This window comes from Ornithorhynchus anatinus, chromosome X5 (assembly GCF_004115215.2).
Source record: "Ornithorhynchus anatinus isolate Pmale09 chromosome X5, mOrnAna1.pri.v4, whole genome shotgun sequence".
Lineage (NCBI taxonomy): Eukaryota > Metazoa > Chordata > Mammalia > Monotremata > Ornithorhynchidae > Ornithorhynchus > Ornithorhynchus anatinus.
The window spans coordinates 6,976,958-7,093,630 of record NC_041753.1 but is presented as its reverse complement, the minus strand read 5'-3'; the positions used below and the strand labels follow the sequence as shown (position 1 = coordinate 7,093,630).

Sequence of the window (116,673 nt, the reverse complement as noted above, 5' to 3'; positions counted from 1 at the left end):
CCCAGCCCTCACACTTCACTCCTCTCCTGCCAACCTACTTACTGTACCTCCATCTCGCCTGTCTCGCCGCCGACCTCTTGCCTACGTTCTGCCTCTGGCCTGGAATGCCCTCCTTCCTCATATGACAGACGATGACTCTCCCCGCCTTCAAAGCCTTATTGAAGGCCCATCTCCCCCCCAAGAGGCCTTCCCTGATTAAGCCTTCTTCTCCATTTCTTCAACTCCCTTCTGCGTCGCTCTGACTCTCTCCCTTTATCTATCACCTCTCCCAGCCCCGCAGTACCTATGTTCATGTCCGTAATTTATTTTATTTCTCTTACTGTCTGTCTGCCCCTCTATTCCCTGCTCATTGTGGGCAGGGAATGCATCTGTTACACTGTTCTATTGCAGGCTCTATCAAAACGGCTGCTCTGTTACACACGCGACATGCACGTACACCCCACAGCCCTTACGTCCCTATCCATAATTTATTTCTATTGCTGTCTGCCCCACTCTAGACTGTAAGCTTGCTGTGGGCAGGGAAAGTGTCTATTGTTGTAGTGTCCTCTCCCGAGCGTTTAGGACAACGCTCTGCATACAGTAAGCACTCAATAGTAATAACGATGGTATGTGTTAAGCGCTTACTGTGTGCCACGCACTGTACTGTACTCTATAACAGTCACCGGATATGTTCCCTGCCCACAGCCAGCTAAAGTCTAGAAGGGGCCGATGGTCTAGCTTCCTTTGGGGGGGCCTCCTCTCAGGCCCACCGCCCTCCCCCCTTCATCCCTACCTCCTTCTCCCCATCCCCCTGCTCTGCTCAGGGACTCTTGACCCCCAACCCCTGCTCCCCCGACCCCTCTTCTTCCCCTCTAAGAGTTCCTGCCCACTCCCCCCAACATTCCCTGGCAGGGATCCTATGAGGTCACAGTGTAGAATCGCCACCCGCTCCCCAGGATCCCTTCTCCTGATTGGTCAGGCGGGGTCCAAGGCCACCAGCAAGAGACCGGAGCGAAGGAGAAGGGGAGGACCCCCGGCCTGGCCTCACCCCGGCCTCGCCCCGGCCGGGCCTCAGTGCTCTGCCCACCCCGGCTCCCCCCATTGGCAAGGCCAAGGGGCAGAAGCAGGCCCCCTCCCACCCCCAATCCCCACCCTCGCCCCCTCCTCCCTCACCCCACCCCCAACCCCAGGGTCCTGGGAGGTGGGAGGGAGAGGCTATGCTGGGGGGGCCCGGGACAGGGTGGGGAGGCTGAGAAAGGAGGCCCATGGAGAATGCTAAAGGGGCCTCCACCTTGCTCCCTGAGCCCTCCAAAGAACGACCCCGTGGGATCCTGAAGGACCCCAGCTCCACCATGATGTTGAAAATCTTGCCTTCCGAGAAGTAAGGGCTGGGGCCTGGGGTCGGGGGAGGTGGGGTCCCTGAAGAGTGGGGGGGACCAGAGGGAGTGGGGAAGGTCCGGGTGGGCTAGCGGGGTGTGTGGCCTAGCGGACGGAGCCCTGGCCTGGGAGTCAGAAGATATCTAGACTGTAAACCTGTTGTGGGCAGGGAATGGGCTGTCATATTGTTCTACTGTCCTCTCCCAAGCGCTTAGTACAGTGCTCTGCACACAGTAAGTGCTCTATAAATACGATTGGCTGACTGATTGACTGACTGACCTGGTCCCAATCACAGCTCTGCCGCTTCTCTGCTGGGTGACCTTGGGCAAGTCACTTCACTGTTCTGGGCCACAGCTTCCCCATGCTTTCCCTCCCCCCCTTAGATTGGGAGCCCCAGGTGGAATAGGGACTGCGACCAGACTGATTATTCTGGTTTTCCTTCCAATGCTTAGCACCGTGCTTGGCACATCGTAAGTGCTTAACAAATGCCATAATCATCATCGTTGTTGTTATTATTATTATTTTTTACTAATTGGGAGCACCTGGGGAAATTGGGGTCCATCACTTCCCCTCCAACCCTTGTGCTACCATGTCCCTCTTCCTCTTTCTTCTCCACCACTTCCTCCTCCGCCTCCTCTTCCTCATCCTCCTCCTCCTCTTTCCCATCTCCTCCTCCTCCCACTTCCTCCTTGTCTTCCTTCTCCTCTTCCTCCTCCCCACCTCCTCCAACCCCTGTGCTTCCATGTCTCTCTTCTCCTCCTCCTTCTCCACTTCCTCCTTCTCCACCGCTTCCTCCTCTCCCTTCTCCTCTTTCCCCTCCTCCTTTCCTCCTCCTCCCGGGTCCCCCTCCCTCCCCCTCTGGGTCCCGGTCCTCCCCCTCTTTTTCTCCGGTCCTCCCCATCCCCAGGAAGAAGTCTCAGCACTGGGATGAGATGAACATCCTGGCTACGTACCACCCATTAGGGAAAGACTACGGTTTCATGGAGGTTGACGAGCCCAGAACCCCGTTTTGCAGGTGCCCTCCCCCGGCCCCCTGGCCCCCCGGCCTCCCGGCCCACCCCCCTACCTCCTGCCCAGACGGACATTCTCCACATTGCCCCAGTAGAGTGCAGTGACCCGTTAGACTGGCAGCCCCCTGAGGGCCCGGATGCTAAAAATGCTTCCTCTCCTTCCTCTCTCGGTGCCCCTTCTCCTCCTCTTCCTCTCGAACCTCAACCCACCCCCTCCCTTAACCCCGGGCTCAGACCCTAGTCAGCCTGTGACCCCGGGGGCTCTGAGGGCCGCGGGGCAGCCTGAGGGGCGGGATTTCGGGGCTGACGGCCGCTCCCCCACACCCAACCCCTCCCCGACTTCAGGATGCAAGACAGCAATGAGGAGCTCAGAGCTGGGACATCCCAAGCTATGACCCCTGAGTCACTGGCTGACAGGTGAGGAGGCTTCGGGTGTGTGTCGGGGGGAGAGGTGCAGCCACCCCCAGCTAACACTCCCAACATCACCCTCACCTCAAATATCGAGAACCTTCTGTGGGCTGAGCCCACTTTTGCCCAAGGGCCTTACAAATTATTTAACATCCCAAAGAAGCCGCATGGCCTAGTGGATAGAGCTCAGGCCTGGGAGTCAGAAGGATCTGGGTTCCGATCCCACCTAGGGCTAGGGACATTCTTTTTTGTTTAATGATTTTTTTTAAGCGCTTACTCTATGCCAAGCACTGTACTAAGCACTGGGATAAATACAAGCCATTCAGGTTGGGCAGAATCCCTGTACCAGATGGAGTTTACACTCTTAATCCCCATTTTACAGATGAGCTCACTGAGGCTCAGAGAAGTAAAGTGATTTGCCCAAGGTGACACAACAGACAAATGGCAGAGTGGGGATAAGAACCCAGGTCCTTCTGACTCCCAGTCAGTCAGTCAGTCGGTCAATTGTATTTATTGAGCGCTTGCTGTGTGCAGAGCACTGTCCTAAGCGCTTGAGAGAGTACAATATAATAATGAACAGACACATTCCCTGCCCACAACAAGCCCATGCTCTATCCCCTCGGCCAAGCTGCTTCTGTGAGTCCTACTTGGGGACTGGACCTTGTCCAGTCCGATAAGCGTAGATCTACCCCAGCGCTTAACACAGTGCCTGGCACATTAATAAGAAAAATCCCCGCTGTCCCACCCCACCAGGTTGGCAGCCATGAAGACTCTACCCCCGAAGGTCCTCCAGGTCGGCAACAACAGTAGCTCAGACTCCAGGGACAACTTTGCCGTATCAAAGCCTTGTGAGGCCCGTGGAAGGGAGGCCTCAGGGTGGGATGGGGGGGCAGGAGGCCCGGCCTAGGTCCCTTGGAAAGTGGGAGGGGGTCAGAGGGCCTGGTCCTGGGTCCCACAGAGACAGGACTGGAGGTTAAGGAGAGTCCGGGCCCCTCAGAGAGGGTTGGGGTGGTCAGAGGGCCTGGCCTTGAGTCCCACAGAGATGGGGCTGGAGGTGAAGGAGAATCTTGGCCCCTCAGGGAAAGTAGGGGGGTCAGAGGGCCTGAGGCGGGGCTAGTGCGTAGGAGGACTGGGACTCCCAGGCCCTCGGGGCAGAGCACAAGGCTGAGCCGGCTGCCCCGGTGGGCCCGCTTCCTCCCTCCCTCCCTCTCGGCAGCTTCCAAGGACTTCGAGAAGCTGAGGAAAGCCCACTACGATGAGGGCAAGTTCCTGAAGGCCCCAAGGACCTGGCTGGACGAGGAGGACGAGGAGCAACACGGTAGGTCCCAGGAGTGGGGGAAGGCTGGGGGGAGGGGTCTGGCTGGCCCCAGCCGCCTACCCTGCGTCAGACCCCCAGGATAATTCCCAGTGGAGGCTCCAGTGAACCCATTGTCCTGAACCAGCCCATAACCCTTCTGAAAGCGCCAAGCATCGATGGGATAATAATAAGAAGAATCATAATGACGATGGTATTTGTTAAGCGCTTACTACGTGCCAAGCACTGTTCTAAGCTATAGGCACCGTTCTAAGCTCAGGGATGGGACTCTACGAGCCAATCAGTCAGGCGGATCTCTGGGGCTTTCCTTGGAGTCAACTGGGTCATCTGGCATGGGGGACTACGCAATCGAGAAAGAGCGTAACTTAGTGGATAAGAGCACAGGCCTGGGAATCAGAAGGACCTGGGTCCTAGACCTGGCTCCACCACATATCTATCTGCTGGGTGACCTTGGGCGGGTCACTTTGCTTCTCTGGGCCTCAGTTACCTCATTTGTAAAATGGGGATAAGAGTGTGAATCCCATGTGGGACAGGGACTGTGATGACCTGATTAACTTGTATCTACCCCAGTGCTTACAACAGTGCTGGGCACATAGTAAATCCTTAACAAGTACCCAAATTATTATTGAGAGGCCTCTCATAGGTCAGTCGATCGTATTTACTGAGCGCTTACTGCTTGCAGAGCACTAGACTAAGCTCTTGGGAGACTCCAATATAACCATCTGTAGACGCATTCCCCGCCCACAGTGAGCTTACAGTCTAGAGGGGGAGACAGACATTAAAAGGAATAAATAAATGATGGAGATGGGCATAAGGACTGTGGGTTGGGAAAGGGGATGAATGAAGGGAGTAAGACAGGGAGACACAGAAGGGTGAGGGAGAAGAGGAACGAACGGTTTAATCAGAGAAGGCCTCTAGGAGGTGATATGCCTTCATTAAGACTTGGAAGGTGGGCAGAGTCATTGTCTGTCAGCTAGGAGGAGGGAAGGCGTTCCAGGCCAGAGGCAGGAAGCGGGCGAGAGGTCGGTGGCGAGATAGATGAGACCGAGGTACAGTGAGTACATTGACATTAGAAGAGCAAAGTCTGCAGGTTGGGTTGTAGTAGGAGAGCAGCGAGGTGAGGAAGGAGGGGCAAGCCGATTGAGTGCTTAAAACCTATGGTGAGGAGGGTTTTTTTTTGATATGGAAGTGGATGGGCAACCACTGGAGGTTCTTGAGGAGTGGGGAAATGTGGCCTGAATGTTTTTGTAGAAAAATGATTTATCCAGCCTAAGGAGACCCCAGATAGGGAGCTTTCACCTTCCTCTCCTTCCTCTCTCCCTCCCTCCCACCTCACTCTTCCCTCCCTATCTTTCCTTCTCCCTCCTTCTCCTTCTTCTTCCTCCCTTTTTGCATTCCTCTCCCTCCTCTCTTTCCTCCTTCCTCTCCCTCTCTCCCTCCTCCTCCCTCCCTCTTCTTCTTCCCCTCCTTCCTCCCTTTCCTTCCTCTTCCCTCCTCCCTCTCCCTTCCTCCTTCCTCCCCACCCCCTCCTCTCTCTTCCTCCTCCCTTTCCCTCTCTTCTCTCTCCCTCTTCCCATAACCCTCCGTCAGTCAATCAGCGTTCACTGAGCAGCCTCTACTGTGTGGGCCAGGGTGCTGTATCAAGCACTTAACAGGGTACAATACCATAGCGGACAAGATCCCTTCCTACAAGGAGTTTACAATCTACCTACATCTCCAACTTGACTAGCTCCCTACTCCCGCTTCTCCCTCCCCTACCAACCCCTTTCCATCCATTGGATTGGGGGCTCTAGAGTGGGGGTCGTCCTTTGGGGGGTTCATCCCTCGAGGGGAACCCACAGGACGCCCTCATCACCATGGGGGATGGTGGTAGAGGCTTTAGCAGGAGACAGGGAACAATATAAATTTGGGGGAGGGGCTATAATGTGTAGGGAGGGGAGACCCCAGGGCTGGTGAGGAGGTAATGGGTAGGAATGAAAGGACCTCAGGTCTGGGAGGACATAATGTGAAGGAACGAGGGGAGTTCCCAGGGCTTGGGTAGAGGGGTGCTGGGGGTGGAGCCCCGGCCTGGTTTGGCACTCCCTCAGTTTAAGAGAAACGGGGATTGGGGGTGGACAGCAGTAGGAGAGACTGGACTGAGTGTGGGGAATTGGAAATGCTCAGATTCCATCTGGGGCCTGGGTCCTTCCCTCCTTGCCTCCCCGATCCTTTAACCCGGGGCAGAGCGGGACTTTGAACGTCAAAGGAGAGCTTACTATAGCAAAGGCCAGTACCTCAGGTCCGGAAACAACACAGCGTCTGAAGACTATTCTGATGAAGACTCCAATGAGAGTAAGAGGTTGTGGGTGGGATGGGGGGGCAGGGGAAGGGGGAGCACTGTGGCTTAGTGGAAAGGGCCCGGCCTTCAGAGAGGATCCGTGTTCTAGAGAAGCAGCATGGCTCAGTGGAAAGAGTACGGGCTTTGGAGTCAGAGGTCATGGGTTCGAATCCCGGCTTGGTCACTTGTCAGTTCTGTGACTGTGGGCAAGTCACTTAACTTCTCTGTGCCTCAGTTACCTCATCTGTAAAATGGGGGTTGAGACTGTGAGCCCCACATGGGACAACCTGATTCCCCTGTGTCTCCCCAGCACTTAGAACAGTGCTCTGCACATAGTAAGCGCTTAACAAATACCAACATTATTATTATTATTATTATTATCTCCGTTACTTGTCCGTTGTGTGAGCCCGGCAAGTCACTTCAATTTCTCTGGGCCTCCATTCCTTCCTCTGCAAAGTGGGCATTAAGACTGTGAGCCCCATGTGGGACAGGGACTGGGTCCAACCTGATGAGCTGGTATCTGCCCCAGCGGTTAATACAGTGCCCGGTGCAGAGTCAGCGCTAAACAAGTACCATTTCAAAAAAGGGGAGGGGAACGAGGAGATGTGGGAGGGGGTGGGGCTGGAGGGAGCAGAAAGCTGCTAGGCAGGATCTCTGGGGGTCTCCCCCCCCCCATGGCCCCTGATCGTGAGCCCCCCAGACTTGACCGATACATCCGGCAAAAAGAAGAAAGAGAAAGGACGGGAGGCCCAGCAGGGGAGACAGGCCAGGTCCCGGAAAGTTCTGGAGAAGTCGGGAGCCCCATCGCAGCCCGGTGAGCCTTCAACACCTCGGGAATCCCTCCGTGGGCCTCTCCCCTCCAAACCCAGCACCCTAACTCTCCCCTGGTGATCCCAGACCCTCTTTCAGCCCTTCTTCTCCCGAGACGGGGGGGGCTCTCCTCCGGTCCCCTTCCCCTGCCACAGCTCACACTGTGCCTCCGTCCCCACCCCTTGTGGGGGGTGGTCCCATCCCCCGAGCTCATTGTCCGCATCCCTCCCCAGGCTCTGCCCACTCCTCCTCCCTCCACACTCCCCCCCCCCAAGTCTGGTGGTAGCCGGCTCGTGGCCAGATGGTGCCACTGGCTGGTGACAAAGGGGCTCAAATGGCGGGGCCCAGGTGAGACGGAGAAGGAGGAGGGTAGCAGCCAGGCAACGTCGAAGACCAAGCAGTAGAGTGAGTAACCCCAGAACCTGGGGTCTCCGAGGAGGGGCGGGGGGTGGCGGGGAGGGGGACTGACTCCATCTCCCAGAAGCCTCTGGAGCAGCAGAATGGCTTTGGTCTATCCCAGGACTTTCCGGGAGCTACTGGGAGGTAGAGTCCTGACCTAGGGAGGCACTGAGGTCTCTGGGAAAGTGAGGGACTCCGTCTCCTAGCGAGCCAGCGGGGCTGGATGGTGGCCAAGGGAATGGAGGCCCACTTTGGGCCTCCTGGGAAACGAACCCACTTCCCCCTGCCAAAAAAAACCCAACCGTCTGGTTCAATCAATCCGTCACGCAGAAGAAGGAATAAAGAGCTGAGACTGTAGGTGGTGGTGGGGAGTGAGGTTAGACCACAGGAAGGGGCGGGACCGGCAATGGGAGGGAATAAGGTAAGAACTCGGGGACGGGCTGAGACTGAAGCGGAAGGCTGAGGGAAGCTAGGGAAGCCAAGAACTGCCTAACTGGAAGAGACACCTAACCCTTCTCCGCCTCTGTGGGCTCCAGGGGATGGGTCGGTGGGCAGGGAGGCTGTGGGAGAGGCTGGGAGAACTTGGACAAGGGAGGGAGAGGAGTTTGGGGGATTCGGCATATCAACGGGTTTAGGATAGAGATGTGCTGCCCTAAAACTTCTAGCCCCCCGGCCCCCCCATCTTTGGTCAGCTACCACCCCCCTGCCAGACTCTGTTCAGCTTCCAGCCCCGACCCTCACCCCTCAGCCCACTCCCAGCCCCCGGCAGCCTCCGGTCAGCTTCCGGCTAGCCCCTCGCCCTCGGCCCCCACCCCTCAGCCACTTCCCAAGCCCCAGCCAACTTCTAGTCAGCTCCAGGGCCCCCAGCCCTGACCTCTCAGCCAGCTCCCAGCCCCCAACCAGCTTCTGTCAGGTCCTGGCCAGCCCACTCCGTCCTCAGTTAATGGTATTTATTGAGCGCTTACTGTGTGCAGAGCCCTGGATTAAGCACTTGGGAGAGTACAAATAACAGACACATTCCCTGCCCACAACGAGCTTCCAGTCTAGAAGGGGAGACAGACACTAATAAACATAAATGAATGACGGGTATGAACATCCTTCAGCCAGCTCCCAGGCCCCGGAGCTGGTCCCAGCCCCCTGCCCGCCTCTGGTTTGGTCTCCCAATCCTCAGCCGCCGGTCCAGCCCCAGCCCCTGTTCACCGGAGGGGACTAGAGATCTGATCCGCGGCCATTTCCACCCCCCAGCTGCCACCTCAGAGAGAGTTCTGCTTCGTCATCTTGATGGGTCCCACCCACGCTGAGCTCGTAGGGACTCTGGTCCCCCGACATCCCTCCACATCCTGCTCACCCACGCCCCTGAAACGTCCCGCTCAATCTGTGCTGGAGCCAGGAGAAGGAGGAGGAGGAGGAGGAGGAGGAGGAGGAGGAGGAGGAGGAGGAGGAGGAGGAGGAGAAGGAAAAGGAGAGGCGGCCCCGGAAGACTGATGGGGGTGGGGGCTCTCCCCCAAAGCCAAGAACAGTGGAGAAAAACAGATAATAAAGAGACAAGAAGCAGGCACTGGGGAGCTGCAGAGCCGGGGGCCGAAGGGCTGGGGGCTGGGGACTGGGGCCTAAGGAGCCGTGGAGCATGGGAATGTGCCGGAATAGTGGCGGGGGGGGGGCAGAAATGGGGAATCCGAGCACTTGGGAAGGGGAATCTGAGCATATCCAGACACAAGGGAAGGGAAATCTGAGCACCTGGGAAGGAGAACATGGACACATGGGAAGGAGAATCTAGACACACGGGAAGGGGAAGACAGGCACTCGGGAAGGGGGAATCTAGACACACGGGAAAGGGAATCCGAGCGTATGGCACGGGAAGGGGAATCGGAGCACATGGGAAGGAGAACGTGAGCACATGGGAGAGGGGATCTAGGCACTCGGGGAAGGAGAACATGGCCACCCGGGGAAAAGGAATCCAGACACTCCAGAAGGGGGACACAAGCACACGGGAAGGGGAGGGAATCCAAGCACAGGGGCCGGGGGACCCGGTCAGCCAGGAAGGGGAAGGCGAGCACTGTGGAAGAAGAAGTCGGCGGAGAGCACCAGGTGGAGGAAGCTGAGGCAGGCCGTGGCCCAGGGCGGGGCCGGCGGGCTCTGTGATGGGTTAGGCCCCGCCTCGTACCCCCCCGCACCCCGGTCCTCCCCTTCCAGCTCAGCCCAACCCGGTAGGGCGGGAGACAGGCTTGCCATCGTCACCGCATCCTAAAGGGGGGTGCGAAGGCCCCTTCCGCCACGGCCCCCTCTGCCCCCTGCCCGCAGCCCCCCACCCGCCCCGCCCGGCCCCTCCTCAGGGCCGTCTTCTCCGCAACTCCCCGGGGTGAGAGAACCTTCTCCCCCGCATCCTCCTGCTCGGCATGACGGTCAAGCTGGACTTCGAGGAGTGTCTCAAGGACTCGCCCCGTTTCCGGTAGGCGCCGGGGTCCCGATGGGGATGGGTGGGAGGGTTGGCTCCTGGTCTGGGGGGTCTGGACTCGGGGGGTGGGCCCTGCTTCCCCTCGCTCCCCAAAGGGAGGCGGAAAGGGGAACAGGAAGAGCCGAGAGGAGGCAGGAAGGGGGCCGTGTCCCCATCACCCCACCTTCCGATTCCCCGCCACCACCCTCCTCAGGAGTCTCAAGTCTGTCCCTGTCCCCGTCTGTCTCAACTCCCCCTCTAGCCCGGCAGCCCGGGCAGGGCACGTGTCTGCTAATTCCGTTGTACTGTCCTCTCCTGAGCGCTTAGTCTGGTGCCGGGCACATAGTAAGCGCTCAGCAAATACCACAGACCGATCGACTGATCGATCGGGCTGTCCGCCTGACCTTCCTCTCTGGGCCTCGATCTCCATCGCCCTGGTCGATTTTGCGTCTCCGGCGGTCAATCGATCGATCGGCGGGTGGTATTTATTGAGCGCCGACCGAGTGGAGAGTACCTTAGAGTCGGCCTCTCCCCGCACCACCGCCCCCCGACCTCTTCCGCTCTCCCCCGTCCCCACCCCCAGCCCCCATCACCTGCTGCCTCCTCCTCCATGGGTCGGTTGTCTGTTTCCGCTTCTCACCACATCCCCCCACCCCGTCGTTGACTTCTTCCCACTAGCGGTTGCCCAGGGCCCGCCCTTACCCCCTCCCCCGTACTCCGGCAGGCTGGCACCGCTAAGAGGAAGGCCCCCCACCCCCTCCCCGGGGGTCTGCCCCGTCCCCACGTTCCTGCAGGGAAGAGGGGTCCAGGTGGGTCTCACCTCTCCCCACCAGGACCTTCTCCTTCACAGTCCCTTCCGCCCCCCCGTCCTGTCATGCCTACGTGTGAGAGCTTCCTCCTCTGTAGCTCCCGGCTCCGCCGCTTGTCTGCTGTGTGGCTTTGGGCAAGTCACTTCTCTTCCCTGAGTTCCCTCATCTACAGATTACAAAAAGGGGATTAAAGACTCTGAGCCCCATGTGGGACAGAGATTGTATCCCACTTGGTTTGCTCGTATCCACCCCAGCGCTTAGTACAGGGCCTGGCACATACTAAGCACTTAACAGATACCACGATTATTGTTATTGCAGCACGTGGCCTAGTGGAAAGAGCCTGGGCCTGGGAGTCAGGAGGACCTGGGTTCTAATCCTGACTCGGGCACTCACCTGCTGTGTGACCTCGGGCAAGTCACTTCACTTCTCGGGGCCTCAGTTCCCTCCTCTGCAAAGCCAGGATTTAATTCCTTTTGTCCCTCCTATTTAGACCGTGAGCCCCAGATGGGGTCTGATCAACTTCAGCGCATAGTACAGTGCTTGGCATATAGAAAGTGCTTAACAAATCCCACGATTATTATGATTCTCCCCCAAAATAATACTGGGAATGAAGGAATCTGGCTAAGGGCTTGCTATGTACCAAGCACTGTATTGAGCACTGGGGACAGAGACTCTAGACTTTAAGCCCGTCCTCTAGACTGTACGCTCGATGTGGGCAAGGAGAGGGTCTGTTCTATTGTTGTGTTGTCCTCTCCCAAGCGCTTAGTACAGTGCTCTGCCCACAGTAAGTGCTCAATAAATACGACTGAGTGGTTGAGAAAAGATCATCAGGTTGAACCCGGTCCCTGCCCCACATGGGGCTCCCGGGCTAAAGAGGAGGAAAACAGGTATTGAATCCCCATTTTGCAGAGGAAGAAACAGAGGTCCAGAGAAGTGAAGTGACTCGTCCAAGGTCACCCAGTGGGCAAGTGTCAGATCTGGGATCAGGACCCAGGTCCTCCGACTCCCAGGCCCAGGTGCTTTCCACTAGGCCACGCTGCACCACTTCTCTCCCACAGCCTATCCCAGTGGGCGGGAACTTCTCTTTCATAACCTTTCTCTGACCGTGGCCACCTCCCCGTGACCCCCTCAGGCTTCAGACTCAGACCCTTGTGACCTCCCCCCACCACCTCTCCTTCCTCCCCACAGGGCCTCCATCGAGTTGGTGGAAGGCGAAGTGTCTGATCTGGAGATCCGTTTGGAGAAGGTGGGGATGGGGGAGACACCCTTGGGGCAGAGCTGGAAAAGGGTAGGGAGGATGGGGGTCAAAGGGGGCGTGGTTCTGGGTGAGCGGGGTCACTGGGGCTCCGAGGGGCTGGGGCTTGAAGGGGGCGGGCCCTGAGGGGTGGGCAGAGTTTCTGGGGCTCGGAGGGGTAGGAGTGGGGGTCTTGGGCCCGGGGGCAGGGGCTGGCCGGCAGCCCCGGCCCGCCCTGCCCCGTCCCCCACGTGTTCTCCTCGCCTCATCCTCTCGTCTGTCCCTCCCCCTCGGTGGTTCCCAGCTCCTCAAGCTCGGCTCGGGGTTGGTGGAGAGCGGCCGTCACTACTGCAACGCCGGCAGAGCCTTCGTGGGAGGGGTCCGGGAGCTGGGACGGCTGGGGCCGCCGGAGCCCATGCTGTCTGTGAGTGCCGGTGGGGGCGAAGGGAGAGGGCCGGGAGGGGGACTGACTGCAGCGTGGCCTAGTGGAAAGAGCCCGGGCTCTTGAGTCACAGCACCTGGGTTCTCGTCCCAGCCAGTTACCTGCTGTGTGACCCTGAGCCAGTCGCTTCACTGCTTTGTGCCTCAGTCTCCCCAACCGTCAAATGGCGATTCAATGCCTGATCGCCCTCCTACTTAGACTGTGAGCCCCATGTGGGATCTGATTGTCTGGTATCCACCCCGGGGCTTAGTACAGTCAGACAGTCAGTAGTATTTACTGAGCACTAAGGGCTTGTGATAGTACAACGCAACAATAGAACAGACACATATCATGTCCGCCGTGAGTTTACAGTCCAGAGGGGGGGACAGACATTAATATAAATGAAATTACAGTTACGTACATAAGTGCCGTGGGGTTGGGAAGGGGCGATGAACAAAGGGAGCAAGTCAGGGGGATGCAGAAGGGAGTGGGGGAAGACGAAAGAAGGGCTCAGTCAGGGAAGGCCTCTTGGAGGAGACGCACCTTCAACAAGGCACGGAAGGGGCGCGGATCATCATCTGTCGGATACGAGGAGGGAGGGCGTTCCAGGCCAGCGGCAGGACGTGGTCGAGAGATCGGCGGCGAGGTAGACGAGACCGAGGCGCGGGGAGAAGGTCGGCGTTGAGTAGCGAAATGTGTGGGCTGGGTTGTAGTGGGAGAGGAGCGAGGTGAGACAGGAGGGGTGAGGAGAGGAGTTTGTGTTAGCGCTTGGCACATAGGAAGCGCTCAGAGATGCAGCACGGCCTAGCGGAACGAGCGTGGGCCTGGGAGTCAGAAGTCGGGGGTTTTAACCCCCGGCTCTGCCCCGTGCCAGCTGTGTGGCCTAGGGTGACTTATTTAACTTCTCTGTGCCTCTGCTACCCCGTCTGTAAAACGGGGATCAACACCGTGAGCCCCTCGAGGGACAAGGACTGTGTCCGACCTGATTACCGTGTATCTCCCCCAGCATTTAGAACGGTGCTTGGCGCAGAGTAAGAGCTTAACAAATCCCACAGTTATTATTATTACTACTACTAACAGATTCCATTACTATTATTATGGCTGTTATTGACTTTGCTCCCCCTGCCCAGGAATGCCTGGATAAATTCACCGGCAGCCTCAGCCAGATGATTGACAGCCACCTGGTGAGGGGGACGGGGAGGGAGGGGGGGGAAGGGGGCTTTAATGGGGGGGGGTTCTGACCCCCGCCCCCCACCCCTGCAGGAACTCCTGGAAAACACGCAGCAGGCCCTAAAGCAGCAGATCCACAACCTGGTGAAGGAGTGAGTTGGAAAGGGAAGGAGGAGCGCGTGGCTAGTCTAGGGCGGGGCCGCTAGGGGGCGTGGTTTCGCTTCAAGAGGCGGGGCCTGATCGAAGGACGGGACTCGCCGATTGGCTGGCCCACCGAAGGGGCGTGGCCTGAACGAGGGGCGTGGCCTCGTCTGGAAGGTGTGAAGGGACGGGGCTTGATCGATGGGCGGGGCCGCTGAGGGGGCGGGGGCTGAATGTGGGCGGTAAGGGGGGGGGGGGGACCGTGGTCGACGGCCACCGTCCCCGAGCCTCCCTGTCACCCCCGGTGTCCCGGCCCGGCGGCAGGGAGGTGCGGCGCTTCCGCGAGGCCCGCAGGGAGTTCGAGCGGGCCAGCGAGGGGCTGGACACGGCCGTCACCCACCACGCCGAGGTGCCCCGGCGCCGCCCGCACGAGGCCGACGAGGCCGCCGTGGCCCTGCGCTCCGCCCGCCACACCTTCCGCCAGCGCGCGCTGGACTACGTGCTCCAGGTGCCGCCTCCCCGCGCCTGCGCACACCGCCCGCGGCGCGCGGGGGCGGGCCCCCCCACACGGTCGTCATGGCAACGCGTCCTCCGCTGGGCGGGGGGAGGGGCGGGGGCCGCGCGCGCCCACCCGCCGCCTGAAGGGAGGGGGCGGGGCCTCGTAAAGGGGCGGGGCTTGGAGCCCCATTCATTCATTCATTCATTCGATCATTCATTCATTCAATGAGCGTGCAGAGCACCGTGCTAAACTCTGGGGAGAGTACACTCTAACAACAAACACACACACTCCTGCCCACCTCCAGCTCCCGGTCTAGAGGGGGAGACGGACATTACTATCAATCAATCAAGCAATCAATTATAGATATATAGATATATACGTATGTGCTGTGGAGACGGGAGGGAGGAGGAATGAAGGAGCAAGTAAGAGCGGCGCAGAAGGGAGTGAGAGGAGAGGAGGGTTTAGTCAGGGAAGTCTTCTTGGGGGAGATGTGCCTTCAATAAGACTGTGACCAAGCGCTTAGTACAGTGCTCTGCACATAGTAAGCACTCAATAAATACTCTGCACATAGCGCTCAATAAATACTATTGAATGAAAAGTGGGAGAGAGCAATTATCGGTCTAATTATCTGCCAGATGGTGAGGCGGGGAGGGCGCTACGTAAAGGAGGGGACCAAACGAAGGGATGGGGCTTGGGGCCACATCCTGGGAAGGGCTCCCAAAGGGGCGGGGATCGGGTCCAAACTGTGAGCATGTCCCAAAGGCGGAGCTCCTGGAATTGGGGAGGGGGAGAGGGAAAGGGTGTGAGGCCCCATCGGGCTGGAGGAGGGGTTTCGGAGCCTCCCACATCCCACCAGTGTTCCCGGTGTTCCCGGTGTCCACTGTGGGTGTGGAACTGGGGGACGTCTCTGATTCCAGATCAATGTGATCCAGGACAAGAGGAAGTTTGACGTCCTGGAGTTTGTGAGTTCGAAGGGGCAAAGTTCCCTGGGGGCAGGGGGAGCTTTGGAGTGATGGGGAAGCAGGAGGGGAAAAAGGGAGAAGGAGCTTCAAGGAGCCCGGTGGGGGTGGGTGGGGAGTGGCCATCACCGACGGGAACAGGAGAGCGGAAAGCGGGGCACGGTAGTGGCCGAGAGAGACAGAGGGAGCGACAGGAAGAGAGAGGTAGCCGCATCCACTGTGTCCCCACCTACCTGGTTGCCCCACTTCCTGCCTGCCAGATGCTGAACTTGCTGGAGCACCAGGCTACCCACTACCAGCAGGGCCATGAAGGACTGGGACAGCTGCAGGAATACCGCAGAGACCTGGCTTCTCAGGTGAGAGGCGGCTTGGACCTTGGGCGAGGAGGCCGGGCCCGGGGGCTGGACCGAGCCTAGACAGCGGTCTGGGGGCTGGGCCGGGGAATCGAGCAGAAGGGTCGGGCCCGGGGACCGGGGTCGGGGAACAGACCTGAGAGAAGGGCCGGGGGCCGGGCAGGTGAGCCAGGCAAGGGAGAGGGGAAGGCGGAAACGGGCCAGCGTGGACGGGGAGGTGGGGGCAACGCCTGGGGCGGAGAGGGAAGCCGACAAGGATGGGGACTGGGGGAGGAGGCCAGTGATAGCCGCGGCATCAGCGGTAACTGGTCACGCCGCCACACCCACTCCCTCGCCCCCACAGCTGCACCAGATGGTTCTGGAATCCGCCCGGGAGAAGCGGGACCTGGAGCAGAGACATGTGCTGCTGAAGCAGAAAGTGAGCCAGGCCAAGGGAGGGGAGGATCCCCGTGGAGGGGGAGCATGGAGGTGGTGGTGGGGTGGGGGAGGAGACAGAAGGGCGGTTAGAGACACCTGGAAGGGTGGGAAGAACAGAAAGAGAAGATGCCGGAATGTGGAGGTCTCTTTATAGACTGTCGGTTCCTTTGGGGGGCAGGGATTATGTTTATTATTGTTATTTATATAATTATATATATAATATTGTTCCATGTGATATATTAATAATAAGTGGTATTTGTTAAGCCTTTACTATGTGCCAGGCACAGTACTGAGTGCTGGGATAGATACAAGATGATTGGGGCGGACACAGTCCTTGTACTACATGGGGCTCGCTGTCTTAATCCTCATTTTACAGATGAGGTAACTGAGGTACAGAGAAGTGATTTGACATGCCCAAGGTCACACAGCAGGGTTGGAACACAGGTCCTTCTGACTCCCAGGCCTGCGCTCAATCCACTAGGTCACATTGCTCCTAGGCCACGTTTGCCAACCGTTGTACTCTTCCAAGAGCTTAGTACAGTGCTCTGCACACAGTAAGCGCTCGATAAATACCCCTGATTGATTGAAAAGTTAGAGTTCTGGATGGGAGAAAGGGCTAAGCCAGAGGCTGTCAGCTCCTTGAAGGCGGGGATAGCGTCTACTCCCGAACTCTCGGTCCAGCGGTCCACACCCAGTATCGATCAGTAACGATCAGTAAACCCCACCGATTGATGGAAACACCCTCCCCACCGCACCCCTCCGCTTGACAGGACATGGGAGAGGAAGAGCCGGAGGCCGGGCTCCGAGAGGGTCCTGCCGGCCCCATCATGGAAGGACACCTCTTCAAACGGGCCAGCAACGCCTTCAAGACCTGGAGCCGGTCAGGGCTGGGAGAGTCCCACCCATCCCCTTCCAGTGCCCTCCCCTCCCCTTGAAGAGGAGCCTCCTCCCCTTTTAAAGTGGGCCCCTCCTCCTTAAGATAGGCCCTTTCCCCTTAGGGGACACTTGTCTTTAAAAATTTCCCTCCCCCAGTACACTCACTTATTCCCTCACGTATCCCCTTTAAAATCAGCCCCCTCCTCTTTGGCATTGGCCACGCTCCCTAAGGGGTCCGGGTTTTGGTGGGGGGGAAGAGCTTGCTCTGCTCTCTGCCCTCCCCCACCCCAGACGCTGGTTCAGCATCCAGAGAAACCAGTTAGTGTATCAGAAGAAGTACAAGGTGAGACCCTCGAGCTCGGGTTGGGGAGGGCCACAGGACACCTAGGGCCCTGATGGGGTGGGACTGGGGGCTGGAGAGGGGAGTGGGTCCCCCACGGGGTCTCTGAGCGCCCTCTCCCCCTCTGCCCCAGGACCCCGTGACGGTGGTGGTGGAAGATCTCCGACTGTGCACCGTGAAACTCTGCCCCGAATCCGAAAGAAGGTTTTGCTTTGAAGTTGTCTCCCCAAACAAGTAAGAAGATGGGTTCGGGTGGGGGCCGGGCGGGCCTGATCTCTTTTTCCCTCTCCCCTTTTTCTCCCCCTTCTCTTTCTCGTTCTCACGCCTCTCCCCTTTTCTTCTCTTTGGCTTTCTCTCTCCCTCTCCCTTTCTCTCCTGTCCACTTTTTCTTCCACTTCTCTGTTGTCTCTTCTCCCCCTTCTCTCCCTTTTCTCCCCCTTCTCTTTCTCTCTTTCCTCTCCCCTTTTTTCCCCTTCTCCCCCCACCTCTCCTTTTTTCTTTCCCTTCCTTTTCTCTCCCTCCTCTCCCCTTTCCTTCCCGTTTTTTCTCTTCTCCCCTGTTCTTCCCCTTGTCTTTCCTCTCCCTTTTCACATTCTTTTTTCTCTTTCTTCACCCTCCTCTCTTTCTCTTTCCCCTGCCTTTTTCTCCCCTTCTCTCTCTCCATTTCTTCCCATTCTCTCCCCTGCCTATTTCCTCCCTCTCCCCTTTCTTTTCCCTCTTTCCTCTCCCCTCTTTCTTCCCCTCCTCTTTCTCTGTCTCCCCCTTTTTCACATTTTTTCTCTCTCCTCTCCCTTCTTTTCCCCCTTCTCTTTCCTCTGCCCTTTTCTCCTCCTTCTCTCTCCCCTTTCTTTCCATTCTCTCTCTTCTTTTCTTTCCATCCTCTCTTCTTTTCTTCCCATTCTCTCTCCCTTTTTCCTTCCCCTTCTCTTTCTCTCCCCTGCCCTTTCCTTCCCCTTCTCCTTTTCTCCCTCCTCCGTCCTCTCCCATCTCTTTCACTCTGTCTCCCATCTCTGCCCTCTGTGTCTCCAATCTCTGCCCTCTGTGTCACCCTGAGTGTCTCGGTCTCTACCTGTCTGTCCTCGCGGAGGAGGGGCCCGGCTCTCGGGCTCTGTGGCCCTGCCTTCGCCCGCCTCGGAATCTCTGTCCCAGCTGTAGCTCCTGATGCTGCTGTCTGTCTATCCCTCCTTCTCTTCTTCCTCCTGGTCCTCCTCCTCCGGCCCAGATCCTGCTTCCTGCAGGCGGATTCGGAGCGTCTCCTGCAGCTGTGGGTGGTGGCCGTGCAGAACAGCATTGCCTCAGCTTTCAACCAGCTGCCCCCGGAGTCCCAGGAGCAGGTACTGACCATTCACTCATTAAGTCGCATTTACTGAGCGCTTACTGGGTGCAGAGCACTGGACTAAGCGCTCGGAAAATACAGTTAGGCAACAGAAACCATTCCTGCCCAACAACGGGCTCACAGTCTAAAAGCGGGGAGACAGACAACAGAACAAAACAATTAGACAGGCATCAAAAGCATCAGTATAAATGAATAGAATTATAGATATATACACTTATTAATAAAATAAATGGAATAGTAAATACTTACATTTATACACAACTGCTGTGGAGGGGAGGGGGTTAGAGCAGAGGGAGGGATTCGGGGTGATGGGGAGGGGAGGAGGAGCAGAGGAAAAGGGAGTCAGTCTGGGAAGGGCTCCTGGAGGAGGTGAGCTTTTAGTAAGGCTTTGAGAAGGGAGGTGAGGTAGGAGGGGGCAAAGTGATGGAGAGCTTTGAAGCCAATGACCACCGGAGGGGAGGGGAGGAAAAGGGGAAGGGAAAAGGGAAGAGGAAGGAGGACCGCTGAGGTTAGGGGAGACTGTGGAGGGGCAGGAGAGCAGATGGAAACCAGAGATAGAGAGAGTAGAGAGGTAGGAGAGAGACATAGGGAGTAAGAGGGAGATAGGTTGACAGAGAGAGGGAGAGACAGTGAAAAAGAGCGCTAGATGAAGAGAGAGATAGAGGGAAAGAGATGGAAAGAAAAGAGATTAGAGAAAGAGATGGAAAGAGATAGAAGGCAAAATAAAGAGCTACAGAGAAAAAGATGGAGAATGAGAGAAAGCAAAAGAAAGAGATGGAGAAAGAAAAAGAGAGAGGGGGAGAGAAAGAGTTGAAGAGATAGAAAGCAAAAGAAAGAAATAGAGAGAAGGAGAGAGAAAGAGTTGGAAAGAGATCGAGAGAAAGCAAAAGAGAGGGATGGAAAAAGAAAGGAAAAGAGATAGAGAGGAGAGAGAGAGAAAGAAAGCTAGAGAAAGGGACAGAAAGAACTAGAGTTGGAAAGAGATCTATAGAAATAGATGGCAGGAGAAAGAGATAGATGGAAAGAGATAGAGAGAAAGAGTGATGGAAAGAAAGATGGAAAGAGAGAAAGAGAAAAAGATGGAGAGAAAGAGCTTGAGAAAGATGGAAAGAGAGAGAAAGAAAGAGATGGAAAGAGAAGGAGAGAAGTGGAAAGAGAAAGAGATGGAAAAAGAAAAAGAAAGATATAGAAAGAGATGGAAAGAAAGAGAGAGTGAAAGAGATGGAAGGAGAAAGAGAAAGAGTGATAGAAAGAGAAAGAGATAGAAAGGTAGAAAGAGAGAGACAGAAATAAGAGATAGATGGAAAGAGAGCTGGAAAGAGAAAGAGGGAGAAAGAGAAAAAGATGAAAAGAGAAAGAGATAGAAAGAGAGAGGGAGAGAAAGAAAATAAAGAGAGAAAAAGAGAGAGAAAGAGAAGAGAAGAAGCCCTGGGGAGAAGCCAAGTCAGGATGGTGAAGTGTGGGAAGAAGCGGGAGCAGGGGCTGTTGGCTTGCTGGGTCGCTCCCCGTCGGCCCCCTCCTCCACCTGTCCATCCCCCATGTCCCCCCATGTCCCTCACATCGCCCGCCCCCAGGGTGCGTCGGGCCCATCGACTCCCCTGTCGACTTCGGCCACGCTGGGCTGCGGGCGAGCGAGCAGTCAGAGCGGCTCGGACCAGAAGGTGATGGACCAGGTGCTGCGGCTGGACGGGAACGCCCAGTGCTGTGACTGCCGGGAGCCCGCCCCTGAGTGGGCCAGCATCAACCTGGGCATCACCCTCTGCATTGAGTGCTCCGGCATCCACAGGTCACGTCTCCCTCTCCTCCTTCTCTTCCTCCCCCATTCCCCCGCTCTCCTCCTCATGCTCCCAGTGGGCCAGCAACAGCCTGGGCATCACCCTCTGCATCCAGTGCTCTGGCATCCATATGTCAAACCTCCTCCCCCTCCTCCTCCTTTCCCTAGTGGGCCAACATCTACCTGGGCATCATCCTCTGCATCGAGTGTTTGGGCATCCACAAGTCACGCCTCTTCCTCCTCCTCCTGCTCCTCCTCTCCTCTTCCTCCTCTTCAACATCCTCTCCTCCTGCCCCTCTTGCTGCTCCTCTCCTCCTCTTATGCCTCTTCCTCCTATTCCTTCACCTCCTCCTCCTCCTCTTCCTCCTCATCCTCCTGGCCCTGTTTCTGGCCCTCTTCCTCCTCTTGCTCCTGTTCCTCCTCCTGGGAGAGGATGATACAACAGAGTTGGAAGATGCGTAATGGATCTCCCTACATGGGCATGGACAGAGAGAGTGGCTGGATTGGGTATCAGGTTGCAGTCAGTAGTGGTAGTCTTTATTAAGTGCTTATCGTGTGAAGAACACTTTACTAAGCACTGGAAGAGAATACACAGGTGAGAATTAGACATTGTTCCTGTCCCTTGGGGATGAGTTTGGTGAGTGTTTAAGGGAAAGGGATAGGAAGGAAAATATTGTATAGTGAAGGGGAGTTTAGATAATGTGCTATAGTAATAAAGATCAGTTGCATTTGTTGAGTGCTAAACGTGTGAAATACACTGTACTAAGTGCTTGGGAAAATATAACATAACAATATAATAGACACATTCCCTACTGACAGTGAGCTTACAGTCAGAGGGGGAGATGGACATTAATGTAAATAAATAAAAAACTTACAGATTTGTTAAGCACATACTATGTGGGAAGCCCTGTACTGAGCACTGGGGAAGATACGGCTGAATCACGTCACATCCAGTTCCTGTTCCACATGGGACTCACAGTCTGAGTAGGAGGGAGAACGTTCGTCTTCTAGACTGTAAGCTCACTGTGGGCAGGGAATGTGTCTGTGTATTGTTATATTGGACTCTCCCAGGCAGTTAGTACAGTGCTCTGCACACAGTAAGCGCTCAATAAACATGATCAAATGAATGAATGATCCCCATCTTACAGTTGAGGAAACTGAGGCCCAGAGAAGTGGAGTCACTTACCCAAGGTCCCACAGCAGATGAGTGGCGGAGCCGGGATTAGAACCCAAGTCCTCTGACTCCCAGGCTCGGGCTCCTTTCTCTAGGTCACTCTGTTCAGACTCTGATGGTCAAAAGGCTGGACATGAGATCTGTGATTGATGAGACTGAGATTGTCCAGTGATGGCCTAAAGAAGACAAGCCCTGAGCTGTAGCTCATAAATTGAGAGGCAGCATGGCCTAGTGGCTAGAGCCCGGGCCGGGGAGTCATCCCGACTCCACCACTTGTCTGCTGAGTAACCTTGGGAAAGTCACTTCTCTTTTCTTGGCCTCAGTTTCCTCCTTTGTAAAATGAGGATTAGGTACCCGTTCTCCTACTTAGACTGTGAGCCCCTTGTGGGACCAGAACTGCGTCCAACTTGATCAGCATGGCACAGTGGATGGAACACGGGGCTGGGAAATAGTAGGTCATGTGTTCTGACCCCAGCTCCACCACTTGTCTGCTGGGTGACCTTGGGCAATTACTTCATTTCTCTGTGCCTCAGTTCCCTCATCTGTAAAATGGGGATTGAGACTGTGAGCCCCAAGTGGGACAGGGACCATGTCCAACCCGATTTACCTTTATCCTCCCCAGTGTTTAGTACAGTGCCTGGCACATAGCAAATGCTTAACAAAGACCATTATCATTATTATTATCTTGTATTTACCCCAGTGCTTAAAAGAGTGTTTGACACAAAATAAGTGCCATAAGGATACCGTCTTTATTCTTTTAAAACCTTTTGAATGGATTTGTCTATTAGCCCGGAAAAAAATGTTCAATTAAAAAAAATCTGTGACGTGCAGTGGGAAGATGAGTTGAGTTGAGCTGTGAAGAGAGGCACGCAATCCCTCGTTTCTCTAGAGAAGTGATCGCCTCACACCCAGAGACAACTTTGGGGCTGGGTTTCTCTCCTATTGGTTATAAATACCAACTCCTACTGGTCCCATCTATCAACTCCACTGTCATTGTTTATGAGAATCAATTCCTGCCCTACTAATTATAGATACCAACTCCCGTCCTATCGGTTACTAGGACTGCGCTATGACTAATAAATAATGCTGCGAATTGGTATGCGTAAGCACCGAAGAAGCAGCGTGGCCTAGTGGATAGAGCCCGGGCCTGGGAATCAGAGGATCTGAGTCTCATTCCGGCTCATAAATTAAGCCACTTGTCTGCTGCGTGGCCTTGGGCAAGTCACTTTACTTCTCCGGGCCTCCACTCCCCCATCTGTAAAATGGGAGTGAAGACTTGTCCTCTCCCACGCGTTTAGTCCAGTGCTCCCCCTCCCTTCTGCATCCGCCTAACTGGTTCCCTTCATTCATCCCCTATCCCAGCCTCACGACACTTATGTCCATGCCTGTCATTATTTATTTATATCAACGTCTTTCTCCCCCTCTAGACTCTAAGGTCGTCGTGGACAGGGAATGTGTCTGTTTATTGTCCTGTTGTCATCTCCCAAGCGCTCAGTCCAGTGCTCTGCACACAGTAAGCGACCGATTGACGGATCGACTGACCGACTACCTAGTCTGAATTGGACAGGGCTGGTCTCCCCAGTTCCCACCCTCCGAGGCGTCTCCTGACCCGATCCATCGTCTCTTCCACTTCCGAACCCGCATCCGCCTAACCCCCTCTCTTCTGTCTCCCCTCCCCATAGGAGTCTGGGGGTGCATTTCTCCAAAGTGCGGTCACTGACGCTGGATTCTTGGGAGCCGGAGCTGGTGAAGGTGCCCGAGGCAGGGGCGGAGGGGAATCAGGGGGCAGGGGTGGAGAGGAGCTCCACGGAGGGAGAGGGGTCACTGAGAGGGCATGGGGGCCAGGACTAAGTGGAGAGAGGGAGGTAGAGGGGGGCACATAGGGACCTGAACAAGCCTCAAGGGCTTGTGGGGGGAGGCAAACTAACAAAAAAACCCCAAACTAATCCTCCCTCTATCCCCTAATTTACCTCCATCTCTGCCTCTGCTCTCTCCCTGCCAGCTGATGTGTGAACTGGGTAACGCTGCCATCAACCGAATTTACGAGGCTCGGGTGGAAGATATGACCGTCAAAAAGCCCGGGCCCACCTGTTCCCGGTGAGAGATGATAATAATAAAAATAATAATAATGGTGGTATTTGTTAAGTGCCTTACTATGTGTCAGGCACTGTATTAAGAGCTAGGGTAGATCCAAGCAAATCAGATTGGACACAGTCCCTGTCCCATCATGGGGCTCACAGTCAAATAGGTACATAAGGGCGGTGGGACTGGGAGGGGGGTGATGAATAAAGGGAGAGAGTCACGTCCGTCCCCCCGTCCCCCCGCATCCCCTCCTTTCCCCGGCTCCCCTTTATTTCCCTCCACCTCCTCCCACATTCATTTCTTCTCCAGGCAAGAGAAAGAGGCCTGGATCCGTGCCAAGTATGTGGAGAAGAAATTTCTGACCAAGCTGCCAGAGGTTGAGGGCCGCTGGAGGTCGGCGGGCCGGGGCGGGGAGCGGACTTCTGGCCGTCCCCCCCGGGGTCGACCTCCCCCGCCCCCAAAGCCCCTCCTCCCTCCACGCCCGGGGAGCCGGGTGCTCAGGACCGGTGAGTTGGAGCTGGGGAAGGAGGACGGGTCCGTAAGGAATGGGGGGAAGTCTGTCAGTCAGCCAGTCAGTCAGCCAGCCAGGCAGTCGTATTTATTGAGTGCTTACTTTGTGCAGAGCACTGGACTAAGTGCTTGGGAGAGGATGATAGAATAATAAACTGCACATATTCCTTGCCCACAACGAGCTGACAGTCTAGAGAGGGAGACAGACATGAATAGGAATAAATAAATGACAGATGCAGACATAAATGCTGTGGGGCTGGGAGTGGGGATGAATAAAAGGAACGAGTCAGGGCAACGCAGAAGGGAGGGGAAGAAGAGGAAAGGACGGCTTAGTCAGGGAAGGCCTGTTAGGGGAGATGGGCCTTCAGTAAGGCTTTGAAGCAGGGGAGAGTCATGGTCAGTCGGATATGAGGAGGGAGAGCATTCCAGGACGGAGGCAGGATGAGGGCGAGAGGTCGGCGGTGAGATAAGATAAGGTGGAGGTACAGTGAGAAGATTGGCTTTAGTGGAGCAGAGTGGGCAGGCTGGGTCCTAGTAGGAGAGCATTGAGGTGAGGTAGGCGGGGGCAAGGTGGCGGACTGCTATAAAGCCGACGGCGAGGAGCTCGTGTCTGATGAGGAGGTGGATGGGCAACCACCGGAGGTTCTTGAGGAGGGGGGAAACGTGGACTGAACGTTTTCGTAGAAAGCTTGGCTTCCCGTTCCCGGGTCAGCCGGGGAGCCCGGCTAACGGCTCTCCCTGCGTCCTCACAGGCTCCGCTCAGGAGGAATTGAGCTCCCTGCACCCCGGGGCTCTTCTGTTCCAGGCGGCCGGCGCCCCCCCATCCCTCCCCACCATGGCCGACGCGCTGGCCCACGGCGCCGACGTCAACTGGGTCAACGCGGCCCAGGCCAACGCGACCCCCCTGATCCAGGCCACGGAGGCGGTACGGCTCTCTCCCCACCCACATTCTCCCCACCCTGGCTCAGCCCCGTCCTCCCCCACCATCTCCTCACCCCGTCCCCTCTCCCCACACATCCTTCCTGTCTTTCCAGAATTCCCTGCTGGCCTGCGAGTTCCTTCTCCAGAACGGAGCGAACGTCAACCAGACGGACAGCGCCGGGCGAGGCCCCCTCCACCACGCCACCATCCGGGGCTTCACGGGGTACGGCCTGGCTGGGGGGTGGGGGGACATGGGCGGGGAGGCGGGAGGAACGGCCCCGGCAGGGAGGGGCAGCTAGGACCCCTGGGTCCTTGAGGGTCCCGACCTCCAGCGTCCGTCTCACCCGTTCATTCGTTCCTTCATTCAGTGGTATTCACCCCATTCGTTCATTCTTTCGTTCAGTGGTATTTATCGAGTGCTTACTGTGTACTAAGTCCAACAGAACCATAACCTCTCCTCCCCAGATTGGCCTGCCTGTTCCTGAAGCGAGGGGCGGGGCTGGGGGTCCAGGACGCGGACGGGAAAGACCCCCTGACCATCGCCATGGAGGCGGCCAACGCTGACATCGTCACCCTGTGAGAACCCTCCTCCTTCAGGGACGGGACCCCAGGGGGAGGGGGAGCACCGGAAAGCCGCGGGGGGAAGGGGAGGGGGCCTGGAGGACAGTAGAGCCTGGGGAGAGGACGCGAGGACGGGGGGCTGAGAGCGGAAGGGCCGGGGGTGGCCGGGGAGGAGGGGGTCTAAGGGCCGACCCCCGTGCCCTAGCCTGCGCCTGGCCAAGATGAGAGAAGCTGACGTGGCCCTGGGCCAGGCGGGAGACGAGACGTACCTGGACATCTTCCGAGACTTCTCCCTCATGGCCTCCGACGATCCCGACAAACTGAGCCGCCGCAGCCAAGACCTCAACACCCTCTGAACCCCGACATCCCCCTCTTCAGTTTGTTTATTCCCCTGCCTCCCCAACTCCCCCCTTGCCCCCCCGTCGAGCCCCCCCACCCTGAATAAAATCTGTTTGGCAGCATCTTGGTCGTGGATCCCTGAGGGGGAGGAGAGCGGGGAATGCGTCGCCCACCTTAGGGCCTGCGAGAGAGAAGCAGCGTTGCCTAATGGGTGCCTGGGAGTCAGAAGGACCTGGGTTCTAACCCTCGGCTCTGTCACGTGTCATTTTGTCATTAGGCAAGTCATTTAGCTTCTCTGGGCCTCAGTTCCCTCATCTGTAAAATGACGATTGAGACTGTGAGCCCCACGAGGGACAGGGACTCTGTCCAACCTGATCAACTTGGATCTAACCCAGTGCTTAAAACGATGCTTGGCACGTGGTAAGCACTTATCAAATACCATTATTATTATTAACTTTATAGTGACCCCTGGCTGGTTCATTGGCTCTGTTTTTTTGGGGTATTTTTGTGTTTAAGTGCTTACTATGCACCAGGCATCGTACCGAGTGCCGGGATAGATACAAGCTAGTCAGGACGGAGAAGCAGTGCGGCCTGTGGAGAGAGCCCAGGGCTGGGAGACGGAAAGACCTGGATTCTAATCCTGGATCTGCCAATCGCTTGCTGTGTGACCTTGGGCTTCGGTTTCCTCAACTGTAAAATGGGGATTCAATCCCCGTTCTCCCCGCTACTTAGACTGTGAGCCCCATGTGGGATACGGACTGCGTCTAAACTGATTAATTTATACCTACCCTAGTGATTAGAACAGTGCTGAACACAGTAAACGCTTAACAAATACCATAAAAAAGTCAGTCCCTGTCCCCCAGAAGGCTTACAGTCCTGACCCCATTTTACAGAGGAGGCAACCGAGGCACAGAGCAGCGAAGTGACTTGCACGAGGTCACACAGCGGACAAGTGGTGGAGGTAGGATTAGAACCCAGGTCTTCTGACTCCCAGGCCAGGACTCTAGGAGAAGCAGCACGGTGTAGTGGATAGAGCCCGGGCCTGGGGGCGGTCGCAAAGTCATGGGTTCTAATCCCGGCTCTGCCGCATGTGACCTTGGGCAAGTCATTTCAGTTCTCTGGGCCTCGGTTATCTCTGGTGGAAAATGGGAATTGAGACCTACATAGGACAGGAACTGTGTCCAACCTGATTTGCTTGTATCCACGCCAGTGCTTATGCCCAGTGCTTGGAACATAGTAAGCACTTAACAAATGCCACAGTAATTCTTATCATTATTTCCACTAGGCCACACTGCTTCCCTTGTACGCCTTCTTGTATATGCCTTTTCTGGGCATTGGTGACAGAGCCGTGGATGGACTCGAGCGCCCCGGTACTTGCTGGAAATGGGAAACTCGGAGGCCCTTGGGGCACTGGAGTGGCCCTTGCGGCCCTGGACTGGGCCGCCTCCCTTCTCCACCCTGCACACCCCAACTGGTGGGGGGACTGGTGGGGGTCGGCGGGCCGGGATTTGCACCCAGTTCTAGTCTCCTTCACCCCTCTTGGTGATCATTAATGACTTGGAGTCCCTCCGGACCAGGGCGGGGGGGCTCTCGGGCCCCACACCAATCAGTCAATTAACAGTAACGATTAAGCGCTTACTATAGGCACCCTACTAATTGATTGGGAAGGTACAATACAACAGAGTTGGGAGATATGATCCCCGCCCACAGGAGTTGACGGCTGATTATTACTATTACTATATTTGGAGAAGCAGCATGGCCTAGTGGAAAGAGCACAGGCCTGGGAGTCGGAAGACGTGGATTCTAATTCCGGCCCCGCCTCATGCCTCCTGTGTGACCTTGGGCAAATCACTTCACTGTTCCGGGCCTCACTTACCTCATCTGTAAATTGGGGTTTGAGACCGTGAGCCCTTTGGGGACGGGGACTGCGTCCGACCCGATTACCTTGGATCCATCCCAACGCTTAGTACGGCGCCTGGCACATAGTAAGCACTTAACAAACACCACAGTTTTCGTTACGATTCGAGGGAGGACACGGACGAAGGGTCGGTGACGAGATAGGCGAGATGGAGGAAGAGGGAGTAGGTTGGCGTTCGAGGAGAAAGGTATGTGGGCCGGAGTAGATGAGTAAGGTAAGGAAGGAGGGGGCGAGGTGATTGAACCCCAACTTCCCGTCTGGCCGTGACTTCAGGGTTCACTTCAGGAGACCTGATCCGGCGGCAAGGCGGGTGAAGACGCGTCGGGGGGCTGGGCGGGAGAGAGGAGTGTCCCGGGCCTCCCGCCACCATATTGGCCGGTTAAAGAACCGCGGCTTCGGGCCGGGCGGTCGAGGGCGGAGGAAGGGGAGATCAAGAACCCGGGGGGGCACGAAAGGGGAGCGAACCCGGGGATCCGTCCCCTCCGGCCTCCGACCTCCACTTTCCTCCGAGACGGAGGAGCCCCCGTGGCGCTCCCGACCGACCTCCGGCGGACGGCCATGGCGACGATGGCATTCGGGAAGCGCCGACTGCGCGTCGGGCACCGTTCTGAGCGGCGGGGCGGACCCGAGGTCGGACCCGGTCCCCGTCCCACGCGGGGCTCACGGTCTCCGGCCCCGTTTCGCAGATGACGCGGCCGAGGCGCGGAGAAGCCAAGCCACTCGCCCGAGGTCACGGGGCGGGCGAGCGGCGGAGGCCGGACGGGAGGCCTTGTCCTTCCGGCTCCCCGGCCCGGGGGGCTCCATCCGCCGGGCCGCCCCGACTCCTGTATGGCGGGAGAAGGTGGACGTGGGGGACGGGAGGGCTGCGTCCCCGGGGGGCGGGGATCCCCGAGGTGTCGGGGATGCCGTCGGGGTGCCGGGCGGGGAGGGCGGGCGGCTCCGGGGCGGAGCCGGGGTGGCAGGATTGCGGCCGGGCAGGTCGGTCCGGGTGCAAACCCGCCCGGTGGGCGGGTGGGGGCACGGGGGGGGGGGGGGGCAGCCGAACCGGGGTGCCCCGAACCCCCGCCCGGCCCGGGCGGCACGTTTCCCTCGTCTCCCTCGTCCGGGCCGGCCCCCGTCCCCGGAATCCCAGGAATCCACGGTCTCAGCGGCTCCCGGGGCGCCCCCCTCCCCTCCCCTTCCCGCCCCCCGCCCCCGCTGGCATTCCCCGGCCCGCCCGAGGGAACAAAGGAGAAGCCCCCACCCCCTGGGGGGGCGAAGGGGGACCCGGGGGGGGGGGGGGGGAAGGCCGGAGCTGCCTCCCTGGGCGTCTCTGCTAATTGGCATTTGCAACTCAATTAGTTGCGAGGCTAATTGCGACTCTCGCGTCCCGAGCGGTGGGGCGGGTCGACTGGACGGCTGCGCCCCGCGTCCGCACCCACGAGGCGGGCAGCCCCCGCCGCCCAGCCCAGCCCGCTTCCCCGGACCCGGGCGGCCGAGCCCCCGCCCCGCTCCCGCTCCCGGTCCCCCCCATCCGCCTCGCCGTCGTCTCCCGCCCCCTTCTCTCCGTCCCCCCTCCCCGGGGACCCGGACGCTCGATCCCCTCGCCCCCCTCCCCGTCTCCTCCCCGCGGGGATCCAGGCAGCCCTCCCCTCCTCATCTCCGCCCCCAGGGGACCCAGGAACCCCCCCAGCTCCTCTCCCAGGGGACCTAGAGGCCCCCCCCATCCCCTCCCCCAGGGGACCCAGGCGCCCTTCTCTCCCCATCTCTTCCCCCAGGCGCCCCCCCCCCCATCTCCTCCATCTCCTCCCCCAGGGAACCCGAGAATCCCTCCTCTCCCCAACCTCCCTCCGGGGACCCAGACGCCCCCCTCATCCCCTGCCCCAGGGGACTCGGGAACCCTTCCTCTCCCCATCCCCTCCCTCCGGGGACCCGGGAACCCCTCCTCTCTCCGTCCCCTCTCCCAGGGGACTCACGAACCCCTCCTCTCCCCATCCCCTCCCTCCGGGGAGCCAGGCGTCCCCCTCATCTCCTCCCCCAGGGGCCCCAGGCGCCCCGCTCAACCCCTCCCCCAGGGGACCCAGTAACCCCTCCTCTCTCTCTCTCTCTCTCCATCCCCTCCCCCAGGGGACCCGGGAACCCCTCCTCTCTCTCCCCCTCCCCTCCCCCAGAGGACTCGGGAACCCCTCCTCTGCCCCCTCCCCTCCCCCCGGGGAGCCAGGCGCTCCCGGCCCCCGCAGGGGAGGGGGCGGGGCGGGGGGCGGGGCGGGTCCTTAAAGGTCCAGCGCCGGGGCGGTCGCCACTTCCTGGACACGGACGGCCGACCGGACGGCGGCGATTCCCGAGGACCCGGGAGCCCGAGGAGCCGGCCGCCCCGCCCCACCCCACCCCCCGACGGTCCGGGCCAGGCGGCGCACCCGGACACCGGCCGGGCCCATCGGCAGCCGGGGGCGGGGACCCCGAGACCCCCCCCCCCAACCCTCCCGAGGGTCCGACACCCCGAAACCTGGAGAGGAGGGGAACCCCGGGAACGGCGGGCTCCGACACCGCAGCCCGGGGCGCCCCAAAAGCCGGTGGCTGCCGGGGAGGACCTTCGACTCCCCCCCAAAAGCCGCACCCCGAAAGAAGGACAGAGGGAGGGAGAGGCTCCGACCCCGTCGCCGTCGGTCACTGCCGGCCCGGAGAGTCGCCGCTTCGACCGGCGGGACCAGCCGGGGGTCGTGAACCCCGAAATCCAGCCGATCGGAACGGCCGCCGACCCTCCCCCCAAAAAGGTGCTTTCCACCTGCCCGCGCCCCCGCCTCAAATCGTGTGATCGGTCCTCCTGGAACTGACTCCCGCCCAAAGTAGCCCCTCCCGCCCCCCGGCCCAGATGCCGGAGCCCCCCGACCCCGGTGCCCCTTCCCCTCCCTCCCCGCGCGGGGCCGCAGGACCGGACGCCAGGGTCCCCCAGGCCGGCGGCGGGGTCCAGCAGCAGCAGCAGCAGCAGCAGGAGCGGCGGGGAGAGGAGGAGGAGGGGTCGCCGGGGTCGCCGGGGTCACCGGGGGTCTCGGACGGCTGGGTCCCGTCGTTCGGGGGCCCGGTGACGCTGAACGTCGGGGGGACGGTGTACGCCACGACCCTGGAGACGCTGACCCGGTTCCCGGACTCGATGCTGGGGGCGATGTTCCGGGGCCGGCCCCTCCCGCCGCCGGACCCGCTGGGCCGCTTCTTCATCGACCGGGACGGCAAGGCCTTCCGCTACGTCCTCAACTTTCTGCGGTTCGGCCGGCTGGACCTGCCCCGCGGCTACGGGGAGACGGCGCTGCTCCGGGCCGAGGCCGACTTCTACCAGATCGGGCCGCTGCTGGACGCCCTGGGCGAGCTGGACGCCCGCCGGGCCCGGGAAGGGGCGGCCGCCCTGTGCCACGCCGACCTGCAGGTCGCCCCGCGCCTCGTCCACTTCTCGGCCCGCCGAGGCCCGCACCACTACGACCTCAGCGCCGTCCTCCTGCACGTCTACACCGCCAACCTCTTCTGCACCGACCCGCTCTGCCTGGCCGAGCTGCGGGCCCGGTTCGGCGGGGAGGGGGCCGGGGAAGGGACCGGGGCCGGGGCCGGGGAGGGGGCCGGGGACCCCCACTTTCGGCTGGAGTGGGCCCCGAGGCCCGAGGCGCTGCCCGCCGCCGAGTACCGGAGGCTCGGCCTCGGCCCGCTGCGGACCCAGCCCGGCGGGAGGGAGGTCACCGGCAGGGCGGCCTTCCTGGAGGAGGTGCTGCGCGTCGCCCTCGGCCACGGCTTCCGCCTGGACTCCGTCTTCCCCGACCCCGAGGACCTGCTCAACTCGCGCTCCGTCCGTCTCGTCCGACAGTGAGCGCGACAGCCCACGCCAAGGGGCCCCACTGGGCGGCGGGGGAATCTCCTCACCCTTTCTTCCCTCTCCTCCCTCTCTTCCTTCTTCCTCTCCTCCCTCTCTTCCTTCCTCTCCTCCCTCACCTCCCTCTCTTACCTCTTTCTCTCCTTTCTCTTCCTCTCCTCCCTTTCATTCATTGTCATATCTACTGAACGCTTACTGTGTGCAGAGCACTATATTAAGCGCTTGGGAGAGGACAGTGTAACAACAAACAGATACATTCCCGGCCTCCTCATCCTCCCCTCCCCTCCCCACTTCAGGTCCTTGCGCCGGGTGGATCTGGGGCCATCCGGAGGGGAGGGGGTGACAGAGAGGGTTCGGGGTCCGGGAGGGACGGCCACTCGGATGACAGCTGGAAAATGGGAAGACACCCCCCCCCCCTTCCCTCTGCTCGATGAGTCCAGCGGATCCCAGACCGGAACTGAACTGGACGGGAGGGGCCGAGGAAACCGGGGGCCGCCCCGAAAATCGATCGGTCCATCCGTCGTCTTGATCGAGCGCTGACTGCGCGCAGACCACTGGACTCAGGAGGGTCCGCTACAACAGAGTCGGTAGGCCCTTGCCCTGCCCACGACGAACTGATGGTCTACACGGGGAGACAGACGGATGTAAATTTTAAAAACGGTTGGGTAGAGGAGGACAGAGCGGTAGAAGGTGGGTGAGGGGTGAAGGGGTGCCAATCAAGAAGTGGATGTGGCCGAGGAAGAATTATGAGGAGATCTGGGGGAGGGCAGACACCACTCCCCCAATCCAGATCCCCTCCCTTCCTGCATCCCTCGAGCATGTTTTCTTGTGTCTGTATGTCTGTGATCGCCTGACGATGACTTGTCTTTGTCTGGGAGAGGGGAGCGTCGGTGTGTGGATGAAGATGAGGGCGTGTAATCATGCCTTACGTGAGTCTTTTTCTGTCTTCGTGCCTGGTTGTATCAACATCTTCTGGGTGTGGGCCCGTATCTCCACAAGTCCCCAAGGCGGGGCGTGTATTTCCCTGTCTCCCTCCGTCTCTCCCTCGGCCTCGTCTCTCTAGGGTTTTGTTGTTTTGTGTTTCTGTTTTCGCTTCTCTGGGTTTCGGTGCCCCGGTTGGCCGAAGCCCCGAACGAATGCGCCTGCTGTGTTTGCACTCTGATTCTGAAGTTTGCCCTCGCAGTGGTGTCAGAGTCTCCATTTCCAGGTCTCTCGTCTGCCTCTGGCTCCGGGTGAGCTCTGGGTCTCTTTCCGGGCCTCTGTTTCTCCGGTCTCCCTGAATGCCTCCCTCTGGGTCTGGCTGTGTGGAAGGATGACTTTCTCCCCTCTCCACAGCCTCGGGTACCCGGCCCGCGCCCCCTGCCCCCCGCCTACCTCCGTCCCGCCCCTGCCTTTAGGAAGTGCGAGGGGACCAGTTGCCCGATGAGAAGGCTCGGGACCTAGGAGGGCTTTTGAGGTCTTTGTGGAGTTTGCCAGTTGCCTGGGCAACCGAGGCCTATTGCTAGGAGACGGCCCAGGGAAGCCCAGGCAAGAGGAGGAGGAGGAAGAGGAGAGACCCTCCCGGCTGCGGGACAGACCCGGGACAGGATCGATCGGTGGATCGGTAGTATTTATTGAGCGCTTATTCGGTGCTGAGCACGGTCCTAGGCGCTCGCTGGAGGACAGTAGAGATTCGATCTGCTGGGCCCGCGGTTTTTACTCTCCCTTGACGGGGGGAAGGAAGAGAAGCTGCGTGGCTCAGTGGAAAGAGCACGGGCTTGGGGGTCAGCGGTCATGGGTCCTAATCCCGGCTCCACCGCTGTCAGCTGTGTGACTTTGGGCAAGTCACTTCACTTCTCTGGGCCTCAGTTACCTCATCTGTAAAATGGGGATGAAGACTGTGAGCCCCACGTGGGACGACCTGATCGCCTTGTATCCCCCCAGCGCTTAGAACCGTGCTTTGCACATAGAAAGCGCTTAACAAATACCAACATTATTATTATTATTTATCGCCGACGCCCTTTGTAAAAGGAAAATAAACTGTTTTTTATTCATTCGGTCGTATTTAACCAACTGTGTTTCTTGAGTGCTTACCGTGTGCAGAGCACGGTACTAAACGCTTGGAGAGTGCAGCATGGCCTAGTGGAAAGAGCCCGGGCTTGGGAGTCAGAGGTGGTGGATTCTCATCCCGGCTCCGGCACTTGTCTGCTGCGTGACCTTGGGCGCGTCACTTAACTTCTCTGTGCCTCAGTTACCTCATCTGTAAAAATGGGGATTAAAAAAATGAGCCCCACGTAGGACGACCCGAATACCCTGTATCCCCCCCCCCCAGCGCTTACAACAGTGTTCTGCACAGAGTAAGCGCTTAACAAATCCCATAATTATTATTACGATGAAGCAATAAAGAGAGACTATTTTTAAAAACCGAAGTCTGGCGGGGGGGGGGGGAAGGGGGGCGGGGAGCGAGGTCTGGAACGGGGGGGCTTTGGAGGGGCTCCCGGGGCGCGGGCAGGTGGATGCGGGGGGGGGCGGGGGGGGTCGCACAAACGGCTGTGAACGTTGGCAAAGGGGAGGGGAAGGGCGGGAGCGCGCGCCGCCCCCTGACCAGCCAGGCCGCGCCCCCGACGCCCCTAGGCCCCGCCCACCGGAGCCCCAGGCCACGCCCCCTACAACAAGCCCCGCCCACCAGGACTCCAAGCCACGCCCCTGATCCAACAAGCTCCGCCCCCGCGGCCGCTCCCCATGCCCGGGGCCCGGGTGGTGGCGCTGTGCTGCCTCCTGGCGGCCGTGGCCCGCGCCTGCGTCTTCTGCCGCCTGCGGCACCGGGACGTGCGGGGCCTCCTGGCTCGTCTGTGCCGCGGGTCGAAGACCCCCGACGGCCACTCCGACCACCCCCCCGCCGGCTGCGTGGACCAGTGGGACTTCGCCGACTTCGCCTTAGGTAATAATACTAATGTTGGCATTCGTTAAGGGCTTACTGTGTGCAGAGCACTGTTCTAACCGCTGGGGTAGATACAGGGGAATCAGGTTGTCCCACGTGAGGCTCACAGTTAATCCCCATTTTAATAATAATAATAATAATGTTGGTATTTGTTAAGCGCTTACTATGTGCAAAGCACTGTTCTAAGCGCTGGGGGGATACAGGGTGATCAGATTGTCCCACGTGGGGCTCACAGTTTTAATCCCCATTTTACAGATGAGGTAACTGAGGCCCAGAGAAGTGACTTGCCCACAGTCACACAGCTGACGAGTCGAACCCATGACCCCTGACTCTGAAGCCCAGGCTCTTTCCACTGAGCCACGTTGCTTAGGTGTGCGCGGAGGCCTCTCTGCCCGCACCTCCTCCTTCAAACCCCGCCCCCTCCGTGACCTCAGTTTCCCCCCCAGGCCTTGTCCTTTCCCTCCCTCTTTTTTTACGGTGTGTGTCAAGTAGTAATGATGGTATTTGTGAGGCGCTCACCATGTGCCGAGCACCCTTCTAAGCATTGGGGGGGGGTACGAAGTCATCAGGTTGGCCCACGTGGGGCTCACGGTCTTCACCCCCATTTTACAGATGAGATACCTGAGGCCCAGAGAATAATAATAATGTTGGTATTTGTTAAGCACTTACTATGTGCAGAACACTGTTCTAAGCGCTGGGGGAGATACAGGGTCATCGGGTTGGCCCACGTGAGGCTCACGGTCTTCATCCCTATTTTACAGATGAGGGAACTGAGGCCCAGAGAAGTGAAGTGACTTAGCCAAAGTCCCACAGCTGATACGCGGCGGAGCCGGGATTAGAACCCCTGACCCCTGACTCCCCAGGCTGTGCTCTTTCCAAGGAGCCACGCTGCTTAAGTGCTTAGTGTGTGCCAGGCACTGTACTAAGCGCTGGGGTAGATATAGCGAATCAACTGGGACACAGTATACGTCTCACAGCCTTCATCCCCATTTTGCAGACGAGGTAGCCGAGGCCCACGGCAGACAAGTGGCCAACAGGGATTAGAACCCAAGTCCTCCTGACTCCCGGGCCCGGGCTACCCACTAGGCCACACTGCTTCTTCAACGACTTACTATGTGCCAGATACTGTACTAAGCGCTGGGATAGAGAGAAGCTAATCAGGTTGGCCACAGGTCATATCTCATATGGGGCTCACAGTCTTCATCCCCATTTTACAGATGAGGTAACTGAAACCCAGGGAAGTGACTCGCCCAAGATCACGCAGCAGACAAGTGGTGGATCTAGGATTAGAACCCAGGTCCTTCTGACTCCCAGGCCCGGACTCTTTCCATTAGTTCCCCCAGGAGTAATTCTCTTCATAATTCCTTCAACAACCCCCCACAATCCTTTCCTATCAGGCTCTCCCTCTAAGCAGCATAGGCTAGCAGAAAGAGCTGGGCCTGGAGTCAGAGGACCTGGGTTCTAGTCCCACCTCTGCCAATCGCTGCTCTGTGGGCAAGTCGCTTCATTTCTCTGTGCCTCAGTTTCTTCAATCTCTAAAATGGGGATTCAATTCCTGTTGTCCCTCTCACTTAGACTCTGAGCCCCATGTGGGACGAGAACTGTGTCTGACCTAATTACTTGGCTCTACCCCGCAGTGCTTGCTACTTAGTAAGTGCTTATCGAGTATTATTATTATCACCTCTCTCCTTCCCTCCCCTGTAGATGCCGTGTCGATGGACAGGATCACGGAAAAGACATACAGAGTCCTCAGAGTCATGGGTAACCAGGGCGGGGAAAAGAGGAGGGAGGGAAAGGAGAAGGTCGGGGGTGGGGGGTCATGCTTACTCCAGGCCCTCTGCCCTCCCCCACCCCGCACCCCAACTTTCCCCCCAAATGATCTACCTGCTCCTCCTTACCTCGGAAAGCCTGTCAAAGTCTGCCCCAAACAGGAAGCTGTCCCCAAATTACCTTCCCCCGCCCAAATTCTCATCACCCCAACTTCCCCCCGACCCTGACGACGACCTCTGCAGCCAAGTCTTTTGAGCCCCTGCTGCCCAGAGTCGTCGCTCTGGTTTTCCAATGCTTTTGTGATGGTGCCTGTCATTCAGTCCATCCATCCATCCATCCTTCCATCCATCCTCCCCCAGCTCTCCCTCGATCCATCCATCTATCCTTCCTCTCCACTTCCCAAGTTGGGGGTTGGAGGGTTGGGGATGACAGCCCTACATTTTCTCTCTCTCTCTCTCTCGGTCTCTCTCTCCCTCCAACTGCAGAGATAAACAATTCTGCCTCCTCTCTCCCTTCCTACTGGCACTGGCTCCGGGAAAGAAGACTTCCAGAATACACGCAGGAAGGTAGTAAAGGGAGGGTTCTCCCCCACCACCACCAGCCCCACACACGTTTTAAAATTTTTATAGTATTAGTTAAGCACTTACAATGTGTCAAGCACTGTTCTAAGCTCTGGGGTAGATACAGGCTAATCAGATTGGACACAGGCCATGTCCCACATGGGGCTCCCAGCTTTCATCTCCATTTTACAGATGAGAGAACTGAGGCCCAGAGATGTGAAGCGAGCTGCCTGAGGTCACACAGCACTTGTGTCTACCTATCCTGTTTCCTCTATCGGTGAACCGTGACAACATCCATCTCCGTCACTAGCCTGGGTCTACCGACCCTGTGATCAATTGCTCAATCACTGATATTTATTGAGCACTTACTGTGTGCCGACCACGTATTGAGCGTTCAGGAGGGTTCAGTGTAACAGCTGGCAGACGTGTCCCCTGCTCACGACAAGCTTACAGGGGAAACAGGCGTTAAAATAAATGCAAATAAGGGCAATGGGAGTTGTAGACAAGTGTGTATGCTCTGTTGTGTTGTCTATCAATGGTATTTATCGAACACTTACTGTGTGCAGGGCACTGGACTAAGCGTTGGGAGAGGACAATAGAACAGAGTTGGAAGACACATCCCCTGTCCACAACTTGTCCGCCTCCAAACGCTTAGTCCGATGCTCCCGCTAACAGTGCCTGGCACATAGTAAGCGCTTAACAAATAGCATAATTAGTATTATTGTTATTGTTCTGCGTTGCCCTGACGTGCTCCCTTTATTCATCCCCCCACCAGCCTCACAGCACTTATGTCCATCTCCGTCATTTCTTTATGTCTCTCTCCCCCTTTATTCATTCTTTCATTCATTCAGTCATATTTATCGAGCGCTTACTGTGTGCAGAGCCCTGTACTAAGCGCTTGGGATGTACAAAGCAGCAATAAGGAGAGACAATCCCCTCCCACAAAGGGCTCACAGTCTAGAGGGTATAGTAAGCACTCACTAAATACCATTTATCGATTGATTGAATGGACTTTTCTCTTTCAGTTCTGTGTCCTCCCATCTGCCGTGAGTACAGGGGTGGGGTGAGATCTCCGGGTCTCTGAGGGGAAGCGGGCTTGGAGCCGGGGGAGAGGGGAGGTGGACAGTCCCTCTCTCTTCCCGAGAACACGGGGTATCTACTGCCCTACTTCATCTAGACTGGAAGGTCATGGTGGACAGGCAACGTGCCCACCGACTCTGTTGAATGGCCCTTTCCTAAGCACTTAATACAGTGCTGAGCACACAGTAAAAGCGCTCGGTAAAGTAGGAATGTTTGTGGGCAAGGAAACTGCCAGCGCTATTGTATGGCCCTCTCCCAAGCGCTTAGTCCAGTGCTCTGTACACAGTAAGCGCTCAATAAATGCCACTGAATGACTGAGTGATTAGCAACTCTGTTGTATTGCACTCTCCCAAGCGCTTAGGACAGTGCTCTGCACACAGTAAGCAGTCAAAAAATACCACTGACTGATTGATTACCAACTCTGTTGTACTGCACTCTCCCAAGCGCTTAGGACAGTGGTCTGCACAGAGTAAGCGCTCACTAAGTACCCCTGAGTGATTCCCAGTCCGCTCCGGAAGGGGGTGGGAGGACCCCAGGTTGTTGGGCCGCAGCTCCCCGTCCTCCACTGCAGGGAGCGTCGTGAAGTTGTACAACTGCTCCACTTGTGAGGCGAAGAAAGTCAGCTGTTGGAGTGTCCAAAAATGCCACCCAGGTCAGGCTTACCCCCCCAGCCCTCATTCCCCCGTCCTTCCCTCCCCCCACCACGACCACAGCATGCCCTAGTAGCTAGAGCTCTGGGCCTGAGAATCGGAAGAACCCGGGTTCCAATCCCGGCCCTGCCGCGAGTCTGCCATGTGACCTTGGGCCGGTCACTTCACTTCTCCGGGCCTCAATCCCCTCAGCTGTAAAATGGGGATGAAGACCGGGAGCGCCACGAGGGACAGGGACTGCGTCCAACCTGATTAGTTTGGATCTACCCCAGGGCTTCGTGCCGTGCCTGGCGCCTAATAAGCGCTTAACAATCCAGCCGTGGTTTCTTGGAGCGTTTACTATGCCAGGGCACTCTACTATGCGCTTGAACAAATACCATTTTTAAAAAAAAAAACAAAACCACCCCTCCCTCGTCCCACCCACTCTACTAAATGCTTGAACAAATATCATTTTAAAAAACAAACAAAAAAAAGGGATCCCTCCCTTCTCCTCTCCCCTTTCCTGGCTCACCTGCCCTGCGGGCGGCCCAGACGACTTGGTTGTGGGCAGGGAATGTGTCTGATTATTGTTGTATTGTTCTCTCCCGAGCGCTTAATACAGTGGTAAGCACAGAGTAAACGCTCAAGAAATACTATTGCCTGAATAAAAACTCTACTCTCACTGACTAGGCCCCAATGGGCCCCTTTCCTTACCCTCCCACCCAGATCACAAAGGCTTGTGGGGTGCAATGATATCGATTTTGTCCGTCTCCTGCGCCTCTGTTTTTCTCGGCTTTGTCAGCTGCTTCGTGGAGTGAGTCTTGGGGTCGGGGGTCGGGGGTTGGGGAGGGGAGGGGAGGTGTCCCCGTGGCGAAGCCTTAACAGGGTAGGGGGAAGAAAAGGGGTGACAGGGGCCCATCCGAGCAAACCCCTGGATTCACCTCAGCATCATCTATCCCCTTCGCTCCCCCCAGTGTCGCTGGGATCCCCTGTCACTGTCTCCCCTAGCCACCAGAATAACTCTAGACTCAGACTCAGCTCGTTGTGAGCAGGGAATGTGTCTATTTATTGTTCTATTGTCCTGTCCCAAGTGCTTAATCCAGTGCTCTGCACACGGTAAGTGCTCAATAAATACCACTGAATCAATGACTCCCTACACCTGGCCCCCCTCCTCTTTCCACTCAGACCCTTCCCCTCCCACACTCCCTCCCTTTTCTGTTCTAGATTGGCCTCCCCTCTTCCCTCTATCCCCCAGTGACCCTCCCAGGGGTCTCCAGCTTCCCTCTCCGCCCCCCGCCAGATCCCGCTACCTCCCGGAAGACGGCACCTCAACCGCACCAGGCCCCCCTCGAATCCACCGGTGACTCCCCGGACCAGTGAAGGACCCAGGCATCCTGCTCCCAACCCCCAGTTCTCCCACGCCCCCATTCCACCCAACTCGGCTCCCACTGCTCCTCCTCCCTCCTCCCCCGGCAACTCAAGAGTCCCGGCCTCCAGATCCATCTGTCCCCTCAATTTCCAGCGTGGGAAGCCCCGCCCCTCAGACCGGCCCGCCAGTGGGATGGGGGTTGGCTATTTTTGCCAGGAAAATTCTCAGCGATGGAAAAAAACCTCACCTCATTTCCCTTGGGCGGTGGGTCCGTTATCTCTGCCTCCCTCTCTGCCGGCCCCTCTCCCCTCTCAGGAATCCGGGAATCCGGCCCTGCCCAGGCGAGCCGCCTCTTCCCGCCCGAAGCCTGGAATCCGAATCCCACTGACTTATTAAATGCCTCCTGTTGCCCATTTCCAGAGTCGCCTATTGGTTTGAATCCCGATCCCCCCTCTCCTCTCTGAGACCCCATCTGTCCCATCCCATCCCTGGTACCTCAGCTCAGTTCATCTTTGCCTTTCAAAGCTCTTCCCGCCTATTATGTCTTTTTAAAAAAAAATGGTACTAGTTAAGCACTTTTTAAAAATGGTATTCGTTAAGCGCTTACCGTGTGCCAGGCACTGTACTAAGCGCTGGGGTGGACACAAGCAAATCAGGTTGGACGCAGTCCCTGTCCCATGGGCTCACAGTCTCAATCCCCATTTTTACAGATGAGGGAATTGAGGCACAGAGAAGTGAAGTGCCATGCCCAAGGTGGGGGAGTTGGGATTAGAACCCAGGTCCTTCTGACTCCCAGGCTCGGGCTCCGGCCACTAGGCCATGCTGATCTGTCCCATTCCTGGCAGCTCAATTCGTCTATGCTCTCCAAAGCCATTCCTACCTCTTGTGTCTTTTTTTTTAAATGGTCTTTGTTAAGTGCTTACTAGGTGCCAGGCACTGTACTAAATGCTGGGGTAGATACAAACTAATCAGATCGGACACAACCCGTGTTCCACATGGCGCTCACAGTCTTAATCCCCATTTTATAGATGAGGGAACTGAGGCTCAGGGAAGTGCCTTGCCCAAGATCACAAAGCGGACAAGTGGCAGAGTTGGAATTAGAACGTGGGTCCTCTGACTCCCAAGCCGGGCTTGTATCCACTAGGCCATGCTGCTTTATTTTATTTGATTTTTTCCTAGTATTTTTTAAGTGCTTACTGTGCGCCAGGCACCGTGCCAAGCTCTGGGGTGGATCCAAGAGCATCAGGTGGCATCCAGAGGGGAGAAGCAGCGTGGCTCAGTGGAAAGAGCACGGCCCTGGGAGTCAGAAGACCTGGGTTCTAATCCCAGCTCTGCCAGTTGCTTGCTGTGTGATCTTGGACAAGTCACTTCATTTCCCTGGGGCTCAGTTTCCTCAACTGTAAGATGGGGATTCAATACCTGCTCTCCCTGCTACTTAAGACTGTGAATCCCTACGTGGGACCGGGACTGTGTCCGACCTAATTAACTTGAACTTACCCCAGTGCTTAGAACAGTGTTTGTCACAATGTAAGTGGTTAACGAGTACCATAAAACAAGCAAACAGTCCCCTGACGCCTTTCTTCTCCTCGAACTTTAATCTTCCCTCTGTAAGAGTCAGTTCTTTTTCTCTGCTTCTACCCCCACCTGCCTGGCTCCCAAATCGGAAGCTTGGGATCCAGCAAGAGAAGCGGTGCGGCCAAGTGGATGGAACCCAGGCCTGGGATTCAGAGGACCTGGGTTCTAACCCACTTGTCTGCTGTGTGACCCTGGGCAAGTCACTTCACTTCTCTAGGCCTTGGTTCCCTCATCTGTAAAATGAGGATTGAGACTGTGAGCTCCCACCTGGGACAGGGACTGTGTCCAACCCGATTTCATTCATTCAGTAGTATTTATTGAGCGCTTACCATGTGCAGAGCACTGTACTAAGCGCTTGGAATGTACAGTTCGGCAACAGAGAGACACAATCCCTGCCCAATGACGGGCTCACAATCCAAACAGGGGAGACAGACAGCAGAGCAAAACAAGACAACATCATCAGGATAGTATGCTTGTTTGCATTCACCCCACTGCTAGTACAGTGCCTGGCCCGTAGTAAGCACTTAACAAATACCACGGTGATTATTATCAAAGCAGGCAAACACTTCTTGTTTTCCCAACTCTTTCATCTTAATCCCTCCCAAAAATCAGACACCTGACCCTGAGGGCGGCAGGGTAGATCAGGAGAGAGACACACACAGAGACGTGGAGACAGGGAACCGAGGCCATACGGGGGAATTGGGGGGCAGAGTCAGTGTGCGCGTGTGTCAGGTATGGGGGTGTCCCACGAGGAGAGTCTGGGGCTCCGGTCCAGGGGCAGGCTCCGGCCTATCCTCCCTCTCCTCAGGAGCGCTTGGAATCCGTAAACAGTTCCTGGAAGGAGGATCTCAGGGAGCAGGCGGGGGCAGGAGCCTGGAAGCCTGGGTTCTGTTTGGCCTTGTATGGCCCGGGGGGCCTTCGCCCCGGTGCCTGCGTGGGAGGAACTGGCGGAGATACCTGCTGCTCTCATCTGTCCGGGATTCCCAAACCACGCTCCTCGTCAGCCCTTGGGTTGGAGGGGCGGGGGGGCGTCGAGGGAAAGAGTTGGTGTGCGGGGAAGGGGCCCGCCTCTGTCGATCACTCAATGGCATTTATTGAGTGCTTACTCTGTGCAGGGCACTGGACTAAGCATTAGGGAGAGGCCAATACAACAAGGTTGGTAGACATTTCCCCTACCCACAACGATCCGGTCCCCCACTCCCTCCCTCCAGCCTGGGCTCCCCTTCCAATAACTCTTTTTTTATGGTATTTGCTAAGTGCTTACTAGCTGCTGGGCACTGTACTAAGTGCCATGGTAGATCTGAGCTAAGCAGATTAGACCCAGTCCCTGTCCCACATGGGGCTCTCAATCTTCATGCCCATTTTACAGATGAAGGAACTGTGGCCCAGAGAAGTGCTTGCTGTGTGACCTAAACTTCTCTGTGCCTCAGCTTCCTCAACTTTAAAATGGGGATTAAATCCTATTCCCTCCTACTCAGACTGTGAGCCCCATGTGTGGCAGGGACCGTGTCCAACCTGATAAACTTGTATTTACCCCAGCACTTAGAACGGGGCACATGGTAAGCACTTAACAAATCACACACACACACACACACACACACACACACACACACACACAAAAAGGAAGTGACTTTCCCGAGGTCACGCAGCAGTCAGTTGAGTCGGGATTAGAACCCAGGTCCATTTTTTTTCTTAAATAGTATTTGTTAAGTGCTTTACCATGTGCCATACTAAGCACTGGGGCAGATAAAGACAATTAGGTTGGACACAGTCCCTTTCCCACACGGGGCTCACAGTCTTCATCCCCATTTCACAGGTGGGGGAACTGAGGCACAGAGAAGTGAAGTGACTTAGGGTCACCCAGCAGACAAGTGGCAGAGCCGGGGTTAGAACCCATGCCCTCTGTGAGCCCATCACTGGGCCGGGATCTTCTCTCACTGTTGCCGAACGGAAGTAGCGAGGCTCAGTGGAAAGAGCCCGGGCTTGGGAGTCATCGGTCATGGGTTCGAATCCCGCCTCCGCCACTTTGTCAGCTGTGTGACTGTGGGCAAGTCACTTCATTCATTCAATAGTATTTATTGAGCGCTTCCTATGTGCAGAGCACTGTACTAAGCGCATGGAACGTACAATTCGGCAATAGATGGAGACCATCCCTGCCCATCGACGGGCTCACAGTCTAATCGGGGGAGACGGACGGACAAAAACAAGACAACTTCATCACAATAAATAGAATCAAGGGGATGTACACCTCATTAACAAACTAAATAGGGTAATCAAATAAAAGGGGTAATAAAAATATATACAAACGCTTCACTTCTCTGGGCCTCTGTTCCCTCATCTGTAGAAGGGGGACAAAGACCGTGAGCCTCACGTGGGACCACCTGATGACCCTGGATCTCCCCCAGCGCTTAGAACAATGCGCCGCACATAGTAGGCGCTTAACAAATACCAACATTATTAAGCCACGCTGCTTCTGATATCTCCCGCAGCTCTTAGGACGGTGCTTGGCGCCTAGTAAGCTCGACCCCGCCCCCTCTCACCTGCCGCCCTCGGGTCCGCCCACCTGCCCGTGGCCCCGCCCCCTCCCTCCCCTTCCCTCCTCCTCCCCGCACGGTCCTCCCTTCCCCCTTTCCTTCTTCCTCCTCCTCCTTCTCCCTTCCTCCCCCCGGGCCGGGGATAATAATCCCGGGCAGGGCCGGGCCGCTCCCCTCCCTCTCCCCGCTTCCTCCACGTTCTCAGGTGAGACCCTGGGACCCCCCCTCCATTCCCCCACGGACGAAGGAGAGGCCGGGAGACCCCCTCTCCCACCGGAGGACTCTTCTGCAGCCCCCTCCCCCTGCCTCGCCACCCGGGGCTTGTTTGCCCTGGGTCTTTGCCCCCCCTCCGCCCCAGCTGTCTCACCTTGGGTTTCCCTCTGACCCCCGGCTCTTCCTTGGTCTTCTTTGCTCTCCCCGAAAACTTTCCCTCCGACTTTCCCAAACCCTCTTCCGCCTTCCAGCCGTGTTGTTCCTCTTCCTCTCTGTGGCATTATGGAGTTGGGGGGTGGGGAGGGTGACCCTCCTACCTTTCCCTTCAGGGGGTGGGTTTTTGAGAGGGTGGTGGTGCCTTAACTACAGGTGTCAGGGGCTCGGGGGCGACGTCGTTCATGGGGTCGTTGGGGGTAAAGATCTTGGGGGGCGGGGGCGTTCATTCATTCAATAGTATTTATTGAACCCTTACTATGTGCAGAGCACCGTACTAAGCGCTTGGAATGGACAATTCGGCAACAGATAGAGATGATCCCCGCCCGTTGATGGGCTTAGGGTCTTGGGGGACAGCGTTGCCTGTAGGGTGGGTGGAGGGTCAGCGTTTTGGGGGGGCCTTCCCCCCCGGGCAGGTTGACCGTTGCGGTGGGTGGAGGCCCAGCTCTGTCTCCCGGTGTTGTGTTTTGTTTAATGGTGTTTGTTAAGCGCTTATTATGTGCCGGGGGTGAATACAAGATAAGCAGGTTGGACCCAGTTGGACACTGTCCGCGTCCCGCATGAGGCTCGCCGCCTTAATCCCCGTTTTAGAGATGAGGTAGAGGCGGCCTAGAGAAGTGAAGTGACTTGCCCAAGGTCACACCGCAGACGATTGGCAGAGCTGGGATTAGGAGGCCCGGCTCTTGCCGCTAGGCCGCCGTGCTTCTCAGTGGTGTTACCGACCATTGGGTGACAGTTACGGGAGTGTCCTGGGTGATCGGTCGATCGGTGGTAATAATACCTGTAATAATTGTCGTACTTGTTAAGCACTTACTATGTGCCAAGCACTGTACTAAGCTGGGATAGATACAAGATAGGACCCACACGGGGCTCCCAGTCTATGTAAGAGGGAGAATCCCCATTTTGCGGAGGAGGGAACCGAGGCACAGAGAAGTTAAGTGGCTCACGTGAGGTCCGAATTAGAACCCAGGACCTTCCGACTCCCGGGCCCATGCTCTCCACTAGGCCACACTGCTTCTTAATGTTTACTGTGGTCAGAATGCTGTTCTACGTACGGGGGATGGTCCGGTAGCGTAAAATAGATGCGCTATCTGCCCTTGACAGCTTTTTGGAGCAGTGGGGAGAGGAGTGTGTGTGTGTGTGACAGAGTTCTCCTAGGCAACCTTATTCACATCCACATAACCTTGTCGGTCTCCTGAGATTCGGTTGCTTCTCCTACCTTTAATATATTTTAATACGTCTCCCCCACTAGACTGTTAGCTCTTTGAGGGCAGGGATCGTATCTTTTTTATTGCACTCTTCCAAGGACTCAGTACAGTGCTCTGCATGCAGTAAGTGCTCAGTAAGTACCACTGATCTGATTGATTGGCTGTCTGACAGGAATGAGGTGACCTGTTTAATAGGGAGATAGTTCCTGAGTGACAGGTACGGGGGGTTACCTGTGTGATGGCTAATCAGTTGATCAGTCGTATTTTACTGCATGCTCACCGTGTGCAGAGCCATGCAACAGAGTTGGTAGACATGTTTCTCACCCACAGTACAGATTACAGGTTACAGGCTACAGGCTAGAAGAGGAGGCGGACATTAACATAAATAGGAGAAGCGGCATGGCCTAGTGGATGCAGCAGATCTGGGTCTAGGAGTCAGAAGGTCATGGGTTTTATTCCTAGCTCTGCCAGTTGTCCGCTGTGTGATCTTTGGCAAGTCAGTGAACTTCTCTGTGCCTCAGTTCCCTCATCTGTAAAATGGGAATTAAGATTCTGAGCCCATGTGGGACAGGGACGGCGTCCAACCCAATTATCCTGTATCCACCCCGGCACATATAATAGTGTCTGGCAGATAGTGAGCACTTAATAAACACCATTATTATTATTAATAATAATAATAATAAATAGATTACAGGTATGGATATAGGTATGGTAGGCCTGAGGGTGGGGTGAATGAAGTGAGAGAGAAGATGAAAAGAGGGCTTAGTCGGGGAAGGCCTCTTGGAGGATATGGGTCTTTAATAAAGTTTCGAAGGTGGGGGGAGTCATTGTCTACAGCTATGAAGGAGGGAGTTCCAAGGCTAGAGGGAGGATGTGGGCGAGGGGTCGGCGGTGAGATAGACGAGATCGAGGTACGGTGAGGAAGTTGGCATTAGAGGAGCAAATTGAGTGGGCTGGTTTGGAGTGGGAAATCAGCGAGGTGAGATAGGAGGGGGCGAGGGGATTGACGCTTTAAAGCCGGCGGTGAGGAGTTTCTGGTTGATGCAGAGGTGGATGGGCAACCGCCGGAGCGTCCTGAGGAGCGGGGAAACGTGGCCTCAACGTTTCTGTAGAAAAATGATCTGGGCAGCAGCCTGAAGTATGGGCTGGGATAGGGAGAGACAGGAGGGAGGAAGGGAGGGAGGGAGGTCAGCCAGGAGGCTAATGCAGCCATCAAGGTGAGTAGGAGGGGGTTCCCTGAATGATGGAGAGGGGGATTTCTTGGGTGATAGTGGGGGGTTGCCTGGATGACAGGTATGGGGCTTACGTATGAGAAAGGAATGGTGGTTGCATGCATAACAGAGGGGAGATGATTTCTTGGGTGATGGTTAGGGAAGGTTGCCTCACATGGTGATTACTGACTCTCAAAATCTTTGTCACCTGTCGATCAGTCGTATTTATTGAGTGCTTACTATGCGCTGAGCACTGTACTAGGCCCTGGGGCGAGTCGGAGGACACAATCCCCTTTCCACAAGGAGCTGAAATTGTGGAGGTGAAAGGCATTAAAATAAACTAGAGAGAGGGGACAAGGTATTGTGTAGGGGTATTCATTCATTCACCAGTTTTTATTGAGGGCTTACTGTTTGTAGAGTACTGTACTAAGCGCTCGGGAGACTATTGTTATATTGTAAATGGACACATTCCCTGCCCACAAGGAGCTTACAGCCTAGGGGCGGGGGGGTGGAGGGGGTGTACTAAAGTGCTGTGGGGCTGAGGAGGGGGGGAATATTAAGTGCTTAAAGAGGACACTTCCAAGAGATGACGCCAAAGTGAGTGGGAGAAGGGAAACTTAGTCGGGGAAGCCCTCCAGGAGGAGATGGGGTTTTCGAAGGGCTTTTGGAGGTGGGGAGAGCGGTGATCAGTCAGTCATATTTATTGAGTGCTTACTGCCTGCAGAGCACTGTATTAAGCGCTTGGGAGAGTACGATAGAACAAAAATGTTGCATCAGATATGAAGGGGCAGGGGGTTTCGGACCCAGGGCGGAATGTGGGGTGAGGGGTCAGCGGTGGGGGTGGGTTAGCTATCCCTAGACTGCAAGCTCGTCGTGGGCAGGGAATGTGTCTGTTTATTGTACAATAGTGATGATGATGATGATGGTATTTGTTAAGCGCTTACTATGTGCCAAGCTCTGTTCTAAGCACTGGGGCAGATACAAGGTAATCAGTTCGGACACAGTCCCTGTCCCACGTGAGGCTCACACTCTTAATCTCCATTTGACAGATGAGGTAACTGAGGCACAGAGAAATTAAGTAACTTGCCCCAGGTCACCAGCAGACAAGTGGCGGAGCCTGAATTAGAACCCACGACCTCTGACTCCCAAGCCCATGCTCTTGCCACCGGGCCATGCTGCTTCCCTCGTACAGTGCTCTGCACACAGTAAGCGCTCAGTAAATACGATTGAGTGAAATAAGATTGAATGAATGCTCTGCATACAGTAAATGCTCAAAAAATACTGTTGAATGAGCTCGAGGTATAGTGAGTATCCCGGCTCTGCCATTCGCCTGCTTGTGTGACCTTGGGCAAGTCACCTTACTTCTCTGAACCTCAGTTCCCTCCTCTGTAAAATGGGGATTAAAAGTGTGAGTGTGAGGGCCTGTGTCCAACCTGATTAACGTGTATCTACCCCAGTGCTTAGAAACAGTGCTTGGCACCTACTAAGGGTTAAGTACCATAATAATAATAGTTATTATTATTATTTTCTGAACCTCAGTTCCCTCATCTGTAAAATGGAGATTAAGAGTGTGAGTTCCATGAGAGACGGGGACTGTGTCCAACCTGATTCACTTAGCTTTACCCCAGCTCTTAGAAGAGTGTTTGGTACATTGTAAGTGCTTAACAAGTACCGTGATTATTTTTATTATTCTTACCTGGGAGCAGCCCAGTGCTCCTCACACAGTAGGAGTGCAAGAGATCCCTTTGGAAGACCGAGCGATCCCGGTGAGTTTCCCGGGTGGCCCCGGGGCCGCGGCCCCCGCCATGCCCCATGAGACAGGTGGCCCCTGGCTGCTGGAGTTTCTGCGGTCCCTCCAGCTGGACCAGTTCTACGTACCTATCCGCGACCAGCTCAACGTCACACGGGCCGAGCACTTTGACTTCGTACAACCCAGCGACCTCGATGGCATCGGCATGGGCAAGCCCGGTAGGCCCCGCCTCGCCCCCTCCGGGTCCGCCCCTCAGGCTCAAGTTTCGCCCCCTCTGGGTTCCCGTCGGGCCGGGATCGCCCTCTCCGAACCCGTTCCCTTGGAATCCTCCCCGGCTGGCCCCGCCTCCTTGGAAATTTCTGGGCATCGGTCTGTTTTAGTTTTGTTGTTTGTGGTTTTTTATGGTATTTGTTAAGTGCTTACTATATGCCAGGCATTGAATTAAGAACTGGGGTAGATACAGTCGATGTCCCACACGTGGCTCAGTCCTAATCCCCACTTTTTTTTTTTTTTGAACGGAGGAGGGAACTGAGGCCCAGAGGAAGTGAAGTGATTTGCCCGAGGTCACACAGCAGACAAGTGCAGCCTGGCCTAGTGGATAGAGCCTGAGCCTGGGAGTCAGAGGACTTGGGTTCTCATTTCTCCTCTGCTGCTTGTCTGCTGTGTGACCTTGGGCAAGTCACTTCACTTCTCTGGGCCTCAGTTACCCATCTGTAAAATGGGGATTGAGACTGTGAGCCCCATGTGGGACAGGAACTGTGTCCAACCTACCTAGTATCTACCCCAGCGCTTAGAACAGTGTCTGGAACATAGTAAGCGCTTAAGAAATACCATTAAAAAAGGGCAGAACTGACAGTAGAACTCAGATCTTATGACTCCCAGGTCCGTGTTCTATCCACTGGACCACACTGTTCCTCCCTCTTTAGTCCCGTCACCCCCAGCTGCCAACCGAGCCCATGGGTTTCGTGCTGCTCACCCTTTGCTCTCCCCAGCCCAGCGCCGACTGGCTGAGGCCGTGAAGAGACAACGCCCGGGGCTGAAACCCAAGAACTGGGTCTACAAGGTAAGGGCAGCAGGGAGGGGAGGCAGGGTGGGACAGGGTGGTCAGAGACTCGATCGTGGCGGGGGAGACTCTGTGGTCGAGTCGTGGGGTCCCGCCCTACCCGGCCGCCCCGTCCCCCCCGGGTCCGGGCCCACCGCCCCGCCAAGGAGCCCCGGAACCGTGGCATCTGCTGGGTCCGGGCTGGTTCCGGACCGGAATTGGGCACGGTGGTAGATCTCCCTTCTGGATGCCATTCCTGCACGTGCGTCGTCAGCCCCTGGGGATGTCGGGACCTGTCTCTAGACTGTAAACTCGTTGTGGGCAGGGGATGTGCCCGTTTATTGTTGTATTCTATTCTCCCAAGCACTTAGTACTGTGCTCTGCACACAGTAAGCATTTAATAAATACAGTTGACTGACTAACTTTCAGCGCTTATTTAGTACAGTGCCTGGCACATAGTAAGCGCTTAACAAATCCCACTTTAAAAAAAACACAACCAAAATTTCAGGCATTCGCCCGGAAATCTTTCCTTCCCCACCTCGTTGCCACAGGGATGCCATATAGGTGCTCCCCTTTCCCCGTCACGCTCCTCTGGCCTCCAAAACGGGGCTGGGGATGGGAAGAAGACTGATCTGGGAAGGCCTCTTGGAGGAGATGGCCTTCAATAAGGCTTTAAAGGTGGGGAGAGCTGTGGTCTGTCGGTTACGAAGAGGAAGGGTGTTCCAGGATAGAGGCAGGATGTGGGCGAGAGGTCGGCGGTGAGATAGATAAGATGGAGGTACAGTGAGACGATTGGCATTAGTGGAGCAGAGTGTGCAGGCTGGGTCGGAGTGGGAGAGTAACGAGGTGAAGTAGGAGGGGGCAAGGTGATGGACTGCTTTAAAGATGATGGTGGACTCTTAACGAAACCTTGAGGAAGCTGCACGAACCCGTGAGTGAGGCCCAGGGCTCTAAGGTTGGAGCCAGGAGGGGACAGGAATGCCGGACTTGACCGGGGCTGAGGGAGGGATTTGGTGTGCCTGAGACCTGGCCCCGACTCTGATGCTCTCCCCCTACTCCTGCCAAATGCAGATCCGTCAATCGGTCCTATTTACTGAGCACTTACTGTGTGTAGAATAGCAGTGTGACCCGGCTTTTCTGTCCATATCAGTAATTCATTTATTGATATTAATGTCAGTCTTCTCCTCTAGGCTCTAAGTTCGTCGTGGGTGGGGAATGTGTAGATGATATTGTTATATTGTACTCTCCCAAGCTCTTAGAGTGCTCTGCACACAGAAAGCATTCAATAAATATAATTAACTGATTGACTAGTGGATAGAGCTCGGGCCTGGGAGTCAGAAGGACCTGGGTTCTCCTTCTGGCTCCGCCACATGTCTGCTTGGGTGATCTTGGGCAAGTCACTTCACATCTCCGTGCCTCAATTCCCTCATGTAAAATGGGGATTAAAATGGTGAGGCCCATGTGGGATAGGGACTGTGTCCAACCCGATTGGCCTGTACCCACCCCAGTGCTTAGTACAGTGCTTGGAATCTAGAAAGCTCTTAATAGATACCACAGTTATTATTATTATTGTTGTAGTGTACTCTTCCAAGCGCTAAGTGCTCAATAAATGTGATCGACTGACTATTCAATTAGTTGAATTTATTGATCACTTACTGTGTGCAGAGCACTGTACTAAGCGCTTGGTAGAGTACCATACAACAATAAACAGACACATTCCCTGCCCACAGTGAGCTTACAGTCTAGAGGAGGAGACAGATATTAACATAATTATAAATAAATGAATATAAATCTATATTTACAGATCCTGGGGGCCCGGGGGTCCGAGCCAAAGGAAGGCGAAGGCTCCTCGCCGGAAAGCGTCCTCAGTCCCCCGTCCTCGGAGCCGGACGGAGCCCTCAAATGTCTGATTCCGGAGCAGGACGTGCGGCTCGGGGAGCAGCTGGGAGCGGGCTGCTTTGGGGTCGTTCATCGAGCCATCTGGACCCTCCCCGGGGGGAAGACCGTGAGTCCCCAAGACCCCGGCTCTCCCCGTCCCCTCACTCCCCGTGGCCTCTCTTTATCCCCTTGCCCGCTCGGCCACCCTCAGCCGCCCTCAGCCCCCCAGCACTGTGTCCCCCACAGGCTCGCTGACCACCTTTGCCCCCTGGATGATGGCCTTTTCTGACCCACAGTCCCCTCTGTCTCTGCTCTCTCGCCTATTCTCTGCCCCTTAAGTATTAGTTGGGCCTTTTCTAACCCACAGTCCCTCTGTTCATGGTAGCCAGACTTCTCTGGTCCCCAGCCCCCAGTCAGTAACTTCAACGATGTCTCGCCATATATATATATACTTTTCTGACCCACAATTCCCTCTGCGTCTCCCTCTATCTCCAATTCTTTATCCTATCTGGGCCTTTTCTGACTCTGGGCCTCTCCCTGTCTCTGATTCTCGGTCCCTGTAATGATAATGTTGGTATTTGTTAAGCGCTTACTATGTACAGACCACTCTGGGGTAGATACAGGGTAATCAGGTCGTCCCACGTGAGACTCACAGTCTTCATCCCCATTTTGCAGATGAGGGAACTGAGGCACAGAGAAGTGAAGTGACTTGCCCACAGTCACACAGCTGACAAGTGGCAGAGCCCGGGATTTGAACCCATGACCTCTGACTCCCAAGCCCGGGCTCTTTCCACTGAGCCATGCTGCTTCTATCAGTTGGGCTCTTTCTGATCCGTAATCCCCTGTGTCTCCATCTCCAGTTCTCTGTCCCTGTCTTTATACTAGCCAGGCCTTTTCTGACCCATAATTCTTTCTATCTGTCAGTCTCTGTCTCCAATTGTGTCAATTCTCTCTCTCTTTCCAGTTCTGTCTCTCCCCAATTCTCTTTCCCCGTCCCTTCCCATTAGCCAGACCTTTTCCGAGTCAGATCAAGGGCTGTCTCCGACAACGGCAGTAGAAGAAGCTCTGAGGAACCGTGTGACAGTATCCCCCTCTGACACCCGTCCTCCTGGCGCTCTCTTCATGGGCCCGGGAAGACAGACGACACTGACAGGATTTAGAGATGGGCGGAAGAAGAAGTGGCGAGGAGAAGCACGACTCGGCCACCTCTTTTTGGAGTTGTACCAGGCAAGGGATCTGATCCGTGGCTTGGGAGGAAGCCACAGGACTGCTAACATTCTCCACCAGGAACAGGGCCTCTCTATCCCTACTCTTTGTTACCTTACTGTAATTTTGATATCTATTAAGCGCATTTACTTGCCAAGCACTGTAGCAGATTCAAGATGAGTAGGTCACACACGGGCCCTGATGTACACTGAGCTCAAGGTCTAGGGGGAGAGAAAATTTTCTGCTAGGAGCGGCGTGGCCTCGCGGAAGGAGCCCAGGTCTGGGAGTCGGAGGACCTGCCTTTAATCCCGGCTCCGCCACTTGTCTACTGTGGGGCCTTGGGCCAGTCACTTCACTTCTCTGCGTGCCTCAGTGGAAAGAGCCCAGACTTGGGAATCAGAGGTCATGGGTTCAAGTCCTGGCTCTACCACTTGTCAGCTGTGTGACTGTAGGCAAGTCACTTAACTTCTCTGTGCCTCAGTTTCCTCATCTGTAAAATGGGGATTAGCTGTGAGAACCTCATGTGGGACAACCTGATTACCCTGTATCTACCCCAGCGCTTAGAACAGTGCTCTGCACATAGTAAGAGCTTAACAAATACCCACATTATTATTATTATTATTCTCTGGGCCTCGGTTCCCTCATCTGAAAATGGGGATTAAGACCGTGAGCTTCATGGGGGACAGGGACTGTGTCCAACCTGATTAGCTTGGATCTGCCCCAGCATTCATTCAATTCAATAGTATTTATTGAGCGCTTACTATGTGCAGAGCACTGTACTAAGCGCTTGGAATGAACAAGTCGGCAACAGATAGAGACAGTCCCTGCCGTTTGACGGGCTTACGGTCTAATCGGGGGAGACGGACAGACGAGAACGACGGCGATAAATAGAGTCAAGGGGAAGAACATCTCGTAAAAACAATGGCAACTAAATAGAATCGAGGCGATGTACATTTCATTAACAAAATAAATAGGGTAATGAAAATATATACAGTTGAGCGGACGAGTACAGTGCTGAGGGGATGGGGAGAGGGGGACGAGCAGAGGGAGATGGGGGGAAAAGAGGGTTAAGCTTCGGAGAGGTGAAGGGGGGGTGGTAGAGGGAGTAGAGGGAGAAGAGGAGCTCAGTCTGGGAAGGCCTCTTGGAGGAGGTGAGTTTTAAGTAGGGTTTTGAAGAGGGGAAGAGAATCAGTTTGGCGGAGGTGAGGAGGGGGGGCGTTCCGGGACCGCGGGAGGACGTGGCCCGGGGGTCGACGGCGGGATAGGCCAGACCGAGGGACGGCGAGGAGGTGGGCGGCGGAGGAGCGGAGCGTGCGGGGTGGGCGGTAGAAAGAGAGAAGGGAGGAGAGGTAGGAGTATAGTGACTGGCTCATAATAAACACTTAATAAATTCCATTTAGAAAGGAAACAAAAAAACCTTTCTTTGGACCTCATTTTTCTCATCTGTAAAATGGGATTTCAGTACCCGTTCTCGTTCCTGTGAGACTGTGAGGCAGGGACTGTGACTCACCTGATTATCTTCTGTCCACCTCAGCATTTAGAACACTGCCAGATACATCAGAAGCGCTTAACAAATACTATTAACATTATCATCATTATTTCAAGGTATAGCGGTTCCCTTCAATCCCATGAATTGGGTATGAAAAACCTGTCAATGCCTTTGGAAAGCTAAGTGTATTATTGTTGTTTTTAAAAGTACTAGTTAATAATGTTGGTATTTGTTAAGCGCTTACTATGTGCCGAGCACTGTTCTAAGCGCTGGGGTAGACACAGGGGAATCAGGATGTCCCACGTGGGGCTCATACTCTTAATCCCCATTTTACAGATGAGGTAACTGAGGCACAGAGAAGTTAAGTGACTTGCCCACAGTCACACAGCTGACAAGTGGCAGAGCTGGGATTCGAACTCATGACCTCTGACTCCAAAGCCCGGGCTCTTTCCACCGAGCCACGCTGCTCCTCTAGTTAAGTGCTTACGCTGTATCCGGCACTGTTTTAAAAGCCGGGGTGGATACAAAATAATCAGGTTGGCCATAGTCCTTGTCCCACATGGGGCTCACAATCTTAATCCCCAATTTGCAGATGAGGGAACTGAGGCCCAGAGAAGTGAAGTGACTTGCCCAAGGTCACACAGCAGGCAAGTGATAAAGCCGGGATTAGAACCCAGATCCTCTGACTCCGAGCCCCGGGCTCCATCCACTAGGTCTTTCTGCTTCCCCCAAAGTATCAGAGCGCTTAAGGGATACCCAGCCAAGTGCGTAGTAAACTGAGGAAACTGCTCACCAAAGTTTTGGGTTTGTTTTTATCTACCTGACCTGTCACTCCTCATGGACTCTAGCTGTACCCCATCTCTCCTCTGGCCCTTGGTCGGTTATATTTATTGAGCGCTTACTGTGCGCAGAGCACTGTACTGAGCGCTTGGGAGACGTGATCTGCCTGACTTCTCTATCCTCTGTGTCTCTCTCCTCCTCCGCCCCTCCGTCCTGTGCTGTTTCCACTAAGGCCGCACTCCTGGGAGTCAGGAGACCCAAGTTCTCACCCCCGGCTCCACCCCCTACCCGCAGCGTGACCCTGGGCCCTTACCTCCTCCGGGCCTCGGTGTTCTCGTCTGTAAAATGGGGGTGAAACGCCCGTTCCCAGACCGTACCCGTTCGGACTCTGTCGTACCTGACCTGGTGCTTGGCACGTGGCGGGGAGTTGAACCAGTCCCCCCGTGAGCGTTGTTATCGCTATCTCCCTTTCCGCCTGCCAGGTGCCGGTGGCCGTGAAATCTCTGAGGAGCGGGGCGACGGTGGCGGCCGGGGGCGCTGGAGGCCCCGCCCTGGGTGACTTCCTGCAGGAGGTGACCGTAATGCTGGGCCTGGACCATCCACACCTGCTGCGGCTCTACGGGGTCGTGCTAGGGACCCAGCTACACATGGTCAGAGCATGATCCCTCCCCCACCCCCTCTTCCCTCTCTTCATCTTCCTCTTCCCCTTCCTCCTCGTCTTCCTCCCCTCCCTCTTTACTTCCCCCTCCCCTTCTTCCCCCTCCTCCTCTTTCTCTTCCCCCTCCTCCTTCCCTTCCTCCTCCTGTTCTCCTCCTCCTCCCCTCACCCCCCCCGCCCCCCCGGGAAAGAGTCAAAGGGCAGGGGCCGGGGAGCAGCACGGTTGGGCGGACCGACCCGATAAGAGTGTGTCCGTCACTGGATGGAATCTGCCGAGACCCAATGGCACTGGACTGTGAAAATGTACCCACCTGTAGTGCCATCGGCTGGAGCGGGGAGCCGGTGAATCGGTGGAATCGGGGTTTTGGGTGGGTTTTTTGGAGTTGATGGATCAGATGGGACTCTGCTAATGCAGCTCTCTGCCTTGCCTCCGGAGGGACTTGGGGATTCCAGTTCCCAAACCCAGGGAGGGAAAAGGACCCAAGCATTTCCCAGCCCCGTGGGAGGGAAGGGCTAAGAATGCGAGCAGAGAAGCAGCGTAGCCTAGCGGAAAGAGCCCTGACCTGGGAGTCAGAGAATTCATTGGCTCTAATCCCAGATCTGCCACTTTTTTCTCTTTGGTTGTTCATTAAGCACTGACTGTGTGCCAGGCACTGTATTAAGCGCTGGGATAGATACTAGCTAATCAGGTTGACACAGTCCATCTCTCACGTGGGGTTCCCCGTCTTAATCCCCATTTTACGGATGAGAGAACTGAGGCCTAGAGAAGTGAGGTGACTTGCCCGAGGTCATCCAGCAGGCAAGTGGAGGAGCTGGGATTAGAACCCGGGTCCTTCTGACTCCCGGGCCCAGGTTCTCTCCACTAGTCTGTGCTGTCTGCTGCGGGACCTTGGCCGAGTCGCTTCACTTCTCTGGGCCTCAGTTCTCTCCTCTGTAAAATGGGGATGAAGACTGGGAGCCCCACGTGGGACTGTAGACTAAGCTCGTTATGGGCAGGGAATGTGTCTGTTGATTGTTCTAGTATACCCTCCCAAACGCTTAGTACAATGGTCTGCACACAGGAGGAACTCAATAAATACGACTGACCGACTGGCGGGGACTCTGTCCAAAGTGATTATCTGGTATCTACTTCAGGGCTTAGTACAGCGCCCGGCACATAGTAAGCACTTCACAGAGGCCATTAAAAAAGATGCAGCGAGACTTTCATTCGTTCAATTCAGTCGTTTATACTGAGCGCTTACTGTGTGTCGAGCACAGCACCTAGCACTCGGGAGAGTCCAACAGAACAATAAACAGACACTCTCCTTGCCCATGATGAGCTTACCGTCTAGAAAAGGAGCCAGACGTGAACAGAAATGAATGAATTATGGATATGGGCATAAGTGGTGTGGGCCTGGGACGGAGGATGAATAAAGGGAGTCAGGCCGATACAGCAGAGGGTGGGAGAAGAGGAAGGGAGGCTTTCGTCGGGGAAAGGGAAAGCTCCTCAGGCGCTCATCCGCCTCCGTATCTCTCTCTGGCTCTCCTCGGCCACGCCTCGCCCCCGCCCGTTGCAGGTGATGGAGCTAGCTCCCCTGGGCTCCCTGGAGTCCTGCCTGTTGGCGCCATCCCCGATGCCCCTGCCGCTTCTCTGCCTCTTCCTGCGCCAGCTGGTGGACGCCATGAGCTACCTGGAGGGCCGAGGGCTGGTGCACCGGGACCTGGCCACCCGGAACCTCCTCCTGGCGGCCCCCGACGTGCTCAAAGTGGCCGACTTCGGGCTGGTGCGACACCTCGGCGGGCCTGGGGGCCGCTACATCATGGGGGGGCCCCGGCCGATCCCCTACGCTTGGTGAGAGGGGCCGGGGTGCGGGGGGGAGGGGACGCGGCCGGGAAGGACGGGGGAGGGTGAAAGGGAACGGGAAAGGGGAAGGTCGGGGGGGGGACAGGAGGAGGGAACGGAATTGAATTTATTGATCGCTTACTGTATTCACTGAGCACTGTACTAAGCGCTCGGGCGAGTACAACAGTAATAGCAATTGTTAAGCGCTTAGTATAAAGCACGGGCCTGAGAGTCAGAAGGACTTGGGTTCTGATCCCGGCTCCCCCATTTGTTTACTGTGGGACCTTCGGCAAGTCACTTCAATTCTCTGGGCCTCAGTTAACTCATCTGTAAAATGGGGATTGAGGCCGTGAGTCCCACGTGGGACGGGGACGGCGTCCAGCCCAATTTGCTCATCATATCCATCCCGGTGCTTAGTACAGTGCCTCTCTCACATAGTAAGCGCTTAACACATACCATCATTAATTAGTACTGAGCGCTCCATTCATTGTCGTATTGATTGAGCGCTCACGGTGTGCACAGTCCTATACTAAGCACTTGGGAGAGGCAAATACAAGAATAAACGGATACATTCTCTGCCCACGCCAAGCTTAGAGTCTAGAGCTTGCAGTCAGCCAATCAGTAAATACCACTGATTGGTTGACAGAGGTCACTTAGAGAAAAGAGAGAGGTTTCCGTGGGAAGGAAGGGGGAAAAGTACTTGTGAGAGAAATGCGAGGTGGGCAAGGGGAGGGGGGGAAGACCTGCTGACCCGTCCGCTCCCCCCGCGCCGCCATCCAGGTGCGCCCCCGAGAGCCTGCGGCTCGGCGCGTTCTCGTCGGCGTCGGACGTGTGGATGTTCGGGGTGACCCTGTGGGAGATGTTTTCTGGAGGCCGGGAGCCGTGGGCCGGGCTGAGCGCCCACCAGATCCTGCAGCGGCTGGAGCGGGACCGGCTCAGGCTGGAGCGGCCCCAGCTCTGCCCTCGGGGGCTCTACGGCCTCGCCCGCCGCTGCTGGGCCTCCGTGCCCGCCGACAGACCCACTTTCCGCCAGCTGGACGGGCTGCTCCGTGAGGTGGGCCCCCCTCGCCTCCCCAAGTCTTCCCGGATCAGCACTTCCCACCTCCCTCCCTCCTCCTCTGCCCCGTTTTCTCCCTTTTACTCCCTCCCTTCCCATCGTTCATTGAATTGTAGGTACTGTGTGCAGAGCACTGGACTAAGCGCTTGGAGACAACAGTAGAACAGAGACATTATCTGCCCACAACAAGTTCAGCATCTAGAGACGAACTTAGGGTATAGAGACATCCTTTCGTCTCCCCGGCCCCCGTCTCCCAACTCCCTCTTTTCCCGCCGCCTTCCCACTTCCCCAGACCTGACCCCTGGGGTCTGCCACACCTGCAGGAGGGGGAGAGGGGAAACACATTCATTCGTTCAGCAGATGCCACTGAATGAATGAACGTGTGTGTCTGTGTCCCCCTCCCCCAGGCGTGGCCTCCGGAGGTGCGGTGTGTGCGGGAGCCGAACGAGCCGGGGGCTCTGAGGATGGAACCGGGTGACCTGATCACGGTCATCGACGGCAGGTGAGAGATAGCAGCCGGGCCTATCGATCGTATCGATCGAGCGCTTACCGTAGCTACTGAGCACTGTACTAAGCGCTCCGTTAGTCCATCCATCCCGCTCCTCCCCGGCTCCGGCTCCCCGACTCTCCGCTCGCGAAGCTCATTGCGTATTCGGCCCCCTCCTTCGCCCGCGTCGGCTGCCCCAACTCACCACGGCCCCCTCCCCTTCTCTCCGCCCCCAGCCCCGACCTCCCCATCTGGAGGGGCCAGAACGGCCGCACGCTCAAGTCGGGACCCTTCCCCGCGGCGGCCGTGAGCCCGGTCCAGGCGGGAGCCCCCGGCCCCGGCCCGGCGGCCCCCCGGATCAGCCTGCCCATCCGCGGGACCTTCCAGCACACCGCCCACGGAGACCACAGGCTGCTGGAGCGGAGCTGGGCCAGCCACGAAAGGATGGAGGAGTGAGGACCGGAGCGGGGCGGGGTGGGGCCGGGCCAGGGCCGCCCACGAGTTCGGTGGAGGGAAGGGCACCGGCACGCAGAGGAAAGAAGCAGCGGGGCGTAGCGGCTGAAACACGGGCCTGGGAGGCGGAAGGTTCCGGGTTCTAACGCCGCTCTGCCGCTTGTCGCTGTGGGACCTTGGGCAGGTCACTTTACTTCTCTGGGCCTCAGTACCCCCATCTGTAAAATGGGGGTGGAGACTGTGAGGCCCACATGGGACTTGTTATCTACCCCAGTGCTTAGTACAGTGCCCGGCCCATAGTAGAGTGCTTAACAAATGCCACAATTATTACAGTTATCATTAATAAAGGGCTGGGGCTGGGTGGGTGGACCTGGCGAGGTCAGCTGGGGGGATCCCGTGGTGGTGGGATCCGTGGTTTTGGCAGTAAGGGGTGGGACCGGTGAAGTCCGCCAAGGTTGGTAGGGTGCAGGGTAGCGGGAGGGTGGGGCCTGGAGGGGGCGGGGCCGGTGTAGGGTAATACAGGGAGGGAGTGTGGCCAAACCCCCCGGGACCCACAGGGGGCATGGTGGGGGGTGGGGGGGCCTCGGGGGTCTCAAGAAGTTAACCCCCGTCTCCCAGCAGGGGCAGAGCGCGGCTGCGGGAGGCAGCGGTGGGCCGGGCCGGCGGGATGCCGCTCCACCAGATGAAAGGTGACTGCAGGGAGGGCACGATTTTGGGGCGCCCCGGGAGGGAGGGCGGGGACTCCCGGATCCCCCGGCGACCACCGCTTCCTCCCCCATCGCCCCACCTCCAGGTCTCTCCAAGAGCCTGGAATCCGTCCTGTCCTCGGACCCCGTGCCGACGCGCGCCCGGCGAAGCCCCCCGGATGCCCGCCGCATGAGCGCCGTACCCCTGGGGGGCCTGGCCTCCCCGCCGCGGGGCCTCGCCGCCTTCCTTTCCCAGGCCCCCCGGGAGAGGGTCCGTCCCAAGCAGGACCCCGGCCCGTCCGACCGGCCCCCCGACCCCTGGGCGCCGCCGGGGGGCAGCCGGGCACCGGCGGCCATCCCTAATGCCGGCGCCCGCCCCGACCTGGAGCTGCTGAGGAAGATTAAGGAGGTGAGGGCGGGGGAGAGGAAGAGAGGGGGCACGGGGGGAGCGGAAAGGGGATCCCCCCGACTGAGGGTTCTACTCCAAGGTCCCCCTCCCTTTTTCCCCGTCCCATCGTCTCGCAGGTGGAAACGAGCGTCCACGGCGTCACCCGGCAGGAGTGTCAGGAGGCCCTGAGAGCCACGGGTGGGGCAGTACCTGCCGCCATCCAGAATCTCAAGGTAAAAGACCCAGACATCCTGCCCTTCGGTCTCTTGGACACCCTCCCCCACACCGGGCTCAGGGGATAGAGCCCGGGGCCCGGCCCGCAGAAGGTCAGGGGTTCCGATCCCCGCTCCGCCACCTGTCTGCTCTGTGATCCGGAGCAAGTCACTTAGCTTCTCTGTGCCCGGATCAGACCTCATCTGTAAAAAGGGATTGAGACTGTGTCCATCCCAATTTGCTTCTCTCCACCCCGGCGCTTAGTACGGTGCCTGGCCCATAGCGAGCGCTTAGCAAGTACCACAGTACTTGCTGTGATCATCATCATCTCGAGATCATCTCAGGCCGCAGTTTGACCCCATATGCCTGCCTCCCCCACCCGTCTCCTCCCCACCTCCAATAACTGATCGATTCCTCTTCCAGGTCGAGCAGCTGTTCCACCTTAGCAATCACTCCCGCAATTACTGCCGCCGCGTCCTCGAACGCAACCAGTGGGACCTGTCGGCCGCCAGCCGCTACATCCTGGCTCACCCTTGACCCTCCCCCCACCCGCTGCTCCCCAGGAGCCGGGGTGGTGGGGGTTGGTGCGGTTACCCTGCCCTCCTTCGCCCTCCGGCACGGCCCCCCCGGGCCCGGGACGACCTGTCCTGCCAACCAGAGGCTCGGCGCAACAGACCAAGGGAAGAGGGCTACGCCGAAGAAGCAGCGCGGTCTCGCGGAAAGAGCCCGGGCCTGGGAGGCAGAGGACTTGGGTTCTCATCCCGGCTCTGCCAGTTACCTGCTGTGCTACCTCGGGCAAGTCACTTCACTTCTCTGAGCCTCGGTTCCCTTACGTGCAAAATGGGGACTAGAGACCTATGCTCCTTCCTACTTAGACTTTGAGCCTCATGTGGGGTCTGAGGATCTTGGTCTACTCCAGTGCTTAGCACGTAGTAAGCGCTTAACAGATCCCACAGTTACTATCAGGCCAGGCTGGGTCCCCCACTTCCTAACAGAAAGCCCGGAGGGATCTGGGCGGCGATCCCGAGAGCCTGTTCACTGAGGAAGAGAGGAGGGGTGGGGAGTCTCTCCCGCTTCCCTCCTCTCCAGCCGTCGTGGAAAGAGGTGGGGTGAGGCATCTGCCAACCCCCCCCCAACTGCCCCCACTCCCTGGCTCACCGCATCATGGGACTGAGCCTGGGGATTGGTGCTGTCACGATGGACGTCGAGGGGGACCTTACTGGATTTTAAGAGGGTTCGTTTTGCCCTCTGGAGGCTGCCATCTTGGATGGTGAGAGCGGCCATGTCGGACCACCTTCCGGAAGCTGCCATCTTGAAGCCAAGCTGGGTACGGGAGAGCAACAGAGTGAATCTCTGGCTTTGCGAAGGGCCGCCGTCTTAAACTGCACCAACCGCTCTCCTGGACTAAGGAGAGAACCGTCTGGACGGTTAACACGGCCGCCTCAGCTCTCTCCTCCACTTTCCCGACCGGCTTGGGGTAGCCATTCCATCCCTCAATGCGCGGCGCTTCCGACATCCAAAAAGTTAAAACGTTTATATGCGATACAAAGATACGTTCCCCCTCCATCAGCCTTTGGCATGGCAGGGCTCGGCTGAGGGGGGCAGTTAAATAAGGCACACGGGAAGCTGCAGTGAGCACCAGTTAGGAAGAGTTGGGAGGGGCGGGGCGGGCACCGACTCAGCCTCCGAGGGCAGGGTGACCCCTGACGGGAGCATCTGAGAAGTCCCTGAATGCTGAAGGCACTTTCCTCCGTGGGTGGTGACGAGCTGAGTGGACTCGCCGACCCCTCTGATTACAGAAGAGGAGAAGGAAACGGGTGACGGGGACCGAGAGCGGTTGGAAGGTTCAGAGGGGATAGAGGTATGAGGGGAGAGAGAAGAGGCGGAGGGAGACAGAGGAGGCAGGAGTCTCCTCTACCACCTCAGATACCAGGGCAGTGGGGGGTGGCCATCATGGATGACTAAGAGAATGGGAAGAACCCATGGAAGGGGTCAGGGAGGCGCGGTGAGGGGAAGGGTCCCGATACAAAGACCCTTAGCAATGAGCGCATGCAGCATATACCCGGCCCCCGGCCCTGAGAAACAGGAGGGCCCCTGGAGCTCCAAGCTCCAGCCCAGTTTCCCCACCATTTGGACCCATCCGCGACCTTAGGGCCTCAACAGTCAGATCCAGCTCTTTGGTTTCCTCGGGGAGCCACCGTCGCGGACGGATGGCGGGCGGGCCCGTCTCGGGTCGTGGAGCCGGGTCAGGTGGGCGGCGGCCATCTCGGTTGTCTCGGATGGACCCGGAGAGGAGATTCTCTAACTGGTGACGCCTGGGGAGTCTGAGATCTTTTCTCCTGTCTTCTCATAGAACATGTAGTTCTAGGAAGAGAAGGGGCCCGGGAAGGTATCAGTGAGGAGGGGTCGAGGAAGGTACCAGTGAGGAGGGGCTGAGCGGGGTACCGATGTGAAGGGGCCTCTCTGAACCTCTTCTCCCTGACCGTCCCCATCTCTCGCTCCCATTGAGCAACACCCCCGACCCATTCCTGAGCTCCACCCGCCAACCCCTGTGCCACGCAGCCAGCCTCCCCCTCCTCATTCTCTTCCCCCTTCTCAGAGGGAAGACTATCTTATGGGTGACTCTGGTGTAGCCGACTTTCTTGAGCACTTAGTACATGTTCTTCACCCAGGAAGCGCTCAATAAATACCACTGCCGGGTTGATCGGGAGAGGCGCCGGAGGGGAGGGAGCAGACCGGAAGCCAAAGCGTCTGGTGGGGGGGGGGGGGGTGCGGAGGGGAGACTCACGATGAGGAAAGCGGCCCCCAGCAGCACCGCCTTCACGCGCACGTCCAGGTCGAGCGGGAACTGCAGGCCGAAGTCGTCCGTGCGGCTGGCGGCCCCGGGCTCCAGCCCGCCCCAGTCCCGGCTGATCCGCCCCACGCTCCGCGACTCGTCCTTCGTCTTCACCTGAGGGCAGAGGGCGGGGTGAGGGCGGCTCGGCTGCGTGCGGGGGCTCCCGCCCACACCCGGGCTCCCCGTCCCGTCCCCCGGCACCTCAAAGTTGGTGTCGCTCCCGCAGCTGCACGTCCAGCAGGGCCCCACGACGCGCAGCTGCGTCTGGCGCTCGGCGTTCTGGATGGAGAACTTGGGCACGAAGGGGTGCCAGGTTTGCAGGACGTGCCCGATGGTGGTGCCCGGGGGGGCCTGCACCTCCAGCTGAGGGAAAGGGGGAGCGGGGAAGGGTGCACAGAGAGAAGGCTCGGTGCCCGCAGCGTGCTGGTCCTCCCCTACCCCTCCTCGGTTCCTCACCCGAGACCCACCTGCACCTGCTCCTGCCTCTCCTCCCCCTCTACCCTCCGACCGCCTGCCGGGGTCTCCAAATCTCCTCTCCCAGCATCGTCTCCCAACCCTCTTCTCCCCCTCTCCCCAGGCCGGGAGCTCCCAACTCTCCCCTCCCTCTCCCAGCATGGTCTCCCAGTGCTCCTCTCCTTCTCCCCACAGGCCGGGAGCTCCCAACTTGCCTCTCCCTGACCCCACGGGACGGGCGCTCCCAACTCTCCTCTCCCTCTCCCCGCCCCACAGCCGGGGCCTTCCAGCCGTCGCCCCGCTCCCACCGCCCGCCCGCCCGGTCTCCCATTCCTCTGGGCCTCACCTCCTGGAGGCAGCAGGGGAAGCAGCAGGCTCCGCAGTGCAGCGTGCGGCTGAGCCGCAGGACCTCACGGGCGGAGGCGTCGGCCACCCGGACCCGGAGGGGGCGACGGGTCCCGCAGCAGAGCCGGGCACACAGGGCCGACTCCTCCGCCGCCTGCAGCGGCCCCCAGCCCGGACCCCCGCACAGCTCGTAGCGGCGACAGCTCCGGCGGCCCAGGAAACCTGCGGGGACCGAGACGGACAGCGCGGGCCGGGGGGGGGGGGGAGAGGGGACGCGGGCCGTCAGGGGCGGGGGCCGGCCGTTGGCCGAGCTTCACCTGGGACTACGAGCCCCCCGCTCATCCCAGACGTCCTGTACGCCGCCAGGCTCGCCCCAGGTCCCTATCCCTTCCGGTCCAGAACACGGGTGGGGAGAGAAGGCACCCAGACGCACAAGAACCGGGCCTAGTGGAAAGAGCCCGGGCCCGAGAGTCAGGAGACTCGGGTCCTCATCCCAGCTCCGTCGCTTGCCTGCTGGGCAACCTTGAGACAAGTCATTTCACTCCTCTGGGCCTCAGTTTCCTCATTCCTAAAATGGGGATTCCATCCCCGTTCTCCCTCTTTAGCCAGTGAGTCCCACGGGGGTCGGGGACTAGGTAATCCGACCCGATTACCCTGTATCTCCTCCAGCGCTCAGTACAGTGCTCGATACATAGAAAGCGCTTTAAAGAGCACCACGATTATTATTATTCCCCATCCCAACTGGCGTGAGGGGGTGGAAGAAATCCAACCTGCCTCGCGTGAAGGAAGGGGCTGACTTTTCACGCTGCAGGCGAAGGGCCCTCCGCCCCACCTGCCGACCCCCTCAAACTTCTCCTTCCCTCCCCCGGGACTCCAGCCCCCGCTCCTCACCTTCCGCCTGCTCGACCTTCTCGTGGATCAAGATCTGGTCAATCTAGCGGAAAGAGACACACAGAGACCAAGAGAGACACACCCCAGAGGCAGAATTATAGATGTTAATGGCAATGATAATGAAAATGGGATCTGTTAAGTGTTTACTATTGGCCAGGCACTATACTAACCGCTGGGGTAGGTCCAAGATAATCAGGTTGGACACAGTCCTTGCGGCGCATGGGACTCCCGGACTCGATCCCCATTTTACAGATGAAGTAACTGAGGCCCAAAGAAGGGAAATGACTTGCCCAGGATCACACGGAAGGCACGTGGTGGAACGGGGATTAGAACCCAGATCCTTCTGACTCCCAGGCCCAGGCTCTGTCCACTAGGCTACCTTGCTTTTCAATTCCAATCCCTACACTGCGAGCTTCAGGGACGGCTGGGAGGACGGGAGAGCCCAGGGCCCCTCTGCCCCCTCGGGGCTGAGGAAAGGGTGGGGGATCGGTCTCCCGGCTGCCACCTGCATCACGCCGCCCCCCGCCCCCGCAGCCACACTCACCTGGATGAGGCAGTCGAGCCCCGGGGGGACGTGGGTACCGAGGGGCAGGTAGGGGCCACTGGGGGCCACTGGTTCGGGCGGGGCGGGGGCTCCCGGGGAGGGGAACAGGGAAAAGCCGGGGCCCGGGGGAGCCGGGGGCTCGGGGTACAGGACCGGGGCGGCAGGATAGGGGGGTGACGAGTACCCCTTGGGCACATAACCTAGGGAGAAACAAAAAGAAAGGGGTTGGGGGAGGATCGGTGGAGGGGGGAACCCTCAGATCTCCAGACCTCAATCTCCAGCACCATGGCAGCTAGCGATGTCACCGACATTTTTTTGTTAAATGTTATCTGTTAAGCACTTACTAGGAACCGGGCACTACACGCAGGGAGAGATCCAAACTCATCGAACACTTACTACTGTGCTTTGCGCACGGTAAATGCTCAATAAATACGACTGAATGAATCAGGTTGGACACAGCCCGGGTCCCACATGGGGCCACGGTCCTATCCCCCATTTTACAGATGAGGGAACTGAGGCCCAGAGAAGCTAAGCGATTTGTCCAAGATCACGTAGCGGACAAGCGGCAGGGCCGGGATTCGAATCTAGGTTCTCCGACACCCGGGCCGGGACTCTATCCGCTAGGCCACGCCGCTTCTCCGTTTCTCTGCTTCGCCCTTTGTCCAAGGAACCCAAACCCACTGCCTGGGGCCTTGCCAAGGAGAGGCAGAGAGGGAGGTGGAGTCGGAAAAGTGGCAGAGGAGCGAGCGACAGGGAGGGAGGGAGAGAGGGACACAAAGGCTTTTTAATGGTATTTTGTTAAGCCCTTACTATGTGCCAGGCACTGTTCTAAGAGATGAAAAAAACAGGCGAGGGAGGCGGAATTGGGGAGGTTCAGAAGGTTGGGGGAGGAGGAGAAAAGGGCAGGGTGTATCATTCCATGGTGTTTCTTGAGCGCTTACTATGTGCAGCGCACCGTACCGAGCGCTTGGAACGTACAATTCGGCAACAGATAGAGACAATCCCTGCCCGGTGACGGGTTCATCCCAGGCACTTCTTCCGGGAATCTCTGACCAGACCCCCCGACCCCCCACCTCAAGCACCCCCAAAGCCTCCCCGCCTCTTCCCCTCCCCGACCGGCCCAGCCCCCGCCTCACCTGCCATCGGGGGCATCCACCGGGTTCCGGGGCGGCAGGCCCTGGATGGGAGGAAGGATGAATTCAGGGACCTCCCTTCCTTTCCCCCGATGGGGGGGCGGGGGGAGGGAAAGCCAGGAAACCAACCCCTCCGCCTCCTGGGGTGCCCCACCCACTGCCATCTGCAAGGCCCTTCCGTCCTCGGTGGACCACAATGTGCTAGGGAGAGGCTCCTCCTACATAGCACCCCCCCAACCTCCAGTGACTCCATCGGTACGTTGGCTCCCTCCCACCTTTTTCTGGTACTTGCTAAGCGCTTACTAGGTGCCAGGCGCCGTTCTAAGCGCTGGGGTGCAAATAAACCCATCGGGTTGGCCCCAGTCCCACATGGGGCTCACAGTTTTGATCCCCATTTTCCAGGCGAGGGAAATGAGGGTCGGGGAAGTGAGCCGCCTAAGGTCTCGCAGCAGAGGGGGGCCGGAGGCTGGATGAGAACCCGGGTCCTTGTAGAGACAGGTCTCCGGGCCCGGGCTCTAACCCTTGGGCAGCCCCGCTCCGGGGTGTGGGTTGCCCCATAAGGGGCCTGTCCTCGCCCGAGGGTCTTTCCCAATGGAGCCGGTTGCCCCGGGGGGGTGGACCGGGGAGAAGGACTGCAGGGGCCTGCAGGGGCGACCCCTTCCCAGCCCGGGATTCCCCTCCCCCGACCGGGGTCTGAGTCACGGCCGCTCACACCCACGGGGAAGCGGCAGGGCCCGCGGGCGCATGGACAGAGACACACGGAGTCTGTGCACCGCACAGAGAGACAGACACGCACACAGACGGAGACACAGAGACAACACAAGAGAGACAAAGACGGGGACACAGAGAAGCAGAAGCAGAGCGACAAAGACGGAGACGCAGAGAGAGACGGAGAGACAGACAAGAGAGACAAAGACGGAGACGCAGAGAGACGGAGACACCGAGACAGACAAGAGAGACAAAGACGGACACAGAGACAGAGGCGAAGACGGAGACCCAGAGAATCGGAGGCAGGCAGAGAGACAAAGACGGAGACCCAGAGAGAGACGAGAGAGACACAGAGGGATACAGAGACACAGAGAGAGACGAGAGAGATACAGAGACAGACAAGAGGGACAAAGAGGGAGACACAGAGGCAGAAAGTGTCCCGCGGGCAGAGGGGAGGCCGGGCGTCCTGGGTCCCCGGTGTGGGGGTGCAGGGGAAAGGGGAGGGGGCTTCCCGACGGACGCCCCCCGCGCGGCGCCGTCTTACCTGCAGCCGAGCCCCGGCGGCGTCGCCGACTCCGAGCCCCGCCCCCGGACACGCCCCCTACAGGGCCGCGGCGGCAGGGCAGGCCGGGGAGGGGGCGCCTCGTGCGCCTGCGCGACAGAGCGCCCCCCTCCGACAGAGCGTCGCTCTCCCCCCCACGGGGGCGGGGCTCCGGATCCTCGCCACGCCCCCTCGGTCCGGCGGCGTCCCGTGCGCCTGCGCAGAAGAAGGGACCTGGGGGGGGGGCATCGCGCCGATCTGCTCCCCCGTGGCGGGCGGGGCTTCGTTCCGTGACCACGCCCCTTCCCGCCTGTCCCCGCCCCTTGGCATAGGCCACGCCCCCTTCGCTGGAAACGGAGGAAGCCGAACCCGGCGGGCGCAGGCGCTCCCCTCATTCCGCCCTATCTTTTGAGCGCTTAACTCACAAGACTCCCTATGAAGCGCCCCCTATGTGCCGGGCATTGCATTAAGCGCTGGAGGAAATAGAAGACAATCAGCTTGGACGCGCCCGGCCCACGTGGGTCTGTCTTACAGTCTTAATCAGTCATTCAATAGTATTTATTGAGCGCGCACTCTGCGCAGAGCACTGGACTGAGCGCTTGGAATGGATCCTCATTTTACCGACGAGGGAGCCGAGGCCCAGAGAAGTGAAGCGACTCCCCCAAGGTCCCAGGAGAGACGAGTGGCGGAGCTTATCGCCCTATTTATTGTGTTAATGAGAAGCAATAATAATAATGGCATTTGTTAAGCGCTTACTATGTTCCAAGCACTGTTCTAAGCGCTGGGGGGATACAAGGTAATCACATTGTCCCACGTGGGGCTCACAGTCTTCATCCCCATTTTACAGATTGAGGTAACTGAGGCCCAGAGAAGTGAAGTGACTTGCCCAAAGTCACACAGCTGACACGCAGCAGAGCCGGGATTAGAACCCGTGACTTCTGACTCCCAAACCCACGCTCTTTCCACTGAGCCACGCTGCTTCTCCTTCTCATGTATATCTCCATGATTCTATTTATCTTGATGATTTGGTTTTGTTTTGTTCTCTTTTGCTTTGCTGTCTGTCTCCCCCGTTTAGACTGTGAGCCCGTTATTGGGCAGGGATTGTCTCTGTTGCCGAATTGTCCATTCCAAGCGCTTAGTCCAGTGCCCTGCACATAGTAAGCATTCAATAAATACTACTGAATGAATGATTAGAACCCAGATTCGCTGACTCCCAGGCTCAAGTTCTTTCCACAAGGCCAAGCTGATGTGTCTCTCGCCTCTGTTACATCGTACTCTCCCAAGCGCCTTGTACAGTGCTCGACACAAAGTATTTCCGAAATAAATGCTATTGATTGTTTCCAATCGGCGTGACCTAATGCATGGAGTATGAGCCTGGGAGTGAGAAGGATCTGGGTTCTAACTCCGACTCCCTCACTTGTCTGCTGTGCGACCTTCGGCCAGCCACTTTCATTCATTCGATCGTATTTATTCTCTGGGCCTCAGTTACCTCATCTGTAAAATGGGGATGAAGACTGTGGGACAGGGACTGGGTCCACAGGGACTGGGTCCAACCTGATTAGCTTGGATCTACCCCAGTGCTTATAGTAAGCGCTTAACAAATACCACTATTATTATTAATAATTATTATAATTCTACCAGGATTGGGAGAAAGGGCTAGTAGGGGACAGCTGCTTCTGGGGCTTAGTGGATAAAGCACAGGCCTGGGAGTCAGAAGGTCATGGTTTGAATCCCGGCTCTACCACATATCTGCGGTGTGACCTTGGTCAAGTCACTTCCCTTTTCTGAGCCTCAGTTACCTCATCTTTAAAATGGGGATTAAGAGTGTGAGCCCTATGTGGGACAGGGACTGTGTCCAACCTAACTTGGATCTACCTCAGCTCTTAGAACAATGCTTGGCACGTAGTAAGTGCTTAACAGGTACCATAATTATTACTATTAAAGCCGTTGATCAGTATCTACCAGATCTCCTGCCGCCTTCTCTCCCTTGGTGCTCTGCAAGTAGTAAGCGCTCAATAAATACTACTCCTTGATCGATTGATGGACTGGCTCCAGAGCACCCCCTCCCCGCTCTCCTCCGGTGGTCTCCGGGGTGAGCGCGGCCCGTGGTGCTCACTCTGGGGGGACGTTGCCCGCCGGGCTCCACTCCCCTTCCTCTTTCCCTCTCCCAGACCTCAGCACTTCCTATATTTTTTTCCCCACGACACAGCTCATACTCTTTGCTCCACCAACTAGCTAACTATTCCCCAATCTTCATTCTCCTGATGATGAATGATAATAATGATTATGTCATTTGTTCAACACTACGTGCCAGACACTGTACTAAGTGCTGGGGTAATAATAATAATAACGGTATTTGTTAAGCACTTACTATGTGCCAGGCACTGTACTAAGCACTGGGGTGGATACAAGCAAATCGGTTTGGACATAATCCCCGTCCCACTTGCGGCTCACAGTCTCAATCTCCATTTTACAGATGAGGTAACTGAGGCACGGAGATGTGAAGTGACTTGCCCAAGGTCACCCAGCAGACAAGTGGCAGAGCCAGCATTAGAACCCATGACCTTCTGACTCCCAGGCGCAGGCTCTATCCACTACCTCAGTTCTTCATTCCCATTTTACAGATGAGGAAACTGAGGCAAAGAGAAATTAAGTGACGTGCCCTAAGGTCACGCAGCAGACAAGGGGCAGAGTCAGGATTAGAACTCAGGTCCTCTGACTTCCAGGCCTGTGTTCTTTCCATGTTGCCTCCAACCACTCAATCAATCGAACTTATTTATTTAGCACTTACTTACAGAGAACTGTACCAGGCGCTCGGAGAGGACAGTAATGCAGTGTCGGTGGTCGCGTCCCCTGCCCAGAAAGAGGTAACGAAGACAGTAGAGGAGCGAAGTGTGTTGGCTGGGTTGGAGTAGGAAATCAGAGAGGTTGAGGGACGCATGGGGCAAGGTAACTGCGTGCTTTAAAGCCAACAATAAGGAGTTTCTGTTCACAAGAAGCAGGTCGGCCTAGTGCTGTGCATGTCAGAGGATGTCGGTTCTAATCCCGGCTCTGCCATGTGTCTGCAGTGTGATCTTCAGCAAGTCATTTCACTTCTCTGGGCCCCAGTGACTTCATCTGTAAAATGGGGATTAAGACTGTGAGCCCCAGGTGGGACAGGGACTGTGTCCAACATGATTAGCTTGGATCTACCCCAGCCCTTAGAACAGTGCTTGGCATATAATAAGCGCTTAACAAATACCATGATTATTATTACCATTCCCTGTGCTGAGAACTTTCTCCACCCTCTTAATCTTCCAGACAACAGTTCTCTTTTTGTTCAGTTCCAGTTCTCCTTGTGGACAGTGAAAGTGTCTTCCTTCTGTGTTGTACTCTCCCAACACTAGTGTGCACACAGTAAGCGCTCAATAAATACCACTGATTGATTTAAAGCTCTCCCCCAAAATCCCACCTTCTCCAGATTAGCCCTGACTAATTGTGTCCAACCCAATTAACTCTGTAGCTACCCCACTGCTTAGTACAGTGCCTGGCACATAGTAAGCACTTAACAAATACCACAATTTTTATTATTTCCCCTGGCATTTCAATCCAAGCCACCCTTTAGCACATATATTTCATGCCCATCCTCAATTATGCACACCCGTTAGTTTTCATTTTGTCCATTCGATTATGTATTTAGCTATTTCTTCCTGGGCTTCAAACCCCCTAGTACATCAATCCCCGATCCCCCTTCCCCATGTGTGATAGAGACTGTGTCCAACCTGATTATCTTCTATCTATCCCAGTGCTTACCAAATACCACAGTTCTTATTATGAGACTCAGAAGATCTGGGTTCTAATCCCAGCTCTGCCCTGGGCCTGCTCTGTGACCTCAGGCAAATCACTTCACTCCTCTGTGCCTCAGTTCCCTCATCTGGAAAATGGGGATTAAGACTATGAGCCTCACAAGGGACAGGGACTCTGTCCAAACTGATTAACTTGGATCTACCCCAGCACTTACCACAATGCCTGGCACATAGTAAGCGCTTCACAAATACCATAGGAAAAAAAATCTCCCTCAGACAAGAGCCCCATTTGATCAGTCAGCCAAACATACTTTTTGAGTGCTTACTGTTGCAGAGCACTGGACTAAACAGCTGGGAGAGACCAATATAGCAATATAACAGACTCATATGGACAGGGAATGCGTCAGTTATATTGCTCTCTCCCAAGCGCTTAGTCCAGTCCTCTGCAAACAGTAATAATAATAATGTTCGTATTTGTTAAGTGCTTACTATGTGCAGAGCACTGTTCTAAGTGCTGGGGGAGATACAGGGTCATCAGATTGTCCCACATGAGGCTCACAGTCTTTCATCCCCATTTTACAGATGAGAGAACTGAGGCCCAGAGAAGTGAAGTGACTCGCCCACAGTCACACAGCTGACAAGTGGCGGAGCTGGGATTCAAACCCATGACCTCTGACTCCCAAGCCCGTGCTCTTTCCACTGAGCCACGCTGCTTCCCCCAGTAGGTAAGTGCTCAATAAATACTAGTGACTGACTGAGATGGGGACTTGATTGTGCTGTATCGATCACAGTGCTTGGCATAGAATGGGTGCTTAGCAAATACCACAATTAGTCATATCATTATTTCCCTTTAATCAGTGAGTCGACAAGTCATTATTATTATTGTATTTATTAAGCGCTTCCTTATGTACCAGGCATGAACCTTGACGACCTCCGGCAACCCAAGCCCTCTTTGCCCCTTCCGCCTGGCTTCGGCCGGTCTCCCGTTCATTCATGAATTCAATCGGATTTATCGAGCGCTTACAGTGTGCAGAGCACTGTACCGAGCGCTTGGGAGAGTACAAGATAATGTAACAGACACATTCCCTGCCCACAGCGCAGACAGGAAAGATAGGTTTCCGGTTCTCCGTGTCTGCGGGGCCTGGTCCCAATTCTTGCCGTCTTTCGGAAGTGAGTAGCCCAGGTGGGCTAAAAGTGGAGCTGGGTGGCTCGGAATCCTCCTCCTGCACTGAATAAACTTGCCAGTCGTGAGTCTGGGGGAAGGTTTATCGACGGGGCCGGAGCTGCTTCCTCCAGCCCCCCGCCCCGGCCCCCGCCTTCCTCCAGGTGCTGAGGGGAGGGGGGCTCAGAGGGCCATGGACAGCCAGCCCAGCAGGAGGAGGGAGCCCCCAACGGGGGCCATCTTCACGAGGCAGGGGTCCCCGCTAATGGCATGGTAGTAGAAGCTGGTGCAGAACAGGATCATTCCAGAGCCGAGCAGCGAGCCGGCCTGTGGGAGGGTTGGGGGTGTGAGAGGATGGCGTGGGAGAGGAGACGGGGAGGGATGGGAGAGGACAGGGTGGAGGAGAGGAGGGATGGGAGAGAAGGGGGGTGTCAGTCAGCCCCCTCCCCTTACTCCCTTCCCAGAGAGTTTGGTTTTCCCAGCCCCTTGCTTTATCCCCTTCCCGCTCCCACTCATCCTGGGGACTCAAGCATCCCACAGGTGGCTTCCCATCTACTAGGAAACCTGTGACAACCCTCACGCCCCCTCCCCACCGGCCTCCTCCCCCCAACTCCCTTCGAAGAGGGCGGCAGTGGGGCGGGGAGGGGTTCTCGGGAAATTTACCAAGAGGGGCTTGCGGCAGAGGGGGACAGACAGGAGTGCCAGGCTGTGCAGGAAGTGGTGCTTGTTGGCTTTGTCGAAGAGCTGCGGAGGAGTGGACAGCGGGTCACGCTATGCTTCTCTTAGGGACTCAGGCATCCTGCCAACCCCCCAGTCAGACAGGCACACCTGCTTCCTCCCCCCAGGACATGGGAGTTGGCCCCCCGCTTCTCTTCCTCACACCTCGGAAAGATCAATAGGTCAGAGGTCCTGTGGTCTAATCTTGACTCCACTTGTCTGCTGCGGGACCTTGGGCACTTAATAATAATAATAATGTTGGTATTTGTTAAGCACTTACTATGTGCAAAGCACTGTTCTAAGCGCTGGGGGAGACACGGGGGAATCAGGTTGTCCCACATGGGGCTCACAGTCTTAATCCCCATTTTACAGATGGGGTAACTGAGGCCCAGAGAAGTTAAGTGACTTTCCCACAGTCACACAGCTGACAAGTGGCAGAGCTGGGATTCGAACTCATGACCTCTGACTCCAAAGCCCATGCTCTTTCCACTGAGCCACGCTGCTTCTCTAACTTACTTGTTCCCTCAGCTGTGAAATGGAGATTCTATATTCTGTTTTCTTTCCTACTTAGATTATGGGCCCCATGGGGCAACCTCACCTTGTAACTACCCCAACGCTTAGTACAGGGCACGTAGTAAGTCCTTTACAGATACTACAATTTGAAATTATCACTACTAAGCTAATTGCAGGGAACCCATCTGCCAACTCTCTTCTATTGTCCTCACCCAAGCGCTTAGTACACTGAGCCCCATGTGGGACAGGGACTGCGTCCAACCCCATTGCCTGTTTCTATCCCAGCACTTAAATACCCCAATTATCATAATTGGCACTGTATCCTCCCAAGCGCTTAGCATAGCGTTCGGCCTACGGTAAGCGCTCGATGATAAATACGACTGATGGATTATTATTATCCTGGATGGGGAGATGGGGTCGAAACTCACCTCCCTCCGGTATTCGTCCGGAGAGCGCAAGTCGAAACCTGTGGGTGGCAAGTGACGGGTTAAAGCGTGGCAGCCGATCTGGGCAATTTAGGCTTATAAAGTCCCGCCTCCGCTAAAGGGGAAGGGGACGGAACCCCTAGATTGTCTTTTCTGGTAGCCGTTTAGGAACCAGGTAAGTGTAAGGGCGGTATGAATCCCGCCCCACTTCAGGTCCCGCCACTCACCTTTCCCCACCACCTAGCTTTTGTAGTATAATAATAATAATAATAGTAATGATGGTATGGTATTTGTTGAGTGCTTACAATGTGCCCAGCCCTGTACTAAACGCTGGGGTGGATCCAAGCTAACGCGGTCCCACACGGGGTTCACAATCTAAGTAGGAGGGAGAACAGGGATTGAATCCGACGATGAGTCTCCCGGCCTTCCAAGCCTTATTGAAGGCCCATCTCCTCCAAGAGGCCTTCCCCGACTAAGCCCAGCTTTCCTCTTCTCCCACTCCCTTCTGCCTCACCCTGACTCACTCCCTTTATTCATCCCCCTCTCCCAACCTCCCAGCATTTACGTCCATATCCGTCACTGATTTATTCCTATGCGTGTCCGTCTCCCCCTCTAGGCTGCGAGCTCACCGTGGGCAGGGAATGTGCCTGTTATATTGTTGTACTGGACTCTCCCAAGCGCTTAGTCCAGTGCTCTGCACACAGCAAGCGCTCAAAAAAATACGATCGACTGGCCGAACCCCCATTTTGCAGATGGAGGACGCTAAACCCCAGAGGCGTGAGACGATAATACTCGTGATCCTTGTTAAGTGCTTACTATGGGCCCGGCACCTGACGAAGCACTGGCCTAGACACAAACTAACCGGGTTGGACGCAATCCCTGTTCCACCTGGGCCTCGCACACCTAATTTGAGAGGAGCATCACGGCCTAGGGGAGAGAGGCCGGACTAGGGAGCCAGAAAGGTCACGGGTTCTGATCCCGCCTCCGCCACTGCTGTGTGACCTTGGGCAACTCACTTCACCTCTCTGGGCCCTCAGGCCCCTCATCCGCAAAACGGGGATTAGGACCGAGAGTCCCATGTGGGCCCCGGACTGTGTCCAACCTGATTATCATGTACCCACGCCAGCGACTAGAACAGTGCCTGTGGCACGTAGTAAGCGCTTAATAAGTACCATCATTATCGATTATCGTTAATCCCCATTCCCCAGCTGACGCAACTGAGGCGCAGAGAAGTGACTGGCCCAAGGTCACACCAGCAGACCGTGAGCAGCGAGGAGAGAGCAGGTCCTTCCGACTCCCAGGCCCGGGGTCTAGCCACTAGGTCATACGCCCCCCCCCCCCTTCAGTGCACCTGGTGAGCGTTCAATAAATACCACTGATTGATTAATAAATCGATCCGGGCCCCGCTTGGCCTGAATTACCCAGAATCCCCTGGGGGGCCTGGATTACCCAGAATCCACTGGGGGGCCGTGACCACCCTCCCCACCCCCTCCCTTCCTCCTCCTCCTCCTCCTCCTCCTCCCCATTGCCCGCCGTGCCCCCGGCCGCCCAGACCGTGCGCCCCGTAGGTGGCCAGCCCCAGCGCCCCGGCCCCCGACAGAGCGCCCAGACGGCGGAAGGCCAGCGCCAGGCCGGCCATCACTGCGGAAGCTCCGGGCCCTCCTGCATATTCATAAGGGCGTCATTAATCACGGAGCGCGGCCCCCCCCCCCGTATGCAAATGAAACCGCGCCGTCGCCAATCCAAGGCGCCGTTTCTTCCGCGGGCCTGGATGGGCACCGGATCACGCGCCTCTTTGAGAGGCGGCTGGCGATTGGAGGGGGCGCCGGGCGGACGGTCCCAATAGGAGGGGCGGGGGAGGGACGGAAAGGAGATTGGGGTTTTTTCGGGGCTCGGCTATTGTCTCCCAAACGCCCCGCCTGCCGCCCCCGCAGAACGCGTCCCTAAGCAGGAAAACGCCGTCCGCAACCCCTTCCCTGAAATTCCCCTGCCTTCCTCCTCCGCACAGACGCCCCCTGCCCCCCCTCCGCTGTCCCTTGCCCCCGTCCCTTGAGCACGTGACGTGCGACTTTATGAACCGGCCGCCGATTGGTCGAGAAGCGCGGCGGAGCCGGCGGGACCAATAGGAACGGCGCGTCGGGGGTTGCGGGAGGGAGGGGGGGGGAAGGCGGGTCGAAGGATGGAAAAAGCGGATCTCAGCGATTGGGCCGTCGAGTGGAAAGGCTCCCGCCTCCGACCCGGGGAATCCCGATTTGCTCCCCCTCCCGCCGCCAACGGCCCCTTAGCAGGAGGCGGGCCCCGCCCCCTTATCCACCAGCCCCCACCCCGCCTTCGCCCGGGCCCCGCCCCCTTGTCCCGCAAAGCCCCGCCCCCTCCCCCCACCATTCCATCGTATTTCAACCGTACTTACTGAGCGCTTCCTCGGTGAAAAGCATCGTACCGAGCGCTGCTTCTCGGTGGCAAGAGCCCGGGCTTGGGAGTCGGAGGTCATGGGTTCGAATCCCCTCTCTGCCCCTTGTCAGCGGGGTGACTGTGGGCAAGTCACTTCACTGGGCCTCAGTGCCCCCATCTGTAAAATGGGGGGGAAGGCTGGGAGCCCCACGTGGGCCAACCCGATCACCTTGTATCCTCCCCAGCGCTTAGAAAGCGCTCCGCACATAGTAAGCGCTTAACAAATACCGACAATAGTCTTAAAGAGTTTAATACAGCCCAGGGAGGGCAGAGGCCCTCCAGGGGGAGACGGGGATAAGAGGGGGGTGGGCCCTCTCTGGGCATTTTCTTTAGGACCCCCCCTTCCTCCGGAGACCCCCTCCTCCCTGCCCGTCTCCCCCTGCTCGTCCCCTTCCCTCCGTCTCTCTCTTGTCGGCCAGTCCTTCATCCCGTCGGATGTGCTGAGGGCTCGGATGTGCAGAGGCCAGTGGGACAGTCCCACACACACCTGACAGTCTGGGGGGGGAGACGCAGCCGCAGACGGACACGAAGGGGAATAAATCAATGAGAGCGATGGACAGAGGCGGCTCGGGGCTGGGGGCGAGGAATCTTCTCTGATGTCTCTCCCGCCCTGCTCGGCCCTCCTCGGGTGTGGGCTGCCTCTTTCTTTCTCCCCGCCTGCGGCTGCTCCCGGTCCCCGTCCCCGCCTCCGCCGTCGCCGTCCATCCTTGTCCCTTGTGCTTTGTTGGGCGCGGGGGTCCCCTCCTCTCCCCGCCTTCCGCTCCCTCCCGCTCCTCGGGCTCCTTTTGTCGGTCCTCTCCGGGGGGGGCGGGGGTTGCGGGGGGGGGGGGCGGGCGGGGGTCGGTGACGCGCTCGGGGCTGCTGCGGCTGCTCGGCCGGCGGCTCCGTCAGTGGCGGGCTGCGATGGAGGCGGAGCGGGCGGGCTCCGGCGACGGGCCCCGGGGGTCCGGGCCGCCCCGCCGCTGAGCGCCCCGCCCGGGGCCCCCACCCTCTCCCTCCTCCCCGCGACCCTCCTCTCCAAGAATCCCCCTCCCCACGACCCCCCGGCCCGCCCTCCAACCTCCCCCTCCCCTCCATAAAGCTTTCCTGATCCCCGGCATCGGCTGATCCATCCCTGCTGCCCCCGGGGGGGGCCGAGCTGAGACCCCCCCCATCCCCTCCCCTCCCCTCCCTCCCCCCCTCCCGTCGTCTCCCCCCCGGAGGGAGGCGGGCGGGGTCCTAGGGGGGGCCTGGGGGGCTCCGAGGGACCCCTCCCCCTCTCCGTCCGTCCCCCTCCGTCCCCGTCCCCCCTTCGCCGGCCCCGTGGGAGAGCCGCAGCCCCGGGACTGAGGCAGGTAAGAGCGGGGAAGGGGGCGTCGGGGGCTCGCTCTCGGGGGAGACCCCCGTCTTGGGGCCGTGGGTGTCCCTGGCCATGTCAGGCGGGTCGGTGGCCGGCGATCCCTGGGTCTCCGGCTGGGTCTCCCCGTGGCTCGGCGTCTCCGGGCATCTCCGGCCCCATGAATGATTCTTTGAACGGCCCCACAGACCCCGTGTGTTTCCGTCTCCCTCCCCTCTCCCCCCGCCCCGGGCCCCTCCTGCTGCAGGGGGATCCAGGGGCGGGGGGCGACGGGGGAGGGGGACGAGGCCTCCCATTGCCCCCCACCCCCACCCCTCTTGGGAGCTCCCCACTGCAGGCCCTGCGGCCTGGAGCTGAACGCATGAAGCAGGGGTCTCCCCACCTCTAGCCCTCTCCCCGCCCCCCCCCCCCAAATCCCCCAGCAGCTTGGGATTCACGGCTGGGAGTGGGAAGATGGGGGGGGGGGCAGCGAGAGAGGAGGAAAGGGAGAAACAGAGGGTGATGATGGGAGATGGAAAGACAGAGAGCGAGAGAAAGAGTCAGGAGAGATGGGGAGAAAGAGAGGGTGATGGGGAGAGATGGAGAGGGAGAAAGGGGGTGAGGAGGAGAGATGGAGAGAAAGAGAGGGTGAGGAGATGTGGAGAGAGAGAAAGAGAGGGAGATGAGGGGAGATGGGGAAAGGGAAAGAGAGGGGGGTGAGGAGAGATGGGGAGAGAGAAAGAGCGTGAGGAAGGGAGATGGAGAGGAAGAGAGGGTGAGAAAGGGAGATGGAGAGAAAGAGGGTGATGCGGGAGATGGGGAGAGAGAAAGAGACGGTGATGAGGGAGAGACGAAGAGTGAGAAAGAGAGGGAGATGAGGGGAGAGAGAGAGAGGGTGACGAGAGATGGAGAGAAAGAGGGTGAAGAAGGGAGATGGGGAGAGAGAGGGGTGAAGAAGGGAGATAGGGAGAGGGTGATGAGGAGAGGTGGGGAGAGAGAAAGAGAGGGTGATGGGGAGAGAGAGAGGGTGATGAGGAGAGATGGAGAGGGAGAAAGAGAGGGTGATGGGGAGAGAGAGAGGGTGATGAGGAGAGATGGAGAGGGAGAAAGAGAGGGTGATGGGGAGAGAGAGGGTGATGAGGAGAGATGGAGGGGGGGAGAGAGGGGGTGATGAGGAGAGATGGGGAGAGAGAGGAGGCTGGAGGGAAGCGGAAAAGGAAGAGCGCTAAAGATGGAGAAGGGGATGGAGGCCGAGGGAGAGACGGAGGGCCAGAAGGGGAGAGACATGGAGGAGGCAGAGAGATTGAGGGAGGAAGAGGGAGGTAGAGACCCAGGGGGTAGGGAGAAGGGAAGGGAGTGAGATGCGCGGGGGGGGGGAGGAGGAGGAGGGGGAAAGGGGGAGCCGGGCACTAGGACTGGCGTTGGGGAGGGGAGCGGGTTGGCTAAGCTCCGGGCACCTGGGGTGGGGGAAGGGGGATCGGCCCGATTCGGGACTTGGATGGGGGGGTAGGAGCTGGGGGGGGGGGGGGTGTTGGAGAGGGGAGAAGAGACGGGGGGGGGTGTAAGGGGGAGGTGGCTCTGCCCTCATCTCCGGCATAAATTGACACCTGCAGCAGCTAGGCGCCTGCCTGGGCCCGTGGCATGGTGTGGCCGCGGGACTCTCTCTCTCTCTGTCTCTCTCTGCCCCGCGTCAGCACACACAACCCAGGCAGCTCAGTGCGGGGGGGCGGTGGTGTGGGGGGCTGCTTATGCAAGAGGGACCCAGGCGCCCTCGCCCTCCCTCCCACCACCAGCCCCCGCTTCCCCCCAGGGCCTAGGCTCCCGCCTCAGGCCCGTTCCTAAGGAGGATCATCCAAAAGCACCCTGTGGTATTAGGGAGGGCTGGGGAAGGGGGCCAGAGGCCTGGGACCCTGAAGGGGTGGGGGAGGCCTGGGGAAACGGGGCTTGGGACCCCAAAGGGGGAAAGGGAAGGTTGGGGAAGGGGGCTAAAGACCTGGGACACTGAAGTGGGGGGGTGGGGATGGGGAGGAATGGGTAAAGAGGGGGACGAGGCCTGGGACCTTGAAGTGGGGAGGGGGGGCGGGAGAGAAGAAGGTGACTGAGGAGGGGGCGGAAGGGAAAACTCGGGAAAGCTGGGAAGGCCGATTGGAAGGAAGAGGGAAGGAAAGAGGCCACATCCCCAGCCTCTGTGGAGAACTATGGCCACGATATGGAACAAGGGAGTTGGGGGGACGGGGGAGGTTTGGGGGGCCCAAGAGGAAAGGGGGGGCGGGGTAAAGGAGGGAAGAGAACTGGAGTCCCCCGATGGGAGACGGTGTTTATGTGCAGGGCCTACCCAAACCCCACTCCCTTCCCTGCCACCCCCTCCTCCCCTCCCAATATGGCCCCCAGGCCTGGGTCACTCGTGCTGCCTCTTTATTGGCCAGCAAAGGGGGCAGGGGGCGGGGCTTTCGAGAGGTAGGGGTGTGAGTGTCGGTGTGAGTGCCCCTGTCCAGTCTCCCTCAATTGTGGTCCCTTTAGACCGGGGAGGGAAAATGATGCGGACCCAGGCGTCCTGGCCCCCCTCATTCCGGGTCCCTCTCCTTCCAACCCCCCCCCCCCCCCGCAGCGCCTGGATTCCTCCCTCGTCACCCCACCCCTCACCCCCCTCGCCCTTCGGTCCCCAGGGGCCAGGCGTCCTTCCCCTTCCCAATAATGCCCGCTCCTTTCCCAGCGGACCGCACTTTGCTGTCACTTACCTTCCTTCCAAACCGTCACGATGGGCACTCTGTCCACCGCCCCCTTAGGCGGCCTTCCTCTCCCAGCCTCTGCGGCCTGGGGCCGGAGGGGGGCACGAGGATTGCGGGGGACAGTTGAGGGTCGGGGAGCCCCGGGGGGCCCCGGGGCAGGGATGGCGGCCTGGGGGAGCCGGGGAAGGCCCGGCAGCCGGAGGACCGGACCCCCTGGGGCTCCGCCGAAGCAGATGGGAGGCTTTGGGGTGGGGGGGGTGAAGGGAGCCCGGGCCCAAGGGTCCGGGGTGGGCCCGAGACCCCCGGCGAGGGGGGGTGTGGGGGGGATGCTGGAGGGGGGGATTGGTGTGATCCTGGAGCCGGTTACCCGGGTGACGGGGCTGCTGCGGCCCGCAACGTTACCGCGGCAACCGGCGCGCCCTTGAACCCTGGAGGAGGCTGCGGGGCGGGGGAGAGGGGAAGATGCGACTTTGGGGTCCCGGGGTGGGGGTGGGGGGGTCGGACGGAGGCGGGGAAGGGGGGCGGAAGCGGCGGAGGGACAGGGGCGGGGCAGGACTAAGAGCAGAAATCGGGGCAGGGCCGGGCCCGGGGGCAGGACCGGGGCCGGGGGCGGCCGTCCCGCGCGGAAATGTAATTAGGAGTCTGGGGTAATTAAAAGCGGGATAAACAAACCCGCCACTTCCTGCTAATTAGCGACTTTGTATTTTCCTTCTGCCGTTCGTCTGTCTGGCTCCCCCGGGGGTGGGGGGTCTCGGTGCGGGCCGGGCCGGGGGTCGGGGCCGGGGGCGGGGAGGCGGAGGCCGGGCTGAGCCCTAAAACTAACCATCTGTCTTCTCTCTGTCTCCCCTTCTCCCTTCCTTCCTTCCTTCCTTCCTTCCTTCCTTCCTTCCTTCCTTCCTTCCTTCCTTCCTTCCTTCCTTCCTTCCTTCCTTCCTTCCTTCCTTCCTTCCTTCCTTCCTTCCTTCCTTCCCTCCCTCCCTCCCTCCCGCCTCTTTCCTTCTCTGTCTCTCTCTGTCTCTCTCTGTCTCTCTCACTCTCCTTGCCGGTGTCTCTTTGGCTCCCTGTCTCTGTTTCCCTCCCTGTCTCTGCCCGTGTCCCTCCCTCTCTGTCACTGCCTCTGTGTCTCTCCCTCTCCGCGTCCGGGTCTCTCCCTCTCCGTCCGTGCCTCTCACCGGCCGGTTCTCCGACCTCTTCCTCTCCCCATTCCCCCCTCCCCTCTGGCCCCATTTCTCTCCATCCAGGTTGTGTGGCCCGTCTCCCCCATCCCCGCCCCGCCACCGCTTCCCCCAGCGCCCTGACCCTCCTTCCCCCGCCCGCCCCGGGCCCCTCTTCCCCACCCGATGGAGCGCAATAGACTCTCCCCTTTCCTTTACTGATCCCCCATCCCCTCGCCCGACCCTCAGCCCCCTTCCTCTTCCCCCTCCCCTCCCACCCCTTCCACTCCCTCCTCTGCTTCCCCACCTCTCCGGCCCCCTCTCCTTCCCCTCCCTCAACATCCCTCCCCCACCCCGTCCCCCCCACTCCCTCTCCCCTCCCCCCCTCCTCGCCCCCTCCCTCGCCCCCCCAGCTCCTCCTTCCCCCCCCCTCCATCCCTCCCCTCCCGGGAGGGAGGGGCAGGGCGGGAGGGGGGGGGGACAGGGAGGGGGCCGGCGGAGCCCCCCCTCCAGCATGTGGATCTTGGCGCTGCTGGGGCTGCTGGGGCCGGGGGCGGCGGGGGCCGGGGCTGGGCCGGGGCCCGGAACGGACAAGTACCCGGTGGTGGGGACGGCCTACGGCCGAGTGCGGGGCGTGAAGAAGGAGCTGAACAATGAGATCCTGGGCCCGGTGGTCCAGTACCTGGGGGTGCCCTACGCCACGCCGCCCGTGGGCGGCCGCCGCTTCCAGCCCCCCGAGGCCCCCGCCTCCTGGCCGGGGGTCCGCAACGCCACGGCCTTCGCCCCGGTCTGCCCGCAGAACCTGCACGGCGTGCTGCCCGCCATCATGCTGCCCGTCTGGTTCACCGACAACCTGGAGGTGGCGGCCGGCTACGTGCAGAACCAGAGCGAAGACTGCCTCTACCTCAACCTCTATGTGCCCACCGAGGACGGTAAGGGGGCCGCGGGGGGCGGCGGGGGGCTCTCCTCGCACCCTCCTCCCCTCGCCGCCGGGCCGGGCCGACGACCCGCCGCTCCCCCCCGGCGGGAGCCCCGCCTCGACCCGTCCCGCGCGCCGCCCCCGTCGCCGGCCTAGGCCGTCCGCGGGCACCTGCCGTCTTCCCGGCCGGATCGCGGACCGCCCCCCCGCAGACAGCGACCGTGCTGACGGTCCTCAGCCGCCGCGCCGCCTCCCCGCCCGTCGCGCCGGTGTCCCCCGCCGGCCGTGCCGACGTCCCTCCGGCCGACCGTGCCGACCTCCCTCGCTGACCCCGCCGACATCCCCCGCCGACTGCGCCACCGTCCCCCACCGACCGCACCGACATCCTCCGCCGACGGTGCCCGCATCCCCCCGCCCGCTACACCAACCCCCGCCGACCATGGCAACATCTCCCCACTAACAGTGCCGACATCCCCCCGGACCGCCATGCCGACATCCCCCACCGACCGCCCCGACCACCGTGCCAACATCACCCCCTGACTGCGTCGATATCCCCTGACTGCACTGACATCCCCCACCGGCTGCGCCAACTCTCCCAACCGGCGGTGCCAGCGTCGCCCCAAGTCCCCAAGCCATCATCCCCCGATCACCACGCCGACATCCACCACCGACTGCGCCAACATCCTTCACCAACGCTGTTAAGGTTTCTCCACAGATCACGCCGGCGTCCTCCACCTACCCTACCAACATTCCCCCGCCAACCGCGCACCGACATCCCCCACCAACCGCACCGGTGTCCCCCCACTGACCACGCCAAAATCCCCTCACCGACCCCCCAGTGTCTTCCCACTGACCATGCCAATGTCCCCCACCGACCGCACCAACTTCTCCCAACTACCATGCCCACATCCCCCCACCTACCGCGCCAGTGTCCCCGGTAATAAAAATAATGATGATGGTATTTCTTAAGCGCTTACTGTGTGCCGAGCACTGTTCTAAACAATGGGGGAGGTACGAGGTTGAACACAGTCCCTGTCCCACTTGGGGCTCACAGTCTTCATCCCCATTTTACAGATGAGGTAACGTAGGCCCAGAGGAGTGAAGTGACTTGCCCGAGGTCACACAGCAGATAAGCGGTGGAGCCGGGATCAGAACCCACATCCTCCGACTCCCAAGCCCGTGCTCTTATCACTAGGCCACGCCGCTTCCCCGCTGACCGCGCCAACATGTGCCAACCCCCCGGACTGACCGGGCCAACATCCCCCCGCCAACCACACCTACGTCCCGCACCGACCGCGCTGAAATCCCTCCGGCCACACCAACGTCCCCTCACCGACCGCACTGAAGTCCTCCACCCGCTGCACCGCCATGCACCAATTTCCCCCCACGCCAACATCCCCCCACCGAATACGCCGACATCCCCCCACCGACTCTGCTAATGTTTTCCCACCGACCACATCAACACCCCCCACCCACCATCCCCCACCAACCGCACCAATGTCCCCGCCACTGACTCTGCCAACGTCCCCACGTCGACCAAGCCGACGTCCCCTCACCAATCCCACTAATTTCTTCCCACTGACCATGCCGACGTCCCCCGTCGACTGCGCCGACATCCCCCCGCAACTGCACCAATGTCCCCCCACCGACCGCACCGATATCCCCGCACCGATCATACCAACATCTCCCCGCCAACCGCACCAACGTCCCATCGCTGACCACACTAACGTCCCACCGACCACACCAACGTCCCCCACTGGCCGCACCAACATCTCCCCGCCGACCAGACCGACATCCCCCCACCGACCGTGCCAATCTGCCCCACCGAGAGCGTAAATATCTCCTCCACCCTCATGGTCTTCCCCTCCGCCGCCCTCCCTCTTGACCAGACTACCTCCCCCGCCCCACCCGCCGCTCTCTCCACCCGTCCTTTCCTTTCTTCTCCTTGACTCGGGGCTCCTCTCGCCCCGAGACCCCTCGCCCCGCGTCCTCTCCCGCTTACTCCATTTCCAGGGCGTTGTGGGGCTGGGTTACTGGTGGGTGCCAGGTACCGAGCCTGGGAGCTGAGCTCAGGGGCAGATGCCCGGGTCCCTGAAGGGAGCAGCGCCTGGGGCAGTGGGTCAGGTCGGGTCGACGTGGGGTGAGAGGACCGGATGCCTGGGTCCCATAAATAAGAGGACAAGGTCAACCAGAAATGTGTGTGTGTTTGTGCGTGCGTACGTGTGTGTTGAGCGGGGGCCGAAAGCGCCTTCTCCCTCTCCCACCTTGCTCCCCCAAGTCGGAGGGAGTCGTCTTCCTCGACCCCCGCTCTCCCGGCCCCGGGCCTGGCCCCGGGAGATCTCTGGATCGGCTGAGGAGATGGGAGGCAGGGGGAGGTGCTCCAGAGGAAGGCCCAGCCCTTTCCCCAAGGAGCCTCAGACCCCCTGGAAGGGGCCGTACGGGGCAGAGGAAGGATGGGGAGGGGGTTCGGCCTGTTTTCACCCTTCCCCTTCCATCTTCTCCCCCTCCCCTCCTCCAAGAAGCAGACAGGGGATACTCGGGGTCCCCTTCACCTGCCCTTCCCCCCGCTCCGGTCACGTGGTGATGCCCGCGTCCCCGCTCTCTCCGGCCCCCCCACCGCCGTCCCTTCTGAGGGTTCGGGCTGGGGAAGGGGCCCTGGTTGGGGGGCTCTCGGAGAAGTGAACAGGACGGGTCCCTCGCCCTCTCGCCTCTAACGCTCTTTGCCTTTCCAGCTCCGAAGGGGATTCCAGCACCGAACCCAAAGGCACTGCCATCGCAACCCGCCCCCCACCCCCACCCGTCCGCCCCGCCCCGGCGGCCTTTTTGGATTTTCCGGCGGGGGGGGGCAGATCCGGGGGGATTTGCCTTTTTTTTTTTTTTACCCCCCTCTTGTTTCCTTTTTCTTGCTTTTTTTGGGCCCTGGTTTTGATCTCCTCCCAAACATTACCCCCAACCCCATCCCGACACCCCTCTTCCTCCACCCCCGCCTCTCCCCCAACAAATGGTCCTTTTTTTTTTTTTCTCTGTTTTGTGTTCCCGGTCTTAGGTCGGCTCCCCAAATCCCGTGACGAGTCGACGCTCAATCCGCCCCAGCCAGACGCAGGTAGACTCTCCGCCGCCGCCGAACCGCATGGGGCGCCCGCCTGTCGTCCTCCCCCCCCGCCCCCAAAGGCCCCCCGAACCCCAGAGTCCCGGCCCTCAACCGCCCCTACTAGAAGGGAAAGATTCTGGGAAATAAAATCGGGGAAGAGGAGAAGGGATTCCAGAACGGGCCATTTGGAGATTCTGGAAATTTGGAACCAGTTTGGAAAATTGGATGGGGGTGGAGGGAAGGGGGAGAAACCTGGAAAATTTGGATGAAAATCGAAATTTAGAAAGTGAAGAAATTTAGTGGGAGATATTTGAAGTGGGGCCATAACAATAAGAACAGTGATAAGGTTACAAAGAAACAGTTATAAAGAAACAAGATATTTGGCGATTGGACCCAAAATGACCATTTGGAAAATATTTGCAAGGAAAACGTCCGCAAAATCTGAAAAGTAGACTTTGGGAAAGGACAGGAAGATTTTCCCGTCCGGAATACACAGAGAGCCCACGGAAGAGAAAAAGAGACTAAAAATTTGGGGAGAAGTGTGAAATTGGGAAAATCCTGAATTTTGAGGGAAGACGGCAGGGAATTGGGAAGCTGAAAACGGCTGAGGTTTCGGAACCAGATCGGCAAATGCGGCTAGATTGGGCGAACCCGGCAGGAAGTCGAAGCATTTGAAAGATGGGAAAAGGTTGAACCAGATTTTCAGACTTAAAAAAAGTCAGGAAATTGGAAAACTTTGGCGAACCCAAAAGAATGGAAAGTTTTAAAAAACACCCAATAATGGAACATTTACCATTTGGAAAGCAAAGATGTCCAGAACGAGGGACAAGTCCAGGGCCTTTTTAACATCGTGATTCCCAAACCTGAAATTTCACCACCAATCCCACAAACGAGGAAATATTTTTTTCTTTCCCCCGCCCCGCCCCCCCCAAAAAAGTTTTTTTTTTCTTTTCTTGTCCAAACCACCCGAGAGCTTCTGGCTTTTTTTCTTTCTTTCTTTCTTTCTTCTTTCTTGATCTTGTTTTTCGGTTGCTTTTGCATTCTTTCGGATTCCCACCCACAGTGCCCGAGTGCCCACCGTCCCCGTCCATGGCGAGGGGGAGGGGAGGTAGGGGGCCTCTCTGGAAACCGGGGTGTCCCAGCGGGGGAAGCGGAGGACGCGGGGGACGCGGATCGGGGAGGGGAATGTAGAAGGGAGGAGGAGGAGGCGGAAGAGGGGACGGGGCGAGAGCCAAGACGTGGGGGTCTTTGGGGGAGATCTGGGGAACTGCGGCAGGGTTGGACTGCCCAGAGGCTTCGGGGGCCCGTCGGGTAAACTACACTTTTCTTGAGGCGGAGGTCTCAGCACCTGGTCTTGCCCTGGCCCTCAGTGACAACCCTGTAGCACATCACCAGGTCTGCTGGGAAACTCAGCATTCTCAGAGTCTGTCTGGCCTGCTGAGGTGTGGGAGTCCAGCGCGAGGGGGGTCAGAGGGTATAGCTGCCTCTGACGAGGGCAGAGCGAGCAGAATAGAACCAAGTCCCCCCGCCGTGGAGAACTGGCAGGAGCAGGGGGAGGAAGGGGCGACGCCTTCCCTAGATTTCCCCGGAGCCAGTGTGCTACTGGGAGAAGGGGAGACGGGGCAGTCGTGCCCAGGGGCAGAGGGATGGAGGCGAAGACCTCCCAGATGAAGCGTTTGGGTTGGGGTTGGGGAGCGCAAGGTCGGGGGGATCTGGGGGAGCTGAGACTTTGGGAGCTCGATAGGTCTGGCTATTTGGGGATAGAGAGTTTGGGGGAGAGTTGGCGTGTGAAGGGTCACGGGGTCATGGGGTCGGTGGGGTCCCCAACCACATCTCCCCCTACTCCCCTGCTGGGATTTGGAGTCAGTGGGGGGCCATGGAGGAGGAGGGGGAAGGGGGCAAGGAGCAAAGGGGGGGGCGGACCCGTTAAGCGAAGGGCGGGGTCCTTGAGGCGTGAAAATGCGGGAACGACTGAGGTACGAGGGAAACAACTGGGACCGTGCAGGAGGCCAGAGGCCTAGGCCTTAGGAAGCAGATTGAGAGAAGGGCACCCCCGGGGCGGGGGGAAGACCCCAAACCAGGCCAGGGCGCGGGGGGAGGGGCAGCAGTCAGCCTCATTAAGACGGCCCCGCTCTGCCCGCCTCCTCGCACTGGATTAATTAGGCTGGGGGTTGCTATGGCTACCAGGGAGGTGACCTAGAAAGGAAGTAGGGCGGGGAGGAGAAGACAGGAGCTCCCTGGGGGTCCCCCTGGACCCCAGGGCTCGACACCCCCATAGCTCACACCGGCTTGTCCCCTCCTCCAGCAGGGGCAGAGGGAAAGTCTGGGGGTCCCAGGCTTCAGGCCTTAAGTCCCATGTCTCGCGGGGCAGGGCGGGGCGGGGCGGGGGGGTGGCCTTCCTCCCGCCCCCCAGCAACCAGGACGGAGGAAAGGTCACGGGTCTTGGGGCCTCCGGTGTCACCGGTGGGGAGCGTGGCGTGAGGGAACGACCGGGCCTCGGGCCCCTCTGGACCTCAACCATCAGTAGGCCCCCTTGCCCCCAGCAACCAGCCCAAGAGGGAGGCCTGGGCTGGGGGGCTTGTGTCCGTTGCTCAGGGCGGCCGCTAACAGCCTGCTGGGCCCGCAGTATAGGGCGATGATGCTATGGGCGTTCTCTTCCGGAAGTTGGGCATATTGGTGCACACCTAGAAAGTTTCTTCTGGGGTTTCTGAACCCAAGGTGCCTCCATACTTACTCCAGAGCCAGGGCCATTTCCCCCTCCCAGGTCAGAGTGAAGTCCGGCCCAGCGTCTGAGTCACAGGACTTGGGCACTGGAAACTGGGCAGAGGGAGGCTTGACACTGAAAATCCAAAAAAAAAAAAAATGGCAGGGGTCCAGGCCAGCTGGAAAACTGGACCATCTGGCATAAAAATGTAAGCCCACTGTGGGCAGGGATTGTCTCTCTTTATTGCTGAATGGTACTTTCCAAGTGCTTAGTACCAGTGGTCTGCACAAAATAAACGCTCAAGAAATGCGATGGATTGAACGAAAACTGCTGGGGGCTGGTTCGGACCCTCTCTCTCTAGGCCCAGCCAGCCCCCAGATCCTTCCCCCTAAATAATGATAACTGTGATGTTTTGTATAAGCATTAGGCCCAGCTGGCCCCCAGATGGTCTGTCTGTTGAATGGTACTTGTTATGCGCTTACTAGTTTAAGGCTCATAACTTCCCCTCTTCCAGAATGACTTACTTACATATTTATATTCGTGTCCATTTCCCCTTCTAGATTCCGGCGCTCAAGACAGTGCCTGGCACATAGCGCTTAACAAAAATCATAATTATTATTCTAAGCTCATGGTGGGCAGGGAACGTTTCTGTTAGTTCGGTCGTATTGTCCTCTCCCAAGCGCTAAGTACGGTGCTCTGCACATAGTAAGTGCTCAACAAATACCACTGATTGATTGATTTGGCAAACAAATGCTGAGTAGGTGCATGTTAATCCGGTCAGACACAGTTCCTGTCCTGCAAGGGGGCTCACAGTCTTAAGGAGGGAGAACAGGTATCAAATCCCCACTGTACAGTTGAGGAAACTGAGGCACAGAGAAGTTAAGTGACTTGCCCAAGGTCACACAACAAGCAATTGGCAGAGCCGGAATTAGAATCCAGGTCCTCTGACTCCTAGGTCCAGGCTATTTCCACTAGACCACACTGCTTCTCTGCTTCTCCCCAGATCCTCCCTGCTAAACAATAATAATAATAATAATAACTGGTGTTTGTTTAAGCTCCTACTAGGTGCCACGCACTGCACTAAATGCTGAGGTAGACAGAAGCTCACTGTGGGCAGGGAACGTGTCTACCAACTCTGTTATATCGTACTCTCTCAAGCGCTCAGTACAGTGCTCTGCACACAGTAAGCGCTCAATAAGTACGACCGATTGGTACAAGGTCATCGGGTGAGACACAGTCCGCCGTCCCACATGGGGCTCGGAGTCTAAGGGGGAGGGGGGAACGGCTGTCAAATCCACATTTTACAGAGGAGGAAACTGAAGGACGGAAAAGTTAGATGACTTGCCCGAGGTCACCCAGCAAGCAAGCGGTGGAGTTAGGAGCAGAACCCAGGTCCGCTGACTCCCGGGCCCGGGCTCTTTCCCTTAGGATGGTAGCAGATGGAGAATCTGCCCTCTGTGGGGAGCTTTATTTTCCCTTCCCAGCCGCTCGGCCTCTCTGACACTTAGATGGCGTTTCCGGCTGCGGCGGGTGAGGAGAAGGGCACGGATCGAAGCCTCTCTAGGGCAGGAGTCCGCTCCCTTCGGCCCGGAAGCCAAATTCGAAGCCGAACGTGGCTTTCGAGCAGCGGGAAGCGGGGAGAGCCGCCGCTCCGAGACTGGAAGTTCCTTGGGGGCAGGGGTGCGTCTAGGCCACTCGACTGCGCTCCTCCGGGCCGCTCGGCACGAGGGAGCGCTCCCTAAATCCCTATCGATTTGACTGAGGGACGAGGCCTCCGGACGTTGAGGGTCACGGTGGAATAAACTGCGTTAAATGTGTGTTCCTGTGGTATGACTGGCTTTTGGTACAGCAGGCGGTTCATTTGGTTCGGCTCTTCTCTCCGGAAAGGTTCCCGACCCCTGCTTTGGGGCTCGGCGGGGGCTGCAGGAAGGTGGGCTTGGGGTGGGATTAGGGCCCGGGGAGGGGAGAGTCCGGATCGGGGGTCTCTGGGAATGATGGGGGAGGGATGGGGGTGCTTGGAAGGTAGCTGGGACCCCCACCCCACTCCGGTCGGGCCTGTGACCTTTCTGAGCAGCCATCTGGGGTCTCCCCCCCCTTGTCTCCCTACCCCCAACCGACTTCCAAAGAGACGCCCCTTCCCACTCCCAGCCCGACCCCCCGTGTGGGATTCCCACCCGCGGGCCCCGGGCCCCGGTGCGGAGCCCACCCAGCCGTGCGTTTGACCCCCGCTGCCTCCGCCCCCGCAGACATCCGGGACTCCGGGAAGAAGCCGGTGATGCTCTTCCTCCACGGCGGCTCCTACATGGAGGGCACCGGCAACATGTTCGACGGCTCCGTCCTCGCCGCCTACGGCAACGTCATCGTCGTCACGCTCAACTACCGGCTCGGCGTGCTCGGTGAGGGGCCCGGGGTCAAGGGGCCGGGGCCGGGGTCAGGCGGAGAGGGGGCCTGGAGAGAGGGGAGGGGTCGAGTGAGAAAGGTGGCGGGGGGCCAAAGGGCCTAGAGCGGTGGGCGGGGTCAAGCTGGGAAATGGGCGGGGCTTCGAGTCAGAGGTCATCAGCTGTGTGACTGTGGGCAAGTCACTTCACTTCTCTGGGCCTCAGTTACCTCATCTGTAAAATGGGGATTGACCGTGAGCCTCACGTGGGACAATCTGATGACCCTGTGTCTCTCCCAGCGCTTAGAACAGTGTTCTGCACATAGTAAGCGCTTAACAAATACCAACATTATTATTATTAGAAGGCCTGGGGAGGTGGGCGGGGTCAGGCGGGGAGAGGGGCGGGGCTTCGAGGGCCTGGGGGGAGGGGAGGGGCCTGGAGAGAGGTGGGAGGGGTCAGGCTGGAAGGGGGCGGGGCTTAGAGGGCATGGGGGAGGGGTCAGGTGGGGACGGGGTGGGGCCTGGAGAGAGGTGGGAGGGGTCAGGCTGGAAAGGGGCGGGGCTGCAGGAGCCTGGAGGGAGGTGGGAAGGGGCAGGTGGGAAAAGAGGGTGGGTCTCCCACGGGTGGGCCTGGCAGAGGAGGGGGCTGGAGAAGAGATCTCTGGGGGGTGGGGAAGGGAATAATAATAATAATGTTGGTATTTGTTAAGCGCTCACTATGTGCAGAGCACCGTTCTAAGCGCTGGGGTAGATACAGGGTAATGGGGTTATCCCACGTGAGGCTCACAGTCTTAATCCCCACTTTACAGTTGAGGTAACTGAGGCACAGAGAAGTTAAGTGACTTGCCCACGGTCACCCAGCTGACAAGTGGCAGCGCCGGGATTCAAACCCGTGACCTCTGACTCCCAAGCCCGGGCTCTTTCCACCGAGCCACGCTGCTTGAGGAGTCGGGTTGGGGCCGGAGAGTCGGTCGGTCGGTCAGTGATGTTTACCGAGCGCTTACCGTGTGCAGGAGATCCCCCCGTGGCGGGGGGAAGGGGTCGGGAGGCCGGGGGACGGGACCCACGGTCTTGTCATCTACCCCCCAACCCAGTACAGAGCGAGTGGGGTAGATACGACGGGCCCGGGAGTCAGAGGTCACGGGTTCTGATCCCGGCTCTGCCACTCGTCTGCCGGCTGACCCCGGGTGAGGCGCTTCGCCTCTCTGAGCCTCGGTCGCCTCGTCTGTAAGACGGGGATCGAGACCGTGAGCCCCACGGGGGACGTGGACTGTGTCCAACCTGATCGGCGTGTATTTTACCGCGGTGCTCGGTAGAGCGCCTGGCACGTAGTGAGCGCTTAACGCATACCATAAAAAAATGAAATTATAAAGTTCGGAATGCATTAGATCGCAAACTTTGATTAGTTTGCAAAATCAGAGGGTGGATGGAGGGCGGGGCCGGTGTGCCAACTCCATTATCCTCTCCAGGACCTAAATAAGCTCTCCCGAGTGCTCAGTACGGTGCCCTGCCCCCAGCAGTCGCTCAGTACATACTTTCGATTCGATTGGAAAGCTGGGAAAAAGCATTCTACAAATTCAAGGCGGTGGCTGTCCTCTCTCCCTCCCTCTCCCCCCGCGTGCCCCTCCCCGCAGGCTTCCTGAGCACAGGGGACCAGGCGGCCAAGGGGAATTACGGGCTCCTGGACCAGATCCAGGCCCTGCGCTGGCTCAGCGAGAACGTGGGACACTTCGGCGGGGATCCCGAGCGCATCACCATCTTTGGCTCCGGGGCGGGCGCCTCCTGCGTCAACCTCCTCATCCTCTCTCACCACTCGGAAGGTACGTATCACCTGCCCCCCGCTGCCCTCCCCCCCACCTCCCTCCAGCCCTCCCCGGGGTGGGGCAACTGGGCCTTCGGGATCTCTGCCCCAGAGACCTGGGAGGAATCGGGACTCCCGGAACTCTCTCTACCTCAGAGACCTGGGGGGGAACCAGGATTCCCGGCTCTCTGGCCCAGACACCTGGGGGGTAACCAGGACTCCTGGCTCTCTACCCCAGGGATCTGAGATGGGGGCAGGACCAGGACTCCGGGATCTCTGCCCCAGAGACCCGGTCGGGGGGGTGGTAACTGGGACTCCTAGATCTCTACCCCAGAGGTGCCAGGGTCCCCATCTTCGTGTCTTGGGGACTTTGGGACTGGGACCGTGTCCTTGGCTCCCTCACCCAGGAGCTTGGGGGCCCCTCCTTTCTTGGGCTCCTTCCCCTCCTATCTCCCATATTTTCCCCTTTACACCACCTCCACCCTCCACCCCCACCCCCGTCCGGGTCCCTATCCAACCCCTTTGCCCTCGGACCGCCTCACGGCCCCAGGCGTCCCCTTCTCCTGTCCCCGGTCGCCCCATCGCCGTTCCGCCCCGCTCGCCGCTCTCCGTCCGCCCGCCCACTCCCCGCCAGGTCCCGGGAGGACCAGGCTCCTCAGCCTCCCGCCCCCTCCTCCCCCTCCGTCCCCGCCCAGGCCTGTTCCAGAAAGCCATCGCACAGAGCGGCACCGCCATCTCCAGCTGGTCCGTCAACTACCAGCCGCTCAAGTACACCCGGCTGCTGGCCGCCAAGGTCGGCTGCGACTACGCGGACAGTGCCGAGGCCGTGGAGTGTCTGAGGCGCAAGTCCTCGCGGGAGCTGGTGGACCAGGACGTCCAGCCCGCCCGGTAGGCGGCACCCTTCAGGGGAGGAGACTCGAGCTGGGTCGGGGGAAGGGCCCGGGACGCTTTGGGGCCTGCAGGGGGATGACACACTTGGATTGAGACCCGGAGGACCCGCAGTGCGGGGAGCCTGGGGCGGGACAGAAAGAGCCTGTGTGTCGAGACAAGGCCGGAAGGTTCGTAGTTGGCGAGTGGGCGGCGCTAGGCCTCAGGCCTCACTTGGGTCCTGTTTCCTGCCCCCGGCAGCTGAGGCCCTGAGGCACCACAGAAGTGGATGAGACCTGGGCTTAGTACAGTACCTGGCACGTAGTAGGTGCATAATAATAATAACTATATTTGTTAGGAGCTTACTATGTGCCGAGCACTTTTCCAAGCCCTGGGGTAGATCTGAGCTAATCAGGTTGGAAAAAGTCCCTGTCCCACATGGGGCTCACAGTCTTAATCCCCATTTTACAGAAGAGAGACCTGAGACCCAGAGAAGTAAAGGGACTTGCCCAAGGTCACACGGCAGACAAGCGCTTAGTGTAGTGCTTCGCACAGAGTAAGCGCTCAAGAAATACGATTGAACGAAAGCGGAGGGGCTGGGATTAGAACCCACGTCCTCTGACTCCCAAGCCTGCGCTCTCGCCCCCGGGCCGTGCCGCTTAACAAATGCCACGGCTGTTACTGTTAGCAGTGGTAGTGATTGTGGTTATTCTCACCCCCAAACCCGGGCCCGCCGTCTCCCCTCCCGCCGGCCCCGGGCAGGTACCACATCGCCTTCGGGCCGGTGGTGGACGGGGACGTAGTCCCGGACGACCCGGAGATCCTGATGCAGCAGGGCGAGTTCCTGAACTACGACATGCTGATCGGCGTGAACCAGGGCGAGGGGCTGAAGTTCGTGGAGGACTCGGTGGAGAGCGAGGACGGCATCTCGGCCAGCTACTTCGACTTCACCGTGTCCAACTTCGTGGACAACCTGTACGGCTACCCCGAGGGCAAAGACATCCTGCGGGAGACCATCAAGTTCATGTACACGGACTGGGCCGACCGCGACAACGGCGAGACGCGGAGGAAGACCCTGCTGGCCCTCTTCACGGACCACCAGTGGGTGGCTCCGGCCGTGGCCACCGCCAAGCTCCACGCCGACTACCAGTCGCCCGTCTACTTCTACACCTTCTACCACCACTGCCAGGCCGAGGGGCGGCCCGAGTGGGCGGACGCCGCCCACGGGGACGAGCTCCCCTACGTCTTCGGGGTCCCCATGGTCGGGGCCACCGATCTCTTCCCCTGCAACTTCTCCAAGAATGACGTCATGCTCAGCGCCGTGGTCATGACCTACTGGACCAACTTCGCCAAGACCGGGTGAGCGGCGGCGGCCCGACCGGGAGACGGGGGACTCCCGTCCTCCTCCCACCCCCCGATTCCCGGACCTCCCTCGGGCTCAGTCGGTCAGTCGAGCGACGGTATTTGTCGAGCGCTCACCGTGTGCAGAGCACTGGACCGAACGCCTAGGAGAGGACGACGGACCCCTCCCTCCCAATCCCTTACCTCTCTTGGGCTCAACTGAGCGATGGCGTTTATTGAGCGCTTCCTGTGTGCAGAGCACTGACTGAGCGCTTGGAAGAGAACGATACAGGGGGTTCCTCTTGTCTCTCCAAGTCTCGTATGTGTGGATATGTGTGTGTGTCTCTCTCTCTCTCCGTCACCTCTCGCTCTCTGACCTGGTCCCTCCGGGCCCATTCTCCGTCTCTGTCTTTTCCTGCATCTCTCAAGCTCCCTTGCCACCTCCATCTCTCCATGTCCTTCCCTCAGCTTGACTCTCTCGATCTCTCCAGTGGTTTTCTTCTCTCCGTGTTTTCATCTCTGTCTCTGCGTCTCCCAGTCCTTCGAGCGTTCTCCCTCTCTCTGCTCCTCTTCAATCGTATTTATTGAGTGCTTCCTGTGGGCAGAGCACTGTGCTAAGCCCTTGGGAAAGTACAATACAGTGACAGAGACAATTCCTGCCCACCACGAAGTTACAGTCTAGAGGATCCCCTCTTGTCACCTGTGTCTCTTTCTGCGGCTCTGAGTCTCCCTCTCGGCCTCTGTCTCAATCAGCGGTATTTATTGAGCTCTGACTATGTTCAGAGCACTGTACTAAGCGCTCGAGAGAGTTCAGTACAACAGAGACGGTAGACACGTTCCCGGTCCACAACGAGGTTACCGTGTGGAAGGGGAGACAGACATTAATATGAATAAATAATTTATAGATATATACATAAGTGCTGTGGGGAAGAGGGTTGGGTGAATATCAAAAGCCCAAAGGGGGCACAGCTTTCTGTGCCCTTTTGTCATAATAATAACAATAATAATAGTGTTTGCTAAGTGCTTACTATGTGCCAGACACTGTACTAAGTGATTACAAGCAAATTGGATTGATTGGACAAGGTCCCTGTCCCACGTGGGGCTCACAGTCTCAATCCCCATTTTACAGATGAGGGAACTGATGCACAGAGAAATGAAGTGACTTGCCCAAGGCCATACGGCAGACAAGTGGTACAGCCGGGGCTAGAACCCAAGATCTTCTGACTCCCAGGCCCGAGCTCCATCCACTAGGCCGTGCTCCATCTCTGACTCCCTCTGTGTCTCTGTCAGTCTCTCCAGTGGTTCCAGGTCTCCGTCTTCATCTGTGTGTCTCTGCCTCTCTCTGTCTCTCTAGTTGTCTCCATCCCTCTGGGTCCTTTCCTCATCTCTGACTCCCTCTGTGTCTCTGTCAATCTCACTCTCCGGTGGCTTCTTCCTCACTGCCTTCAAACATGCCCACGTCTCCCCGTCCTAAAAAAACAACCCCCCTCGACTCCACGGCTCCCTTCAGTTATCAGCCCGTGTCTCTCCTATCATTCCTCTCCTGACTCCTTGAGCGAGTCGTCTTCACCCGCCGCCTCCGCTTCCTCTCCTCCAACTCTGTCCTTGACCCCCTCCAATCTGGCTTCTGTCCCCTTCAGTCCACAGAAACCGCCCTCTCCCAGGTCACATATGGTCTCCTTCTCGCTAAATCCAACGGCCTCTATTCCCTCCTGATCCTCCTCGAACTCTCAGCTGCCTCTGACGCTGTCGGCCTCCCCCTTCTCCTAGAAACGTTATCCAACCTCGGCTTCACTGACCCTGTCCTCTCCCGGTTCTCCTATCTCTCCGGCCGTTCATTCTCAGTCGCTCTCGCGGGCTCCTCCTCTGCCTCCCACCCCCTGACTTTGGGGGTCCCTCAAGGTTCAGTTCTGGGTCTCCTTCTAGTCTCCATCCCCACCCACTCCCTTGGAGAACTCATTCGCTCCCATGGCTTCAACTACCACCGCTATGCGGATGATTCCCAAATCTCCATCTCCGGCCCTCATCTCTCCCCCTCTCTGCAGTCTCACATCTCCTCCTGCCTTCAGGACATCTCTACTGGGATGTCCTCCCATCACCTCAAACCTAACATGTCCATAATAGAACTCCTTATCTTCCCACCCAAACCTTGTCTTCCCCGTGGCATTCCCATCACTGTAGACAGCACCACTCTCCTTCCCTTCACACAGCTCTCTAAACTCGGCGTTATCTTTGACTCCTCTCTCTCATTCTCACAGAGAAGCAGCATGGCGTAGTGGATAGAGCACGGGTCTGGGAGTCAGGAGGTCAGGGGTTCCGATCTCGGCTCTGCCGCTTGGCTGCTGTGTGACCTGGGGCAAATCACTTCACCTCTCTGGGCCTCGGGTCCCACATCTGTAAAACGGGGATTGAGCCTGTGAGCCCCACGTGGAACAGGGTCTGTGTCCAACGTGAGTTGCTTGTATCCACCCCGGTTCTTAGTACAGTGTCTGGCACGTAGTAAGCGGTTAGCAAATACCATCGTCATCATCATCATCATCATTCAACTCACATTTTCAATCCATCACCAAATCCTACCCGTTCAACCTTCACAACGTCGCTTAAATCCATCCTTTTCTCTCCATTCAGACGACCATGTTAAACCGAGCGCTTATCGTATCCTGCCTCGATGACCGTATCAGCCTCCTTGCTGACCTCTCTGCCTCCTGTCTCACTCTGGTCCATACTTCACTCTGCTGCCTGGATCATTTTTCTACAAAAAACGTTCGGTCCATGTTTCCCCACTCAAGAACCTCCAGTCGTTGCTCATCCACCTCCACCTCTAAGGGGAACTTCTCACCATTGGTTTTAAAGCCCTCGATCCCCTCGCCCCCTCCCACCTCACCTCCCTGCTCTCCCACTCCAACCCGACCCGCACACTTCGCCCCTCTATTGCCAACCTACTCACTGTACCTCCATCTCATCTGTCTCGCCGTCAACCTCTCGCCCACGTCCTGCCTCTGACCTGGAACGCCCTTCCTTTTCATAGACAGTCAGTGACTCTCCCCCTTCAAAGCCTTATTGAAAGCCCATCTCTTCCAAGAGGCCTTCCCTGACTAAGCCCTCATTTCCTCTTTTCCCACCCCGCTGTGTGGCCCTGACTTGCTCCCTTTATTCACTGCCCCCCTGCCCCTCAGTTCTTATGTCCATATCCCTCATTTATTTATTTTTATTAATGTCTGTCTCCCCCCCTAGACCGTGAGCTCATTGGGGGCCAGGAATGTGTCTGTTATATTCTTGTGTTGTCCTCTCACAAGCGCTCAGTACAGTGCCCGGCACACAGTAAGCGCTCAGCAAATACGATTGATTGAATCGAATCTTGTCTTTCCTCTGTATCTCTCGGTATCTCTCCATCTCTCTGTGTCCTTTCCTCATCTCAGCCCCGCCCTGCTTCTCCCAAACTCTCCAGTGGTTTGTTTTTCTTCTCTCTCTGTCTTTCTTCAATGCCCCCGCCTCTTCGTGTCTCTCAGTACCTCGAGGGCTCTCTAGCTCTCTGCCGTTCTTCCTCTCTGCCTCTTGCTGGGTCTCTCAGTCTCTCTAGTCATGTCTGGCTCTTCATTTGTATCTCTCTACCACCATCTACATCTCTTTAGTTACTTATTTTGTATGGTGTTTGTTAAGTGCTTACTATGTGCCAGGGACTAAGCAATGGGGTAGATATGAGATGATCAGGTCGGACGTGTCCCACATGGGGCTCACAGTCTTCATCGCCATTTTACAGATGAGGGAACTGAGGCCCTGAGAAGTGAAGTGACTTGCCCAAAGTCACACAGCAGACAGGTGGCAGAGCCGGGATTAGAACCCAGGTCTTTTGATTTCCAGGTCCAAATTCTAGCCATTAGGCCATGCTGTTTCCCTTTCTCTCTCTTATTCTCTCTCTGTTTCGTCCTTCCTTCTTTGCCATCCGCTCCTCTTAGCCTCTTGATCTCTCTCGGGTCTCTGGGTCTGTCTCTGTTTCTCTCCTTGTGTCTTTCTCTGTCCCACTGTCTCTATCCGCTGTCTCTCTCTCTCCTGATACCTCAGTGTCTCTCTTCATTTCTCTCTGGATTTCAATCACTCTGGCTTGTCTTCTTCCCTATCTGTCTTCCACTCTGCCGCTCAATCCGTCGGGAACATTTTTGAGCCTACTGGGTGAAGAAGTCCTGTACTAAGTGATAATAGGATTTATATTTATTGAGCGTCTAGAGAGTGGAATGTGCTGCGCTGTTTTTTAAAAGAAAAATGATACGTGTTTAGCGTTTACTATATGCCAGACATGGTTCTAAGCGCTGGGATAGATACAGAGTAATCAGGTTGGATACAGTCCATGTCCCACATGAGTCTCACAGTCCTAATCTCCATTTTACAGAGGAGGTAAGCGCTTGGGAGAAGAACAAGACCCATTTCCTACCCACACTAATGAGGGAGTTAGACATGGGAAGAGTCAACATACACCTACACTCAACTGCTGAGGCTGGACACAAATATATAAATGCAAGAAGCAAGTGCAGAGTAGGGAGAAGAATTAGGGTATTGACTTCATAATAATAATCATAATGGCATTTGTTAAGTGCTTACTATGTGCCAAGCACTTTACTAAGCGCTGGGGTAGATACAAGGAACTTGGGTTGGACACAGTCCCTGTCCCATGTGGGGCTCACGGTCTCAATCCCCATTTTACAGAAGAGAGAACTGAGGCCCAGAGAGGCCAAGTGACCTGCCCAAGGTCACACGGCGGACAAGTGTTGAGGCAGGATTAGAACCCACGAACCGGGGAGGAGCAGCATTGCTTAGTGGAAAGAGCACAGGCTTGGGAGTCAGAGGTCGGAGGTTCTAATCCTGGCTTCGCCACTTAGCTGTGTGACTCTGGGCAAGTCACTTCACTTCTCTGGGCCTCAGTTACCTCCTCTGTAAAATGGGGATTAAAACTGTGAGTTGCGCGTGGGTCGACCTGATTACCTTGTATCTACCCCAGGACTTAGAACAGTGTTTAGCACATAGTAAGTGCTTAACAAATACCATCATAATTATAATTATTATTATTATTCTGACTCCCAGGCCTGTGCTCTATCCACTACACCGTGCTGCTTAATTGTGGTATTTGTTAAGCACTTACTATGTGCCAAGCACCGTTCTAAGTCCTGGGGTAGATATAAGCAATTTGGGTTGGACACAGTCCCTGTCCCACATGGAGCTCACAGTCTTCATCCCCATTTTACAGATGAGATAACTGAGGCCCAGGGAACCAAAGTGACTTACCAAGGTCACGATTCATCAAATCAATCAATCAGTGGTATTCAATAATAATAATTATTATTATTATGGTATTTGTTAAGCACTTACTCTGTGTCAAGCACTGTTCTAAGCGCTGTGGTAGATACAAGTTAATCAGCTTGTCCCACGTGGGGCTTACAGTCTTAATCCACTTTTTACAGATGAGGGAACTGAGGCACAGAGAAATGAAGTGGCTTGCCCAAGGTCACACAGCAGACAGTGGCGGAGCCAGGATCAGAACCCACGTCTTCTAACTCCCAAGCCCGGGCCCTTGCCACGAAGCCAAGCTGCTTCTCAGCTTTGACGGGGGGGGAGAGTTACAGTCCGTTGGACATGAGGAGGGAGGGAGTTCCAGGCCGGAGGCAGGACGTGGGAGCGGGGTCGGTGTCGGCGGCGAGACAGACGAGATGGAGGGGCGGGGAGCGGGTTGGCGTTAGAGGAGCGAAGTGTGCGGGTCGGGTTGGAGTAGGAGAGCAGCGAGGTGAGGTAGGAGGGGACGAGGTGACTGAGGGCTTTAAGGCCGACGGTGAGGAGTTTCTGTTTGAGGCGGAGGTGGATGGGCAACCACGGGAAGGTCTTGAGGAGAGGAGAGACAAGGACCGAACGGTTTCGTAGTCGAGGATGACCTCGATGTTGTCACGGGCCTCGGTCACTGGGTCGGGGCTCGGAGGGGCCGGGGCAGGGGGGACCCAAGGGGAAGGGGTGTGAGAGGAGGAGAGTGATGCAGGGAAGACGAGAATCGGTCAACGGTTATTTATTGAGTGCCTACCGGGGGCAGGGCACCGTACTAATTGCTTCGCAGAGTGCAGTACAACAGAGGGGCTATTATTGTTGTTATTATTAAGGAGCAGCCTGGCTTAATGGAAAGAGCCCGGGCTTGGGAGCCAGAGGTTGTGGGCTCTGATCCCGGCTCTGCCGCTTGTCAGCTGGGTGACTTTGGGCAAGTCACTTCTCTGGGCCTCAGTTGCCTCATCCGTAAAATGGGGATGAAGACTGTGAGCCCCCAGTGGGACAACCTGATGACCAACCTGAAGGTCCTGGATTTCCCAGCATCCTGATCCGTGTCATCCCTTCCGCCAACTCTAGCACTTAATCCTCCTTAGCACTTGTGTCTGTCTGTCTGTCTGCTCGATTCACTTTGGGATCTGTGGTTCAGAATGTATTTTTGTTATTATTTGTCTTCCCCCATTAGAATGTAAGCGCCTTATAATAATTACGGTACTTGTTAAGCATTTACTATGTGCCAAGCGCTGTTCTAAGCACGGGGGTGGAGGGAATATGGGGTTATCGATTTGGACCCATTCCCTGTCCCGCATGGGGCTCACAGTCTAGGTGGGAGGGAGAATCAGTGAATCAATCAATCGTATTTATTGACTTTTTACTGTGTGCAGAGCACTGTCCTAAGCGTTTCGGGGACGACGTCACCACAGGCACATTCCCTGCCTGCAACGAGCATCCGGTCTCGAGGGGTAGGATTTAATCCCCATTTTGCAGTTGAGGAAACTGAGGCAGAGAGAAAGGAAGCGACTTGCCCAAGGTCACGCGGTAGGCACGTGGCGGAGCCGGAATTAGAACCCAGGTCCTCTGACGCCCAGGCTCTTCCACTAGGTCAGGCCGCTTCTATTTCCTTATGAAGAGTATATTGTACTCTCCCAAGCACTTAGTACAGTGCCCTGCACACAGTAAGCGCTCAATAAATACGAATGACAGCCAACCAGGAGGTGTGTCACTTCATTATGCTGTACTTTCCAAGCATCTAGTACAGTGCACCACCCCAAGTGGGTGTTCAATAAATGCTAATCCTAATACTACACGGACCCTACCCTAAAGAAACCCAACGACTCTAATGGGGCAGGGAATGTGTCTGTTATATTGTCAGCGTGGCTCAGTGGAAAGAGCACGGGCTTGGGAGTCAGAGGTCATGAGTTCGAATCCAGGTCCTGCCACTTGTCAGCTGTGTGACTGTGGGCAAGTCACTTAACCTCTCTGTGCCTCAGTTACCTCATCTGTCAAATGGGGATTAACTTTGAGCCTCACGTGGGACAACCTGATTAGCCTGTTTCTACCCCAGCTCTTAGAACAGTGCTCTGCACATAGTAAGCGCTTAACAAATACCCACATTATTATACCGTACTCTCCCAAATGCTTAAGACAGTGCTCTGCGTGCAGTAAGCGCTCAATAAATATCATGGGCTGACTAACGGGGAATACAGGCGGGCACACATCGTTTATAAATAATGGCAGCAAGACGAAGGGTAAGAATACCCCTGGAACTAGCAATTCCTCTCGATTCAAGTTCGTTGCGGACCGAGAACGTGTCGGCTACCTTGTTTTGTCCCCTCCCAGGCGTTTAGTTCAAGCGTTCAAAAAATACCGCTGATGGATTGATTTCATTTCTTAGGCTCTCACTCACTCTCTCACGCTCACTCACACTCACTTGCTGTCTCTCAGTCTCTCTGGCTGTCTCTGTCTTCTCATTCCTATTTCTCTGTCTCTCATCCACGGTCCGTCCATCCCTCCAGCTGCCTCTGTCTCTTTACTGCTTTCTTCCTCTCAGTAACCGTGGTACTCGTTAAGCGCTTCCTATGGGTCGAGCACCGTTCTAAACGTTGGGGAAAGCGGGTTGGACACGGCTCCCCTCCTACCTGGAAGCAACATGGTATAGTGGCTAGAGCCCGGGCCTGGGAGTCCGAAGGTCATGGGTTCTAATCCCGGCTCTGCCACTTGTCTGCTCTGTGACCTTGGACAAATCACTGTATTTCCCTGTGCCTCAGTTCCCTCATCTGTAAAGTGGCGATTGAGACTGTGAGTCCCATATTGGACAGGGACCGTGTCCAACCGGATTTGCTTGGATCCACCCCAGCGCTTAGTACAGTGCCTGGCACATAGAAAGTGCTTAACAAATAATCTCATTATTATTATTACTACCTGGAGCTCACAGTCTGAGTAGCATTCATTTGATCGTATTTGCTGAGCGCTTACTGTGTGCAGGGCACTGTACTAAGCGCTTGGAATGGACAATTCGGCAACAGATAGAGACAATCCCTGCCCAACGACGGGCTCACGGTCTAAAAGACGGGCTCAAGTAGCAGGGAGAACAGGGATCGAATCCCCATTTCACCGATGAGGTAAACTGAGGCCCAGAGAACCAAAGTGACTTGCCCGAGGTCGCATAGCAGATATGTGGTGGAGCCAGGGTTAGAACCCAGATCCTCCGATTCCCAGGCCTGTGCTCTTTCCACTAAGCCACGCTGCTCCTTCTCCCACTGTCTCTCGTTCCTATTTCTCTTTCTCCAATAATAATAATAACTTTGGTATTAAGGGCTAACTATGTGCCAGGCACTGTACTAAGCATGGGGTAGATACAGAGATAATTGGGTCAGACACAGTCCCAGTCTCACATGGGGTTCACAGTCTTAATTGCTATTTTACAGATGAGGTAAGTGAGGCAGAGAGAAGAGAAGTGACTTGCCCATGGTCATACAGCAGACATCCTTCTCTCTCTCAGTCTCTCCAACTGTCGATAAGTTCATTCCTATTTCTCTGGCTCGCACCTTTCTGTCTCTCAACCTCTCCAACTGCCTTTGTCTCTGTCTCACAGTCTCTCTGACTGTCTCTATCTCTCCCTCCCTCTCTCTCTGTGTCTCATCCTCTGTCTCTCAATCCCTCTAACTGCCTCTGTCTCTTCCTCCCTCCACTGGCTCCGTCTCTCATTCCTTTTCCTCTGTCTCTCAATTTCTCCGACCGACTCTGTTTTGAATCTTTCAGTTATTCGTTCATTCATTCACTCATTCAGTCATACTTATTGAGCGCCGACTGTGTGCAAAGCACTCTAGTGAACGCTTGGGAGAGGCCATTACAACAACAGACACATTCCCTGTCCACGACAAGCTCTCTCCAACTGTCTCTTCATGTCTATTTCTCTGTCTCGCATCTTTCCGCCTCTCAATCCCTCCAATCGTCTCTTCAGTCCCCTTGCTCAATCTCTTACCCTCTCCCTCTCAGGCTCTCCAGCTGTCTCTGTCTCTCCATTTTTATCTCTCTGCTCATCCTCCGCCTCTCAATCCCTCCAACTGTCTCTGTTTCTTCTGCCTTGCCTTTCTTCCTGTTATTCTCCCCAACTGTTTCTGTCTCTTCATTCCTATCTCTCTGTCTCTCATTCTCTGGCAATCCCCCCAGCTATCTCTGTCTCTTCGTTCCATTCGTTCCCATTTCTCCGTGTTGCATCTCCCTTTCTATCTGTCTCCCTAGCTGTCTCTGTCTCTTCATTCCTCTTTTTCTGTCATCCTCTGTCTCTCAAGCTTTCCAGCTTTCTCTTTCCCTCCATTTCTACTTTTCTGCCTCTCATTCTCTGTCTCTCAATCCCCCTTTCTCCCTGTCAGTTTCTCCAAGTATTTCTGTCTCTTCGTCACTATTTTCGTCTCACTTTTCCATGTCTAATAATAATAGTGATAATGATATTTGCTAAGTGCTTTCCGTGAGACAAGCACTGTTCTAAGCGCTGGGGTTGGTACAAGCTAATCAGGTTGGACACAGTCCCTGTCCCATATGGGGCTCGCAGGCTCAATCCCCATTTTATAGATGAGGTAACTGAGGTACAGAGAAGTCAAGTGATTTGCCCAAGGTCATACAGCAGACAAGTGACAGAACTGGGAGAGGAACCCAGTTCATCCGACTCCCAGACCTTTGCGCTATCCATGTCTTGCTGCATCCCCATCTCTCAATCCCTCCAACTGTCTGTTTCTTCATCCCGGCCTTTTTCCCCCTTAGTCTTTTCCAACCGTTTCTGTCTCTTCACTCCTATTTCTCTGCCTCACATCTCTCTGTCTCTCAATCCCTCTAGCCTTCTCTGGCTTTTCATTCCTACCAGTCTGCCTCTCATCCTCTGCCTGACAATCCTCCCGTTAATCAAATCGAGGTTTTTTTTTGAGCGCTAACTGCGTGCAAGAGTGTACTAAGCACTCGGGGAAGTGCAATACAACAGAATTGGTAGACACGTTCTCTGCCCACAAGGAGCTTACCGTCTTGAGGGGGAGGCAGACATCAATCTGAGTCAAGTATGGATATATACAGAAGTGCCGCGGGGCCGTGGGTGCGGTGAATATCAAATGCTTAAAGGGAATAGGGGAAAAGAGGGCTTAATTGGGAAAGTCCTCTTGGAAAGAGATGGGATTTTAGGAGAGTTTTGAAGGTGGGAGAGCGGTGGTCTGTTGGATACGAAGAGGGAGGGCATTCCAGGCCAGAGGCAGGATGAGGGTAAGGAGTCGGCGAGATAGACGAGATCGAGGAACGGTGAGTAGGTTGGCGTTAGAGGAGCGAAGTGTGCGGGCCGGGTTGGAGTAGGAGAGTAGCCGGGCGAGGTAGGAGGGGGCGAGGGGATTGACGGCTTTAAAGCCGATGGTGAGGAGTTTGTGTTTGATGAGGAGGTGGACGGGCAACCCCTGGAGGCTCTCGAGGAGTGGGGAGATGGGGACCGAACGTTTCTGTGGAAAAATGATCCGGGCAGCGGAGTGAAGTAGCGACCGGAGTGGGGAGGGACAGGAGGCAGGGAGGTCCGCGAGGAGGCCGATGCAGTCATCGAGGCAGGATGCTTGGATAGCAGTTTGGATGGAGAGGAAAGGGCGGATTTTAGCAACGTCGCGCAGGTTGAACCGGCGAGATTTGGTGACAGATGGAATAGGCGGGTTGGATAAGAGAAATGAGTGGAGGATAATGCCGCGGTCGGGGGTTTGTGAGGTAGGGAGGGTGGTGGTGTAGTTTACGGTGTTGGGAAATAGCGGGAGAGGGTTTGGGAGGGAAGCACACGGTAAATGCTCAAAAAATACGATCGAATGAGATACGACTGAATGAAGATGAGAAGTTCTGTTTTGGACACGTTAAGTTTGAGGTGTCGGTGGTAGAGAAGTCCTGACGGCAGGAAGAAATGCGAGGCCTCAGAGAAGGAGAGAGAGAGGTCAGGGCTGCCTCTTCATCCCCATCTCTCCGAATCCCCCTTGCTGTCTCCGTCTCTTCCTCCCCATTTCTGACCTTGGGCAAGTCACATAACTTCTCTGTGCCTCAGTTCCCTCATCTTTAAAATGGGGATTAAGACTGTGAGCCCCATGTGGGACATTAATTACCTTGCATCTAACCCAGCGCTTCGCACATAGTAAGCGCTTAACAGATACCATCGTTATTATTATTATTTCTCCCTGTTAGGTCTCTCTGTCTCTCAGTCTCCCAGCTGTCTCTGTCTCATCATTTCTGTCTTTCTTTCTCTCAATCCCTCCGACTGTTTCTGTCTCCTGATTCCCATCTCTCTGGGAATCGTCTCTGTCTCTCAATCTCCCTTGTCGTCTCTGTCTCTTCGGTCCCACTTCTCCCCTTCTCATCCTCTGTCCCTCGGCCCCCGTACCCGTCCCTGTCTCGTCATCCCTATCTTCCTCCCTCTCCGTCCCTCCAGCCGTCTCTGTCTCTCGGTTCCCATTTCTCTGCGTCTCCGCTCCACTTCGCAATCAGTCCGGCCACCTCCGTCTTCCCGCCCCCATCTCCGCGTGCCTCTCCCCCCGCGTCCTCCCCGGCCCCCGGCCGAAGCTCGGCTTCGCCCCACCGCCCGCGGTCGGCTCCTCCGACCGTCCCCCGGTCCGAGGTCGGGCCCGGCCCCCGCCCCCGTCCGGCTCCTCTGACCGTCCCCTCTCTCCCCGCCGCGGCGGCCCCCCGGCCCCCGCCCACAGGGACCCCAACCAGCCGGTCCCCCAGGACACCAAGTTCATCCACACGAAGCCGAACCGTTTCGAGGAGGTGGTGTGGGCCAAGTTCAACAGCAAGGACAAGCAGTACCTGCACATCGGCCTCAAGCCGCGCGTCCGCGACAACTACCGGGCCAACAAGGTGGCCTTCTGGCTGGAGCTGGTCCCGCACCTGCACAACCTCCACGCCGACATCTTCACCACCACCACCCGCCAGCCGCCCCACGCCACCCGCTGGCCGCCCCGGCCCGGGGGGCCCCCGGCCCCCGCCGCCACCCGCCGGGCCCCGGCCCCGACCCCGGCCCCGGCCCCGGAGCCCGAGCTGGGCCTGGGCCCCCGGGCCTACGACCGCTTCCCCGGCGACACGCGGGACTACTCGGCCGAGCTGAGCGTCACCGTGGCCGTGGGCGCCTCCCTCCTCTTCCTCAACATCCTGGCCTTCGCCGCCCTCTACTACAAGCGGGATCGGCGGCACGAGCTCCGCCGCCGCCTCAGCCCGCCGGGGGCCGGGGCCGGGGGGCCCCCCGGGGCCGGCCCGCTCCCCGCCGCCCCCCACGAGCTGCTGGGGGCCGGGGCCGAGGAGGAGCTGGTGTCGCTGCAGCTGAAGCGGGGGGCCGCCGGGGCGGCGGGGGACCCCGGGGAGGGGCTGCGCCCGGCCTGCCCGCCCGACTACACCCTGGCGCTGCGCCGGGCCCCCGACGACGTGCCCCTGCTGGCCCCCGGCGCCATCACGCTGCTGCCCGCCGGCCTGGGGCCCCCGCCCCCGGGCCTGCACCCCTTCGGCCCCTTCCCGCCGCCCCCGCCCCCGCCCGCCGGCCACAACAACACGCTGCCCCACCCCCACTCCACCACCCGGGTATAGGGGCCCGTCGCCCCCCCGCCCCTCCCCAGCCCCGGACCCGGGGGGGAAGGGGAGGGGGAGGGGGGACGACACGCTCGCGGCCTCTCCCCACCGGGGACTCCCGGTCGAGAGGCCGCCGGGCCCCTCTGCCCCCGGGCGGGGACCTGGACCTCCACGGGGGCTCCCCCGCGCCCGCCCCCCCGCCCCCCGGCGGGAGACGCGTTTTGTACCCACAGACTCGTGTCTCCCCGCCGACCCCAGGGGGGCCTTCCCGGGAGGCGGACTCCGGGCCCGGACCCGGCCGGGCTCCCCCGCGGGAAGGCGCGTCCTCGCCGGGTGGCGGGGGGACCTCGGGGGCCGTCCTCAGCAGACTGTGCTCCCAGGAAGAGGGGGGCGGTCCGACCCCCGGCCCCGGCCCGTTCGAGGGGGCCTCCGAGGACCCTCTCCCGCCCGGCCCGAGATCCGTGAGATCCGTCCCCTCCAACCACGGGCCGGGCCGAGGGGCCGCAGCCCTCCCGGAGAACGGCCCGTCCCGGGAAGAGACGGGACCGCGGGCCGGGGAGACAGGACACCCCCCGACACCCGGGTGGAACGCGCTAAGCCACGGGGAGGCGTGTTCCCCGGCCCCACGCAGGGTATTAGTCACGAACACGGGCCGGGCAGGCCGGGCGGACGTCTCCCGTAAATGCCCTCTCCTTCGGACCCCCAGGCCCCTCTCCGTTCCCCTATCCCCCGACCCCAGGCTCCTCCCTCCCCAGTCCCTGGCCCGGAAATCGATGGAGGGTGCGGGGGGGAAACGGACAGAGCGGTTTATTTTGTACAAACACCCCCCACCCCGTCCCAACCGCCCTCCCCACCCCTGCGTTGTTGCTGGAGCCTGAATGGGCCCCCCTGCATGTTTGCGGGAGCCCTGGGGCTACCAGCAAGGGTCAGGCCTCCTCTCTCTCTCTCTCTCTCTCTCTTTCTCTCTCTCTCTCTCTCTCTCTCTATCTCTCTCTGTCTCTCCCTCCTCTCACCAGCGGCCATCTGTGCCAAACCCGGGTTGGGAGCCGAGGGGCCGGAGCCAGGCCCCTCCCCAAAACGTGCCAAGGAGTCTCAGGTCGGGGCGGGGGGGCGAAGGGTCAGAGGTCAGGACGGAGGTTATGGTGGCTGTGGGCGGGGAGGTGGGGAATGGATGGAGACCATGGGGCCGAGAACTCAAAACTCCCCTCTTTCTTCCCCCGTCCCTTCCCTACCCCCCGCCCCCGGACTTTCCCCTCGGTCTCTGCCTGTGGAGCTTCTGGACTCAGGCTGTCTCCCTCCGCGTCTCCCTCTTGCTCCGTCTCTGCCGGCCTCATCTCCGTCTCTCCCCTCGTCTGTCTCCGTGTCACTCTGTTCCCTTCGTCACCGTCTCTGGGTCTCTGGGTCCCTCCCGTCGCCACCCTCAACCGCCTCCCTGTTCCCTTCCGCCCCGGGGTGGGGTCGCCACCGTCCCCGGAGCCCCGGGTCCCGAGGTGGGGGTCGGCGAGCAGCTGGAGCGGGGATTGGGCGGGGGGGGCGTCAAGGAGGATCCAGGGGAGGAATGCCAGGGACAACCCAGAGGGAAGGATTCCTGCGGCGGGGGGGCGGGTGAGGGTGGCCGGGGCGACGAGCGTTTGAGAAGTCCTCTGAGAAAAGGTGCCGTGGGGCAGACAGGACAGGTTGGGAACCGGGAAGAGGATTAGAAGGGAGATGGGAATTCAGTGCCAAACGTAAATTTGTCAGGGGGAGGAAGGGCTGTTCCCTACCCTGCCTCAGAATCCCAGGAGACTGACTGACCTGCGCCCCCCCTCAACACCAGCCTCCCCAGTCTAGGCCCCCACCCAGACCCACCAACACCCCTAACCCCCCAAATGCCAGTTCCACCGCTCCTGTGCCTCCAAACCCAAGACCCTCATCTTTCCAGTTCTCCCATCCCGTCACCACCATCTCCACAGCTCCACTGCCCCCCACCTCTTCCTGTCCCTTCCCGTCCCCTACCCCCACGAGAAGTTCCCAGATCCCTCTTCCCTCAGACCCCCCCCCCCCAAAATCTCTACTCATCCCCCTCCCCCAAGTCCCCATCCACCTCCCAGAGGCCAAGACAGGCAAGGCCCAGAATAGGGAGATGGGGAGTGGCGGGGAGGGGGGCAGGACAGAGGCCGACGAGGACCCCCCCGGATTCAGCCACGGACCCTAAGCCCCGCCGACGCCTCTCTCCACCCCCGCAGCTCTGTACACATTTTTAAACCTTGCAAGAGATGATGAAGAATTATTGTAAATATAAAAGTTTAACTGTTCCTGCAGCTGGCTGTGATTCCAGGGACTGACCGGCTCGGTCCCTGGGGGCCCGGGAGGGGGTGGGGGGAGAGCAGGGGCTGGGTTGGGGGGCAAGGGGCGGGCCCGAGCGGGGCAGGGAAGATGGAGAGCTGCCGCGTGGGGAGGGGGCGTTCAGGAGGGGACCGACCGGGGCTGGGGGACGGACCACCCGGATCTCGGGGGTGCCAGAGAAGCCCGCCACGGGGCACGTCCCCAGGGGCCGGGGAAGACCGCAGGAGCCCTCTGCCCCAGGATTTGAGTGATGTCCCCCAGCCTCCAAGTGGGGGGCCCGGTGGGGGTGGAGGGGGAGGTAAGTCCTTGGAGTTGCCATGGAAACCATGTCACCACAACTTCCTGTCACGGGAGCTGGGCTCAACCTATCCATTAAGAGGAGGGGAGGATGCGGGCTGGGGGGAATGGGGCAGCGGTTGCCATGGTAACAAGGTGCCCGTGGAAGGCGAGAGATGGCCACTGATGAACAGATTAGGAGATGGAGACAGAGACGTCGTATCGGGCCGGGATCGGAGATGCAGCCCCTCAGGGTGTGGGGCTGGTGGGGGACGGAAAGGGGAAATGGGGTTTACCTGGTGGCCGGAGATGACGGCAGGTGTCGGGTGGAGGGTCCCCACAAGGGATGGCGTGGGGCGGGAGGGAGCTCGGGGAAGGGAGTTCACCAGGCTCATGTGTGTGTGTGTGTGTGTGTGTGTGAGCGCCCACCCTCAGGGGTCAGACCCCTGTACTGAGCGTGTAGGTGTTTTGGTGTGTATGTGTATATGACTGCCCATGGGGGGAAGAGCTCTGTACCCAAAGTGGATGTGTATGTGCCCACCCCAAGGGGAACAGACCCCTGTATCGAGTGTGCGTCTGCGTGTGCCGTGGGTGTGTTGGTGTTCCCACCCCCGGGGGGAAGAGCTGGGTACTGGGCATGTGCATGTGTGTGTCTGCCTCGAGGGGCAGAACCCCGTGCCAGGCGTGAGACCCCCGGGCGGGACGGAGGGGACGGACGATTCGCGGGCAAGACCCAAGGGTGGCCCAGGTTGGTAGGCCCGGCCCCATTGTGACCCGGCCCTTTCCCCGCCGCCATCACCCCCGCACCCCGACGCCCCCTCCGGCCCCGCCCCCGCCGGGCGAGAGGGCGGCCCCGGCCTGAGCTGGGTCTCCCCCCCACCCTGCCCCCCGCTGCCTGCCCCATGGCTCAGTGTGCCCACCGCGAGGCCCCGGCCTCCTCCTCCTCCTTCTCGTCGTCCTCGTCCTCATGCCCGGGCTCCCACCCGGAGGCCTGCCGGGACCTGGGGGACGCCGTCCTCCTCCTGCTCGGCCTCATCATCGCCATCAACATCGGCCTCAACGTGGTGACGCTGGTGAGGTCGGGGAGGTGGCGCGGGCCCGGGGCCCCGCGGCGGCGGCACGAGGCGGGGACCCCGAGGCCGGGAGGGCCTCGGCGCTGGGGGGCCGCGGGAGAGGACGGCGGGCCTTCACGCTGCCGCGCCTTGGATACCCCTAGATCTGGCGCCGCCTCCGGGGTTCCCTACGTAGAGTTTTCCATTATTTTTTCCCAATACGTAAGTACGGAAACCACCCTAGTTCCCGTCCCGGCCGAGAGCCTCCCCTTCCCTCCCTGTCTGTCTTCCTCCTACCCCCACCCCGACCCCACCTGTCTCCCCGCTCTCCCCACCTCGCCCTCCTTCCCGCACCCCGTCTTCTTCCCCCTCCCCTACCCACCTATCTTCCTCCTCCTACCCCCCGGCCCCCTCCCCCACCTGTCTTCCCCGCCCCCTGACCCCCCTCCCCCTTCCCCGCCCAGCCCCCCACCCTCCCCTCAGGGGCCCTCAGCTTCTCCCAGGCCCCGAACTCCCAGCCCCGGCCGGCCTCCCGGCTGCGCGCCCCCCCTTCCCGGGGGTCCCGGACCACCGCCTCAGCCCACCGGCCCCCGACGTCCGGGTCCGCTGCACCATGGACCCCGTGAAGCTGACGCTGACCCCGCCCGCCCTCCGCCACCACCGCGGGCCCAGCGCCCCGGACCCCTGGGCCCCCGACACGGACGACGAGAAGGCCGCCTGGCCCCGCCACTCCTCGTCCTGCCGCCACGGCTGGGACGGACCGGCCCAGCCGTACCCCGGGTTCGCCCCGGGGAACTGGAACCAGCGGGGCGGCCTCCCGGCCCCAGCCGCCGTGGGCGTCCGCTTCCCCCCGGGCCTGGGGGGCTCCACGGCCAAGCGGGGGGCGGCCGGGGGCGCCGAGCCGGGGGCCGAGGTCTACGTCTACCCGGTGGGCGGCACTCCCGGCGGCCCCGAGCCCCCCGGCCGCAGGTCCAACCCGGACCCCGGCTCCCCGCTGTCCTCCCGCCGCTCTCCCGCGCCCCCCAACCCGTCCTGGATGCCCCTGAGCCACAGCCCCCGGCCCTCCCTCAGCCACGTGGTCTACGACGCCCGAGAGCTCAGGCGGAGGGTGCGCGAAGGGTCGGCCGAGGTCTCGCCCCCGGCGCCCCCTCCCGCCTCGCCCCAGCCCGCCCCCGGGGCCCTGGAGGAGCCGTACCGGGACTGGATGTACCAGCCCACGGTGGGCCGGGCCTGGGAGCCGCTCGGGTCCGGCGGCTGCAAGCGGGAGGGGAAGGACGATTAAAGAGAGGAGCGGGCCGAGCCATCGGGCCGTGGTGCTTATTGAGCGCCTGCTGCGGGCGCGGCGCTCTGCCGACCGCTCGGGAGAGGACGGTGCGACGGGGTTGGGAGACGCCATCCCAGCCCACGGGCAGCTTCCGGTAATAATCACGTTAGTCGAGGAATCCGTTAAGCGCTCACTGTGTGCTGGGCAGTGCTTGGCACAACCTAAGCGCTTAACAAATACCACAATTACTATTAATGCTGTTATGTGGCAAGCACTCTTCTAAGCACTGGGCTAGATAGGAGGTCATCAGGTTGGACACAGTCCCCGTCTCCCATGGGGTCCACAGTCTTCACCCCGCTTTACGGATGAGGGAACCGAGGCACAGAGAAATGAGGGATTCGCCCAGGGTCTCACAGCAGACAAGGGGCGGAGCCGGGATGAGAACCCAGGTCCCCCGACTCACGGGCTTGGGCTCTGGCCATTAGGCCGCACTGCTTCCGGGCTACAGGACGCGCTGCTGTGGTTGGGGGCTGGTGGTGTTGGAATTGAACCAGTCGTCGCCACGGAGGCCGAGTCACCTGAACCCTCTTTAGCAGTTTAGAGGTTCCACCCTCCTTTCAAGCGATCCATCATTTTCTTTTTTAATATCTGTTAAGCGCTTATTATGTGCCAGGCCCTGAACTAAGCGCTGGGGTAGATCCAAGCTAATCGTGTTGGACCCAGTCCCTGTCCCACATGTGGCTCCCAGTCTAAATAGGAGGGAGTAATGATGATAATAACGATGGCATTTGTTAAGCGCTTAATATGCGTCGGGCACCGTTCTTAGCGCTGCGGTGGGTACGGGTTACTCTGGTCAGGCATATTCCCTGTCCCACTTGGGGATCACATTCTAAGTTAAAAACTGGTTTCCAAAACCCATTGGAAATCCCCATTTTATAGATGAGGAAACCGAGGCACAGATAAGTATTTATTGAGCTCTTTCTCTGGGTTTACTCCCTAAAGACGCGGGAGATCACAGTGCGAACTAGACTTCTAAGGGAAGCAGCGTGGCTCAGGGGAAAGAGCCCGGGCTTGGGAGTCAGAGGTCATGGGTTCGAATCGCACTCCGCCGCTTGTCAGCTGTGTGACTTTGGGCAAGTCACTTAACTTCCCTGTGCCTCAGTTACCTCATCTGTAAAAGGGGGATTAAAACTGTGAGCCCCACGTGGGACAACCTGATCACCTTGTATCCCACAGTGCTTTGCACATAGTAAGCGCTTAACAAATACCACCATTATTACTTCTCTGGTTTCCCCATCCTCGCACCCATGGAGGAGAAGACTACAACTCCCAGCATGCTCTGCTCCTCTGCCCTCAAACCAAACTACAACTCCCAGCGTGCTTTGCCCTTCTGACCGTGAAACTTCACTTTCGGGCCGAAGGCAAGTGCAACAGCAGCACCCTCACCTCCCTCTGATTGAGACAGAATCAATCAGTCAATCAATCGTATTTACTGAGCACTCGCTGGGTACGGAGCACTGTACTAAGCGCTTGGGAGAGTCGGCAGGCACATTCCCCGCTCTCGACGATCTTACGGCCTAGAGGGTGATCTAGGAAGTCGGGCGAATGCTAACATTTCTTTTAAATGGTATTTGTTCAGTGCCGGGCACGGTACTGTGTGCTGGGATGGAAGATAATTGGGTTGGACACAGCCACTCTCAGTCAGTCAGTCAGTAGTATTTATCGTTTACCATGCGCAGAGCACTGCACTAAGCACTTGGGAGAGTGTACAAATTAAGAGAGTTGACAGACGCATTCCCTGCTCACAGCGAGCTTACGGTCTGAGGGGGAGACAGACATTAATAGAAATAAATCAGTGATGGAGATGGACATAAGTGGTGTGGGGCTGGGGGAGGGAGGAATGAAGGGGACGGGTCAGGGTGACGCAGAAGGGAGTGGGAGAAGAGGAAAGGAGGGCTTAGTCAGGGAAGGCCTCCTGGAGGAGATGGGCCTTCAATAAGGCTCGGAAGGGGCTTTGAAGGGGTGAGTCCCACATGGGGCTCACAGTCTTAACCCCCCATCTTACAGATGAGGACAATGAGGCCCAAAGAAGTGAAGTGACTCGGCCAAGGTCCCGCAGCAGACAAGATCAGAACCCCAATCCCCGGCCCGTTTAGTCCACACCGCTTCTCCAGGTGTAGGCGTGGTGCTAAACTAAGTTGGGTATTCATTCACTCATTCAGTCATATTTATTGAGAGCTTGCCGACCACTGTACTAAGCGCTTGGAAGAGTACAGTACAACAATAAACGGACACACTCACATTCCCTACCCACGACGAGTTTACGGTCTAGACGGGGGAGGGGGAGATGGATAGTAATATATTTGCAGTGGGATGCGGTAGCGTCAGACAGAACGGGCTGCGGTGGTGACACACTCCCCATCTCAAAGCAAATGTCTAAAGCCAGAAGGTCGACCTCAGAGAAACCATCCTGGCCGGCTCCGTTCCAGGAACCGCTGTCCTCAGCCAAGCCGAACTCTGGCTCCAGGTCCAATAAACGTTTCTCCCCCATTTCGATCCGCATTCCGACGACAGCAGAACCGCTGGCGACCGAGAAACGGCGTGGCCTGGTGGAAAGAGCCCGGGCCCGAGAGTCGGAGGGCCTGGGTTCTGATCCCAGCCCCGCCGCCTGCCAGACTGAGCTCCTCTTCCCCCTCTACTCCCTCTGCCATCCCCCCTTTACCTCTCCGCAGCTAAAGCCTCATTTTCCCCTTTTCCCTCTGCTCCTCCACCTCTCCCTTCCCATCCCCACAGCACTGTACCCGTCCGCTCAACTGTATATATTTTCGTTACCCTATTTATTTTGTTAATGAATTGTACATCGCCTTGATTCTATTTAGTTGCCATTGTTTTTACGAGATGTTCTTCCCCTTGACGCTGTTTAGTGCCATTGTTCTCGTCTGTCCGTCTCCCCCGATTAGACCGTAAGCCCGTCAAACGGCAGGGACTGTCTCTATCTGTTGCCGACTTGTTCATCCCAAGCGCTTAGTACAGTGCTCTGCACATAGTAAGCGCTCAATAAATACTATTGAATGAATGAATGAATGAATGCTGTGTGACCTCGGGCAAGTCGCTTCGCTTCTCTGAGCCTCAGTTCCCTCCTCTGTAAAATGGGGATTAAGACTGTGAGCCCCATGGGGGAC

The 116,673-nt window shown here is 58.0% G+C and overlaps 9 protein-coding genes across 16 annotated transcripts; 7 read left to right on the top strand and 2 right to left on the bottom strand.

Moving 5' to 3' along the window:
• Positions 1 to 1,165: 1,165 nt before the first annotated feature.
• Positions 1,166 to 9,173, top strand: LOC114808028 (protein phosphatase inhibitor 2-like). 5 transcript variants are annotated; one of them, XR_003755993.2, is made up of 9 exons: positions 1,170 to 1,360; positions 2,264 to 2,371; positions 2,712 to 2,783; positions 3,528 to 3,622; positions 3,991 to 4,092; positions 6,313 to 6,420; positions 7,107 to 7,220; positions 7,450 to 7,621; positions 8,861 to 8,903. XR_003755993.2 is itself a non-coding variant. In XM_029055387.2 (9 exons), the coding sequence occupies exons 1-8, from the start codon at positions 1,245 to 1,247 to the stop codon at positions 7,618 to 7,620; spliced, it is 771 nt and encodes a 256-aa protein (XP_028911220.1). In that variant the 5' UTR covers positions 1,170 to 1,244; the 3' UTR covers position 7,621; positions 8,861 to 9,173. The 5 variants fall into 5 exon arrangements, 4 of the variants coding, with proteins under 4 accessions (XP_028911224.1, XP_028911220.1, XP_028911221.1 ...); XM_029055387.2 differs by having other exon boundaries at positions 7,565 to 7,621; positions 8,861 to 9,173; XM_029055388.2 differs by having other exon boundaries at positions 7,565 to 7,621; positions 8,787 to 8,868.
• A 121-nt stretch (positions 9,174 to 9,294) lies between these two features.
• ACAP1 (ArfGAP with coiled-coil, ankyrin repeat and PH domains 1) lies at positions 9,295 to 26,079 on the top strand. 2 transcript variants are annotated; one of them, XM_029055327.2, is made up of 21 exons: positions 9,295 to 10,064; positions 12,047 to 12,104; positions 12,397 to 12,516; positions 13,644 to 13,697; positions 13,777 to 13,835; positions 14,149 to 14,332; positions 15,241 to 15,285; positions 15,543 to 15,638; positions 15,979 to 16,053; positions 16,823 to 16,932; positions 17,220 to 17,271; positions 17,402 to 17,502; positions 18,491 to 18,602; positions 20,179 to 20,390; positions 23,235 to 23,304; positions 23,555 to 23,649; positions 23,944 to 24,140; positions 24,897 to 25,069; positions 25,179 to 25,288; positions 25,531 to 25,641; positions 25,832 to 26,079. In XM_029055327.2, the coding sequence occupies exons 1-21, from the start codon at positions 10,012 to 10,014 to the stop codon at positions 25,980 to 25,982; spliced, it is 2,238 nt and encodes a 745-aa protein (XP_028911160.1). In that variant the 5' UTR covers positions 9,295 to 10,011; the 3' UTR covers positions 25,983 to 26,079. The 2 variants fall into 2 exon arrangements, with proteins under 2 accessions (XP_028911160.1, XP_028911162.1); XM_029055329.2 differs by lacking the exons at positions 18,491 to 18,602; positions 20,179 to 20,390.
• A 4,660-nt stretch (positions 26,080 to 30,739) lies between these two features.
• KCTD11 (potassium channel tetramerization domain containing 11) lies at positions 30,740 to 31,837 on the top strand. The gene has a single exon (XM_029055798.1). It carries the CDS (start codon positions 31,014 to 31,016, stop codon positions 31,713 to 31,715), a length of 702 nt encoding a protein of 233 aa, XP_028911631.1. The 5' UTR covers positions 30,740 to 31,013; the 3' UTR covers positions 31,716 to 31,837.
• Positions 31,838 to 34,351: 2,514 nt separating this feature from the next.
• TMEM95 (transmembrane protein 95) lies at positions 34,352 to 40,463 on the top strand. Its single transcript, XM_029056215.2, has 7 exons — positions 34,352 to 34,638; positions 36,343 to 36,399; positions 36,894 to 36,974; positions 37,994 to 38,014; positions 38,620 to 38,700; positions 39,404 to 39,491; positions 39,978 to 40,463. Exons 1-7 carry the CDS (start codon positions 34,440 to 34,442, stop codon positions 40,039 to 40,041), a joined length of 591 nt encoding a protein of 196 aa, XP_028912048.1. The 5' UTR covers positions 34,352 to 34,439; the 3' UTR covers positions 40,042 to 40,463.
• Positions 40,464 to 44,326: 3,863 nt separating this feature from the next.
• On the top strand, positions 44,327 to 61,698 carry TNK1 (tyrosine kinase non receptor 1). The gene is made up of 13 exons (XM_029056206.1): positions 44,327 to 44,360; positions 48,707 to 48,968; positions 49,743 to 49,813; positions 51,597 to 51,797; positions 55,628 to 55,795; positions 57,359 to 57,633; positions 58,405 to 58,678; positions 59,089 to 59,183; positions 59,405 to 59,620; positions 60,240 to 60,310; positions 60,415 to 60,716; positions 60,833 to 60,928; positions 61,332 to 61,698. Exons 2-13 carry the CDS (start codon positions 48,806 to 48,808, stop codon positions 61,443 to 61,445), a joined length of 2,046 nt encoding a protein of 681 aa, XP_028912039.1. The 5' UTR covers positions 44,327 to 44,360; positions 48,707 to 48,805; the 3' UTR covers positions 61,446 to 61,698.
• Positions 61,699 to 62,418: 720 nt separating this feature from the next.
• PLSCR3 (phospholipid scramblase 3) lies at positions 62,419 to 68,406 on the bottom strand. The gene is made up of 8 exons (XM_029056213.2): positions 68,363 to 68,406; positions 67,114 to 67,154; positions 65,978 to 66,177; positions 65,434 to 65,476; positions 64,544 to 64,764; positions 63,946 to 64,107; positions 63,697 to 63,858; positions 62,419 to 63,272 (listed from the first exon to the last, which is right to left on the bottom strand). Exons 2-8 carry the CDS (start codon positions 67,127 to 67,129, stop codon positions 63,210 to 63,212), a joined length of 867 nt encoding a protein of 288 aa, XP_028912046.1. The 5' UTR covers positions 67,130 to 67,154; positions 68,363 to 68,406; the 3' UTR covers positions 62,419 to 63,209.
• Positions 68,407 to 73,014: 4,608 nt separating this feature from the next.
• TMEM256 (transmembrane protein 256) lies at positions 73,015 to 77,418 on the bottom strand. Of its 2 annotated transcripts, none has more exons than XM_029056217.2 (4): positions 77,372 to 77,418; positions 74,965 to 75,002; positions 73,970 to 74,050; positions 73,015 to 73,633 (listed from the first exon to the last, which is right to left on the bottom strand). In XM_029056217.2, exons 1-4 carry the CDS (start codon positions 77,394 to 77,396, stop codon positions 73,490 to 73,492), a joined length of 288 nt encoding a protein of 95 aa, XP_028912050.1. In that variant the 5' UTR covers positions 77,397 to 77,418; the 3' UTR covers positions 73,015 to 73,489. The 2 variants fall into 2 exon arrangements, with proteins under 2 accessions (XP_028912050.1, XP_028912049.1); XM_029056216.1 differs by lacking the exon at positions 77,372 to 77,418 and adding an exon at positions 76,516 to 76,632.
• A 5,751-nt stretch (positions 77,419 to 83,169) lies between these two features.
• Positions 83,170 to 108,592, top strand: NLGN2 (neuroligin 2). Its single transcript, XM_029056207.1, has 7 exons — positions 83,170 to 83,542; positions 86,576 to 86,632; positions 91,571 to 91,720; positions 93,336 to 93,521; positions 94,198 to 94,390; positions 95,132 to 95,728; positions 107,716 to 108,592. The coding sequence occupies exons 1-7, from the start codon at positions 83,437 to 83,439 to the stop codon at positions 108,590 to 108,592; spliced, it is 2,166 nt and encodes a 721-aa protein (XP_028912040.1). The 5' UTR covers positions 83,170 to 83,436.
• A 2,646-nt stretch (positions 108,593 to 111,238) lies between these two features.
• Positions 111,239 to 113,530, top strand: LOC114808211 (spermatid maturation protein 1-like). 2 transcript variants are annotated; one of them, XM_029056211.2, is made up of 4 exons: positions 111,239 to 111,429; positions 112,087 to 112,248; positions 112,392 to 112,449; positions 112,785 to 113,530. In XM_029056211.2, exons 1-4 carry the CDS (start codon positions 111,352 to 111,354, stop codon positions 113,507 to 113,509), a joined length of 1,023 nt encoding a protein of 340 aa, XP_028912044.1. In that variant the 5' UTR covers positions 111,239 to 111,351; the 3' UTR covers positions 113,510 to 113,530. The 2 variants fall into 2 exon arrangements, with proteins under 2 accessions (XP_028912044.1, XP_028912043.1); XM_029056210.2 differs by having other exon boundaries at positions 112,731 to 113,530.
• Positions 113,531 to 116,673: the final 3,143 nt, after the last annotated feature.

What these genes read in the sequence shown, in the direction of transcription:
- LOC114808028 (XM_029055389.2), top strand. Translation starts at nt 1,245, where the DNA reads ATGGAGAATGCTAAAGGGGCCTCCACCTTGCTCCCTGAGCCCTCCAAA. An exon ending in AAAATCTTGCCTTCCGAGAA is followed by an intron (nt 1,361 to 2,263) that starts GTAAGGGCTGGG and finishes CCCCATCCCCAG; the next exon opens with GAAGAAGTCTCAGCACTGGG. An exon ending in TGATGAAGACTCCAATGAGA is followed by an intron (nt 6,421 to 7,106) that starts GTAAGAGGTTGT and finishes TGAGCCCCCCAG; the next exon opens with ACTTGACCGATACATCCGGC.
- ACAP1 (XM_029055327.2), top strand. Translation starts at nt 10,012, where the DNA reads ATGACGGTCAAGCTGGACTTCGAGGAGTGTCTCAAGGACTCGCCCCGT. An exon ending in AAGGACTCGCCCCGTTTCCG is followed by an intron (nt 10,065 to 12,046) that starts GTAGGCGCCGGG and finishes TCCTCCCCACAG; the next exon opens with GGCCTCCATCGAGTTGGTGG. An exon ending in TGGAGATCCGTTTGGAGAAG is followed by an intron (nt 12,105 to 12,396) that starts GTGGGGATGGGG and finishes GGTGGTTCCCAG; the next exon opens with CTCCTCAAGCTCGGCTCGGG.
- KCTD11 (XM_029055798.1), top strand. Translation starts at nt 31,014, where the DNA reads ATGCTGGGGGCGATGTTCCGGGGCCGGCCCCTCCCGCCGCCGGACCCG.
- TMEM95 (XM_029056215.2), top strand. Translation starts at nt 34,440, where the DNA reads ATGCCCGGGGCCCGGGTGGTGGCGCTGTGCTGCCTCCTGGCGGCCGTG. An exon ending in CTTCGCCGACTTCGCCTTAG is followed by an intron (nt 34,639 to 36,342) that starts GTAATAATACTA and finishes CCTCCCCTGTAG; the next exon opens with ATGCCGTGTCGATGGACAGG. An exon ending in CAGAGTCCTCAGAGTCATGG is followed by an intron (nt 36,400 to 36,893) that starts GTAACCAGGGCG and finishes CTCCAACTGCAG; the next exon opens with AGATAAACAATTCTGCCTCC.
- TNK1 (XM_029056206.1), top strand. Translation starts at nt 48,806, where the DNA reads ATGCCCCATGAGACAGGTGGCCCCTGGCTGCTGGAGTTTCTGCGGTCC. An exon ending in TAGGGACCCAGCTACACATG is followed by an intron (nt 55,796 to 57,358) that starts GTCAGAGCATGA and finishes CGCCCGTTGCAG; the next exon opens with GTGATGGAGCTAGCTCCCCT. An exon ending in GCCGCTCCACCAGATGAAAG is followed by an intron (nt 60,311 to 60,414) that starts GTGACTGCAGGG and finishes CCCCACCTCCAG; the next exon opens with GTCTCTCCAAGAGCCTGGAA.
- PLSCR3 (XM_029056213.2), bottom strand. An exon ending in GGAGCGACACCAACTTTGAG is followed by an intron (nt 63,859 to 63,945) that starts GTGCCGGGGGAC and finishes CTCTGCCCTCAG; the next exon opens with GTGAAGACGAAGGACGAGTC. An exon ending in TGGGGGCCGCTTTCCTCATC is followed by an intron (nt 63,273 to 63,696) that starts GTGAGTCTCCCC and finishes TTCTCTTCCTAG; the next exon opens with AACTACATGTTCTATGAGAA.
- TMEM256 (XM_029056216.1), bottom strand. Translation starts at nt 76,600, where the DNA reads ATGGCCGGCCTGGCGCTGGCCTTCCGCCGTCTGGGCGCTCTGTCGGGG. An exon ending in GGCCACCTACGGGGCGCACG is followed by an intron (nt 75,003 to 76,515) that starts GTCTGGGCGGCC and finishes TGCCACCCACAG; the next exon opens with GTTTCGACTTGCGCTCTCCG. An exon ending in TCTGCCGCAAGCCCCTCTTG is followed by an intron (nt 73,634 to 73,969) that starts GTAAATTTCCCG and finishes ACCCTCCCACAG; the next exon opens with GCCGGCTCGCTGCTCGGCTC.
- NLGN2 (XM_029056207.1), top strand. Translation starts at nt 83,437, where the DNA reads ATGCTGCCCGTCTGGTTCACCGACAACCTGGAGGTGGCGGCCGGCTAC. An exon ending in CTATGTGCCCACCGAGGACG is followed by an intron (nt 83,543 to 86,575) that starts GTAAGGGGGCCG and finishes TCCCGGTCTTAG; the next exon opens with GTCGGCTCCCCAAATCCCGT. An exon ending in ACCAACTTCGCCAAGACCGG is followed by an intron (nt 95,729 to 107,715) that starts GTGAGCGGCGGC and finishes CCCCGCCCACAG; the next exon opens with GGACCCCAACCAGCCGGTCC.
- LOC114808211 (XM_029056210.2), top strand. Translation starts at nt 111,352, where the DNA reads ATGGCCACTGATGAACAGATTAGGAGATGGAGACAGAGACGTCGTATC. An exon ending in GCCTCAACGTGGTGACGCTG is followed by an intron (nt 112,249 to 112,391) that starts GTGAGGTCGGGG and finishes GGATACCCCTAG; the next exon opens with ATCTGGCGCCGCCTCCGGGG. An exon ending in CCATTATTTTTTCCCAATAC is followed by an intron (nt 112,450 to 112,730) that starts GTAAGTACGGAA and finishes AGCTTCTCCCAG; the next exon opens with GCCCCGAACTCCCAGCCCCG.